Raw genomic sequence first — 144179 nt, 5'->3', positions numbered from 1 at the left:
AGAGCGACGCATCCGACGTAGCCCTGGCGGCTACCCTCAACCAAGCGGGCAGACCCGTTGCCTTCTTCTCACGCACCCTCCACGCTTCAGTAATCTGCCATTCCTCAGTTGCAAAGGAGGCCCAGGTATTAGTAGAAGCTGAGCGGCACTGGAGGCATTACCTGGCCGGCAGGAGATTCACTCTCCTCACTGACCAACGGTCGGTTGCTTTCATGTTCAATAATTCACAGTGGGGCACGATAAAGAATGGTAAGAGCTTACGGTGGAGGATCGAGCTCTCCACCTACAACTATGCGATCTTGTATCATCCCGGGAAGCTAAACGAGCCTCCTGATGCCCTATCCCGTGGCACATGTGCCAACACACAAGTGGACCACCTCCGGGCCCTCCACGAGGACCTCTGCCACCCGGGGATCACTCGATTCTTCCATTTCATTAAGACCCGAAACCTGCCCTACTCCATCGAGGAGGTCAAGACCGCCACCAGGAATTGCCAAATCTGCGCGGAGTGCAAGCCGCACTTCTACAGGCCAGAGAAAGTGCACCTGATAAAGGCTTCCCGTCCCTTTGAACGTCTCAGTATGGACTTCAAAGGGCCCCTCCCCTCCACCGACCGCAACATGTACTTCCTGAACGTGATTGACGAGTACTCCCGGTTCCCATTCGCCATCCCCTGCCCCGACATGACCGCAGCCACCGTCATAAAAGCCCTCCACAGTATCTTCACGCTGTTTGATTTCCCCGCCTACATACACAGCGATAGGGGGTCCTCCTTCATGAGCGACGAACTGCGTCAATTCCTGCTCAGCAAGGGCATTGCCTCGAGCAGGAAGACCAGTTACAACCCCCGAGGAAACGGGCAGGTGGAGAGGGAGAACGGAACGGTCTGGAAGACCATCCTACTGGTCCTACGGTCCAGGAATCTCCCAGCCTCCTGCTGGCAGGAGGTCCTCCCGGATGCTCTCCACTCCATCCGATCACTACTGTGTACCACGACCAACCAAACCCCTCACGAACGTCTCCTTGTCTTCTCTAGGAAGTCCTTCTCCGGTACCTCGCTCCCAACCTGGCTGGCCGCTCCTGGACCCATCCTGCTCCGCAAACATGTGCGGGCGCACAAGTTGGACCCATTGGTCGAGAGGGACCACCTACTGCACTCTAACCCTCAATACGCCTACGTGGCGTACCCCGACGGCCAACAGGATACGGTCTCCCTACGGGGCCTGGCGCCCGCTGGATCCCCACCCACACCTCCACTACCGACCCCATCCTCCCTCCCACCGGCGCACCCCAGACCGCCCCCTTCCTAGGTGGATCGGTCCTTCCACTGGTCCGATCCAGGGGCAATGAAGCTGCTGAAGAAGCTGAAGCCACGCTCCCGGAGCCATGGATGCCCGAGCCGGCGCCTGCATCACCGCCGAAGCTACGATGATCGCAGAGGACGGCCAAGGCCCCCGATCGACTAATTGCTTCACTCTGACTGTAAATAATTATTGTAAATAGTTGCGACATGTAATGAGGCAAAACACTGTGCTAATGTATACCGGGTACCACCATAACCTACACCTCTACCACTGTATAACGCAAGACCACCACCCCTGCCGGACTCTTTTTTTAACAGGGGCTGAATGTGGTAGTCGGTATTAGGGGTATTATGGTACACTGAATAATGCTGTAAGACCATTGGTGTGGGAGGTACCTGAGACTGCTGTTTTCATTGGTGAAGCCTGCCTGCTGGTTCCGCCCAGTAAGGTGGAGTATAAGAGCCTGAGTCTCCCCAGCAGCTGCATTCTGTACCTGCGTTGCTGGGGGAAACATCTAGTGTAATAAAGCCTTCAATTGTCTCCAATCTCGTCTCAGGAGTTATTGATCGAGCATCAGTCAGGAAATACCAATCTCTGTCTCAGTCTCTCTCTGTCCTCTCTCCCTTCCCAGTGTGGCTATCCCAACTCAGCTAACAACAGGCTTAAACTCTTTTAGCTAATGCATAGGACTTCAACTGAGTTGTGCCTAAAAGAGATGTTTCCTGCAACAAGCTTATTGTAAAACTGAAAAAAAACCTAAAGTTGTGCTTGAGAAAGGACCCATGCCCAAAATCTACTTAATCCATAATTAACTTCTTAATGACCCTGTTACCTATTGTTTAGCTTGCAGGCAACTTGGTCACATGATCAGATACTGAAAATAAGGGGCAGGATTCTCCGATCCAGCGGCTAAGTGTTGACACCATCGTAAAAACTGGAGCGTAACCCCCCCCCCCCCCATACCACCCAGAGATGTGAAACCTGCCCCCCCTGGAGGACGGCACAACCCCCTACCTGACCCACATGGGCTGCACCCACCCATGCCAGGCGCTTTGGCCGGGTGCCCCGTGCTGCTATGCCATTATTTACCCAACATCTGCGCTGCCTGCATGGGACCGCCTAACACTTATGTTTCCACCCCCCCCCCCCCCACCCCCAGGATAGGATTGCCCACAACCGCAGGGAGCAGGAGAGAACCGGAGGGGGTCCACAAGTATTGCACCCCCTCACCGTCGATTGGCAGAGGGCATTGGACCTCGCAGGCGGAGCCGAGGACCGAGAGGATACCGGTTGCCAGGTCGGAGGCGAACCAGCAAGTGAGCCTCCCCGCCTGACTCCACCCCCCCCTCACCCCATCCCCCCATCCCCCACTGCACCCCCTCACCCTATGCCCCACTGCACCCCCTCACCCCATGTCCCACTGCACCCCCTCAACCCATGCCCCGCTGCATCCCCTCACCCCATGCCCCACTGCACCCCCTCACCGCATGCCCCACTGCACCCCCTCACCCCATGCCCCACTGCACCCCCTCACCCCATGCCCCACTGCGCCCCCTCACCCCTTGCCCCACTGCACCCCCTCACACCATGCCCCACTGCACCCCCTCACCCCATGCCCCACAGCAACCCCTCACCCCATACCCCACCACCTGAATGTTCATGGAGTAGGACCCGTTCCTGTTCATGAACACGTCCCTGTTATCCGCTGGTGGCCGCATGGCGACGTGCACGCCATCGATCTCCGCCTGGACCATGGGTATCCTGGCCACAGCAGCGAAGTCCGCTGCCCGGGCATTCTGGTGGGCACGGTTCACAGGGAACTGGATGTAGCGGTCCGCGATGTTGTACAGGGCATCCGTCACTGCACGGATGCACCAGTGAACCAATGCCTGGGAGATGCCGGACAGATCCCCGCACGGTGACTGCAACAACCCTGTGGCATAGACGTTCTGCACCACCGTAACCTTGACGGCCACCGAGATAGCATGTCCTCCCCGAGTTCCACGCGGAGCCAGGTGTGCTGTCAGGTGGCAGATATGGGCGACGGTTTCCCGGCTCATCCGGAGTCTCCTCCTGCATGCCCTGCCTGGCAGGTCCTCGAAGGACATGTGGCGCCGGCAGACACAAGGCCTCATCGGGGACTCCGGTGCCATGGCACCATCTCCTCCTCCTCATCCACATCAGTATCCCCATCCTGTGCCTTGCCCCCATCATTGTCCTCCTCCTCCTGCGTCTGTCGTGCGGGCAGCCCTGCAGCCTGAGCGGGTGCCACCTGGTCCTCTGCAGCCCATCCCTCTGCTGCAGCCATCGCTGCCGTTGCCTCTCTCAGCCACCTGCGCCGTGCTGCCACAGGGCTGCATGGAGGGCAGCGGCCCCTGCCACGGTGGCCGAGATCGCTGGCTGGTGCCCAAACATTATGATCCGCAGGAGGTGGGGGGTAAATAACAGGTTTAACTATGGCGCATGGCCTCCTCAACAACCATCTGCCATGGGCTACATGGCCGCCCTGGATGGCCGGTTGCGCCACGCTTGCACCACACACATGCATGTACACCCACCCCTGGCCGCACCCTCTGTGCCCCGACTCCTGTTGCCCGTCCCTCCTGCTAGTTGGATGGCAATGGCCTCACTGGGGGATGCCATGGGTGCGGTCCTGGACCCACCCGCCAGTGGGTGCCGCCGGCTGGATGGCCTGCCCCCCGGGGGTGGTCCAGCACCCATCCACATGGTCGGGGGCTTGCGCTCAGCCAGCGCCCAGGGTCGGTGCCCATCAGCCTGGCCGCCATAATGGCGGCCGTGGCTTAGGCACCGCCCTGCCATGGCGGGCCGTTCTTGGCCAGCGGGGCTGTCCTCCCCACGCCACCCCCAGAACCTGGAGGCCCTCCCCCCTTCACCCCCTCGCCCCCCAGCCACGTCTGTGCCCATCGTGCCACCCGTAGGTCCCCCCACGCCGACCCCTCACCTCCTGCTTCTGCATCGTGAGCCAGCACGACTGGCTCACGATTTTAACAAGCAGGTTAGAACAGCGCCGGCATGACCAAGGTCATGCGTGTTGTGTCGAATAACATAAGCTGCTACTTGCTGTAGGCTTCCCTGAAGGATGCTCCTACTCTGAGATAAGTTCAACGTATTTATTGAGCGATTAACAATGCTCCTAAATGAGTTCGACACTCTGCTAATCTGACTCTAGTAACTCAGTCTACTCTGCTAACTATACAAGCTTGCTCTCGACCACGTGCTAGGGTGTGATGTTGCTGTTGATCAATCCTCTCTTGCTCTCTAGGTTTCTGCCGGTGGAAGAGGCAGAGCCTGTGTGCCTTGTCCTTTTTATAGTGCTCGTCATGCCCCCTTGCCACCTCTGGGTATCCTGATTACCCATTGGTTGTCCTGTTCTGATGACCCATTGGTTGCGTGTCTGCCTATCATGACATCTCCCCCCTTTTATATGTTTTTTTAAATATATACATGTGCATGTGCTTGTCTAATGTGGCAACGGGAGCTACGGCTGACAGTGTTAAGAATGACTGGTATATACAGTGGACAAAAATACAGTGTCCTGATTACCCATTGATTGTGTCCTGCTCTGATGACCCATTGGTTGCGTGTCTGCATATCATGACAATGCGTTCAGGACTTCGGCCCATCCGGACCACAGAATCGCCGGGGCCCCGGAGAATCACTAAACGGACCCCCTCCGGTGATTCTCTGGGCTGCTCGGCGTCGATCACGACCACGCCGTGTTTGCTTGTTGGCAGAATCGTGAAACGGCGTCGGACTGGCATCGCGCGGAATACCTTCGGGAACGGAGATTCTCCGATTGGCTGGTGACTGGTAAATAGTTTTTCTTTTATTTTCCCTCAGGTGTTATTGTGCGGGGCGCAGAGGTTGCTGAGTGAGTGCTTGCTGAGAAGGGGAGTGAATAACAGGACTCGCGGTTGGTGTGTTGCCTCCCAGATGCCAGAGTGCGTGATGTCTCGGATCGTGCTTTCGGGATCCTTAAGGGGGAGGGGGAGCAGCCCCAAGACGTGGTCCACATAGGTCCCAACGACATAGGTAGGAAAAGGGATAGGGATGTAAGGCAGGAATTCAGGGAGCGAGGGTGGAAACTTAGATCTAGGACAAACAGAGTTATTATCTCTGGATTGTTACCCATGCCACGTGATAGCGAGATGAGGAATCGGGAGAGAGAGGAGTTGAACACATGGCTACAGGGATAGTGCAGGAGGGAAGGTTTCAGATTTCTGGATAATTGGGGCTCATTCTGGGGTCGGTGGGACCTCTACAAACGGGATGGTCAACACCTGGACTGGAGGGGTACCAATATCCTGGGGGTGAAATTTGCAAATGCTCTTCGGGAGGGTTTAAACTAGTTCAGCAGGGGCTTGGGAACCTGAATTATAGATCCAGTATACAGGAGGTTGAGAGTAGTGAGGTCATGAGTAAGGTTTCAAAGTTGCAGGAGTGTGCCGGCAGGCAGGAAGGTGATTTAAAGTGTGTCTTCTTCAATGCCAGGAGCATCCGGAATAAGGTGGGTGAACGTGCGGCATGGGTTGGTACCTGGGACTTCGATGTTGTGGCCATTTCGGAGACATGGATAGAGCAGGGACAGGAATGGTTGTTGCTGGTGCCGGGGTTTAGTTATTTCAGTAAGCGCAGGGAAGATGGTAAAAGAGGGGGAGGGGTGGCATTGTTAGTCAAGGACAGTATTACGGTGGCAGAAAGGACGTTTGATGAGGACTCGTCTACTGAGGTAGTATGGGCTGAGGTTAGAAACAGGAAAGGAGAGGTCACCCTGTTAGGGGTTTTCTATAGGCCTCCGAAAGGTTACAGAAATGTAGAGGAAAGGATTGCAAAGATGATTCTGGATAGGAGCGAAAGCAACAGGGTAGTTGTTATGGGGGTCTTTAACTTTCGAAATATTGACTGGAAACGCTATAGTTCGAGTACATTAGATGGGTCCATTTTTATCCAATGTGTGGAGGGTTTCCTGACACAGTATGTAGATAGGCCAACGAGAGGCGAGGCCATATTGGCTTTGGTACTGGGTAATGAACAAGGACAGGTGTTAGATTTGGAGGTAGGTGAGCACTTTGGTGATAGTGACCACAATTCGATTACGTTTACTTTAGTGATGGAAAGGGATAGGTATATACCGCAGGGCAAGAGTTATATCTGGGGGAAAGGCAATTATGATGCGATGAAGCAAGATTTAGGATGCATCGGATGGAGAGGAAAACTGCAGGGGATGGGCACAATGGAAATGTGGAGCTTGTTCAAGGAACAGCTACTGCGTGTCCTTGATAAGTATGTACCTGTCAGGCAGGGAGGAAGTGGTTGAGCAAGGGAACCGTGGTTTACTAAAGCAGTCGAAACACTTGTCAAGAGGAAGAAGGAGGCTTATGTAAAGATGAGACATGAAGGTTCAGTTAGGGCACTCGAGAGTTACAAGTTAGCTAGGAAGGACCTAAAGAGAGAGCTAAGAAGAGCTAGGTGGGGACATGAGAAGTTTTTGGCAGGTAGGATCAAGGATAACCCTAAAGCTTTCTATAGATATGTCAGGAATAAACAAATGACTAGGGTAAGAGTAGGGCCAGTCAAGGAGATAGGAGAGGTGCTAAATGAATATTTTTCGTCAGTATTCACAAGTATTCAAACTGGAAAAAGACAATGTTGTCGAGGAGAATACTGAGATTCAGGCTACTCGACTAGAAGGGCTTGAGGTTCATAAGGAGGAGGTGTTAGCAATTCTGGAAAGTGTGAAAATAGATAAGTCCCCTGGGCTCGATGGGATTTATCCTAGGATTCTCTGGGAAGCTAGGGAGGAGATTCCCTTGGCTTTGATCGTTAAGTCATCTTTGTCTACAAGAATAGTGCCAGAAGACTGGAGGATATCAAATGTTGTCCCCTTGTTCAAGAAGTGGAGTAGAGACAACCCCGGTAACTATAGACCAGTGAGCCTTACTTCTGTTGTGGACAAAATCTTGGAAAGGTTTATAAGAGATAGGATGTATAATCATCTGGAAAGGAATAATTTGATTAGAGATAGTCAACACGGTTTTGTGAAGGGTAGGTCGTGCCTCACAAACCTTATTGAGTTCTTTGAGAAGGTGACCAAACTGGTGGATGAGGGTAAAGCAGTTGATGTGGTGTATATGGATTTCAGTAAAGCGTTTGATAAGGTTCCCCATGGTAGGCTACTGCAGAAAATATGGGATTCAGGGTGATTTAGCAGTTTGGATCAGAAATTGGCTAGCTGGAAGAAGACAAAGGGTGGTGGTTGATGGGAAATGTTCAGCCTGGAGTCCAGTTACTAGTGGTGTACCACAAGGATCTGTTTTGAGACCATTGCTGTTTGTCATTTTTATAAATGACCTGGAGGAGGGCGTAGAAGGATGGGTGAGTAAATTTGCAGATGACACTAAAGTCGGTGAAGTTGTGGACAGTGCGGACGGATGTTACAAGTTACAGAGGGACATAGATAAGCTGCAGCTCTGGGCTGAGAGGTGGCAAATGGAGTTTAATGCAGAAAAGTGTGAGGTGATTCATTTTGGAAGGAATAACAGGAAGAGGTTACTGGGCTCATGGTAAGATTCTTGGCACTGTGGATGAGCAGAGAGATCTCGGTGTCCATGTACATAGATCCCTGAAAGTTGTCACCCAGGTTGAGAGGGTTGTTAAGAAGGCGTACGGTGTGTTAGCTTTTATTGGTAGAGGGATTGAGTTTCGGCGCCATGAGGTCATGTTGCAGCTGTACAAAACTCTGGTGCGGCCGCATTTGGAGTATTGCGTGCAATTCTGGCCACCACATTATAGGAAGGATGTGGAAGCATTGGAAAGGGTGCAGAGAAGATTTACCAGAATGTTGCCTGGTATGGAGGGAAGATCTTATGAGGAAAGGCTGAGGGACTTGAGGCTGTTTTCATTAGAGAGAAGAAGATTAAGAGGTGACTTAATTGAGGCATACAAGATGATCAGAGGATTGGATAGGGTGGACAGTGAGAGCCTTCTTCCTTTAAATTGAGGGGAGATAGATATAAGACAGATGTCAGAGGTGTGTTCTTTACTCAGAGAGTAGTAAGGGTGTGGAATGCCCTGCCTGCAACAGTTGTGGACTCGCCAACACTAAGGGCATTCAAATGGTCATTGGATAGACATATGGACGATAAGGGAATAGTGTAGATGGACTTTAGAGTGGTTTCACAGGTCATCGCAACATCGAGGGCCGAAGGGCCTGGACTGCGCTGTAATGTTCTATGAACCGGCGCTGCCTGAGAAAATCTGCGTTAGCTTGGATCAGTGGGTGTCTGAATCAGAAGGTTATGGCCTAAAGCTCCACTCCAGAGAGTGAGGCCTAATCTAGCTCGAGATAATGCTGCCCTGACCAGAGGTGCTGGGCGGGCGTCTCCGCCTGTTTCCTGGTGCACCCCACCTCGGCCAGCAGCGGGATCCTCTGTCCCGGCAGCTGGCCAATGGGGTTTCCCATTGTGAGCACTCCCACGCCATTGGGAAATTCGTGGGCACGGGTGCGCTGCCAGCGAAACGGAAGATCCTGCCGATGGAGAATCCAGCCCTCAGTCTTTCAAAAGAGCTGAAACCAAAGGCCATGCCTGCCTTTCAAAGTGGCAGAGGAAATCCCATGGCACAGTTAGGAGGAAAGCAAACACACTTCTTGGTTTCTTGCCCAACATTCTTCCTTGTGATCACCACCAAATATCCTGATCATTTGTTCACTTGTCTCATTTCTGGTTGTGAGATTGTCCTACGTGAAAATTGGCCGCAACATTTGTCTGATAAACAACGATAGTTAGACGTGAAAAGTATATTCACTGCTACACATGTTTTTGACATAAGAAAAGGCTTAATATGGACAAAAGTTGTTTCAACACCTTAGGTGGAATCTTACCAGAATTTAACAAAGTGTCAGGCTCAGGCAGAAAGCTGGCGTGTAACTCTCAGTTGCACAGTCTGATGGTGTGGGGCCTCGGAGAGCTGGCAACCAGCTCCAAAGGGATTGGGGCTCCATCTTTAAAGGGCAACCCAATCAGAGCCATTGCCTAACAGCACCCAGCCCACATCACGGAGGTATCGGAGGGTTCCCCCCCCCCCTCTCCCACCCCTGACATCTTCACTGGCATCCTGCATCATCCACCACCCCTATCACCTGCTGGCTTTGAAGCCCCCCCCCCCCCCCACCACCACTGCAGAACATAGCCAACACTGCTCCAACGCCTGCACCACACGTCAATACACTGCGCCCCCCCCCCCCCCCATGGGCCTTCCACTAGGGCCAGTCCAGAGTACTGCTCCCTGGCACAGGTTGGCACTGTCAGTTTGGCAGTGCCATGGGCGGGCTGTCGGCAAGGTATGAATATTTAGTGAGGGGGTTCATGTGGTATGGGGCTCGCTAATAACATGTAAATTTATTCAAATGTTATTATGTGAGTTTTACACCCTCTGTGGGCGTGAGTCTAGTGACATCACTGGTGAAGGTCGGGGAAAATTGCGAAACGCCCTCCTCTCCGGCGAGAATCGCATTTCCCAATTCTCACGGGAATTCCTGCCTGTACCGCCAATTCCGCGGACAGCGAGTGCGGGCTCTAAGTCGCCCCCCCCCCCCCCCGTGTATGAAGTGCTCTACAGTTATACAAAGAATGTATTTTCGCTTGTGAGTTTTCTCTCCTCGTAGCACAGTAAAGGCCCTTCGGCCCACGATGTTGTGATGACCATTTATTCTAATCTAAGATCAACCTAACCTACACCCCTTCAATTTACTGCTGTCCATGTGCCTGTCCAAGAGTCCCTTAAATATCCCGAATGACTCCACCACCTCTGCTGGCAGTGCATTCCACGCACCCACCACTCTCTGTGTAAAGAACCTACCACTGACATCTCCCCTATACCTTCCTCCAATCACCTTGAAATTATGTCCCCTCGTGACAGCCATTTCCACCCTGGGAAAATGTCTGTGGCTATAAATTCTATCCATGCCTCTCATCACATTGTACACCTCTATCAAGTCACTTCTCTTCCTTCTTTGCTCCAGTGAGAAAAGCCCTAGCTCCCTCAACCTTTCTTCACAAGACATGCCATCCAGTCCAGGCAGCATCCTGCATCCTCTCCAAAGCATCCACATTCTTCCTATAATGAGGCGACCAGAACTGGACACAATATTCCAAGTGTGGTCTAAGCAGGGCTTTATAAAGCTGCAGCAAAACCTTGCGGCTCTTAAACTCAATCCCTCTGTGAATGAAAGCCAACACACCATACGCCTTCTTAACAACCCTATCAACCTGGGTGGCAACTTTGAGGGATCTATGTACGTGGACCCCAAGATCCCTCTGTTTCTCCACACTTCCAATAATCCTGCCTTTAACCCTGATTCAGCATTCAAATTCGACCTTCCAAAATGAATCATTTCACATTTATCTAGGTTGAGCTCCACCTGCCACTTCTCAGCCCAGCTCTGCATTCTGTCAATGTCCCGTTGTAACCTGCAACAGCCCTCAACACTATCTACAACTCCACTAACCTTCGTGTCGTCGGCAAATTTACGAACCCACATTTCCACTTCCTCATCTAAGTCATTTATAAAAAACACAAAGAGCAGAGGTCGCAGAACAGATCCCTGCGGGACACCACTGGTCACTGACTTCTAAGCGGAATATTTTCCATCCACTACCACTCGCTGTCTTCTTTTGGCCAGCCAATTCTGTATCCAGACAGCCAAATTTCCCTGCATCCCATGCCCCCGACTTTCTGAATGAGCTTACCATGGGGAACCTTACCAAGTGCCTTACTGAAATCCATATACACCACATCCAGTGCCCAACCTTCATCAATGTCTCTCATCACATCCTCAAAGAATTCAATGAGACTTGTGATGCATGACTTTCCCCTCACAAAGCCATGCTGACTATCTTTAATCAAACTATGTTTTTCTAAATAATCATAAATCGTATCTCTCAGAATCCTTTCCAGTATTTTGCTCACCACAGACGTAAGACTGACTGGTCTGTAATTCCCAGGGATTTCCCTATTCCCTTTCTTGAACAGGGAAACAACATTCACCTCCCTACAATCATCCGGTACTACTCCAATGTAGAGTGAGGACGTAAAGGTCATCGCCCACGGTGCAGCAATCTCCTCCCTCGCTTCCCATAGAAACCGTGGGTATATCCCATCTGGTCCAGGATATTTATCTATCCTGACGCTTTTCAAAATTTCCAACATATCCTCCTTCTTAATATCAACCTGTTTGAGCCTATTAACCTGGTTCACACTGTTGTCACAAGCAACAAAGTCCCTCTCTCTCGTGAATACTGAAGCAAAATATTCATTTAAGGCCTCCCGCCCCCCCCCCCCCCCCCCTCCCCCAACCCTCATAGTTGAGGCACAAGTTCCCTCCACTATCCCTGATTGGCTCTATTCTCACTCTGATCATCCTCTTATTTCTCACCTTGGGGTTTTCCATAATCCTTCCCTCCCCCTTCTTGCTCTCCTAAGTCCATTTTTGAGTTCCTTCCTGGCTACCTTGTAACTCTCTAGAGCTGTGCCAGGTTCTGCTGAAGGAGTTGCCATCTATTGAGGTTCAGTTCAGTGGGTATCTACAGATCATCTCTTCAGTATTCCTCCCAATGTGTGAATCCTGACCATGCGCATTAGCAGACTACGTGATCAGGGAAACTGATTAGGGGAGGTCAGAATTAAAGTCAAACTTGAATCCATCCTTTCCCAGTGACCACACAATTGCACTTCCCTGAAGAAAACATGCAATTAGTAATCTGGAGATGGAACACGGCTACAGCTTCTCCTCCATGGCTCAGGGAGACAAGGTCCATTGCGACAAACCTAGAGACACTCTGTCTGAACCAATATAAATCAAGCATCAAACCGAAGATCTTCTTTCTTTGTGTTGCCCAGCTCCAAATTCAGCACTGCAGCTGTGAATGGAACTACCATGGGAGCATTTGCAAACATATTTCTCTCTGTGGCGTAAGGGCCCTGTTCATTCCCTTAATTCCTATTTCTTTTATTTTGTCTTTATCATTTTTGGTCCATGGATCGTTAATGGAGTCACACCTTTAAGTTGAGTTGAGGAAGTAAGGAACTCAAAGTGTCAAAGTAGTACACTTGTGTTATAAAGGTTTGTATTGTGGGCAGAAGAACCCAGACTTTATGGCACTCAAGAGATTGGAGCGGCTTATTTTGATTGGTTGGCTGGTGGTCAACGGATTGGCAGGGACGGTATTCTGCCCGGCAACTGACAGCTTTTGGTTCCTGTCAGGTGGGGGTTTTCAGAGAGAACCCATGTGAAGCCAATGGATCTTCAAGGTGGAAGCAGTTCTCTGCTCTGCTGCCGACTGTCTGAAGGCAGTACCTTCTAGACTTTGAAGGAAGAAGCTGTCTCTCTCTGACTCAAATGCTGGCTGCCTGGTATTTCTGTGAATCTCCAGTTAAAACTATTGCCAGCTGAAAGAAAAGGGGCGGGATTCTCCGTGAATTGGCGGGGCAGGCAGAAACGGCGCAGTGGAGTGGCGGGAACCATTCCGGCGTCAAGCCGCCCCAAATGTGCGGAATCCTCCGCACCTTCAGGGGCTAGGCCGGTGATGGAGCGGTTTGCGCTGGCCGGTGTGGAAGGCCTTTGGCGCCACCCCAGCCGGGACCGAAGGGACTCTGCCAGCCCGCGTGGGTCTGCGCATGCGCGGGAGCGTCAGCATCTGTTTACGTCATCCCCGCGCATGCGCACATGGAGTCACTTCCGCACTGGGAATGGCGGATAATCATTGCCTCCGGTGCGGAAGGAATAGAGTGCCCCAACGGCACAGGCCCACCCGTGGATCGGTGGGCCCCGACCGTGGGCCAGGCCACCGTGGGGGCACATCCCGGGGCCAGATCCCCCCGCGACCCCCCAGAGGCCACCGGTAAGGGACCAACTCCAATTTATGTCGGCGGGACCGGCTACAGGCGGGCGGGACTTCGGCACATCGTGGGCCAGAGAATTCGGGCGGCCCCAGGGCCCATTGAGTCGCGCCGGACCCCGCCATTCTCCGAGGCGGGCGGCCCAACAAAAATTTTTAATAGAGTAATATAAACACATTTACAAAGGTCTCAAGAGACTTGTTTGACAAAACACTCAGGGAACAAAAATCTGACTCCTCACTCTCCCCTCTCGGAGAGCTACAGGAAAGGAGAATCAGGTTATTTCGAACCTGCCCCTGATATATGTTTTCCTTCCCTTCTTTATAATATTTCTAATAGTAAGCAATCTATATCACATCATTTCAAAGTTAACCGGTTACGTTTGAGGTAACAATTGGTCTTCAGAAGTCGGTTTGAGTGTCAAAAGTTTTAAGGTTACTTGAAAAGTGCTTCTATTCTGTTATCTCTTCTGGGCCTCGTTCTTTTGGCTGCATTTGCTTAATTCAAAGGGATTTATGTTTGTCAAATCAAGGTCCTTATAATTTGTGCCCTTCATATTACATTACTTGTCTTAGGCAATTCAATTAGTCTAAGATTGAGGTACGTGCCCTTTTCAATGTGTGTTATGGATTCTGAAAAACACTTGTATTATATTGATTTTACTTTACTTGATTTAGACACATTGTGCACCAATTTCAACTTTTAATTCTTACAAAAGCTTTTTAATTTTTCTGACTCTGTGGTCAGTGTGATATTCATCGCACCTGCAAGTTCAGCCACGTCTGACAGAGTGGCAAGTGCAGCACTGTACATTAGCATGAACATTCCATAAAGAGTGAATGGAAAAAAACCAACATTGGCCGGCATTCTCCAATAATGAGGCTATGTCCCCACACCCGTCAGAAAACAGGCGCGAATCACTCCGGACTGTCCGGAGTGATTCTCCGACTTGAAGGGGGATTGCAGGGCCCCGCGGGGCTTGCATCGCGCAGCTCCTGCTGCCGATACGGGGCCCTGCACTTCTGGCCGCGGGTCCGCGCATGCGTGCGGCGTCGGCCCCACGCGACATGGCGGACCCACACAGTGGGCTGGCGTGGAAGAAGGTAGGCCCCCCCCCCTTGATCGCGTGTGCCCGCCGATCGGTGGTCCCTGATCGCGGGCCTAGCCGTTGTGGAGGCCACCCCCCCTCGGAGACTGATCCCCGGCCCTCCACCAGGACGGCCACCGCAGCCGCGACGCTGAGTTCTTGCCGGGCGGTACCATATGAGAGCCACGTCGGTGGGAACTCAGCCAGTCGACTGCGGTGAATCGCCGCGGGGGCCTCTTTCAACAGCCCCTGACCGGCGCCGCGTCAACCGTGCGCACGCAGCTGGCGGCGATTCTCTGGTCGCCGGAGAATCGCGCGAAGGCGTCACGGGTCTGACGTCCCATTTTCCGCCCCGTGCCTCAATTGCACCCGGCACGGGGGCTCAGAGAATCCCGGCCATTCTTTCTTCCAGAATAAAGGAAATACTCATAATTTCCGTGTTACCATCAATGTGCCCCAACCATGAGGTATGCCAGTACAATTAGCTTTCTGACTAAGCGAGTCTCAATAAATAACAATGATGCACACCTGAATGAAGTGTAACCAATTTTCACAAGTGTGGTTTAATTTTGAAAGACACCTGTGCCACCTTTGTGGCCTATGGTCTTCTGTTAATGGCAATATGGTTGAGGAGGAAAGTAGTGGCCATGATGCAGAGCCTCCCTGTTTGTTCAGGAGACTCTTTTCTCGTCCAACATTACTTGCGGCATTGTCAGTTAATAGTGGGTTTCACCGATGAAATGCTTCCCTGCTGCTGGATCGCACGTGTTTTCCATTCATGCTGCCGGACTTAGAGGTTTATTCGTAATTGCGTGGGAAATGGGAAAAAAGACATAGAGCATAATTAGTGCACAGTTCTGGGGTCGGGAACGACACACTGTTGACAAAATCGTGGCCTAAATGTCCTGAGCGCAACAAGGGAAGAGCAAAAAACACTGCCTCATTAGTGTTGTCCATGTTTCAGCGTTAAGTATAAAGAAGCATTGGTTGTTCATTATTCCCAAGTAATGAGATAATGAAATGATCCAAATTCTGAACTGGCAGCACTTAAAGAAACAGTATTATTCTTCCGAATTCCGGTTCTATTGAGGCAGGAGAATAAATTATCTATCTGTTTCTCCATGAATGGTCAGGAGAGAAAACTATCAACCCTTGCTGGATCTACCAACTAGATTTCAGTGCAGCCTTTACTTACTCATGCTCGAGACTGATTGCAGGGACTTGTAACTCTCCGAAGACAGAAGTACCATTACCACCCACAGCAGAACAAATTCTCTGCAATCTTTAGACAATGAAGGGAATTAAGAACTCAGAACCCGCTGTGGTTGTTATTTTAAGCTTCCATTGGAGGTAGTTTGCAATTAACAGCGACTGAGATGGGAGAGGCTGGTTATTATGAAGCTGCCCAGTGCAGTAATCCAACCACAGCTCCCTCGGCATCAACGCTCTGTGAGTCTTTGTTTATTCTTTTTCTTTGACAGCTCATTCTCTTTGCCATCGATTTGAAGGGGGGCAGCATTCAGGAGATGAATGCAGGGTTTGCAACAGGCCTTTTTAGCTAAAGGTCGTTCTGCAATTTTCACTGTTTCAATCGCCGTGGTTACTCTAGGATGGGAAATAACTGTATCAAGTGCACTGTTACCACTGATCCTCTCAATGCGGAAAAGGAAGTGGTTGAGGCAGCGAAAAAAGGCACAACACAAAAATCTAACTCATAGTTCTGTTCCTCATACCAAAAATCTTGCTGGTGTATTTTCTTCTTTAAAAAGATTAATTTAATTGTGTGTATGCAATGATTTTCAGCAATTTTAAATTTTCAACAGGAGGATGTGGACTGCACATTGTTCAATTTACAGCATTGCCCAGCTGGAGCTGCTGACATTCGAAGTCCATGACTTAGTTACATGTAAATATATATTTGGCTCAGTAGAGATCAATGCGGATTGAATCAATCTGTTCATCATCGTTGATTCAAGCTTGGATTGACTCGGTATGATTCGGGAGCCCTTTAAAAATTGGCGACCAGACCCAATTCAGGGTTTCCAGATCCCATTCCCGGGCTGATTGATTTTCAGGATCACCTTTGAAGATTAAGGACTGGTTCCTGTCAAAAGCCTGCATTTGGGGATTGAGGGTGATTTAGAGATGTGGATCAGAAATTGGCTAGCTGAAAGAAGACAGAGGGTGGTGGTTGATGGGAAATGTTCAGAATGGAGTTCAGTTACAAGTGGCGTACCACAAGGATCTGTTCTGGGGCCGTTGCTGTTTGTCATTTTTATCAATGACCTAGAGGAAGGCGCAGAAGGGTGGGTGAGTAAATTTGCAGACGACACTAAAGTCGGTGGTGTTGTCGACAGTGAGGAAGGATGTAGCAGGTTACAGAGGGACATAGATAAGCTGCAGAGCTGGGCTGAGAGGTGGCAAATGGAGTTTAATGTAGAGAAGTGTGAGGTGATTCACTTTGGAAGGAATAACAGGAATGCGGAATATTTGGCTAATGGTAAAGTTCTTGGAAGTGTGGACGAGCAGAGGGATCTAGGTGTCCATGTACATAGATCCCTGAAAGTTGCCACCCAGGTTGATAGGGTTGTGAAGAAGGCCTATGGAGTGTTGGCCTTTATTGGTAGAGGGATTGAGTTCCGGAGTCAGGAGGTCATGTTGCAGCTGTACAGAACTCTGGTACGGCCGCATTTGGAGTATTGCGTACAGTTCTGGTCACCGCATTATAGGAAGGACGTGGAGGCTTTGGAGCGGGTGCAGAGGAGATTTACCAGGATGTTGCCTGGTATGGAGGGAAAATCTTATGAGGAAAGGCTGATGGACTTGAGGTTGTTTTCGTTGGAGAGAAGAAGGTTAAGAGGAGACTTAATAGAGGCATACAAAATGATCAGGGGGTTAGATAGGGTGGACAGTGAGGAGAGCCTTCTCCCGCGTATGGAAATGGCTGGCACGAGGGGACATAGCTTTAAACTGAGGGGTAATAGATATAGGACAGAGGTCAAAGAGTGGTGAGGCCGTGGAATGCCCTACCGGCAACAGTAGTGAACTTGCCAACATTGAGGGCATTTAAAAGTTTATTGGATAAGCATATGGATGATAATGGCATAGTGTAGGTTAGATGGCTTTTGTTTCGGTGCAACATCATGGGCCGAAGGGCCTGTACTGCGCTGTATCGTTCTATGTTTTATGTTCTATGTAACCTGGCTGGCTCCATTGTGGAGATGGGCATGCTGTAGTCCTGTGCAATTGCACAGTGGTTAGCACTGTTGCTTCATAACTCCAAGGACCTGGGTTCGATTCTTGGCTTGGGCCACTGTCAGTGCAGAGTCTGCATGTCTTCGTGGATTTCTCCGGGTGTTCCGATTTCCTCCCACAAGTCCCAAAGATGTGCTTGTTAGGTGAATTGGACATTCTGAATTCTCCCTCAGTGTACCCGAACAGGTGCCGTAGTGTGGCAACTAGGGGATTGTCACAGTAACTTCATTGCAGTGTTAACATAAGCCTACTTGTGACACTAATAAATATAATTATTATTTTCATGGATGAGGTTTTTAAAGAGTTGTGGTGCATAAGCCCTCAGGGAAGTTGTTCAACTTCATCTGCATGATGGAATATTTTTAAAGGTGAGCTCAAATGGTCCTTGCCTCCTATTCCAATTCTTGTCTATCCAACCCCCATTACTCCTCACAATCACAGTGCCAACCTCTGTCCTTCCACTCACCCCTGTAGTTCCTCATACTCTCAATGCCAATCACTCTGGCCCTTCATGTCCCTTACATCAAGCTATGGCCTTCCATGCCTAATGACTCACTACACCCTGCATAGAGCCAATGGATCCTATAGGGACAGTGGATGTGTGGTGTGATAACTCTCACGATGATCACAGCTTGTGGAGTACAAGTCACCATGGTAACGGACGGAGACCTGCCCAGTGGGGACTTGTTGCCGAACCCTTTCAATGCCATCCCAGACCCGGACTTGGTGTTCTGTTAGTCCCGGGCTGGGACACTTGTGTTGTGTGCCGCGAGTGCGGCTTTACTTTTGAGTTTAGAATAAATCCATTTAAACCCTCATCTTCATGTCTCCTGGATTACTACCTGTCTTAAATTTTTTTTAAAAATAATTCATTCACAATGTTCTATGATGCTTAAAAAAAAGTCATTCACTGTCAGGCAATAAAAGTGACAATCATCCAGACCCTTCAAAGTCTCAATAACAAATACTTCAAGCCCTTGAAAACACTTAACCTTGTGTAAATAAATATTGTGAAATTGACTGCAGAGATCAATTCTGAGCTGTCACCCAAGCATTGCTTTCTCTGGGGCTCATGTGTTTCAACAGCCTGTTGCCTGACAGTAAATAATATTTTTTAAACATCATAGAACATTGTGAATGAATTATTTTTAAAATCTTTCATGACAGGTAGTAATCCAGGAGACATGAAGATGAGGGTTGAAATGGATTTATTCGAAACTCAAAAGTAAAGCCTTGTTGCACATTCCCCGCTCTCAGGTTATAGCTATTCAGATAATAATCTACCTTCCTGATTTTGCTACCAAAGTGGATAACTTCACATGTATCATCAAAGTACTGCATCTGCCATGCATTTGCCCACTCACTCAACTTGTCCAAATCACACTGAAGAACCTCTCCATCCTCCTCACAGCTCACCCTCCCATCCAGCTTTGTGTCATCTGCAAATTTGGAGATATTACATTTAGTTCCCTCATCTAAATCATTAATATATGTTCTGGCCAGCTGGGGTCCCAGCACCAATCCCTGCAATACCCCATTAACCACTGCTCGCCATTTGGAATAAGACCATACTCTTTGTTTCCTGTCTGCCAACCAGATTTCTATCCGGCTCAATACACTATCCTCTCTTCTTTCTTAAATATTGGGTGACATTTTCTACCTTCCAACCTTCAGGAACTATTCCAGAATCTACCATGTTTTGGAAGATGCCCACCAATGTATCGCAGTGGGTGGAGTTTTCATTCTGGAGTCCAGTGGTGGACGGGAAAGACAGTGTGCTTCCCCCTGGGTGTTGGGGTGGGTGAATGTGGGCGTTCTTCAGCTTTTCAGCTCATTAATTATGCATTTGTGAGGAACTTGGCCAATCTTGTGGTGGGATGAGGATTTTACCATGACCTCACAGGATTGATTGAAGATTTGCCGCCATTTCGTTACTCTATTGCATCCCACTCACTCCTCTGACTGTGAATGCTACTCCTATCAGCGGTACCCAGAGTTCTTCCCCCCCAGGACCCCACTGTCAACACCACTGACCCTGTCTTTCTAGATGACCCGCAGCTTGATCGATGAGATGGGTTTTAAGGCATGTTTCAAAGGAGGAGAGAGAGATAGATCGGCAGAGAAATTTAGAGAGTGAATTCCAGAGCTTAGGGCCGAGGCAGCTGAAGATGTGGGTGTCACTGATGGTGTAATTAAAATCAGGATTGCGAAATAGGCCAAATAGGAGGAGTGAAGAGATCTTGAAGGCCAGTAGAGCTGGAAGAGTTTACAGAGTTAAAATGGACATGAAAAATATGGAAGCAAGAGGAAAAATTTCAAACTGAGGCTATGCTGCAATGGGAGCCAATGTACATTAGTGGACATGGAGATGAAGGGTAAATAGGACTTGGTGCGAGATGCAGAGTTCTGGATGAATTCAATGAAGGGTGGAATATAGGAAGCCAAGGTCAGAAGAGCCATGCAATGGCTAAGTCTAGAGGTAATGAAGGCATAGATGATGGTTTCAAAAGCGGATGAGCTGAGGGACAGTGGATTCAGGCAATGTTAAAGAGGTAGAAGAAGGTGCTTTTAGTGTTGGACATATGGTCAGAGGCTTTTCTTGGCTAAACAATGGATGGACATTTTTATGGTGGCCACAAAGGAAATGAGGGATCATCAATGCTTCATGGAATATAAATTTCCTTATTAAGTGGGCGGGAGCTCGCCCAATGGGAAGCAAGCAGCAGGAACTTAAAACCCGCTGCTTCAACCCCGGCCCATATTCTATAGGTCCCTTGGCTTGGACTTGTGTGCTGTAAACCCCGGCAATGGCCTTTTTCGTTGTACTAATAAAATGGTTTGGTACTGAAAGACTGGCTTTGGCGAGGTTATTACTGGAATGTAACAATTATGGCAGTTGTCCATATTTCAGGAATTCTTCACCCATCCTGTCCTTCATATTTCTACTGTTCCATTTATACTTGAATAATTGATGTTCCCTCTTGTCACTATTCCATCGTTCTTGCACCTTTTCTGTAATTAGTCTGCAAATTTGTTCCACTATCTCCTTTCTACTTTTCCGGACTTTAGTAGACACACAGTGCTTTACTAGCTTCTCTGTTAGTCCTTAATTATAATTAAATCAGTTCTGGTATTGACCTCTCAACCACATCATTCCTCTCCAGCGCTATGATATCAATTTGATCAATACTGCCATGCTTTCTCTTCTTCACACTTTCCTAATGTTTTCGAAGCCAGGAATATTAAACTCCCAAACTCCCAGGTCTCATTTGTAGCCATCAATCCCGAGTTTCATAGGCGAACTATGCCTGCAGCTGACTGGCCTTATTTACCATGGCCCATGTGTTTACTTACATGCGTTTCCCTCTGTCTGCTTCCTCCTATTTCTGAACGGCTCTTTACTCTCATATTGCTCATCTTTCACAGTCCTCTGTGTACCTTGTTTTTGCCTCTCTTTTGTTTCGTTTTGGTGCCCAACCCTTAAAAATTAGTTTATACGTTCCCCAAAGTATTAGTTCATCTTCCTGAGGTCATTGGTCCCAAGCAAGGTTCCCTCAAAGCTGCACGGCCCCGAAATTCCCACACATGCCAAGTACAGATAGACCCCTTTGAGCCACTGTGCATGCATTGTGGCTTAATAAAATCTAAAGGGCTGAATGAAAAAGTAAAGTCGCCATAGTCCCAGATGGCCATAGGTCGCTTTCCCCTTTGAGGGGGAGAGCTGCCAGGTGGGGATTTAACCTAATGATCACCACACCTCAGTTAAAGAGCAAGGTTGAGAAGGCGGAGCCTCCATGAATAATCTCAGCTAGCACGGGAATTGAACCCACGTTGAACCTCTCCCAAAAATTACATTCTATTCATTCGCTCTCCAGCATCAACAGTCTGCTTCTTTTTCATACTTTTGTGCGATGTGAGCATCACTGACATGACTGACGTTTATTGCCCATCCCTGTTTGCCCTTCAGAACCTGGTGGTGAGCTGTCCATGTGGTAGCGGTGCACCCACAGTGCTGTTGTAAGGGAATTCCAGGATTTTGGCGCAACAACAGTGAAGGAGAAGTAATATAATTCCAAATCAGGATGGTGTGCAATGTGGAGGGGAACCTACAGGTGGCAGTGTTCCCATGCGTCTGTTGCCATTGTCCTTCCAGGAGGTGGAGGTTGCAGGTTTGAAGGGAGGCGTGGCATGTTGCTGTAATACATCTTGTTTAAGGTACACACTGTTGCTACTGTGTGCCAGTGGTTGTGGGAGTGAATGTTTAAGGTAGCGTGTGGGGTGTTGATCAAGTGAGCTGCTTGGTCCTGGAAGGTGCCGAACCTCTAGGGTGTGGCTGGAGCTGCACTTATCCAAGCAAGTGGGGAGTATTCCATCATACAGTGCAATCATTAGCAAATGTTGGCTCCTCTGATCTTTTGCTCAAGGGGGTGTCATCGATGAAGCGGTCAAAATTGGTTGAGTATGGGCACCACCCTGAGAAACTCTTCAGGAATGTCCTGAGGCTGAGATGGTTGGCCTCCAACAAACACAATATCTTCCTTTCTACTCGTATGACACCAACAAGTGGATAGATCCCCCTCCACCCCCACCCCCGATTCCCATTAACTTCAGTTGCTGCTTTAATGTCAAGGGCAGTTACTCTCACCTCAACTCTGAAATTCAGTTCTTTCGTCCTTGTTGCGGTTTAGATGTTCTGAATTTCGGAGCAGAGTAGAGTGGGCCAGCCAGAACACAACTTCAGCCATTCGATCGCACCTTCAACTACACCTGCTGATGATTGAGAGTAGACTGATTGGGCGGTAATTGGCCAAACTGAATTTGACCTGCTTTTTGTGGACAAGGCGTACCTGGGCAACTTTCCACATTGCCGGGTGGATACCAGTACTGGATTCTGTACTGGAATAGCTTAGCGAGAAACACCTCAAAGACTACTCCCAGAGATCATTCCTTCAACCACTCCTTATTTAACTCAGTTGGCTAGACAACGCGGGTTCAATTCCAGTACTGGCTGAGGTTATTCATGAAGGCCCACCTTCTCAATCTTGGCCCTCGCCTGAGATGCGGTGACCCTCAGGTTAAATCATCACTAGTTAGCTCTCCCCCTCAAAGGGGAAAGCAGCCTATGGTCATCTGGGACTATGCCAGTATTACTTTACTTCATTATTAAAACCACTTTTTAATTCTTTAAATGTCTTGGGACATTTACTACTTTAAAAGCCTTAAGAAATGTATTCGTTATCTGCATCCTGAGGTATTTCATTGGATTTAATGCTGCATTTTGATAGTTTTAACGAGATGCTTTCTGACAAAAGATAGATCGTAGGCCAAAAGGCCAAGTTGCACCTACTTGTTATTTTGTAATGGTTTCCTGTTCAAATTAAGTTACGAACTTTGCCTCGCTCATTTTAAATACCCAGCCTTTTAAGCAAGAAATTTGTTTGGTTGGATGACTGGGTCAGCTGAGGAGTTTATATTTTCCCCTCCAAATGCAGCCTGAGCTATTGCCTGGATGATCATTCTCTCTGCTCATCTGCCCTACTATAACTTTTCTTTCTGTTTTAAAATAAATTTAGAGTGCCCAATTCTTTTTTTCCAATTAAGGGGCAATTTAGCATGGCCAATTCACCTACCCTGCTAATCTTTGGGTTGTGGGGGTGATATCCTCGCAGACACGGGGAGAATGTGCGAACTCCACACAGACAGTGACCTGGGGCTGGGATCTGCCTGGCTGTGGTAAACCACTGTGGTATATAATATGTGTATTGTGGCAAACGGCGACTGTGATACCTGTAATGTGGTAAACCACTGCCCGATGGCTCCGCCTCCTCTCGGGCCTGGTATAAAGGTGGCTGGTCGCCGCCTCTGATCCAGTTTGGGATCAGAGGCCAGGAGGCTTTCTGTTTAGTTAATTAAAACCTCAGTTACGTTCACGACTCGTTTTGTGTTCATTGATGGCACATCAATTTAATAAACTAAACTTCTAAGATGAATTCATCGCTCAAGCCTGATCGCCTGGAGCTGGACCCACAAGCAGCCGATGCCGCTGCAACATTCGAGCACTGGCTAAGCTGCTTCGAAGCGTACCTCGGATCCTCCACTGAAGACTTCACCGAACTCCAAAAGAAGCAGATCATCGCATGGGTGAGCCCGCAAGTTTTCCTTCTCATCAGAGACGCCCCCTCATATACGGAGGCGATAATGCTGCTGAAGGGACAATATGTAAAGTCTGTAAACGATGTGTATGCTAGGCACCTTCTTGCCACGAGGCGACAACGCCCTTGGGAATCACTAGCAGAATTCCTGCGTGCCTTGCGGGTACTCGGCCGGAACTGTGATTGCCAGGTGGTATCGGCTACCCAATACGCGGAGCTGTTGATCAGGGACGTCTATGTCGCAGGCATGAAATTGAACTACATCCGCCAGCGATTGCTAGAAGGGGGTACGCTGGCCTCCCAGAGACAGTGCAGCTCTCAAACTCGCTGGAGCTAGCCTTCCAGAACATGGAGGCCTACACCTCCGACCACACGGCACCCTCGTGGACCTCGTGGGCGCCGCCATCATCCGACTCGAGTGCGGCGCAAGCCTGTGCCGCGCAGCAGCCCGCCAACGCCGGAAGCCCAAAGTGCTACTTTTGTGGCCAGGGTAAGCACCCCCGACAACGCTGCCCTGCACGGAACGCGACTTGCAACGGGTGTGGGAGGAAGGGCCACTTTGCGAAAGCCTGCCAGGCCCGATCTCTCCCTAAAACTCCTAGGCCCAGCAGTGCTGCCTGCTGCCTGTCGGGGCCGCCCCCAGATGCCGCGCCACCCGTCATGTGCTTCCGGATCACATTCAGTAGAAATCCGGAGGTACTGTGTCGCGACCCTCACCGTCCAAGGCGTAGAGTCCACTAACTTTAAGCTCTACGTCCTTCCCCATCTCTGCGCTGCCCTATTACTGGGGCTCGACTTCCAGTGCCACCTCCTTACTTTAAAGTTCTGTGGACCCCTGTTCCCCCTCACCGTCTGTAGCCTAGCGACCCTTAAGGTCGCCCCACCCTCGCTCTTTACTAACCTCACTCTGGACTGTAAGTCCGTCGCTATGAAGAGCGGATGATACAGAGCTCGGGACAGGGCCTTCATCAGGTCGGAGGTCCAGCGACTCCTACGAGAGCGGATCATTGAGGCTAGTACCAACCCCGGGAGAGCCCAAGTGGTGGTCGTCAAGACTGGGGAGAAGCACCGGATGGTCATCGACTACAGTCAGACCATCAACCGGTACACGCAACTCGATGCGTACCCCCTCCCCCGCATATCTGACATGGTCAACCAGATTGCACAGTATCGAGTCTTCTCCACAGTTGACTTGAAGTCCGCGTACCACCAGCTTCCTATCCACCCGGAGGACTGCCAATACACTGCCTTCGAGGCAGATGGCCGCCTCTACCACTTCCTCAGGGTTCCCTTCGGCGTCAGCAATGGGGTCTCGGTCTTCCAACGAGAAATGGACTGGATGGTTGACCAGTACGGGCTGTGGGTCACGTTCCCGTACTTAGATAATGTCACCATCTGCGGCCATGACCAGCAGGACCATGATGAAAACCTCCGGCTCTTCCTCCACACCGCTAAACTCTTGAAACTCACCTACAATAAGGAAAAATGTGTTTTGTGCACAACCCGCCTAGCCATCCTTGGCTACGTTGTGGAAAACGGAGTCCTAGAGCCCGACCCCGACCGCATGCTCCTGGAACTCCTGGACTCTCCTGGAACTCCCCCTCCCCCACCTCCCCAACGCCCTGAAGAGATGCCTGGGGTTCTTCTCTTACTATGCCCAGTAGGTCCGGAATTATGCGGACAAGGCCCGTCCACTTATTAAATCCTCCATTTTTCCCCTAACGGCTGAGGCCCGCCTGGCCTTCAACCGCATCAAGGCAGATATCGCCAAAGCCGTGATGCACGCTGTGGACGAGTCCATTCTGTTCCAGGTGGAGAGGGATGCGTCGGACTTTGCTCTGGCCGCTACCCTCAACCAGGCGGGCAGGCCCGTGGCTTTCTTCTCCCGTATCTTCCATACCTCCGAAATTCGAAAAGGAAACACAAGCAATTGTAGAAGCTTCTTTGAGACGGTGACTGAACAGGTAGACGAGGGTAGAGCAGTTGATGTGGTGTATATGGATTTCAGCAAAGCGTTTGATAAGGTTCCCCACGGTAGGCTATTGCAGAAATTACGGAGGCTGGGGTTTGAGGGTGATTTAGAGATGTGGATCAGAAATTGGCTAGCTGAAAGAAGACAGAGGGTGGTGGTTGATGGGAAATGTTCAGAATGGAGTTCAGTTACAAGTGGAGCACCACAAGGATCTGTTCTGGGGCCGTTGCTGTTTGTCATTTTTATCAATGACCTAGAGGAAGGCGCAGAAGGGTGGGTGAGTAAATTTGCAGACGATACTAAAGTCGGTGGTGTTGTCGATAGTGTGGAAGGATGTAGCAGGTTACAGAGGGATATAGATAAGCTGCAGAGCTGGGCTGAGAGGTGGCAAATGGAGTTTAATGTAGAGAAGTGTGAGGTGATTCACTTTGGAAGGAATAACAGGAATGCGGAATATTTGGCTAATGGTAAAGTTCTTGGAAGTGTGGATGAGCAGAGGGATCTAGGTGTCCATGTACATAGATCCCTGAAAGTTGCCACCCAGGTTGATAGGGTTGTGAAGAAGGCCTATGGAGTGTTGGCCTTTATTGGTAGAGGGATTGAGTTCCGGAGTCAGGAGGTCATGTTGCAGCTGTACAGAACTCTGGTACGGCCGCATTTGGAGTATTACGTACAGTTCTGGTCACCGCATTACAGGAAGGACGTGGAGGCTTTGGAGCGGGTGCAGAGGAGACTTACCAGGGTGTTGCCTGGTATGGAGGGAAAATCTTATGAGGAAAGGCTGATGGACTTGAGGTTGTTTTCGTTGGAGAGAAGAAGGTTAAGAGGAGACTTAATAGAGGCATACAAAATGATCAGGGTGTTAGATAGGGTGGACAGTGAGAGCCTTCTCCCGCGGATGAAAATGGCTGGCACGAGTGGACATAGCTTTAAACTGAGGGGTAATAGATATAGGACAGAGGTCAGAGGTAGGTTCTTTACGCAAAGAGTAGTGAGGCCGTGGAATGCCCTACCTGCTACAGTAGTGAACTCGCCAACATTGAGGGCATTTAAAAGTTTATTGGATAAACATATGGATGATAATGGCATAGTGTAGGTTAGATGGCTTTTGTTTTGGTGCAACATCGTGGGCCGAAGGGCCTGTACTGCGCTGTATCGTTCTACTACTCTACTACTACTACTGTGCGACATTGGAGGCATTACCTGGCCGGCAGGAGATTCAATCTCCTCACTGACCAGCGGTCGGTTGCCTTCATGTTTAACAATATGCAACGGGGCAAAATCAAGAATGACAAGATTCTGAGGTGGAGGATCGAGCTCTCCACCTACAAGTACGGTATCTTGTATCGACCTGGGAAGCTCACTGAGCCCCCAGATGCCCTATCCCACGGTACATGTGCCAGCGCACAAGTAGACCGACTTCGGGCCCTCCACAATGACCTCTGTCACCCGGGGTTGTGGTAGTATGTATTAGGGGTCATGTGGGATTGTGAAGCCGTGATGCTATTGGCTGACACATCCCGGGTCCTGGTTGGCTGTTGACCCCTAGCTCCGCCCTGAAGGCGGAGTATAAGAACCCGGGCTTCTCCCCGCCGCTCCAGTCTGTTGCTGAACTGCGGGGAACAAGTCACGCTTAATAAAGCCTCATCGACTTCATCTCTGTTCGTATCTCTCGTAAGTCATTGTGCGCTACAATTTATTAAGCGTGACTTAAAGGACTATGGAGCTCAGGATCGCCCAGGAATGCCTGCGGATCAGCCCCCAAGCAGTGAACTCGGCAGCAGTTTTTAAACACTGGCAAGCTTGTTTCGAAGGCTACCTCCGAACGGCCCCCGGCCGGATCACAGAAGACCAGAAACTGCAGGTCCTGCACTCAAGGGTAAGCCTGGAAATTTACCCTCTCATAGAAGACGCACAGGATTTTCCGACGGCGCTCGCAGCACTGAAGAACATCTACGTTCGCCCCGTGAACCAGGTCTACGCACGCTACCAACTCGCAACGAGACGGCAAAGTCCCGGAGAATCGTTAGAGGGGTTCTACGCCGCGCTGCTAATTTTGGGACGGGGCTGCAGCTGCCCGCCGGTAAACCCGACTGAACACACAGACATGTTAATTCGCGATGCGTTTGTGGCAGGTATGAACTCTCCCCAAATCCGCCAAAGACTTTTAGAAAAAGAGTCGCTAGGACTCTCAGAGGCACGGGCCATCGCAGCTTCCCTAGATGTGGCCTCACAAAATGCCCGCGCCTACGGCCCCAACCGCGCGGCAGCCCCTTGGGCTTGCGCGGTTAAGACGCCAGATCATCCCGGGGAGGCCCGCTGCTATTTCTGCGGGCAGGCGAAACACCCCCGGCAGCGCTGCCCGGCCCGCGCAGCGATCTGCAAGAGCTGCGGCAAAAAGGGCCATTTCGCGGCTGTGTGCCAGTCCTGGGGGGTCGTCGCTGTCCCCTGAGAAGAAAGAGCCCAGCTCATCCCAAACGCCCCCCAGCGCCCCATGTGCGACCAGCGGGCGCCGCCATTTTGGGTCCCGGCCACCACGAGGGGAGGATGGGCGCCGCCATCTTGTGACCCCCCCAGCCATGTGCGATGCATGGGGGCGACCATTTTGTCCACCCCCGACCACGTGCGATCCGTGGGGTCGGCCATTTTGTCCACCACCGGCCGCGTGCGATTCATGGACTCCGCCATCTTGGATGACAACAAAGGACCCCAGCATCGACGGCTCCACGGGGTCCGAAGAAGACGCTGAGACATTACGACCACGACTGGCTTCGGTGACGCTGGATCAATCACGGCCCCGGACGCTCCAGACGACGACAACAACGGTGCTGATCAATGGACACGAGACACCATGCCTGATCGACTCCGGGAGCACCGAAAGCTTCATCCACCCCGACACGGTAAGACGCTGTTTTTTGACCATCCGTCCCAGTACGCAAAAGATTTCCCTAGCTGCAGGATCCCACTCCGTAGAGATCAAAGGGTTCTGCATAGTGACCCTAACGGTGCAAGGGAGGGAGTTTAAAAACTACAGGCTCTACGTCCTTCCCCAACTCTGTGCGCCCACATTACTGGGATTAGATTTCCAGTGCAACCTGCAGAGCCTAACGTTTCAATTCGGCGGCCCAATACCCCCACTCACTATCTGCGGCCTCGCAACCCTTAAAGTTGAACCGCCATCCTTGTTTGCAACCCTCACCCCGGATTGCAAGCCCGTCGCCACTAGGAGCAGACGGTACAGCGCCCAGGACCGGATATTTATTCGGTCCGAAGTCCAGCGGTTGCTGAAGGAAGGCATAATCTAGGCCAGCAATAGTCCCTGGAGAGCACAGGTGGTAGTAGTAAAGACCGGGGAGAAGCAAAGGATGGTCATAGACTATAGCCAGACCATCAACAGGTACACACAGCTAGATGCGTACCCTCTCCCCCGCATATCCGACATGGTAAATCGGATTGCCCAATATAAGGTTTTCTCCACCGTGGACCTTAAGTCCGCCTACCACCAGCTCCCCATCCGCCCAGGTGACCGCAAGTACACAGCCTTCGAGGCAGACGGGCGCCTATACCACTTCCTAAGGGTCCCATCTGGCGTCACAAACGGGGTCTCGGTCTTCCAACGGGAGATGGACCGAATAGTTGATCAACACGGGTTGCAGGCCACGTTCCCGTATCTCGACAACGTAACCATCTGCGGCCACGATCAGCAGGACCACGACGCCAACCTCCAAAAATTCCTCCAGACCGCTAACGCCTTGAACCTCACATACAACGAGGAAAAGTGCGTCTTTAGCACAAACCAGCTGGCCATCCTGAGATACGTAGTGCGCAATGGGATAATAGGCCCCGACCCCGAACACATGCGCCCCCTCATGGAATTTCCCCTCCCCCATCTGCTCCAAAGCCCTGAAACGCTGCCTGGGGCTCTTTTCATATTACGCCCAGTGGGTCCCCCAGAATGCAGACAAGGCCCGCCCGCTAATACAGACCACTACCTTCCCCCTGTCGACAGAGGCTCGCCAGGCCTTCAGCCGCATCAAAGCGGATATCGCAAAGGCCACGATGCGCGCCATCGACGAGTCCCTCCCCTTCCAGGTCGAGAGCGACGCATCCGACGTAGCTCTGGCGGCCACCCTTAACCAAGCGGGCAGACCCGTGGCCTTTTTCTCCCGAACCCTCCACGCATCAGAAATCCGCCACTCCTCAGTGGAAAAGGAAGCCCAAGCCATAGTGGAAGCTGTGCGACATTGGAGGCATTACCTGGCCAGCAGGAGATTCACTCTCCTCACTGACCAACGGTCGGTAGCCTTCATGTTCGATAATGCACAGCGGGGCAAAATTAAAAACGACAAGATCTTAAGGTGGAGGATCGAGCTCTCTACCTTCAACTACGAGATCTTGTACCGTCCCGGAAAGCTGAACGAGCCGTCCGATGCTCTATCCCGCGGCACATGTGCCAACGCACAAATAGACCGTCTCCAAGCCCTCCATGAGGACCTCTGCCACCCGGGGGTCACTCAGTTCTACCATTTTATAAAGTCCCGCAACCTCCCCTACTCTGTGGAGGAGGTCCGTACAGTCACCAGGAACTGCCACATCTGCGCAGAGTGCAAACCGCACTTTTTCAGGCCGGATAGAGGGCACCTGATCAAGGCTTCCCGCCCCTTTGAACGCCTCAGTCTCGATTTCAAAGGGCCCCTCCCCTCCACCGACCGCAACACATACTTCCTGAACGTGGTGGACGAGTACTCCCGTTTCCCTTTCGCCATCCCCTGCCCTGACATGACAGCGGCCACAGTCATTAAAGCCCTTAGCACCATATTCACACTGTTCGGTTGCCCCGCATATGTCCATAGCGACAGGGGGTCCTCCTTCATGAGTGACGAGCTGCGCCAGTTCCTGCTCAGCAAGGGTATAGCCTCGAGCAGGACGACCAGCTACAACCCCCGGGGGAACGGGCAAGTAGAGAGGGAGAACGGCACGGTCTGGAAGACCGTCCTACTGGCCCTACAGTCCAGGGATCTCCCAGTTTCACGGTGGCAGGAGGTCCTCCCGGACGCTCTCCACTCCATCCGGTCGCTGCTGTGTACCACCACTAACCAAACGCCTCATGAGCGCCTCCTTGTCTTCCCCAGGAAGTCCTCCTCCGGAACGTCGCTGCCGACCTGGCTGGCGGCCCCAGGACCCATCTTGCTCCGGAAACATGTGCGGGCGCACAAGTCGGACCCGTTGGTCGAGAGGGTTCACCTCCTCCACGCGAATCCGCAGTACGCCTTCGGGGCGTACCCCGACGGCCGACAGGACACGGTCTCCCTGCGAGACCTGGCGCCCGCCGGCAACACGCACACCCCCCCGACACCGATCACACCCTCCCTGCCACCGGCGCACCCCGCGACCGCCCCCTTCCCGGGAGGATTGGTCCTCCTCCCGTGTCCGACCAGGAGTGAAACAGAAACAGACACCGAAACGCTCCTGGAGACGACAACACTGGAACAAGCACCTGCACCACCACCGGGGCTGAGGCGATCGACAAGGAAGACCAGACCGCCCACTCGACTCGTGGCATCGGTGTAACACAAGAATGTTGTTGGACTGTAACGAAAATGTTCTTTTCCTCTTACGAATATTGTAAATAGTTCACAAACCTTGTACATAGCCCAGTGTATGGCTAAGATTGTAATGACATGCCAAAAATGTTTTCCTCCCAGGACCAGCCTTGTAAACCCCTACCACCATGCGAACCACCACCCCGCCGGGTTCATTTTTAACAAGGGGTGAAAGTGGTAGTATGTATTAGGGGTCATGTGGGACTGTGAAGCCGTGATGCTATTGGCTGACAGATCCCGGGTCCTGGTTGGCAGTTGACCCCAAGCTCCACCCTGAAGGCGGAGTATAAGAACCCGGGCTTCTCCCCGCCGCTCCAGTCTGTTGCTGAACTGCGGGGAACAAGTCACGCTTAATAAAGCCTCATCGACTTCATCTCTATTCGTCTCTCTCGTAAGTCATTGTGCGCTACAGGGGTCACCCGTTTTTTTCACTTTATCGCAACCTGCCTTACTCCATCGAGGAGGTCAGGATCGTGACCAGGGACTGCCAGGTCTGCGCGGAGTGCAAACCGCACTTCTATCGGCCAGGCAGGGCGCACCTGGTAAAGGCCTCTCGCTCCTTTGAATGCCTCAGCATCGACTTCAAAGGGCCCCTCCCCTCCATTGACCATAACGAGCACTTCCTCAACATTGTTGACGAATACTCAAGATTCCCCTTTGCCATCCAATGCCCTGACATGACTTCTGCCACCATCATCAAGGCCCTGCACAGTCTTTTCACCTTGCTTGGCATCCCCACCTACATCCATAGTGATCGGGGTTCCTCCTTCATGACCGACGAGTTGCGTCAGTTCCTGCTTAGCAAGGGCATCGCCTCCAGCGGGACGACCAGCTACAACCCCCGGGGAAACGGACAGGTGGAGAGGGAGAACGCGACGGTCTGGAAGGCCGTCCTCCTGGCCGTACGGTCTAGAAGTCGCCCAGTCTCCCGCTGGCAGGAGGTCCTCTCCGATGCGCTCCACTCCATCCGGTCGCTCCTGTGCACTGCCACCAACGAGACCCCTCACGAACGTATGTTTGCCTTCCCCAGGAAGTCCACCTCCGGGGTCTCGCTCCCGTCCCGGCTGACAGTCCCAGGGCCCACCATCCTCCGGAAGCATGCGAGGAGCCATAAATCAGATCCCCTCGTCGAGAAGGTCCTGCTCCTCCATGCAAACCCACAATATGCCTACGTGGCACATCAGGACGGGCGGCAGGACACGGTCTCCCTCCGGGATTTGGCACCTGCAGGTTCCCCAGCGACCATCACCACCACCACCGACCCTATACCGTCTCCCTCCACCACGACCCAGTTACTTCAAGAACTGGCACCGGCGACCATCACCACCACCCCTGCCCACACACCGCCCCCCCTCCACCAACTCAACTACTGGGTGAAGAAGAGGACAACACGCTCCCGGGCGCGCAGGTCTCGACACCGGTGGTCACACCACAGCCGGGACTGAGGCGATCACGGCAGAAGGTCAAGGCCCCCGACAGACTTGATCTTTAAGTCCACTTCACCCCCGCTGGACTCTTTTTTTTAACAGGCGGTAATGGTAAACCACTGCCCGATGGCTCCGCCTCCCCTCAGGCCCAGTATAAAGGTGGCTGGTCTCCCGCCTCTGACCCAGTTCGGGATCCGAGGTCAGGAGGCTTTCTGTTGAGCTTATTAAAGCCTCAGTTACGTTCATTACTCGTTTTGTGTTCAGTGATGGCACATCACCGACTTTCACTTGACGGTGTGTGTTTCATACAAGAAACTGCTCATCTGTTAAACTGTGGAAAAAACGTTAGTACAAGTTCTCAGTAAACCACTTCCTGTGCTACTGTAAGAACATTAACGACTCGCAAAGCACAAGAAGTGAATGTTAAGAATCGATCCAGTAGCTGTCATTGCAATATACCTACAGTTGACATTTCGGGACTTTATGGGTCAGTAGACAGATGGATTGATTCAGTCTCTGATCCTTCTCTCATATGGAGAAATAATTTTGTATCCATTCACTGGAGCGATTCATAAGTCCCCTTTCCTTTGCTCATTATCCAGTCACACCTTGGATCAACTTTGTTGTGTTCTGCTTCTTCATGTAGCATAAGCTGCTTCCTTGATGTATGCTTTGACAAAGGAAGGTCCAGACTTTGTAATGAGTTCAATATGTCTGTTGAACTATTAACACAGTTCGTAAATGAGTTCGACTCTCCTGCTAATCTAACTGTAGTAACTCAGTCTAACTAAACCAGTCTGCTCTAAGCCACGTGCTGGGTGTGATGCTGCTGATCAACCCTGATGTACTCTCTAGATGTCTGTCTGTGGAAAGAGGCCGAGTGTTCGTGCCTCGTGCCTTTTATAGTGAGATACCACCCCTGAGTGTCCTGCCTGCTCATTGGTCATGGCCTGTTCTCTGTGTTCATTAGGTGCCTGTCTGTGCCTGTCTGTATATCATTATCTGTATGTCTGCATATATGACATCTCCCCTTTTTAAAAATGTTTTGTTGGCACATGGGAATGTACTTACATGTGGTGGCATATATAAACATATTTACAAGCGGTGGCATATGTGAACATATTTACATGTGAAGACAGCTGTCTAATGTGAAAAAAATGAACATAGCAAACAAAGCAAATGTTCATAAGTCCAGTCTCTGGGGCTTGCATCTGATCCTTGTCGACCGCTGGAGAGGTGGTGGTGGGGATTACGGCGCCTTGACAGGTGGGATGGAAGCCTGACTGGTGGCTTCGTAGTTCAAGGTATCAGGAGGTGGCAAAACAACGGATGGAAACGGAGATGAATGTGGTTGCGGGCAGGCAATTTTGCGCAGTGCCCGTCTGTTTCATCGCACAACAGAACCATCAGCCATACGTACAACATACGAGTGGGGCGCAGCCTGTCGAACAACGACAGCTGGAGCAGACCAGCCACCATTCGGTATCTTGATCCTGACAGTGTCTGCCGGGGATAACACGAGCGAATTGGTGGCATGAGCATCATAGCCCTGCTTTGCTGGTTTCGGCGTTGCTGCACCGTCTGCAGCAACGGGAGGTGATCCAGGTTGGGCAAGTGTATGGCTGGAAGTGTCGTCCGCAGGTCCCTGTTCATCACGAGTTGAGCCGGCGACATGCCAGTGGACAGTGGGGTCGCCCTGTACGCAAGCAGCGCGAGGTAGATGTCAGAAGCATAATCCGCAGCCTTGCAGATGAGCTGTTTCACAAAGTGCACCCCTTTTTCAACCTTCCCATTGGACTGCGGATAGTGCGGGCTGGAAGTGACATGTTTGAAATGGTATGACCTGGCAAACATAGACCACTCGTGGCTGTTGAAGCACGGGCCATTGGCACTCATGACTGTGAGTGGGATACCATGCATGGAGATCGTCTCTTTACAGGCCTTGATGATGATCCGAGATGTGAGGTCTGAGAGCTTCACGACTTCAGGGTAATTGGAGAAATAGTCAATAATCAACACGTAGTCATGACCATTCACACAAAAGAGGTCGATGTCAACCTTGGACCACGGGGAGGTCTCGATTTCATGCTGCTGGAGCATCTCCTTGCTCTGCGCTGGCTGGAAGTGTTGACAGGTCGCACAGTTGAGGACCATGTTCGAGATATCCTAGCTAATACCGGGGGGCAGTAGACAGCCTGCCTGGCTCTGCATCTGCACTTCTCGACGCCCAGGTGTCCCTCATAGATTTGGCGGAGCACCAAGCTCTGGAGGCTGAGTAGAATGTCAATCCGGTCCAGCTTGAGGAGGATACCATCAATCACCATTAGGTCATCCTTTATATTGTAAAATTGAGGGCACTGCCCTTTCTGCCAGCCATTGGCGAGGTGGTGCATGACATGCTGCAAGAGGGGGTCTTTGGCTGTCAATCAAAATTGCCGTTTGCTTCTTTTGCATCCCTACCCCTGCCTCGTGGTGAGTATAGGCGCCAGTTTTATCGATTTCTGTTGTGTTTACCTCGCAGTAGTTTTCAAACTTGTCCAGGACTGTCTTGAAGTCTTTTTTGTCCTGCCGTTTGGAGTATTTGAAGGAGTTGCAGATCTCTGTTGCATGCTCACCCGCAATGGTGAGTAGAAGAGCTATCTTTTTAGCATCGGCCACGCCATTTAGGTCGGCTGCTTCCAGGTAACGCTGAAATTTCTTCTTGAATGCCCGCCAGTTGGCACTAAGATTGCCCTGGTACCTGGGTGTACACACATTACCCAGTGCTTCACCCATTACCCAGTGCTTCACCCATTACCCAGTGCTTCACCCACTATCCAGTGTTTCACCCATTACCCAGAGTTTCACCCATTACCCAGTGTTTCACCCATTACCCAGTGTTTCACCCATTACCCAGTGCTTCACCCATTACCCAGTGCTTCACCCATTACCCAGTGTTTCACCCATTACCCAGTGTTTCACCCATTACCCAGTGCTTCACCCATTACCCAGAGCTTCACCCATTACCCAGTGTTTCACCCATTACCCAGTGTTTCACCCATTACCCAGTGCTTCACCCATTACCCAGAGCTTCACCCATTACCCAGTGTTTCATCCATTACCCAGTGTTTCACTCAATACCCAGTGCTTCACCCATTACCCAGAGCTTCACCCATTACCCAGTGTTTCACCCATTACCCAGTGTTTCACCCATTACCCAGTGTTTCACCCATTACCCAGTGTTTCACCCATTACCCAGTGTTTCACCCATTACCCAGTGCTTCACCCATTACCCAGAGTTTCACCCATTACCCAGAGCTTCACCCATTACCCAGTGCTTCACCCATTACCCAGAGCTTCACCCATTACCCAGTGCTTCACCCATTACCCAGAGCTTCACACATTACCCAGTGCTTCACCCATTACCCAGTGCTTCACCCATTACCCAGTGCTTCACCCATTACCCAGTGTTTCACTCATTACCCAGTGTTTCACCCATTACCCAGAGCTTCACCCATTACCCAGTGCTTCACCCATTACCCAGTGATTCACCCATTACCCAGTGTTTCACACATTACCCAGAGCTTCACCCATTACCCAGTGTTTCACCCATTACACAGTGTTTCACCCATTACCCAGTGCTTCACCTATTACCCAGTGTTTCACTCATTACCCAGTGCTTCAACCATTACCCAGTGCTTCACCCATTACCCAGTGCTTCACCCATTACCCAGTGCTTCACCTATTACCCAGTGTTTCACTCATTACCCAGTGCTTCACACATTACCCAGTGCTTCACCCATTACCCAGTGCTTCACCTATTACCCAGTGTTTCACTCATTACCCAGTGCTTCACACATTACCCAGTGCTTCACCCATTACCCAGTGTTTCACCCATTACCCAGTGTTTCACCCATTACCCAGTGCTTCACCTATTACCCAGTGTTTCACTCATTACCCAGTGCTTCACCCATTACCCAGTGTTTCACTCATTACCCAGTGCTTCACCCATTACCCAGTGCTTCACCCATTACTCAGTGCTTCACCCATTACCCAGTGCTTCACCCATTACCCAGTGCTTCACCCATTACCCAGTGTTTCACTCATTACCCAGTGCTTCACCCATTACCCAGTGCTTCACCCATTACTCAGTGCTTCACCCATTACCCAGTGCTTCACCCATTACCCAGTGCTTCACCCATTACCCAGTGTTTCACTCATTACCCAGTGCTTCACCCATTACCCAGTGCTTCACTCATTACCCAGAGCTTCACCCATTACCCAGTGCTTCACCCATTACCCAGTGTTTCACCCATTACCCAGTGCTTCACCCATTTCCCAGTGCTTCACCCATTACCCAGTGCTTCACCCATTACCCAGTGCTTCACCCATTTCCCAGTGCTTCACCCATTACCCAGTGCTTCACCCATTACCCAGTGCTTCACCCATTACCCAGTGCTTCACCCATTACCCAGTGCTTCACCCATTACCCAGTGCTTCACCCATTACCCAGTGCTTCACCCATTTCCTAGTGCTTCACCCATTACCCAGTGATTCACCCATTACCCAGTGTTTCACACATTACCCAGTGCTTCACCCATTACCCAGTGCTTCACCCATTACCCAGAGCTTCACACATTACCCAGTGCTTCACCCATTACCCAGTGCTTCACCCATTACCCAGTGTTTCACCCATTACCCAGTGCTTCACACATTACCCAGTGCTTCACACATTACCCAGTGCTTCATCCATTTCCCAGTGCTTCGACCTATATCACATTGTTCCCATATCCTATTCAGTGCATAGTTTCCTTTCAGCAAACGTTTAAAGCACCAACCTTCTCCCTTTCAGATTTTGCACAAGATAATAAAAGTCCCAGTCGGTGAATCTCCTCCAAAAATACTTCCCTTGCACAGGGAGTGAATGAGTAAGGTGGTGGATGGGGCACCAGTCAAGCAGGATGCTTTATCCTGGATGGTGTCAAGGTTCTTGAGTGTTGGACTGCACTCATCCAGGTAAGTGGGGAATATTTCATGGCACTCCTGAATTGTGCCTTGTAGATGGTGGGCAGCCTTTAGGGAGTCAGGAGGTGAGTTACTCGCCGCAAGATTCCCAGCCTCTGACCTGCCCTTGTCGTGACAGTGTTTATATGGTTCAGCCTGTTAATTTTCTGGTCAATGCTGACTCCCCAGAAAGTTGATAGTGGGGGAATTCAATGATAATATTGTTCAATGTCAAAAGCAGATGGTTAGATTCTCTTTTGTTGGAGATGTCCATTCCTTGGCTCTTGTGATGTGAATGTTACTTTCACTTATCAGTCCAAGTCTAAACGTAATCCGGTTGTGCTGCATGTGAACGCAGATTATTTCATTAGCTGAAGAGTTGGAATGGAGTCTGTACAGTTTGCTGCAGGAATGTGTGAGTGAACATCATGTTGGAGGGGTGGTCTTTGATGAAGCAGTTGAAGGTAATCGAGTCTCGGATGTTCTATTTCAGAAGTCTGGTGGTGAAGGAGAGAACAGGGGCCAATCTTTTACATAATACATATGAAAAATTGAGCATATCCCAAACCAATTAGCCCACTTGAAGTCCTTTCCTATTTCGGAGAACATGTGAAACCACTGCGAATGGTCCCAACTGTGTACAGTTAAACACAATTTAGAAACAATTAACATAGGACACTGATAAAATGGTGCAGTGATGTCCTGGGCGTGTATGGGTCAGAATTTTCAGAACTTCAGTTTTTCCCCTTCAAAAAACTGATGAACGAAAATTGAGCTCCTCCGCATTTCATATTCACTGAACCCACTCATGCAGACTGATTTCAAATTCTTATTCTATTCATGAAAGAACGGAGAGAGTAAACCGGAAACTAAGGTCGGTTCACCTGACACCACATTGGAAATACTGGAATCCATTTTTAAGACATGGTAACAGGGCATTTAGACATTAGTAACATTGAGTGGGCAGAGTCAACATGGTTTTATGAAAAACTAATCATCTTTGACAAAGCTACAGAGCCTTTTTGAGAATGTAACTAGATATGGAGGAATCAGTCATTATCGATTCTCAAAAGGCATTTGATATAGTGTCACATGAAATGTTGTTGCACAAGGTAAGGGTTTTTAGGGGTTGGGATTAATATATTATCAAGGAGGGAAGATTGGTTAAAGGACAGATATCACATATTAGGACTAAAAAGGTAATTTTCAGGTTGGCAGGCTGTTGCTGTAGAATAAGGGTTGAACCTACTAATGTAAGACTTAGATCATGATGTTTCGCTGACATCAGTCAGTCATATGTTAAACGTGGAAAACGTGGAAATCTTTTGGATTTCGGCGGCAGCGGTGCGCAGGGGCCTTCTGGGAGGTGAGTACTTACTTTAAAACCACTTACCTTTACAGGAGCAGCCCTTTGGATTTCGGCGGCAGCAGTGCGCAGGGGCCCTCTGGGAGGTGAGTAGCGACTTTAAAACCACTTACCTTTACAGGAGCAGCCCTTTGGATTTCGGCGGCAGCGGTGCGCAGAAACCCTCTGGGAGGTGAGTACTTACTTTAAAAAGCCTTACCTGGTCCCGTGTCTGTTCTTCTTTTCTGTTTTATTTGTTTTTATATAAGGCGGGAACCGGAAGTTCGACCCGCGGACCTCTGGGAAGTCCCCCCCCGCCCCGCCAACCAATAAATTCTGGTGGAGAGGAAACCCGAGACACTACACGTGTAGTGTCTCCCACCCGCCCTCCTCCTCTAACCTAATAATAAGACCCATTGGTGTAAGGTAAGTGCCATATTATATTATTATTATATTATTAGCATTGTGCAGGTCAAGGTTCGGAGGTGGAGGAGCAGTCTCTGTCAGCGAGAGAACCTGAGAATATCTAAGACACTCAGAAGGTAAGAAGGTAAGTAAGTGATTTTTACTTATTTTTACTTTTATACCTTTTTTCAAATTGTGTGTGTCGGGGGGAAACTGAAGTGACATCACAGAAAAGCTGTGGCCAGAGTGGCTGGTTGGGATTCTACCCTAAATTTAAAAAAAAAATTGAGTATTTGGTAACTAATTAAACATAATAACTTAATTATAATTTAGAGGGATATCTAAGCCAGAGATCGGGGAGTACTATAGTTAGCTATCGCATTTCTATTAGAAATCTAGTGCTAGGAAACAGATAGTTGACAGTAGCTTTGAAATTTAAAAAAAAATATTAAAAATAAAAGACAAACTTTAATTTTAATTTTAATTAATTGACGCAATGTCAGTTAGAGAGGTGCTGTGCTCTGACTGTGAGATGTGGCAGGTCCGGGAGGCTTCCAGCGTCCCGGATGGCTTCATCTGCAGAAAGTGCACCCAACTGGAGCTCCTCACAGACCGCATGGTTCGGTTGGAGCAGCAATTGGATGCACTTAGGAGCATGCAGGTGGCGGAAAGCGTCATAGATCGCAGTTATGTAAATGTGGTCACACCCAAGGTGCAGGCAGAGAAATGGGTGACCACCAGAAAGGGTAGGCAGTCAGTGCAGGAATCCCCTGTGGTTGTCCCCCTCTCGAACAGATATACCCCTTTGGATACTGTCGGGGGGGATAGCCTATCAGGGGAAAACAGCAGCAGCCAGAGCAGTGGCACCACGGCTGGCTCTGATGTTCAGAAGGGAGGGTCAAAGCGCAGAAGAGTAATAGTAATAGGGGACTCTATAGTCAGGGGCACAGATAGGCGCTTCTGTGGACGTGAAAGAGACTCCAGGTGGTATGTTGCCTCCCTGGTGCCAGGGTCCAGGATGTCTCCGAACGGGTAGAGGGCATCCTGAAGGGGGAGGACAAACAGGCAGAGGTCGTTGTACATATTGGTACTAACGACATAGGCAGGAAGGGGCATGAGGTCCTGCAGCAGGAGTTCAGGGAGCTAGGCAGAAAGTTAAAAGACAGGACCTCGAGGGTTGTAATCTCGGGATTACTCCCTGTGCCACGTGCCAGTGAGGCTAGAAATAGGAAGATAGAGCAGATAAACACGTGGCTAAACAGCTGGTGTAGGAGGGAGGGTTTCCATTATCTGGACCACTGGGAGCTCTTCCGGGTCAGATGTGACCTGTATAAGAAGGACGGGTTGCATCTAAACCGGAGAGGCATAAATATCCTGGCCGCGAGGTTTGCTAGTGTCACACGGGAGGGTTTAAACTAGTATGGCAGGGGGGTGGGCATGGGAGCAATAGGTCAGAAGGTGAGAGCATTGAGGGAGAACTAGGGAATAGGGACAGTGTGGCTCTGAGGCAGAGCAGACGGGGAGAAGTTGCTGAACACAGCGGGTCTGGTGGCCTGAAGTGCATATGTTTTAATGCAAGGAGCATTACGGGTAAGGCAGATGAACTTAGAGCTTGGATTAGTACTTGGAACTATGATGTTGTTGCCATTACAGAGACCTGGTTGAGGGAAGGGCAGGATTGGCAGCTAAACGTTCCAGGATTTAGATGTTTCAGGCGGGATAGAGGGGGATGTAAAAGGGGAGGTGGAGTTGCGCTACTTGTTCGGGAGAATATCACAGCTGTACTGCGAGAGGACACCTCAGAGGGCAGTGAGGCTATATGGGTAGAGATCAGGAATAAGAAGGGTGCAGTCACAATGTTGGGGGTATACTACAGGCCTCCCAACAGCCAGCGGGAGATAGAGGAGCAGATAGGTAGACAGATTTTGGAAAAGAGTAAAAACAACAGGGTTGTGGTGATGGGAGACTTCAACTTCCCCAATATTGACTGGGACTCACTTAGTGCCAGGGCCTTAGGCGGGGCGGAGTTTGTAAGGAGCATCCGGGAGGGCTTCTTAAAACAATATGTAGACAGTCCAACTAGGGAAGGGGCAGTACTGGACCTGGTATTGGGGAATGAGCCCGGCCAGGTGGTAGATGTTTCAGTAGGGGAGCATTTCGGTAACAGTGACCACAATTCAGTAAGTTTTAAAGTACTGGTGGACAAGGATAAGAGTGGTCCGAGGATGAATGTGCTAAATTGGGGGAAGGCTAATTATAACAATATTAGGCGGGAACTGAAGAACATAGATTGGGGGCGGATGTTTGAGGGCAAATCAACATCTGACATGTGGGAGGCTTTCAAGTGGCAGTTGAAAGGAATACAGGACCGGCATGTTCCTGTGAGGAAGAAAGATAAATATGGCAATTTTCGGGAACCTTGGATGACGAGTGATATTGTAGACCTCGTCAAAAAGAAAAAGGAGGCATTTGTCAGGGCTAAAAGGCTGGGAACAGACGAAGCCTGCGTGGAATATAAGGAAAGTAGGAAGGAACTTAAGCAAGGAGTCAGGAGGGCTAGAAGGGGTCACAAAAACTCATTGGCAAAAAGGTTTAAGGAAAATCCCAAGGCTTTTTACACGTACATAAAAAGCAAGAGGGTAGCAAGGGAAAGGGTTGGCCCACTGAAGGATAGGCAAGGGAATCTATGTGTGGAGCCAGAGGAAATGGGCGAGGTACTAAATGAATACTTTGCATCAGTATTCACCAAAGAGAAGGAATTGGTAGATGTTGAGTCTGGAGAAGGGGGTGTAGATAGCCTGGGTCACATTGTGATCCAAAAAGACGAGGTGTTGGGTGTCTTAAAAAATATTAAGGTAGATAAGTCCCCAGGGCCTGATGGGATCTACCCCAGAATACTGAAGGAGGCTGGAGAGGAAATTGCTGAGGCCTTGACAGAAATCTTTGGATCCTCACTGTCTTCAGGGGATGTCCCGGAGGACTGGAGAATAGCCAATGTTGTTCCTCTGTTTAAGAAGGGTAGCAAGGATAATCCCGGGAACTACAGGCCGGTGAGCCTTACTTCAGTGGTAGGGAAATTACTGGAGAGAATTCTTCGAGACAGGATCTACTCCCATTTGGAAGCAAATGGACGTATTAGTGAGAGGCAGCACGGTTTTGTGAAGGGGAGGTCGTGTCTCACTAACTTGATAGAGTTTTTCGAGGAGGTCACTAAGATGCTTGATGCAGGTAGGGCAGTAGATGTTGTCTATATGGACTTCAGTAAGGCCTTTGACAAGGTCCCTCATGGTAGACTAGTACAAAAGGTGAAGTCACACGGGATCAGGGGTGAGCTGGCAAGGTGGATACAGAACTGGCTAGGCCATAGAAGGCAGAGAGTAGCAATGGAGGGATGCTTTTCTAATTGGAGGGCTGTGACCAGTGGTGTTCCACAGGGATCAGTGCTGGGACCTTTGCTCTTTGTAGTATATATAAATGATTTGGAGGAAAATGTAACTGGTCTGATTAGTAAGTTTGCAGACGACACAAAGGTTGGTGGAATTGTGGATAGCGATGAGGACTGTCGGAGGATACAGCAGGATTTAGATTGTCTGGTGACTTGGGCGGAGAGATGGCAGATGGAGTTTAATCCGGACAAATGTGAGGTAATGCATTTTGGAAGGTCTAATGCAGGTAGGGAATATACAGTGAATGGTAGAACCCTCAAGAGTATTGAAAGTCAAAGAGATCTAGGAGTACAGGTCCACAGGTCATTGAAAGGGGCAACACAGGTGGAGAAGGTAGTCAAGAAGGCATACGGCATGCTTGCCTTCATTGGCCGGGGCATTGAGTATAAGAATTGGCAAGTCATGTTGCAGCTGTATAGAACCTTAGTTAGGTCACACTTGGAGTATAGTGTTCAATTCTGGTCGCCACACTACCAGAAGGATGTGGAGGCTTTAGAGAGGGTGCAGAAGAGATTTACCAGAATGTTGCCTGGTATGGAGGGCATTAGCTATGAGGGGCGATTGAATAAACTCGGTTTGTTCTCACTGGAACGAAGGAGGTTGAGGGGAGACCTGATAGAGGTATATAAAATGAAGAGGGGCATAGACAGAGTGGATAGTCAGAGGCTTTTCCCCAGGGTAGAGGGGTCAATTACTAGGGGGCATAGGTTTAAGGTTGACGAATGTGATATAAAATAGTTACTTTCGAGATATTAGTTAATGTAATGTAGAAATAAGCCACTTTGATTCTGGCAAGTAGAGACAAAGGATTTTAGACCGCATGGGAAAAAGCAGGAAGAGGTGTGCCTATGAGAGTGATGCTGAATTGATAGGGGCCGGAGAAAGGGATTGGAAGTGAGCCAATCAGAATAGATCAAACAAGTCAGGAGGGACATAGGATGACCTATGGGTGTCAAGTATGTGAAACTTGATGCCATTTGAATGTATCAGTACTGATCTCTTTGTCTGGGACATTCACTTAGTTCCCGGGGCTGCAGAAAGCAACATGTTATCTGTATCACTGTGAACTAGGTAGCTTGCAAGCTGAATAAAATAACTTTTGTTATACTTGCAAATCCATCTCGACTTTTATTGAGGCCAGACTGACGGATAAAGAAATTTGGGAATCAACAAGGTGAGAGGGGCAAGGTTTAGAGTAGATGTACGAGGCAAGTTTTTTACGCAGAGGGTAGTGGGTGCCTGGAACTCGCTACCGGAGGAGGTAGTGGAAGCAGGGACGATAGGGACATTTAAGGGGAATCTTGACAAATATATGAATAGGATGGGAATAGAAGGATATGGACCCAGGAAGTGTAGAAGATTGTAGTTTAGTCGGGCAGCATGGTCGGCACGGGCTTGGAGGGCCGAAGGGCCTGTTCCTGTGCTGTACATTTCTTTGTTCTTTGTTCTTTGTGAGAGAGAGAGAGAGGGATAGCTTAGAATACCATGCTCGGGAGCAACATACCTGCTCGGTGACCTGTTTACATGCAGCACTGATGATGCACTATCAATTACGACGAGACGAGAGTAGAATGTAATCGAGGCTTTATTACACAGAGATGTGTGGCCTCCTACAGCAGCTTACGAAATGGCTGCTGTTCAGAGAGCACACACATTTATACTCCGCCTACTGGGTGGAGCCAGCAGGCAGGGATCTACCCCCATAACTGTAGTACAGGGGCCTTACCGTAATACCCACATATACAATATAATACAACAGTGGTGACTACCACATTCACCCCCTGTTAAAAATGAGTCCAGCGGGCGTGGTGGAAAACTATTTACATACAGATTGGTTTTAAAATTACAGAGAAGGTTACAAATTTAGACGATCGGGCACCTTGATCTGTCGTTGAGAGCGCCGCAGTGCTGGTGGCGACTCAGGAGTCGGCTTGGCCTTCGGTGACTCCGGGAGTGTGTCGAAATCCTCTTCATCCCCGGGTGGGAGCAAGGGGAGGACGGATTGTCCTGGAGCGGGGGCTGCGGTGGAGTGCGCCGGGGGAGGGGAGGGTGGCGCCGGGGCCGGGGGTGGGGGTGTGTGGGGACCCAGCTGGTGCCAGATCCATGAGGGAGACTGTGTCTTCGTGGCCGTCGGGGTAGCTGTACCCTCTCAACCAACGGGTCTGCCTTGTGGAACCGCACGTGCTTGCGGAGGAGAACAGGTCCTGGAGCTGCCAGCCACGTTGGGAGCGAATCCCCGGAGGTGGACCTCCTGGGGAAGGCAAAGAGACGTTCATGGAGGGTTTTGTTTGTCGCGGTGCACAGGAGCGACTGAATGGAGTGAAGTGTGTCGGGGAGGACCTCCTGCCAGCGGGAGGCCAGGAGACTTCTGGACCACAGGGCCAGCTGGACGGCCCTCCAGACCATCCCATTCTCCCGCTCCACCTGCCCGTTTCCCCTGGGGTTGTAGCTGGCCGTCCTGCTCGAGGCAATGCCCCTGTTGAGCAGGTACTGGCGCAGCTCCTCGCTCATAAATGATGATCCGCGGTCGCTGTGGACGTAGGCGGGGAAACCGAACAGAGTGAAGATGGTGTTGAGGGCTTTGATGACGGTGGCAGACGTCATATCGGGGCATGGGATGGTGAAGAGGAATCGGGAATACTCGTCGACCACATTAAGAAAGTACGTGTTGTGGTCGGTGGAGGGGAGGGGCCCTTTGAAGTCCATGCTGAGGCGTTCAAAGGGGCGGGAGGGCTTCACCAGGCGTGCATGGTCTGGCCGATAGAAATGCGGTTTACACTCCGCGCAGACCTGGCAGTCTCTGGTGACAGCCCTGGCTTCCTCGATGGAGTAGGGCAGATTGCAGGCCTTAATGAAGTGGTAAAAGCGGGTGACTCCCGGGTGACTGATACACCACTGTACCTCCCTACCATTGTACATAGTATATAATAGTTGTGCGTAACGTGGCCCTGTAATACTGTGTATTGTACTGTAACTCTGCAGAGGTTCGGTCACTGGTAGGTAACCCGACCTGGCCACGGAGAGCTCCGCCTTAGCCACTCCCCCGGGAGTCAGTATAAGAACCTCTTCTGGGACAGCCCCCATTCTGTCTGGGGTCGTCTGTGTCGGGTAAGCCTCCCATGTAGTATATTAAAGCCTGAGTTAAAGTCTCACATGTCTTTGTGGTTCTTGACGCTTAGCGAATCAGTGACAGAGATCGTCATGCAGGGTCCGGAGTCGGTCCACTTGTGCGCTCGCACATGTACCTCAGGACAGGGCATCGGGGAGCTCGTTGAGCTTACAAAATCTCGTAATTGTATCAAGATTTTATCATTTTTGATCTTACCCCGCTGTGTGTTAAACATGAAGGCAACTGACCGTTGGTCAGTGAGGAGAGTGAATCTCCTGCCAGCCAGGTAATGCCTCCAATGTCGCACAGCTTCAACGATCACTTGGGCCTCCTTTTCGACGGAGGAGTGCCGAATTTCGGAGGCATGGAGGGTGCGGGAAAAGAATGCCACGGGCCTGCCTGCCTGGTTGAGTGTGGCGGCCAGAGCGATGTCTGATGCATCGCTCTCGACTTGGAAGGGGAGCGTCTCGTGGACCGTGTGCATCGCGGCCTTGGCGATGTCGGCCTTGATACGGTTGAAAGCCTGGTGAGCCTCGGCCATCAGTGGGAAAGCGGTTGATTGAATGAGTGAGCGGGCCTTGTCCGCATAGTTTGGGACTCACTGGGAGTAATACGAAAAGAACTCCAGGCATTGTTTGAGGGCCTTGGGGAAGTGGGGGAGGGGGAGTTACATGAGGGGCGCATGCGATCGGCCTCGGGCCCTAGAACTCCGTTCTGAACCACATAGCCAAGGATGGCTAATCGGTTCGTGCTGAACACACACTTCTCCTTGTTCTAAGTTAGGTTGAGGAGTGTGGTGGTGTGGAGAAATTTGGAAAGGTTAGCGTCGTGGTCATGCTGGTCGTGACCGCAGATGGTAACGTTGTCCAGGTACGGGAAAGTGGCCTGCAGCCCGTACCGGTCAACCACTTGGTCCATCTCCCGTTGGAAGACCGAAACCCCGTTGGTGACGCCGAAGGGAACCCTAAGGAAATGGTAAAGGCGGCCGTCTGATTCAAATGCAGTGTATGGGCGGTCCGTCTTACGGATGGGGAGCTGGTGGTAGGCAGATTTCAGGTCCACTGTTGAAAAGACCCGGTACTGTGCAATCTGATTGACCATATCAGATATGCATGGGAGGGGGTACGCGTCGAGCCGCGTGTACCAATTGATGGTCTGACTGTCGTTAACGACCATCCTGTTTTTTCTCACCGTTTTTCACCACTACCACTTGGGCTCTCCAGGGGCTGTTGCTGGCCTCGATGATACCTTCCCGCAGCAGCCGCTGGACCTCAGACCTGAGGTGCTGTCCTGGGCACTGTACCGTCTGCTCCTGGTGGCGATGGGTTTGCAATCCGGGGTGAGGTTTGCAATCAGGGAAGGTGGGTCGACCTTAAGGGTTCCGAGTCCGCAAACAGTAAGCGGTGGTAGGGGCCCGCCAAATTTCAGGGTTAGGCTCTGGAGGTTGCACTGGAAGTCCAGGCCGAGTAACAAGGCAGCGCAGAGGTTGGGGAGGACGTAGAGCCAGAAGCCGCTGAACTCTACGCCCTGGATGGTGAGGGTGGCGATGCAGTACCCCCGGACCGCCATGGCGTGGGATCCGGAGGCCAGGGAGATTATTTGGTTAATGGGGTGTACCGCGAGGGAGCAGCGCCTTACCGTTTCGGAGTGGATGAAGCACTCAGTGCTCCCGGAGTCCAGAAGGCAGGATATCTCATGCCCGTCGACCTTCACCTTTGTCGAAGCGGTCGCGAGGTTGTGCGGTCGGGACTGGTCGTCGGCGGTTGTAGGCGATGAGCGACCCGATGAGGTGCCCGACGGGCAGGGGTCCTGAGGTGGATAAGATGGCGGCGCCCACGGGCCGCACGTGTCCTGGGGCAGGCATGATGGCGGTGCCCTCGGACCGCACGTGTCCTGGGGCAGGCTACATGGCGGTGCCCATTGGTTCTGAGGCAAGTAAGATGGCGGCGCCCACGGGCCGCACGTGGTCTGAGGAAAGGAAGGTGGCGGCGCCCACAGGCCGCACGTGGGAGGTGCAGGGACAATAGCGGTGATTGAGCGGGCCTGGCACACTGCAGCGAAATGTCCCTTCTTGCCACAGGCCTTACAGAGTGCGCTCCACACCAGGCAGCGCTGCCGGGGGTGTTTTGTCTGTCCGCAGAAGTAGCACTTGGGTCCCCCGGGTTTGGTTTGCTGCCGCGCGGCGCAGGCGTGGGGTTGGCTGAGGGCGGTCGCTGATGGGGTCCATGATTGAGTGGCTGCTGGCGGGGACCACGATGCACAGGGGCGGTGGGCCGTGCGGCCGGGGGCATAAGCCTGTATGTTGCGTGAGCGACCGAGAGCGAGAGCGCTAGTTTCTTGGTCGCCGCGAGGTCAAGCGTGGCCACTTCTAAGAGGCACTGGCGGATGTAGTCAGATCTTATGCCCGTAACAAACGTGTCTCTCATTAGCAGGTTTGAATGTTCAGTGGCCGAAACGGCCTGGCAGTCACAGTCTCTCACCAGGGCGAGCAGGGCGCGCTAGAAATCTTCCACAGGCTCACCGGGAAATTGGTGCCGCGTGGATAGGAGGTGCTTGGCGTCTATCTTGTTGGTCTGCTGAGCATAGTTCTCCTTCAGTAGTGCCATGGCCTCTGCATAGGGAGGCGCGTCCTCGACGAGGAGAAAAACCTTAAAGCTCAGCCGCGTGTACAGAATCTGGAGCCCTGCTTCTGAGATTGGGTCTAGTGCAGACCCGATGTAAGCTTCAAAACAGGCTAGCCAATGTTGGAAGTCCTTTTTGTCGTTGGCTGCTTGAGGATGCAGCTGCAGGCGATCCGGCTTGATGTGGAGGTCCATCTCTGAAAAATCTCTGTGTAATAAATTGATGCACTATCAATTACGACGAGACGAGAGTAGAATGTAATCGAGGCTTTATTACACAGAGATGTGTGGCCTCCTACAGCAGCTTACAAAATGGCTGCTGTTCGGCGAGCACACACATTTATACTCTGCCTCCTGGGCGGAGCCAGCGGGCAGGGATCTATCCCTGTACCTGTAGTACAGGGGCCTTACCATAATACCCATATATACAATATAATACAACAGTGGTGACTACCACACACATATCGTTAATACACATCCTTGGTTCAAAATTACATCCAAACTCTTTCCTGTCCATGGCAGTGAATTCACCATCATCGGCTACTTCCATAGAATTCCTGCAGTGCACAAGGAGGCCCAATGGGTCTGCGCCCACCCTCTGAAAGAGAACCGTACAGAGGCTCAATCCCCACCCTATCCCCATAACCCTACCTAACCTGGACATTTTTGGACACTAAAGGGGAATTGATCATGACCAATCCACCTAACCTGGACATCTTTGAACTGTGGTAGGAAACCCACGCAGACATGGGGAGGAGGTGCAAACTCCACACAGATAGTCACCCAACGCCAGAATTGAACCCTATTGATTCCTGAGATGAGAAAGTTGCCTTATGAGGAGAGGATGAGCAGAATTGGCATTTCTTTTATGGAGTTGAGAGGAATGTGATGTATAATAATTCTGACAGGGTCGGTGCTGTGAGGCTGTTTCCCCAGGCTGGAGAGTTCACAGCTAAGTGACGTAGTCTTCGAAAAAGGCCTGACTATTTTATACTGAAATGAGGACAATTTCCTCACAAAGAAGGTTATAAATCTTTTGGATTTATCTGCTCAAGAGAGCTTTTGATGCCCAGTCGTTGAAGATATGCAAGGCGGAGATCAATAGATGTTTGGAATCTAAGGGAGTCAAGGAATATGGGGAGTCACGCAGGAAAGTGAAGTTGAGGTCAAGGGTTAACCATGATTTTGTTAAATGGCAGACCAGGCTCAAAGGGCTATTTGACCTGGTCCATAGAATCAATGCAGTGGAGGAGGAGGCCATTCAACCCATCTAGTCTGCACTGACCCTTTAAAAGAGCACCCCACCTAGGCCCACTCCCCTGTCCTATCCCCATAAACCCGTAACCCCACCTAACCAGCGCATCTTTGGACTGTGAGAGGAAACTGGAGCATCCGGAGGAAGCCCACGCAGACACAGGGAGACCATGCAACCTCCATGCAGACAGTCACCCAAAGCCAGAACCAAAACCAGGTCCCTGGCACTGTGAGGCAGCAGTGCTAACCACTGTGCCACCACGCCACCATCCTATATTCTTAGAAGTTCATACAAACAAACAAGCCACTTTAAGTTATCATAGCCATCTCTGTCAACCCCTCATTGAATGATCCTGGAAACAGCCATTGTGGCCCTGAGTGACTAATCATACAGACACTATTAAGATTTCTTCCTCTGTAGTGAGAGGAGAAAAATAACACATGGGTTTCAGGGGCGATTTTGTTAGTCTCAAAATAGATAGCTAAGCGTAGCTTGTGCGAAGAGGGTTAACGTAAAGTTGAATGAGAATTTCTCACCATGAGATGAGGAATGATATTCTGTGTGTTGTTTGAATGTTGCAGTATTTCTGAGCGGTGACATCAAACTGATAGCGCCACCTGTTGGTTTGAGTAATTTCCCCCATTTTGGCAATAGTGAATCATTGTAAAATCAAATTTGAACCTCTGTATTATACCAACTCTTTATTCGCTTCAGATTTTACTTTGTTTTAGGTATGTATTTCTACAATTTCATTAATCCCTGCAAACTTTCGTAGTTGTTGTTTCAACTGAGGTCATTCTATTGACTTGCAAATTATCTTTCAGTACTCGCTATTATATGTTACATTTTTGTGAATTTAAGGAAGTAGTGAAGATTAACATTTTGAAGAAAGAGAACTACATGTTTGTTTGACAGATTGAGTGAGTCAGCACGAAGGAATCGGCAGATGTATAAAAGTACCTCTGTGATGGACCAAAGGTTTGACGGATTTAAAACACAACGACGGCATTTGTGATATTTCATCATGTGACAGTAATTTGACAGGATTTAAAGGCCATATTTATATCTTAGGTTCTGTAATTCTGTGGACTTGTAAATATACATGTGTCATGTGCCCCAGTTGCTCAAGGTGCCCAGTTAGGCAGCACGGTAGCACAAGTGGCTAGCACTGTGGCTTCACAGCCCCAGGGTCCCAGGTTTAATTGCCCGCTGGGTCACTGTCTGTGCGGAGTCTGCACGTTCTCCCCGAGTCTGCGTGGGTTTTCTCCGGGTGCTCCGGTTTCCTCCCACAGTCCAAAGATGTGCAGGTTAGGTGGAGTAGCCATGCTAAATTGCCCATTGTGACCAAAATGGTTAGGAGGGGTTATTGGGTTATGGGGATAGGGTGGAAGTGAGGGTTTAAGTGGGTTGGTGCAGACTCGATGTGTCGAATGGCCTCCTTCTGCAATGTATGTTCTATGTTCTATGATGCCATAAGTTGCTCTGAAGCATTGGAGGGAACATTGTCACATTATGTTACTTACATAGTTGCTGCATGGCTATATCGTACTTTAATAGTTTGAATACATGGCCCGTCGATTCAACCAATATACCAGGAATAAGCTTGATTGCTTATCATCATCCTACAAGCCATAGGTACCGCCAGCCAAAGGGAAGTTACAACAGCGAAATTAAAATGAGCTGATGATGGGTGGGTGAATATAAGGCAATCCAAAGTGAAGCATAGAAGGCAGCAGAAAGAACAAAGGTATTCCGCAAAGAGTCATAATGGACATGATCAGAGGATAGATGGTCACATCTGGGCGGCACAATAGCACTGTGGTTAGCACTGTTGCTTCACAGCTCCCGGGTCCCAGGTTTGATTTCTGGCTTGGGTCACTGTCTGTGCGGAGTCTGCACTTCTCCCCGTGTGTGCGTGGGTTTCCTCCGGGTGCTCCGGTTTCCTCCCACAGTCCAAAGATGTGCAGGTTAGGTGGATTGGTCATGATAAATTGACCCTTCGTGTCCAAAAATGTTGGGTGGGGTTACTGGGTTACGGGAATATGGTGGAGGTGTGGGCTTGGGTAGGGTGCTCTTTCCAAGGGTCAGTGCAGACTCAATGGGCCAAATGGCCTCCTTCTGCACTGTAAATTCTATGATTTTATGTAACCAGACCTGCCCAAGGCCAGCAATCTTCCAACACTAACCAAACAAAACAAATCTCAGGAAAAAGCAATGCTATTCTTCAAAATCATCCCATGTTGAACTCTTATCAAGATTATAAATATAAAGTGCAATGCTATTTGAGGGAATTGAACTAAATTGGATTTACTGATCGGCCATGAAAAACTGATCGGAACTGAATCCAAACTTGATGAAAATATTTACTGCAGAATTATTTCCAGAGGATTTCACAGTGTTTCATAAAGATACATTTATTCAAATGGAAGAGGCTTTATTGCAGTCAAGAAGTCAATTCTCACCCCTGCAAGACAATGGTTTGTCCTCAATAGACATGATGGGTGGGATTCTCCGACCGCGCGCCGGGTCAGATGATTGGCGGGGGGACGCGAATCATGCGGCGACCGGAGAATCGGCATCAATGGCGCCGGAGAGGTCGGTGCGGTGCTCAACGCAGCCCCCCCTGGCGATTCTCCCCGCGCGATGGGCCGAGTGCCTGCCGAGTTCGGCCGAGTCCCGCCGGCGTCGTTCTCGTTCTCTACCCGGCGGGACCTCGGCGTTTATGCTGTGGGGGGGCGGCCTGATGTGGGGGAGGGGGGATCCGACTCCGGAGGGGGGGGGCCTCCATGGTGGTCTGGCCCGCGATCGGGGCCTACCGATCGGCGGGCAGGCTTATCTTAATGGGGGCCGATGTTCCTCCGTGCCGGGCCCCTGCAGGTCTCCGCCATGTTGCGTCGGGGCCGGCACGGAAAAGGCAACCCACGCGCATGCGCAAACTCGTGCCGGCCGTGGCGCGCATGCGCGGACCTGCGCTGCCTCTGCTGACGCCCGTATCGGCCGCTGGAGCAGCGTGAGCCTCTCCAATGCCGTGCTGGCCCCCTGTGCGGCGCAGGATCGCTGATCCTAGGGGCCAGATGACACTGTCGTAAAATGCTCCGGTGTTTACGACGGCGTCAACACTTAGCCCCAGGATCAGAGAATCCCGCTCGGCATTCATCTGGTGTCAATTGACTCTCCAGGGGAAGATGGTTTTGCTGGACTTTACAATTGGAACCCCAGCAGCCAAGGTTCACTGAATGTCCAAGATTCTAATCGAACAACATTTTAAAGGGGCAGGACGTCAGTGGAGTGTCTGTCACAGTCAGCTTGCCACTCGGCTCCTGTCTATTCACACTGCAATGCTGCTGCACCTTCCTCGCCTGACCTTCTGACCCAGGCCGTGTGAGAAATATGCAGTGCAGTGGCTTTCTGAGGCCTTCCGTCGAGGGCAGCAGATTTGGAGGAAGTGAAGTCACGGTCCCTTTTCATGCAGCACTGGCTGCCGTAAAGCAGGTAGGTTTGAACATCCAGTCTCTTTGAGAAAGCAAGGGAGAAGGTAAGTGGGCAGCACTGTAGCACAGTGCTTAGCATAGTTGCTTCACAGCTCCAAGGTCCCAGGTTCGATTCCCGGCTTGGGTCACTGTCTGTGCGGAGTCTGCACATTCTCCCCGTGTCTGCGTGGGTTTCCTCCGGGTGCTCCGGTTTCCTACCGCAGTCCAAAGATGTGCAGGTTAGGTGGAGTGGCCATGTTAAATTGCCCTCAGTGTCCAAAAAGGTTAAGTGGGGTTACTGGGTTACAGATATGGGCTTAAGTGGGGTGCTTATTCCAAGGGCCAGTGCAGACTCGATGGGCCGAATGGCTTTCTGCACTGTAAATTCTATGATCTGTGAAAAGGGGTGGGTTCGGAAGCTCAGTGGGGGAGGGGAGGTTGATCAGTTGGGTGTGGGGCGTTGGGTGGTCAGTTGCTGGGAATGGTCAGTCTTGGAGTAGGGGGCCGGGTGACCATTCTGGAAGAGGGCTGAGATAGTCACTCAGTGGAGGGGATAGGGTTGGGGTTTGCCGGGGATGTTGAGAGTTAGTTGTGTGGGTGAAGGCAGCACCATGGTGCAGGGGATAGCATTGCTGCCTCACGGCGCCGAGGTCCCAGGTTCGATCCCAGCTCTGGGACTCTGTCCGAATGGAGTTTGCATATTCTCCCCGTGTTTGCGTGGGTTTCGCCCCCACAACCCAAAGATGTGCAGGATAGGTGGATTGGCCACGCTAAATTGCCCCTTAATTGGGAAAAAAAAAGAATTGGACACTCTAAATTTATTTTTAAAAAGTTGTGGGGGCTGGGCCAGTAGTTGGATGGTCGGGAGAGAGTTGGGTGACTGAACAGTCCCTGGGTGAGTGGGTGGGGGGGAGGGAGCAGGGGAAATGGTAGGTTAGTTGGAGGATCATGAGGGGGAGGGGGTCAGTACTATTATTACCCACGAGTTAAAGGTGGTTTTGATTCTTCATTTCCTTTGTAACAGTCGGAAACATCTGAAAACCGTGATTTAAATCAGAGTGTGGATGGTTCGCAGTGCAAGGTAAATATCCAATGGAATTTTGAACTTCCCAGGAAGTTGCCATGCAGTCCTTGCATGGGGAGTTCTGGGGACAGTCCCCCAGCGCACCCTCAAGAGAACCTCTTGCATCCAACTCTCCAGAGATTGGAAATTATGGGCCATAATACAATATTATCACCCGTCATCATATAAAGTGGGTGTTTTAATGTCCTTCATTTTCCTTAGAATCAAGATGGCCCACAATGTGCAATAAGCACACTTCAAGAAAAGTTAAGAAATATAGTAAATGATCATTTGTTAATGTAGATGATCAACTTTACCGGTAGGACGCACACCAATGGAACTGAGAATATATTGGAATTTCTTTGCATTACATATCCTGCTTTGATGAGACCTGTCAGGTCCCATTCCAGGATAAGTGACCACTCAGTGGTTTTGGGTGAGTACTGCATTAAGGCAGCATGATTCTGGGTTCAAGATCCATTCTAGGACTTGAGCATAAAAATCTAGGCTGACACTCCGATATGTTACCGAGGGAGTGCTGCAAAGTTGGAGGTACCACCTTTCCAATGAGTTGTTAAACTGAGGTTCTGTCGATCTGTTCAGTTGGCTGTTAAGCATCCCATGGCATTATTTCAAGAAAAAGCAGGGCACTTGTCCTGGCCAATATTTACCTGATGAACCATTGAAATCTCTGTTCACATCGACAGGACCAGGAGACCCCAACGGACTGACAAACACAGTTTTACGTGTCTGTCTGTCAAACGTGCAAATTACACTTTTTGATAGTAATTACTGTTAGTCGTGGGTAAAATTGCGATCAACTTTGGTGGAAGATTGGCTGAAACCCAGGAGAAATTGTGTAAATTGCCTTTTAAGACATTTGCATTATTTTTCCAGCGATTCTTGCTGATCTTCCCCTGAAGTTGCGCCGAAAATCTGGAAAAACTCCTACAAGGCCGTCAGGCGACAACTGCTGCACAAATCCACTGGTAATCTGTGAAGAAGCGATTTGGTGTGTCAGCAAAGTCATTTTATCTGCCTGGATTTCAGAGGGTATTAGTTACCTTTCCATGTGTAAAGCCCTTAATCAAGGAATGAGCTCTTGGAATTAACAGCAGATTAGTTAACTGGATTGAAAGTTGCCAGAGAATAGAAGGCAGAAAGAGGCGGAGAATGAAAAAGGTTGAGTAGATTCTCTGTTTTTGTTTCCGATTCCAGCATCTGCAGAAACTTGCCTTTATCTTCAGGTTTACCAGTGGCTGTTCTGAGGAAATATTTTTGTATTCATCTATGGGATTTGGGAATCACTGGCGTTGATTGCCCTTCAGCTACTCACTTGAATGGCTGTGATCTATGTGATATATATGTGCAACCAACAATGGTGGGCGACACTGGTGGTTAGCACTGCTGCCTCACAGCAACTGGGCCCCGGTTCAATTCCGGCCTTGGGAGTGTGTGGAGTTTGCACATTCTCCCCGTGTTTGCGTGGGTTTCCTCCGGGTGCTCGGGATTCCTCCCAGTCTAAAGGTGTACAGATTAGGTGGATAATGTCCAAACGGTTAGGTGGGGTTACGGGGGAAGGGCACGGGTGTGGGCCTAGATAGGGTGCTCTTTCGGAGGGTTGGTGCAGACGTGATGGGCCGAATGTTGTGAGGGAGGGGGGGTCCAGGTTTTTGACACAGCGGAAGTGAAGGAACGGTGATAAGAGTTAGAAATCAGGGTGATGTGTAACTTGGAGGGGAAAGTGCAGGGGGTGGTGTTCCCATGCATCTACATTCCTTGGAAGAGATTCCCTGTGGTGTGTTTCTCGGCAGGGGTTGGCTGGTGGCGGAATCTTCTGGTCCCGCCGCTGTCATTGGGATTACCCATTAATTCCACCCACGCCTCTGGGAAATCCATGGCGGGGTGTGCCATCGGCAGGACCGGCAGATCTTGCCGGTGTAAACAGCCAAAAGATCGCGCCCCTTATCCTGGTGGGAGAGGCTACTGGTTTGGCAGGTGTTGTCAAAGAGGCCGTGGCGACGGGTTGGAAGGGTTCAAAGAAAAAAAGACAAGTGTACTTCTCGGTCTTCGGGACTCAACCTACAAAATGGAAATTCTATTAAAGTTAAAATTCAATTTGTAAACAAATTGATAATTATTTTGAAGAAGGATGGATAAGAAAAATATCAGTTTTTTTACACTAGCTTCTGTTCAAAACTCTACTGAGATTAATTTTCCCTGTAGAGGGAGACAAACCCTGCTTAAAATGTGAAATATCACCAGCAAAATCCATAGCTACATGATCATGTCACATAATCAACAGGAATATTCTTATGTCACGAAAATGAGACTTTTCACTGAAATATTTGAGAGAAAAACATTTGCAAGAATTTGGTCAACTCTTGACATCCGAACTAAATGCACTAAAAAGAACAAACTTGATTCTTGTTGAAAAGCAAAAGAAAACAGGATAAATAAAACCGGTGGCCCTGACTTCAGTCGTAATGAAGTGCTTTGAGAGGTTGATCATGAAGCGCATCACCTCCATACTCCCAGAACACCTTGATCCACTGCAATTCGCATACCGTCCACAGCAGATGCCATTTCCCTGGCCCTACACTCATCCCTAGAGCATCTCGACAACAAGGACTCCTACATCAGACTCCTGTTTATTGACTACAGCTCCGCCTGCAACACTGTAATCCTAGCCAAGCTCATATCAAAGCTCCAAAACCTAGGACTTGGCTCCCCACTCTGCAACTGGATCCTCGATTTTCTCACCAATAGACCCCAATCAGTAAGAATGACCAACAACACCTCCTCCACAGTAGTCCTCAATACCGGGGCCCCGCAAGGCTGCGTACTTAGCCCTCTTCTCTACTCCCTGTACACACACGACTGCGTGGCAAAATTTGGTTCCAACTCCATCTACAAGTTTGCTGACGATACGACCATAGTGGGCTGGGTCTCGAATAATGACGGGTCAGAATACAGGAGGGAGATAGAGAACCTAGTGGAGTGGTGTAGCGACAACAATCTCTCCCTCAATGCCAGCAAAACTAAAGAGCTGGTCATTGACTTCAGGAAGCGAAGTACCATACACACCCCTGTCAGCATCAACGGGGTGGAGATGGTCAGCAATTTCAAATTCTTAGGGGTGCACATCTCCAAAAACCTGTCCTGGTCCACCCACGTCGACGCTACCACCAAGAAAGCACAACAGCGCCTATACTTCCTCAGGAAACTAAGGAAATTCGGCATGTCCACATTAACCCTTACCAACTTTTACAGATGCACCATAGAAAGCATCCTATCGGGCTGCATCACAGCCTGGTATGGCAACTGCTCAGCCCAGGACCGCAAGAAACTTCAGAGTCTTGAACACCGCTCAGTCCATCACACGCACCTGTCTCCCATCCATTGACTCCATTTACACCTCCCGCTGCCTGGGGAAAGCGGGCAGCATAATCAAAGACCCTTCCCACCCGGCTTACTCACTCTTCCAACTTCTTCCATCGGGCAGGAGATACAGAAGTCTGAGAACACGCACGAACAGGCTCAAAAACAGCTTCTTTCCCGCTGTTACCAGACTCCTAAATGACCCTCTTATGGATGACCTCATTAACACTACACCCTGTATGCTTCATCCGATGCCAGTGCTTATGTAGTTACATTGTATATCTTGTGTTGCCCTATTATGTATTTTCTTTTATTCCCTTTTCTTCTCATGTACTTAATGATCTGTTGAGCTGCTCGCAGAAAAATACTTTTCACTGTACCTCGGTACACGTGACAATAAACAAATCCAAATCTAATCCAATCCAAATTGGATGGGCCGGCGTAAATCAAACCACCTATTTAACGGTGTCAACCAGTCGTGCTAGTTGATGCCGGCCAGCACGGAGGTAGGGGTCGGCATGGGGCGGCCGCCAGAGAAGTGACGGCACGGCCGCAGGTGGTGGGTGGGTTGCAGGAGCCGTTGGAGTGTGCGTGCCGGAGGGGGGAGTGGGGCTGGGGGGGGGGAGAGGGTGGTGGGGGGGGGGGGGAAGAGGTGCTGGTGGGGGAAGGAGGGGCTGGGGGTGAGGAGGGGAGGGGCTGGGGGGAAGGGAGTGGGGGTTTGGAGAGGGTGCGTGCCGGGCAGGAGAGGGTGGGGCCGGGGAGGGCGAGTGATGGAGAGGGTGCATGCCGGGGAGGAGAGGGGGTGGGGGAGTTTGGGGACGGTGCGTGCCGGGAAGCTGGGGAGAGTGTCCGCCTGGCCATGTGCCAGCTGGCAACAGTCGTGGCCATGCAGCCCATGGCACCTGGCTGCAGGAGGGGGGGTTATGGGCAATGGTGACATGTCGTCTATCCCCCCCCCCCAACCCCAACTCCCTGCAGGCCATTATGTCTGGTCATCACCCAGCGATGTTGGCCGCCGTGGCGGGAGCCGCACTTCTACATCTTGCCCTGGGGGAGCTGGAGCAGGAGCGTGCCAGGGAGGTGGCGGAGGCTGCCGCAGAGGAGCGTGCCGCAGGGAGCAGGTGGCAGCTGCCCAGGCTGGAGGGCCGCCCGCATGACAGGACAAGGAGAAGGAGGAGGTGGTGGTGGTGCAATGGCGACGGAGACGCCCGATGAGGCCCCGTGTGTACCGGGCCGCTCGTTGTTCCAGGACCTCACAGACCGGGCATGCAGGAGGAGACTCCGGAAACCGTGGCACACATCTGCCACCTGTTAGCGCACTTGGCACATTGTGGCACTGGGGAGGACTCCCACTCCCCGTGGCCGTCAAGGTTACGGTGGCCACCAACGTCTATGCCACGGGGTCATACCAGGCGCCGAGTGGGGACCTGTCTGGCATCTCGTAGGCATCGGTGCACCGGTGCATCCGTGCAGTGACAGACACCCTGTATGCGATTGGGGACCGCTACACCCGCTTCCCTGTGCACCGGGCCAGCCAGGATGCCCGGGCAGCGGGCTTCGCTGCGGCGGCCAGGATGCCCATGGTCCAGGGCGCGATCGATGGGATGCACGTCGCCGTGCGGCCACCTGCGGATAACAGGGCAATGTTCACGACTAGGAAGAGAACCTACTCCATGAACATTCATGTGGTCTGCGACCACCGCATGAGGATCCTGCACATCTGCGTCCGGTACCCGCGCAGTGTACATAACTCATTCGTATTGGCGCAATCTTTCATGCCCACCATGTTCGAGAGACGCCCTCCCGACTGAGGGGCTGGTTGCTGGGCACAGGGATTACCCGTTGCGGTTGTGGCTGATGACGCCTATACGGAGGCCACAGACTGACGCAGAAACCCGCTACAACGATGCCCATGCAGCGGCCAGGGGTGTGATAGAGAGGTGCTTTGGGCTGCTGAAGTTGCGCTTCAGGTGCCTGGACCATTCTGGACGGGCCCTCCAGTACCCGCCAGATAGGGCCGGCAGCATCGTTGTGGTCTGCTGCGTCCTGCACAACACAGCCCAGCAGAGGGGCGATGTGCTGCAGGCAGAGGAGGGGGAAGGGGAGGAGCAGCAAGATGAGGTGCAGACCTCCCCAGATGAGGAGGATGGGGGCAATGGTCAGGACAGATGGGCTGGACATGGACGGGAGGCTGCCCACCATTATCGGCTGGGCCAGCGGGCACGTGCCAGGCTGATAGCTACCCGTTTCACGAACTAGGGGGGCGTGGGAATCGCCGAGTATGGGCACAGACAGCACACTACGGCACCAGCCTAACACCCTCACCCCACCCACCCACCACCAACCACCCTCACCCCACCCGCATGCACACCACCCCTCCTTTGCACATCCACCTGCGGCACAACGGGCCGGGCTCACACGGTCGCCGGTGGAAGCGTGTCTATTGCAGGCCATGGAGGCTGATGACAACCCGCTCTGCGATGAGCCCTGGGCTCGACATCGTTGGACAATGCCTGACCCATGGCCACCGTACCACCCTCCGCCCGGACCGTCCCTGCATGCGGCCGTGACACTGCCGCGCACAGTTCCATCATCTGTCCGGGGATTTGGCGAAGGCGACCCGGGGGGCAATGGGGGCACACTCACCTGAGGCCGACGTTCTATCACCCCTCACACACCCACTGGCGCTCACCTCACACCACACCCCCGCACGCATCGGACAGAGCACAAAGGCAGCTTCTGTAGGTGTGAAAGTGATTTCAATAACAAACAGTTCACACACGTGCCCGAGCCCCTATAACTAATCTGTGCCCTGCACCCGTGCCAACTTACCCAGTGTTTAAGGGGGGGAGTCCGAAGTGTCACAGTGTTCCAGGACCTCCCCTAGGGGGACCCGGAACGGGCCCCAGCACCACCTCCTCCCTCGGGGTGCCCGAGGGCCCGCGGGCCTCTCCGTGGGCCGGGGATGCGAACGTATCCAGCACTGGACGACCCCCCCCGACACCTGGCGCTGCCAGTCCTGGAGGCCTGCCCTGGTATCAACAAGTGTCTGCAGGTTTGCACCAAAGGAGCTCAGGGAGTTGGCCATTCCTGGTCTGTGTCTGGGCGATGCCAGCCAGCACCTGGGCAATGGCGCCGGTGCCCTCAGCGATGGCCTGCAGAGACTGGGCCATTGCCTGCTGAGACTGGGACACTGCGTTGAGCGCCTCTGCGATCTGCTGCTGGCTCTGGCTCATGGCTGCCTGTGAAAGGGCAGCCATGTTCTGGGCCACAGACGCCGCCCGCACGGAAGGCTCCAGGCCTTGCATACTGCGACCCATGTCTGACACCGCCGCACCCATTGCCTCCACCGCGGACGCCACCCGCGCGGTTTCAGCCTGGATGGCATGCATGACCAGCACCACTCCCTGCTCCTGCACACGGATGGACTCCTCCACCTGCGTCTGTAGCTGACGCAAGCCGGCCGTCACCCCCTTCGATCGTCCATAACTGCATCGGGTCTATGGGTGGGTGTGGTAACTCCAGGAACCCGGGACCTGTCTGGGCAGCAGATGGTTGCTTGCGCCGGGCTGCCCTCCGACCGCCCGACCCCTCGGCTGCTCCTGTCTCCACCTGCTGTACCAGGATGGCTGTGTTGTGCGCACCAGTTAGTGTCCCAGATGCCTCATCGCTAACGTGCCCAACCGAGGTGAGTGTCTCTGCGATGGTGGAGGGTGTAGGAGATAGCAGTGGAGTAGTGTCGTGCTCCTCATCCGACCTGCAGTCCAGGGTCCCCTGGAGTGGTGATTCTTGTTTATCCGTCCCCTGTGTGTGGGTGTCGGGTGCGTCATTGTCCTGTGCGTCAGTGTCCTGTGCGTCGGTGTCCTGGGTGTCAGTGTCCTGGATAGGAGTGTCCTGGATAGGTGTGTCCTGGGCGGGTGTGTCCTGGGCGGGTGTGTCCTGGGCGGGTGTGTCCTGGGTAGCGGTGTCCTGGGTAGGTGTGTCCTGGGTAGGTGTGTCCTGCGGGGTGTGTCCTGGGTAGGGGTGTCCTGGGTAGGTGTATCCTGGGTCGGCTGCGACGGGGGCCTGTTCCTGTGGCTGCCCCCCTCGTCGCTGGGTGTGGCCCGCCGGCGTCGCCGCACTCGCACTAGATGGGGGCATCGTCTCCCTGGTGCTCCGGGTCTGTCCCTGGCTCGTGGCCGCCCTGGATCATCATGGGGCCATCGTATGCTGATGGGCCAGGTCTGTCCCTGGCTCGTGGCCGTCCTGGATCGTCCTGGGGGCGGCCGCCATCCGCAGTCGACGTTTGGTCCTGCAATACACAATACAGCATGCATGGTTAGACATGCAGATGGGGATAGGGGGCAGGGGGGATATGGGGAAGGGGGATATGGGGGAAGGGGGATATGGGGAAGGGGGAATATGGGGGATATGGGGGAAGGGGATATGGGGGAATGGGGATATGGGGAAGGGGTATATGGGGGAAGGGGGATATGGAGAAGGGGGATATGGGGTAAGGGGGATATAGGGGATATGGAGGAAGGGGGATATGGGGGATATGGTGGAATGGGGATATGGGGGAAGGGGGATAAGGGGTTATGGGAGTTGTTGGAGAAGGGGGATATGGGTGGGAAGGGGGAAGGGGATATGGGGGGAAGGGGGATATGGTGAAAGGGGGATAAGGGGAATTTTGGCGAAGGGGATATGGGGGATATAGGGGAAGGGGGAATATGGGGGATATGGGGGAAGGAGGATATGGGGGATGTGGGGGAAGGGGGATATGGGTGAAGGGGGATATGGGCATAAGGGGGATATGGGGGTAGGTGATATGGGGGAAGGGGGATAAGGGGATATGGGAGTTGTTGGGGAAGGGGGATATGAGGGGGAAGGGGGATATGGGGGATATGGGAGAAGGGGGATATGGGGAAGGGGGATAAGGGGAATTTGGGGGAAGTGGGATATGGGGATATAAGGGAAGGGGTAATATGGGGATACGGGGGGAAGGGGATATGGGCATAAGGGGGATATGGGGGATATGGGGGAAGGGGGATATGGTGGAAGGGGGATAAGGGGGATTTTGGGGAAGGGGGATATGGGGGATATGGGGGAAGGAGGATATGGAGGATATGGGGGAAGGGGCTATGGGGGAAAGGGGATATGTGGGATATGGGGGATGGGGGATATGGGGAATATGGGGGAAGGGGGTTATGGGGGAAGGGGGATATGGGGGAAGGGGAATAAGGGGATATGGGGGAAGGGGATAAGGGGGATATGGGGATGGGGGAAGAGGGAAAGGGGGCAGGCAGTGGGGTTCTCACTTGGTGGTGCGTCTCCGATCTCTGCATCCGCAACCTCCCGGTCCTCGGGTCCACCTGCAAGTTCCAGGGCCCTCTCCTCATGGATGGTGAGTGGTCGCAGTTTGGGTGGACCCCCTCCGGTCCTCACACGCTCCCGGTTGTTGTAAGCGTGCTTCTCCTGTGGGGGCCGGGAGGGTGGGAGGGATAAAGGGCAACAGTGTTAGGCAGACATATACATGTGGACCAGCGGTTGTGTGTACGTTGGCAGAGGTCCACAACCCATCCTGCCACTGCAGCCTGCATGGGTCGGTGCAGCCATGTCGGTTGCACCTCGGGCTGTGCCGCCCATCTGAGGTGGGGTGGGTGTACTCACCCTGGGCGCCTTGACAAGGTCATTGATCTTCTTGTGACACTGGACGCCCGTCCTTGCTGTCACGGCCACGGCACTGACGGCCTCTGCCACCTCCCTCCACAGGCGGCGGCTGAGGCGTGGTGCGAGGCTGCGGCCGTGTCCGGGGTACAGGGCCTCCCTCCTCTGCTCCACTGTGTCCAGGAGAGCCTCGATGTCCCGCTCCTGGAACCTCGGCACTGCGCAGCGGGCGGCCATTTTGACGGGTCTCCGGGGGGAAACGGGGCTGCGACACGGGGGATGACGACTTTTGTGCTGCGACGCGAAGGGGGGGGCGTCCTTGGTGCTGCGACGCCACACGGGTGTCACTAACGGCGCGCGCGTCTTGACAGGTGACGCCATCGCAAATGGCGTCACGCCGCTGCTAGCCCATTCCCGGCCGGAGAATTTGTGACGTTTCGGGGGGTCCGACGCCGGAGTCATTCGCGGCGTTTTTGGTGTCGGGTTCAGGCCATCGTGCCGATTCATGGAGAATCCCGCCCCTGTTTTGTGTTTGTAGATATTTATCCATTCAGACTGAATTAATTAGTCTACAGCGAATAGATTGTCCAGTGTGTTATGGACAAGATAAAGGTTCATCAATGCACCTTATATAGGTTTCCCAGTGTGGTGTACGTTGTGTAATGTCTCAGTGTGGTGTACAGAATATAAATTCTCTAATGTAGCCATGATGTGGAGATGCCGGCATTGGACTGGGGTGAGCACAGTAAGAAGTCTTACAACACCAGGTTAAAGTTCAACAAGTTTATTTGGAATCACAAGCTTTCGGAGCGCAGCACCTTCGTCAGGTGAGCCACGCTCCGAAAGCTGATGAAGAAGCTACGCTCTGAAAGCAAGTGATTCCTAATAAATCTGTTGGACTTTAACTTGGTGTTGTAAGAGTTCTTACTGTTCTCTAATGTAGTTTAGCGAATAGGTACTATAATGGAGGATACAGTAGATGGATAATCTAATACGCCATGCTTCAGACTGGTCAGTCAAAGTATAAAGCTGCAACTAATGAGGTTATCGGTAACCTAGAACGCTAGTGTGACTGCAGTTTACAATATAAAATAAGCGGTGATTAATTTAGCATAAATTCATTCATTTCCTGTGACTGCACAGGCAGCAGCTTCAGCGAAAGCAAGTAACTTGACTCCGCACTTTCTTTAATGTAGAACATTATATGGCAAGAGAAACCAGGGAATAGGAAAAAAAACCTTTTAATTGGTGACAAACTGCTTAATTCAGCTACCGTTCAAATCTAGCACCAAAGAGAATTACCCAAGTGAACACGTAAGGTGCCAATGTTTCTCAATGTGTGACAAACATGGAGCTCAAAATTTCTGTCGAGCATGAGCCAACGAAGGAGATCGAATGTTCCAGACAACCAAAGTTGCATTATATGAATTCAGAGGACATTTATGCTGAAGTGGTGCCAAACTCTTATTGATTACACTTGCAGTATTGTGCTCAGCTCTCAAGATCAGGACACCCTGGAAAATATTCAAGCCCTGGAAATGGATTAGAGAAGAAACAGAGTGCTGATTCTCAGCAGAAGAAAACAGAGTTATGTGGAAGACGAAAGAAATCAGGGCTTTTCAGCATCAGAAAGCAGCAATCTTTCGATCCCGGCTCTGGGTCACTGTCCGTATAGAGTTTGCACATTCTCCCCGTGTTTATGTGGGTTTCGTCCCCACAACCCAAAGATGTGCAAGGTAGGGTGATTGAACATGCTAAATTGCCCCTTAGTTGGAAAAAAATGAATTGGGTACACAAAATTTATTTAAAAAAAGAAAGCAGCAATCTAATAAAAGGTATGTAAAATAACATAAGGTGTGGTAAATGTAAAGCCCAAACTCTCTTCAAATGAAACCATAACTGCGAACAATGGCCATCAGGCCAGACAAATCTTGGACTGATATTTGAAACCCCTTTGTGACACAGAGGAACACATTGAATGGATTTTCAGGTACTGTGGTGGAAACAATTATCCTGGAATAATTTTTAGAAACTCGATGGTTGGTCGCTCCCTCTGAACGGATGAGTCAAGGTGGATGGAATCCAGAAAACTTGAGTTCGTATCCCAGCATGGCTCTTTGAGAATTTGAATTTGAATTTGGTGTTGTAAGACTTCTTACTGGAATTTGAATTTGGATTGAGAGGGAACAATAATTGAGTAAGATCAGAAAATTGTTGCCAATAACATTATCCTAAAACCGAAAGATTGTCGTTCAAACTCAGTTTGGTCACGACTGCCCTTCAGGGAAGGAACATACACTCCTAACCTGGCCTGGCCTCCACACCCAGGGGCGGGTTTCTGCCATAATCGGTGGGGCGGGCAACTCCAGCGGGACGGAGTGGCGTGAAGCACTCCGGAGTCGGGCCACCCCAAAGTTGCGGAATCCTCCGCACCTTCAGGGGCTAGGCCCGCCCCTGAGTGGTTTGCGCCCCGCCGGCCAACGGGAAAGGGGCTTGGCGCCACGCCAACCGGCGCCGAAGAGCCTCTGCCAGCCGGCACGAGTTGGCACATGCGCGGGAGCGCCAGGGTGTGCAGGCATCATCCCCGCGCATGCGCAGAGGGCTTTGTTTCCGCACCGGCCATAGTGGACTGCTGCAGGCGCCGGTGCGGAACAATTGAGTGCCCCCATGGCACAGGCCCGCCCGTGGATCGGTGGGCCCCAACCGCGGGCCAGGCCACCGTGGGGGCACCTCCCGGGGCCAGATCCCCCTGCACCTCCCCCAAGAACCCCGGCGCCGCCAGGTCCCGCCGGTAAGGACCTACTCCAATTTACGCTGGCGGGACTGGCAAAAGACGGGCGGGACTTCGGCTCATCGCGGGCCGGAGAATTCGGGCAGCCCTGGGGCACATTGAGTCGCGCTGGACCCTGCCATTCTCCGAGGCAGGCGGTGCGACTCACGTAGGGCCGATTTTTGGGGGGCCGGAGAATTTGGAGGATGGCGAGGGTGGGGTTCACGCCAACCCCAGGCAATTCTCCATCCCGGTGGGGGGTCGGAGAACCCCGCCCCATGTGTTTCACTCTTAATTGCTCTTGGAAATGGCTTAGCACCTCACTCAGTCAATCTAACCTACTCAGTTAATGGTAGGGAGTTGGGGAGAGTTATAGAACAAAGAGATCTGGGAGTACAGGTTCATAGATCTTTGAAGTGGAGTCGCAGGTGGACAGGGTGGTGAAGAAGGCATTCAGCATTGTCAGAATATTGAGTACAGGAGTTGGGACGCTTTGTTGAAGTTTTACATGACATTGGTAAGACCACACATGGAATACTGTGTTCAGTTCTGGTCACCCTATTGTAGAAAGGATATTGTTAAACAAGAAAGAATGCAGAAGAAATTTACGAGGATGCTACCAGGACTTGATGGTCTGAGTTATAAAGAGAGGCTGGATAGGTTGAGACTTCTTTCTCTGGAGTGCAGGAGGCTTAGGGTGACTTATAGAGGTCTATAAAGTAATGAGGAGCATAGATAAGGGTGTCAGTCAACATCTTTTCCCAAAGGTAGAGGAGTCTAGAACTAGAGGGCATAGCTTTAAGGTGAGAGGGGAGAGATACAAAAGAGACCAGAGGGGAAATGTCTTCACACAGAGGGTGGTGAGCATCTGGAATGAGCTGCCAGAGGCAGTGGTAGAGGCGGGTACAATTTTGTCCTTTAAAAAGCAGTTAGACAGTTACATGGGCAGGGTGGGTATAGCGGGATATGGGCCAAATGCAGGTAAGTGGGACTAGCTTAGTGATAGAAACTGGGCGGCATGGACAAGCTGGGCCGAAGGGCCTGTTTCCATGATGTAAATATTCACAGATTGGAACAGTTCATAGAGAATGTCTAGCACCACTTTCTAAGGGCAACTCCACTTTTTCAGGGCAAATCGGAATGGGCAATAAATGCTTACCTTTCCACCAATGCCTACGCCCGATAATGATTTTTTAAAGAAATCTATGGGAGATCAGCTAGACTGCTCATGAATGATAGGACTTTGATATGTCCCTTTACTGTGCAATTATAGAATGGAGACAAAAGATAGATTTCCTAGTGATATACAACCTACTCACACCACCATTCTGCCCATCCACACCCACCTGTCACAGAATTCCTACAGTGCAGAAGGAGGCCATTCTGCCCATTAAGTCTGCAATGGCCCTTGGAAAGGCACCCTACTTGCGCCCACACCTCCATCCTATCCCCATAACTCAGTCACCCCATCTAACCTTTTGGACACTAAGGGGCAATTTAGCATGACCAATCGACCTAACCTGCACATCTTTGGACTGTGGGAGGAAAACGGAGCACCCGGAGGAACTCCACACAGACAGTCACCCAAGGCTGGAATTCAACCAGGGTGCCTGGAGCTGTGGGAGGCAGCAGTGTTAACCAATGTGTCACCGTGTCACCCTGTCAAGTGATTTTGTAAGGCTAAAGGGTTTTATAGTTGGTGAAGTTGGAAGTCAATAGTTGAAAAATGTTACTTCAGCTTCAAGCTCTAATATCATTGTTCCTGAGGTTTAATAACATGATAGATGAGTTAAGCACAGACAACATTGTCGACCTACTTCCATGTACGGGAATATCAGGGCACCTTCACTACAACATTCATCCGTTTCCATTGGCAAGTGGAACTAAAAGAATTGAGAACCTTCAATTCATACCAGATTTCAGAAATTTCACTGAAATGGCAAACAATTTGGATTGGATAAATTGGATAATCTGACTGGATGGTGTGACACGGATGTAAAATACAAATGGAAAGCTTTTAAGAACAAGTTAAAACTTCTGGAAGGCAAACGAAAGAAGGGAGCAGAAGAAATAGGTGCAGGTGGCTGACTGGTAATGTGCAAAGATAAGTAAGATGTAAACAAGAAATCTTATATAAATTAAATATATCCTAATATCCAACTCAACAGAAGGAACAGCTATCGAAAACAAAGAATTCTATTAGGCTTGCTCAAGACCATTTCCGGTGGTGGCCAGGGTGTGAGTGATTGCACATTTGATGGCTCCTGCTCGTGGTGGACTTTTTCGGACCTATTCCCCCAGCTAATGGGTGGATTGTGTGATTGAAAAAGGTGCAAGAGGGGGGGAGGGAGAGAGACCTCACCGGTGCATGGATTTGTGGACCAGAAGTTGTTGAGAAAGAAGGGAGCAGTTGGTACAAGTTGGTGTGGAGCCTGCGACAAAGGTGAAGATGATGGAGGGTCAGGGACCTATTCTACCCACTCAGTGGTCAACAGAGCAGCTGGTAGGCTTCCTGAATGAGAAGTTCACCCAGCAGAGGAAGGAGAACTTGGGGGACCTGGCCAGGGTGGTGGAATCGATAAAGGCGGGGATCGACCACATGGAGACGATGTTGGCGGCCCAGGGCTAGTTGATCTAGAAGGTGGAGGAGGCGGTGGAGGAGCATGAGGAGCAGCTTGCCTCGATGGCAGCAGAGATGGGGTTGATGCGGGATCAACAGAGGCGACTGCAGGAAAAAGTGGAGGACCTGGAGAATTGGTCGCACAGGCAGAACTTAAGGATCATGGGCCTGCCGGAGGGAAGTGAGGGAGCGGACGCCGGCGTGTATGTGGCACGGATGCTTGAGTAGCTGCTGGGAGAGGGGGCATTTGCACGGCCCTTGGAAGTGGACAGGGCGCTAATGCGGAAGCCACGGGAACAAGCCGCCGAGGGCGATGGTAGTGCACCTGCACCAATTTTTGGATAAAGAGCGGATTTTGAGGTGGGCCAGGCAGACGTGACGGATGAATCAGGACCTGGGTGGAGAGCTGGCCAGGAGGAGAGCAAGCTTTAATAAGGTGAAAGGGGTGAAATTTGGAATGTTGTACCTGGCGCGCCTGTGGGTGACCTATAAAGGTCGGGAACTCTATTTTGGGGCGCCGGAGGAGGCGATGGATTTTGTCAGAGACAATGAACTGGCAGGTGAAGGAGGACATTGACTTTTGGAGGAGATGTTCCTGTTTTGTTCCTTTGGAGTTTGTTTGGGTCACTTTTGCACTGTGATTGGGACCATTGCTTTGTTTTGAGTTTGTTTTTTCTTGATGGGGAAGTGTGAGTTGCTCTTTTCTTTGTGTTTGGTGGGGGTTGTTAAGGTTGCACCGGGAGGATGGTTGAGCAGGGGAGGGGGGAATCAGTGGGGGTAGGATGCGAGGCACCGTGGGCGAGGGCTACCAGACTAGCTGGTTAGTGTGATGATTGGGGTTGGCGGTGTTATTTTGTGGTGGGGGGGAGGGGGGGAACTGCTGACAGGGGAGAGGTTTCTAAAAGGTGGCATGGGGAGGGCCGATGATGGTGGGCGCCCGAGGGCGGGCCTGGAGAGGTGTGGGACCAGGGCTGGAGGCTGGCCGAGGAGGGGCGATGGTTGATCGGCCGGTGGGGGTGTGGGGGGGGGGGGGGCCTGACCAGGCTGATCACATGGAAAGTGGAGTGGGGCGGTGGGGGCCTGACCAGGATGATCATGTGGAAGGAGCGAGGGTTGAATTGGCCAGTCAAGAGGGCCCGTGTCTTCGCACATTTGTATAGCTTAAAGCTGGACATGGCTGTGGCTCTGCTGCAGGAGACACACCTGAAGGTGGTGGATCAGACTAGGCTGAGGAAAGGGTGGGTAGGGCAGGTATTTCATTCGGGGTTAGATTCTAAAACGTGGGGGGTGGCGATTTTGATTAATAAGCGGGTGGTGTTTGAGGTGGGAAGTATAGTGGCGGACTCTGGGGGGAGGTATGTTATGGTGAGTGGGAAACTGGAAGGGATGCCGGTGATGTTGGTGAATATTTATGCTCTGAACTGTAACGATGTAGAGTTTATGAGGCGGGTGTTGGGGAAGACCCCGATCAGGACTTGCTTTGGCTGATTATGGGGGAGGATTTCAATACAGTTCTGGATCCAATCCTGGATCGATCGAGCTCAAGGTCAGGGAGGATGTCGGCGGCAGCAAAGGAGCTAATGGAGTTTATGGAACACATGGGGGGTGGGGGAGGGGGGGGGGGGCGGGCTGGATCCGTGGAGATTTGAGAGACCGAGAACAAAGGAATTTCCGTTCTTTTCCCATGTGCATCAGGCGTACTCCCAAATTGACTTATTTATTTTGGACAGGACGTTGCTGGCGGGGGTGGTGGACGTCGAGTACTCGGCGATAGTGGCGTTAGATCATGCCCCGCATTGGATGGACTTGCGGGTGAGTAAAGGGGGGGCCAGTGTCCGCAATGAATGTTAGATGTGGGGCTGTTGGCGGACGAAGAGGTGTGTGAGCCGGTGAGGGAGGCCATTCAGGGGTATTTGGAGATAAATGATATGGGGGAGATTTTGGCAGCCACGGTATGGGAGGCATTGAAGGCAGTGGTGAGAGGGAAGTTTATATCGATACGGGCAAATAGGGAGAAGGCGGAGCGGGCAGAGATGGAAAAGCTAGTGGATGAGATCCTGCAGGTGGGCCGGAGGTACTCGGAAGCCCCGGAGGTGGGGATGTTGAAGGAGCAGCAGAAGCTACAGATGGAGTTTGTGTTGTTATCTACAGGGAAGGCGGTGGGGCAGGTGTATGAATATGGTGAGAAGACTAGCAGGATGCAGGCGCACCAGTTGCGGTAGCAGGAGCCAGCGCGGGAGATTGGGAAAGTGAAGGACAAAGGGGGGAACATGACCTTGGACCCAGTGGGGATGAATGGGGTGTTCAGGGATTTTTATAGTGGGCTATGTGAGTTGGAACCACCAACCGGAGTGGAGGGAATGAGACGTTTGTTGGAGGGGTTGGAGTTCCCGAGAGTGGAGGAGCAGCTGGTGGGTGGCCTGGGGGCCCTAATTGGGCTGGTAGAAGTGCTGGAGGGGCTGGAGGCGATGCAGTCGGGCAAGGCCCCGGGTCCGGACGGGTACCCAGTGGAGTTTTATAAAACGTTCTTGGAGGTGCTGGGGCCTTTGTTGGTAAGGGCATTTAATGAGGCAAGGGATCGGGGGGGGGGGGGGGGGGGGGGGGGGGGGGTGCTCCCCCCCGAATGATTTTGCCAGCCTCGGTCTCTCTCATTCTGAAGTGGGAGAAGGATCCGGAACAGTATGGGTCGTACAGGCCGATCTCCCTGTTAAATGTGGATGCCAAGTTATTGGCGAAGATCTTGGCCTCACGAATAGAGGATTTTGTGCCAGGGGTGATAAGGGAGAACCAGACGGGGTTTGTTAAATGGGGTCATCTGATGACAAACATCAGATTGCTAAATTTCATAATGATGCCCTCCAAGGGACGAGAGGTGGACGTGGTGATCGCCATGGATGCGGAGAAGGCCTTTGATTGGGTGGAGTGGGACTATTTGTGGGAGGTCCTGGGCCACTTTGGGTTTGGGCAGGGTTTTATGGACTGGGTCCGGTTGCTGTCTCAGGCACCGGTGGTGAGTGTGCAGACGAACCGGTGAGTTCGGACTATTTTAGGCTGCACCGGGGGACAAGGCAGGGGTGTCCCCTCTCCCCACTGCTTTTTGCCTTGGCTATAGAGCCATTGGTGATGGCGCTGAGAGCATCGAAGGACTGGTAGGGAATAGTGCGGGAGGGGGGGCTGTGGGGCACAGAATCTCGCTATCCATGGACTACCTTCTTTTGTACATTTCGGACCCGCTGGGGGGGTGGTTGGAGGGATTATGGGGATCCTAGAGGAATTCAGCCGGTTTCCGGGGTGCAAATTGAATATGGGTAAAAGCGAGGTCTAACCGATCCATGCACAGGGGCAGGAGAAGAGATTGGGGGAGATGCCGTTCAAGGTGATGAGGGGGGGGAGTTTTCGGTATTTGGGCATCCAGGTGGAGCGGGAGCAGCTGCATGAACTGAATCGGGCTCGGTTGGTGGAGCAGATGAAGGGGGACTTTAGAAGGTGGGCTGCGCTCCTGTTGTCATTGACAGAGAGGGTGCGACGGTGAAGATGACGGTACTCCCGAGGTTTCTGTTTGTCTTACAGAGCCTTCCAATTTTTATCCCCAAGGTGTTCTTCAAAAAGGTGAATGCAGTGATTTCAGGGTTTGCGTGGGTGGGTAAAACCTGCCGTTGAAGGGGGTGCTGCTGGAGCGGGGTCGGGGGGGGTGAGGGGAGTGGGGGGGGGGGGGGGGTGGCTGGCCCTTCTGAACTTTATAAATTATTTAATTTTTTTCTAAATTTAGAGTGCCCAATTCATTTTTTCCAATTAAGGGGCAATTTAACGTGGCCAAACGACCTACCCTGCGCATCTTTGGGTTGTGGGGGGAAACCCACGCAAACACGGGGAGAATGTGCAAACTCCACACGGCCAGGGCCGGGATCGAACCTGGGACCTCAGCGCCGTGAAGGAGCAATGCTAACCACTGTGCCACCGTGCTGCCCTCTTTATAAATTATTATTGGGTGGCAAACATACCAATGGTCAGGAAGTGGGTTGTGGCGGAGGGGCTGGTATGGGAGCGGGTGGAGGCACGCCTCCTAGTTATTCTGGTCAGAGGGCTTGTTGGGCCATGATTGGTAATACCATTTGTAACTAAATTGGCAACATATCCTCCAGATGGGGTCCGGGGCATAAGCGAAATATTGGGCAAGTACCCCAAAGTATTTCAACACAGACTGGGGAAGATCAATGGGGCCTCAGCTTGTATTCATGTCGACTGACGTGCTCAACCTTGGTATTTCTGGGCATGCCCGGTTCCCTGTGCATTGCTGGAAAAAGTAGAAACTGAACTCAGTCGACGAGAAATTCTGGGCATAATCAGGCTGGTGCGCTTTGCGGATTGGGCAGCGAGGTGGTGCCGGTATTAAAACTAGTCAAGATAGTCTGGTTATGCAGGGACTATAAGTTTACCGTGAATACGGCTTCAAGGTTGGATCAATACCACATGCCTCGCATTGAGGATCTTTACACAAATTTGGCACGTGGACATTCGTTCACTAAACTCGATATGAGGCACGCATATTTACAACTTGAATTGAACGTGGCCCCCGAATATATGTCGCAGTGAATACGCACAGAGGACTTTCGAGTACACCCGGTTGCCTTTCAGGGTGTCCTCTGCCTGTGCTATTTTTCAACGAGTAATGGAAAACAAACTTAGGGGGTCACGGGAGTAACCGAACAAGGACACCTGGAGAACTTTGGGGCATTACTGAAACGTTTCTCTGAGGCTGGTGTCCGCTTGCAGTGGGCGACATGTGTCTTCCATGCAATGGAGGTGACCTACCTTAGTTACCGGGTGGACCTTGAAGGCTTACACCCCCATCGCAGACAAGGTGCGCGGCATGCAACAGGCCCCACCTCGGCAGAACGAGCTCCCCCGTTAAGGGGGTAGGGGACATCTAAACAATTTATAGTTTTATGGTTATATAAAGCCGACCAGTTTAGCACCGGCAAGGCAGACCCGGCTTGGATCTATGTATATAATAGTTTTTGCAAATAAAGCAAGTTTCTTTGAACTACTCGGTGTGGACTCCTTTGTGGCCTTATGTAGCGCACAAAGACTCACGAGAGACGAATAGAGATGAAGTCGATGAGGCTTTATTAAGCGTGACTTGTTCCCCGCAGTTCAGTAGCAGACTGGCCTGCGGGGGAGAACTCCTGGTTCTTATACTCTGCCTTCAGGGCGGAGCTAGAGGTCAACAGCCAACCAGGACCCGGGATCTGTCAGCCAATGACATCACGGCTTCACAGTCCCACATGACCCCTAATGCATACTACCACATGGATTGGCCTGTGTGGGGTGCTCTTTCAGAGAGTTGGCACAGATTCGATGGGCCGAATGGCCTTCTTCTGCACTGTAGGGATTCTATGTTTCTATGTGTGTGCGTTTCCTGAAGATAATATTTTGAAGCTTTAAGGGCGCTCATTGCCCCCACAAAATGGGTGCACACAATGGAAGACATACATCATATATGTAGTTGATCCGGCAGGGTAATAATCAATCTTTGTAGCTCATCAATATTTTAAAAAATCTAAGGGCCAAATGAATGAAAAATATGATCAATCATAGTATAACTTGATTGCAGGAATTGGGAGGGCTGGTTTATGGAGTTCAAACAGTGTGTTCTGTTTACAGTTCAGCAGTTTCCACAGTTACTGTATTATTCCTAATGCACTCAGACAAAGACATTATATTGTAAAACAATTATTATATTAAGACTGTCAACACAGTTCACCTATTCGTAGAAGGATGTAATGCTTTATTTTATAGCTTGTACTTTTAAATGACTAAAATGCAAATCTGCATTAGAGTTAATGTACTAAGGACTTGAACACTAAATTTACACCCGAAAACTAGTGTTTCAATCAATTATTGAAATAATGGGAAATGCATATTGTTCGTTTAATGTTCCTTCATAACATTTAGTATTAGAAATCTATTGAAAAGAATCTTGAGAGTAGTTATAAATCATGAGTGGATTATGGTGTTAAAAGTTAAAAATTGTATTGGATATTTACTTAATATTCAGTACTAACCCTGCAACAACACTCTTTGTGTTTGTTTTTACAGATGTGTTTAATTGATATAGAATTATAAGTAAGTGAAGGAGCTGGTTAAATATTACAGTATTTGCTACTTGCAGTGATTAAAATGTCAGTATAATTGCTCCAAATATTAAGGGTGCCAGTAAATTAGTATTTAGATGATGGCACTAATGCCACTTTAATGGCCTGACTCTGAGTATTATCAAATAATCATTCATCAGTTATGCTAGCAGAATTGAAATTGCATTTTAAAGACGGGACTTACAGCTCATAGACTGGTTTATTTGACTCTGGTAATAAACACGGATTATGATGCAACTTAAATATTTTCTTTTAAGGGAGAATGTAATTAATTAGAAGCACAGAATGATTTATTAGAAGTTAATATTGATGCATGTACAGAGGTAAGAATGTACTTCAAATATACAAATAAATAGTGTTGTTTTAATTTATAAAGTCATGTAACCTCTCATGGATATGTTTATTAAAAATTAAATCTTTTTTTAAACATGCATTACAAAATGTAGATGTCTTAATAATTTAACACAAAGCTGCTATGTATGATTAGAATTTCCTTTTCAAAACTCTCTTAGGTGTCCATATTCAGCTTTCATTTATGAGCCTTTGTAAACCTTCCTTCTCACTGCATTCACCACCAGCTAAGCAGGGGGACTGGTCCCTTGTACCATTCTCTGTTGAAATGCCTCAAATATAAACTGCAACTACCTCACAGCATTTCGCCCTGGTCAAAATAATGAAAAGGCATACTGTACGACCGAGACTATGGTTCTCATTGTACCTTTGCTCCTTTTAATATTATTATTTACTCCATTCTCCTCTACGTGTGTCCACTCTGTGTTTGTACACCTACCTTTAGCAACTATAATAGCAGCTATTCTATCTTCACAAATATCTTCTGTGCCTACCTGCTAGCCTTCTGTTATATTTACGTGTTCACCAGAAAGAGAACAGCTATGGAGGTGCCCACACTCCATATTCTTACAAACACGATGAGAGGTTTTATTTGGAGATGTTGCTCATACAATCTAAGATGGAGAACTGAAGCCCACGCAAACATTCTCTGCTGATGACACTACAAATCATGTGGCATTTTCCCAGCAGGGATGTATTGTCTGAAACCTAACACCTTCAATATTCCCTCCTCCATTCTTGGTACTCACCTGCTCTAATATTGGCAACACGTTACAAACATGGAGTTGTGCTTCTCATGTATGTCAACAAACCTAACACAAGCTGTCCACACCATTATTGACTGCAGGAGTAACCTTTCATTGCTTATCTGACATCAAAGTCCTGAATTTCCTGGAGTTTAACAGCTGTAAATTTCTAGACAACTGTGTCTGTCTGTCTGTCTCTCTGTCGGTCAGTCTGTGTGTGTGTGCTGAGGAAAGGCAGCTGGATGCTTGCTCCGCGTTGAAGGTAGTACAGCAATTAAGTCAGGGCCGCTGCAAAGTTCCAGCTTTCAGGAACATCTGACGGTGAAAGTCATCAGCCAGCAGAAGGATAGACTGCAGCTGGAAAAAGAACTGAAATCTCTAAGCCAAAGTATCAACTGTTCGCCTGCAGAAGCTAATTATACTGAAAACAATCGTTAACGGCTGCAACGCTTTGTCATCCACTCGTCACAACTCAAGTATTGTTCTGCAAAACGTTTCTAAAACACATATTTATCTCTTATTGGACTCAAATCCTATGTTTTAATCTGCATAAATGTAGATACATGTGTTTCACCATTTCTCCTTACCTTTACAGCAGTTAATAAACTTTATCTTAACTCAAAAATATCTTGTTTATTTTAATCATAACTATTGGATCTGAAAAGATATCCAAGGGAAAGGGAACCTTGTTAGATTAAAGCTTTGCTACTACCAGTTGAGGATGGGTTGGATAAAGACACAGAGCCAGTCATCCGTCCTCACCCAGGTTTGAGACAGTTAGGAGATATCCCAGCCGGATGGTCCAAATCGAGTGTTCTCTCCCGGATCACACACTTTTGGGCAACCCCACCTGGGGCTGGCTGTAACAAAACTCATTGCTCCACTGAGATAGGAGATTTGGGTTCTGCAATTCTGGAGGTCAACGTCAGGTCGAGAACATAGAACATAGAAAATACAGCACAGAACAGGCCCTTCGGCCCACGATGTTGTGCCAAACCTTTGTCCTAGATTAATCATAGATTATCATTGAATTTACAGTGCAGAAGGAGGCCATTCGGCCCTTTGAGTCTGCACCGGCTCTTGGAAAGAGCACCCTACCCAAACTCAACACCTTCACCCAACACCAAGGGCAATTTGGACATTAAGGGCAATTTATCATTGGCCAATTCACCTAACCCGCACATCTTTGGATTGTGGGAGGAAACCGGAGCACCCGGAGGAAACCCACACAGACACGGGGAGGACGTGCAGACTCCGCACAGTCAGTGACCCAAGCCGGAATCGAACCTGGGACCCTGGAGCTGTGAAGCAATTGTGCTATCCACAATGCTACCGTGCTGCCCTTGAGAACAAATAAATCTACACTATATCATTTAACCGTAATCCATGTACCTATCCAATAGCTGCTTGAAGGTCCCTAATGTTTCCGACTCAACTACTTCCACAGGCAGTGTATTCCATGCCCCCACTACTCTCTGGGTAAAGAACCTACCTCTGATATCCCTCCTATATTTTCCACCTTTCACCTTAAATTTATGTCCCCATGTAATGGTTTGTTCCACCCGGGGAAAAAGTCTCTGACTGTCTACTCTATCTATTCCCCTGATCATCTTATAAACCTCTATCAAGTCGCCCCTCATCCTTCTCCGTTCTAATGAGAAAAGGCCTAGCACCCTCAACCTTTCCTCGTAAGACCTACTCTCCATTCCAGGCAACATCCTGGTAAATCTTCTTTGCACCTTTTCCAAAGCTTCCACATCCTTCCTAAAATGAGGCGACCAGAACTGTACACAGTACTCCAAATGTGGCCTTACCAAAGTTTTGTACAGCTGCATCATCACCTCACGGCTCTTAAATTCAATCCCTCTGTTAATGAACGCGAGCACACCATAGGCCTTCTTCACAGCTCTATCCACTTGAGTGGCAACTTTCAAAGATGTATGAACATAGACCCCAAGATCTCTCTGCTCCTCCACATTGCCAAGAACTCTACCGTTAACCCTGTATTCCGCATTCATATTTGTCCTTCCAAAATGGACAACCTCACACTTTTCAGGGTTAGTCTATGCGGAAGCGAGGAACCATCCCACCTCCATTGTCCACCTGAATAGGCAGAAAGGAACTCGCCAGTCTTGCAACAATGATAGATGAATCTCTCTCTTCTCCATTGCCAACAAAACCTTTGCCAGAGTCCTTCTGAACCATTTCTTTGCATCAGTATTCACAAAAGAGAAGGAATTGGTGGATGTTGAGTCTGGAGAAGGGTGTGTAGATAGCCTGTGTCACATTGAGATCCATAAAGACGAGGTGTTGGGCGTCTTAAAAAGTATTAAGGTAGATAAGTCCCCAGGGCCTGATGAGATCTACCCCAGAATACTGAAGGAGGCTAGAGAGGAAATTGCTGAGGCCTTGACAGAAATCTTTGGATCCTCACTGTCTTCAGGTGATGTCCCGGAGGACTGGAGAATAGCCAATGTTGTTCCTTTGTTTAAGAAGGGTAGCAAGGATAATCCAGGGAACTACAGGCCGGTGAGCCTTACGTCAGTGGTAGGGATATTACTGGAGAGAATTCTTCGAGACAGGATCTACTCCCATTTGGAAGCAAATGGACGTATTAGCGAGAGGCAGCATGGTTTTGTGAAGGGGAGGTCGTGTCTCACTAACTCGATAGAGTTTTTTGAAGAGGTCACAAAGATGATTGATGCAGGTAGTGAAGTGGATGTTGTCTATATGGACTTCAGTAAGGCCTTTGACAAGGTCCCTCATGGTCGACTAGTACAAAAGGTGAAGTCACACGGGATCAGGGGTGAGCTGGCAAGGTGGATACATAACTGGCTAGGTCATAGAAGGCAGAGGGTAGCAATGGGAGGGTGCTTTTCTAATTAGAGGGCTGTGACTAGTGGTGTTCCACAGGGATCAGTGCTCGGGACCTTTGCTGTTCGTAGTATATATAAATGATTTGGAGGAAAATATAACTGGTCTGATTAGTAAGTTTGCAGACGACACAAAGGTTGGTGGAATTGCAGATAGCGATGATTACTGTCAGAGGATACAGCAGGATTTAGATTGTTTAGAGACTTGGGCAGAGAGATGGCAGATGGAGTTTAATCCGGACAAATGTGAGGTAATGCATTTTGGAAGGTCTAATGCAGGTAGGGAATATACAGTGAATGGTAGAACCCTCAAGTGTATTGAAAGTCAGAGAGATCTAGGTGTACAGGTCCACAGGTCACTGAAAGGGGCAACACAGGTGGAGAAGGTCGTCAAGAAGGCATACGGCATGCTTGCCTTCAGTGGCCGGGCATTGAGTATAAGAATTGGCAAGTCCTGTTGCAGCTGTATAGAACCTTAGTTAGGCCACACTTGGAGTATAGTGTTCAATTCTGGTCGCCACACTACCAGAAGGATGTGGAGGCTTTAGAGAGGGCGCAAAAGAGATTTACCAGAATGTTGCCTGGTATGGAGGGCATTAGATATGAGGAGCGGTTGAATAAACTCAGTTTGTTCTCACTGGAACGATGGAGGTTGAGGGGCGACCTGATAGAGGTCTACAAAACTATGAGGGGCATAGACAGAGTGGATAGTCAGAGGCTTTTCCCCAGAGTGGAGGGGTCAATTACTAGGGGGCATAGGTTTAAGGTGCGAGGGGCAAAGTTAAGAGTAGATGTACGAGGCAAGTATTTTACACAGAGGGTAGTGGGTACCTGGAACTCTTTGCTGGATGAGGTGGTGGAAGCAGGGACGATAGTGATATTTAAGGGGCATCTTGACAAATACATGAATCGGATGGGAATAGAGGGATACGGACCCAGGAAGTGTAGAACATTTTAGTTTAGTCGGGCAGCATGGTGTGGAGCGTGGGTGTGGAGGGCCAAAGGGCCTGTTCCTGTGCTGTACTTTTCTTTGTTCTTTGTTCTTTGTATTTAATGCAACACCTCGACCAGGATCTACTGCCCGAGAGTCAATTTGGTTTCAGAAAAGGTCCAGGGAACACTTGGTGTTTAGAGTTAGACAGCTCCAGAGAGAAATGCCAAGAATGGAATATGGACCTGTATACAATATTTGTTGACTTAACCAGGGCCTTTGACATAGTCAGTCGAGAGGACCTTGGAAGGCAATGGAGAAATTTAGCTGCTCTGAGAATTTGAACACAGTGGTTTGACAGTTCCATGACATTATGCTCGTGCCTGTCCTAGAAGATAGTGGGACTATAGCCATGGGACAAAATGAGACTATAGCCCCACGCCGGCGTAAAAACGGTGAAATTTTACTTTCGAAATTCCGATTAAAAAGTTGGACTAATTCAATGCCCTGCAGGGGGCTAGCAGAAACACGAAGTAAATCTTGCGGCTTTAGCTGCGGATATGGGCCCCCGCACTTCCGGTTCGGAGTCCGCGCATGTGCACTATGGCGGCCTCCAGTGGGTGCGCCGAGCTCCATGGCGGACTCGGACACCCCCCGATGAGACCCCCCCTGATCGGCCACACGGAGAATTGAGACTCCCCCCCCCCCCGACCGGCCATGCGCCCAAGCATCTAACCCCGCAAATCTAATCCCCAGCTGCCTATAAGGCCCCACCTGGCCTCCGATCCCCCTGAGTCCGCAGCCGCCACGCCAGCATCATGACCGGCAGTCGGTGGTTAGTTCCACGCCGTCGGGAACATGGCCCATCAGGAGCGGAGGATTGTTGGGCGAGCCTCTGGCAATGGCCCCCCCCCCTCCCCCGGCCGCGCGCCGTACTCTGCGGTCACGTCGGTTTTCGGGGCCCGGAGTATCGCCAGACTGGCGCCGGGCCCAATTGCAGCATGAAAGTGGATTCTCTGCCCTCGCGCTTGCCGCGATTTCAGCGCGGGGCTGCGGAGAATCCAGCCCAGTGAGTTTTCTGACCCATTCCCAGCCACTAATAGAGAAACAGGGCTGTGTACGAGCACCAACCCTCTTCAGCATGGTTTTCTCTGCCATGCACTGATGCCTTCCATGATGGTGACGCAGCATCAAAATCAGTTATCGTAAGGATGGGTATCTGCTCAATCTGAAATTACTCCGGGCAAAGACCAAGGTCTCCAAGGGCTTGCTTGGCAATTTCCTATTTGCCAATGACTGTGCACCAGCTGCTGGATCAGAGTTAGACATGCAGTGTAGCATGATCTCCAATATATGTGACAAATTCAGCCTTACAATAATCACAAAGAAAACTGAAGTAATGTACCAGCCTTCTCGAGGAAAGCCCTATCAAGGCAATGGTTTCCATCCAGGGCCAATGGATAAAGTCACATATCTCAGCAGCACACCCTCTCGAGTGTCTATAATGATGATGAGACACATGCAAGAACTGACAAAGCGAGTGTAGCCTTCAAACATCAGTTTGTCGGTGGAGAGGAGTACCTCTGCCGACCAAACCGAAAGTCTATAGTGAAATAGTCCTGCCTAAACTACTCGACACATGCAACACTTGAACTATGCACCAGAATTATCCCAAGAATCTCAACCACTTTTATTTGCGTTGTCTTCAGTAGCTTCAGGAAAGAATGCCAGGCACTGAGGGGCTCACCCATGCTGGCATGCCAAGCATCCACAACATATTGAGACAGCCAAAACTGAGTTGGGCTGCTCATGCAGCCATAATGCTTGACTCTCACTTACGAAATGGAATTTCTGTGAAGAGCTGGAGTCTGAGGTACGCTCTCATGCCACAAGATGAAGTGCTACAAAGTTTTGATATTGACTGTGTGTACTAAGAGAAACTCAACTAGGATCAATGCACCAGGCAATGCCAGGTGAAAAGACTTGGCAAGGGGAACAAGGTGGATAAGGTTGAGGTCTGAAAGACCAGTGGGGGCAGGGCAGCATCATGCAGGGTGGTAAAGCGTTGGGGAATCCTTCCATTGGGCCCCGAGGAAAACCTACTGGGCAGGCGTCTTGGCCTGGGACTCTACCTCCATTGGTTAAATCCTACAAGCAGGATGATGAGTCCTTTAAGTGGGAAATAATTGCCCACTTATCAGGTTCATTTGGCCCACTGGCAGGTGGGCTGCGTGACACCACCTTCCAGATTGCGGTGGGGGCAGGGCATGTGGGTAGGCAGCAGGCATGACACACGTTGTACTCCCTCCTGTACTCTGACTCATCATTGTACGAGATCCGACCCACTATGGTCGTGTCATCAGAAAACCTGTCGATGGAGATGGAGCCAAATTCTGGCACACAGTCGTGTATAGGGAATATAGTAGGGGGCTAAGTATACAGCCTTGCTAGGCCCCAGTATTCTGGACCATTGTGGATGAGGTGTTGTTGTTTATCCTTACTGATTGTGGTCTTTTGGGTCAGGAAGTCAAGGATCCAGTTGCAGAGGGAGGAGCCAAGTCCTAGGTTTTGGAGTTTTGATATGAATTTGGCTGGGATTATGGTGTTGAAGGCAGAGCTGTAGTCAATGAATAGGAGTCTTACATAGGAGTCCTTGTTGTTGAAATGCTCCAGGGATGAGTATAGAGCAAGGGAGATGGCGTCTGCTGTGGGCTGGTTGTGGCGGTATGTGAATTGCAGTGGATCAAAGCATTCTGGGAGTATGGAGTTGATGTGTCTCATGACCAACCTCTCAAAGCATTTCATAATGATAGGTGTCAAGGCGACTGGAGGTTAGTCGTTGAAACACGTTGCCGGGTTCTTCTTTGGCACTGATACGATGATGGTCTCCAAGTCACACACCATCCTGACTTGGAAATATATAGCTGATCCTTCACTGTCGCTGGGTCAAAATTCTGGAACTCCCTCCCTAACAGCACAGTGGGTGTACCTAACCGCATGGACTGCAGCAATTCAAGAAGGAAGCTCATCACCACCTTCTCAAGGGCAACCAGCATTGAATAATGAATGCTGGCTTAGTCAGTGTAGCCCACATCCCGTAAAAATGAATTCAAATTTTAAAAAAAAATTACAATTCAATTGCTTCCAGGCTGGAATGTGCTTTGAGAAAAGGTTTTACATGAAGAACTCTATATAAATTGTAGTAATCAAGGAGACAAGAAGATAAAGCTTAAATCAAATTTATTTTATCTCTAAAGTAAAGCTGTACCCGTGGCAGACGACACTCGTGTCCCAGCCAGGGACCAACAGGAACTCCCAGTCCGGGTCTGGGACCGAATTTAAAAGGCTCGATAATGAGTCCCAGTTGGACAGGCCACGGCCCGTTACCATGGGAACTGGTACTCAACGAGCCCTACAGGGAGACCCAAGAGTGATTCCTCATGATCCTCGTGAGGGTTATCACATAAATGTTACAGTAATGGATCATTTGTAGGTACCACAAAGTATCTCAAATCAATTTTCTTGACCATCTGTTAATGTCTGATACAACATCATTGGAATCTATCTGCATTTTCCCACATTATGTGTGAACTGTCCAAGAATGTCACAACAGCTAATTTCAAAACGTGCCTAAAATTAACATTAATTCTGAAAGCAATTATAGCCATGTAATCTCTATGTTGATTGCAATTCATAGTCGTATGTGAACATGTGTTGTGAGCCGTGTGGGGGAGGGATGTACAGTCCAGAACGTTCTCATATTCATTTTACTGAGGGAGGTGGTGCATCAATGTTGCACTTTTAAGCTACTACTGAAACATTTGTGTGTCAGGAGAAGGTGACAAGTTGTGACTGGAGCAAAATTTCCAAAAGTGAAAATTGGGACTCAGCAAGAATCTATTAGCACATTAAAAGGGTGAATTAATGGGAGCGAATAATTGCCAGTAAAAGTATTTCAAAACAAATATCTGAATAAAACATATTTGCTTAACAGAAGACATTCCTTCCCCCATTAAAATGCACTAAAGCATGTAAAGCATCCACCAAAAAATTTAAAATATCCCAACAAATTACAAATAAAAATATCGCCACGCGGTACAAGAGAAACATGCACAAGCATTTGTAAGGTGAATTTTTACTTGTGCGTTGGAATCCTTCCATCTACATAAGATGGTGGACATGCAGCAAATCCCTTGGGGAAGGGGTAGTTTCATATTTTTGCTGTGGCTGAAGAGTTCAATGCATGAGAGACAAGTTTTGCCACAAGTGCCTTAAATGAAGTGTTTATTAGGTGTTGTTGTGGGTTATAGTTTTTGATGTAGATGCCTATTGCCAAGCCGCTATCACCACTGATCATCACGATGGCGCATTCCAAACCACAGGTGATGCTGCAGTTTTCCATTGGGTAGTGTGTACCAGGTGTAAAAATCAAGGTCTTCATATCATGGTTTCAAGCATCCTTGAAGCGGAGCTTTGGGAGTCCTGGTGGTCTTCTGGCTCTGGATACCTTGGCATACAGGAAACCTTTGTGAATATGTCCACTTTCCATCCCACGTATGTGAGCCAGCGAAGTCGGCTCTGCTTGATGAGGGCTAACATAATTTGGAGATTTCCTTGAGAGGGCAGTCGCATTGATGATTTTGTCATTCCAAGGTATGTCATGAATGCGCCACAGACAGCGAAGGTGAGAATTAAGCTTCCTTTCTTAATCACTATAAGACATCCATGGGTGTGGTCTGAGCAAATTGGAACAGTGACCCGTGATGAGCACGTTTAGCTGGCTGTTTCCCGGCACTCACAGTGCCAAGAACCAGCACGCTATCTGTCAGGACTCTGTTTAAATTTGGTGTCTCAGTATGGAACGCCTCGCCGAGGCTGCACTCAAACCCGTTTCCTCCACTGAGGAGCTCCACCCGCCAGAACTCCTCAGTGCAGGAATAGATCGGTCCCAATCTCTCAACCCCTGACGCAAACCCAAATCCCCCCAAAGCCCCAACTCACCTATATGGAGGTCTTTGGGCCATCCAGCACCCCACCTCACATGCGCAGGGTGCTCCCAGGCCTAGTCCATGCCGCAGGAAAAATGGCAGCCTGGAACCTTGGCCCAGCCAGCTAGCTGTGCTGCCTGGGTACCTTGGCAGTACCAGGGTGCCCAGGTTGCACCAGCAATGTCAGGGTGCACCAGCAATGTCAGGGTGCCATCCTGTCCAGAGGGCAACCACCTGGGGGCCTCTCATCCCCTGATGTAACCCCACCAGTGCCATTCCATCTCGTTCGCGTTTGGGGGGACCAGCCCTGAACCGTCTTCGCTTGAAGTCAAAGGAAATTCAAAGACAAAGGAGCGCCTTGGGTAGATCAGTGGAGCGCATATTAATGTGAGACTACTGTCGCACTCTAATATGCAAATTTGCAAAATAGTGATGCAGCCCACAATGGGCGGGTTTCAAATCACGACATCTCGCGAGATCGCATTAGATCTTGCAAGGCGTGGCGAGCTAAGTAGATCCCGGAAGAGGGATCTCCTGGCATCTGCCAGCCACGCAATGCTGCCTCTCGGGCAAACAGCTGAAAATGCGGACCTCATAAACACAGCACCTTGGTCCTGAAAATCATCTTGTTGTTTCTCTATGCATGATTCTGTGAGGTGATAGCTGCTTTCCCTAGGCATGTGTTGAGTTCAACAAGAAGCGTCAGATTGTCTGTCACCATGGGCCTGAATTTGTGGACCACGTCGAGCAGATTGTTGTTTGGTGAGATCTGGGTCGGTGGGGGGTGCGGGAGAGTAGTGTGTCCCATAAATACAGTTTTCTTGACGCTTATAGCCATGGAAAACAAATGAAAGGCACAGGAGAGACAACTCATGGGTCTTTGTGGCTGAGCTTCCTTGTGAATGACTAGCGCAGCTTCATTAGTGAAGGGGAGTTCTCTGATCTTCATGCCTTTCTTTCAGTTCGGACAGATTGTAGAGTTCATCGTCTGATCTGGTAAACCCCTTCATTACCTGCAGGAAGGCAAAGGTCTGGAGCACGGTAAAGAAAATACCAAACAAAGTGGGCCTAGAACACAGGCCTCTCCGTCCATTCTCAATCCTGAAATAGATGGAAGTGTGAGTTGTCAAACTCTACAGCACCGTGCGTGTTGTCATGAAAAAAGCTAATGAGACTGAGGGATTTTGGTGGACAGCCAATTTTCTCCAAGATCTTTCAGAAGTCGGTCCTGCTGATGAGTACATTGTGCGCAACTCTGCAAAGGCCTTCCCAATGGCACTGAGGGGTGAGGTGTCCTGCAGGTGTTGCAGTCACCTCTGCCTTTCTTTTTGTATGGTATGATGATTTTTGCATCATGCCAATATTGTTGCGCAAATATGCTATCCCCCACTGAACGTGAGACATTCAGATCACATGGTCATTACCAGAAATAAAAGGTCATAAGTGCCACTGTGAGAGAAGATATGGTAGAATAGCTTAGGACAAGGCCAGGATCTCCCTGGTCCCAACTTGAATTGAGGTTTGCTACTTGGCCTTGCGAAAGGTGCACTTAATAATAATAATCACTTGTTGTCACAAGTAGGCTTCAATAAAGTTACTGTGAAAAGCCCCTAGTCGCCACATTTCAGCGCCTGTTCGGGGAGGCCGATACGGGAATTGAACCCGCGCCGCTGGCCTTGTTCTGTATTACAAGCCAGCTGTTTAGCCCACTGTGCTAAACCAGCCCCTTTTGCCTTTCACAAGGACACTGATGCATGGGCCGCAAGCCTGGGAGCAGGGGTTCCAATGCCAGGAGATCTCCCTCCTTGATCGATGGAGAATCTGGTGGAAAACAAAGTTCGTCAATAAGTTGCGGCATACCAATCTTCAGAGGGCAGAGGTGGTGGTGGTGGGTGGGTAGGCAGAAACTAGATTTAAAGAGGAGGGGCAATTTTCTTTGAACTTTAGACTCCTAACTCAAGGGGCCAGAGTGAATAACTGGATAAAGTCTGTGTAAGTTGAGTGGCAGTTGGTGGTGATTCGACTCTCCTTTCCTGCCCTCCACTGGTGGAGCATGTGACATGGACACTCATTAACACTGTGAAGCTGAGCTGCCCTCCCACCAATGCCACCCAACTCTAGCAGTATCAGTATTGTTGGCCACTGGTGCCCGTTATCCTACTTTTTTACGACTATTAAGCTCCAAAATACGAAATGAAATAATCACATTTGAAGATCATTTTTAGTGTACAAGGAAATCTAGTTTTATCAAACTATATAAAATGTTGGTTAGGCCGCAGCTACAATATTGTGTGGAGTTCTGGAATCCACATTACAAGAGGAATATGACAGCGGGGGCTATTTTCCAGGATGTTACCTGGCCTGGAGAGTTTTAGCTTTGAAGAGCGATTGGATAGGCTGGGGTTGTTTTCCTTAGAGCAAAAGAGACTGAGGGTGAACATGATTGAGATGTATAAAATTACGAAGGGCATTGACAGAGTAGACAGGAAGAAACTTCCCCTCGGTGGAGAGGTCAATTACCAGGGGCAGAGATTTAAGGTAATGGGCAGAAGGTTTAGAGGGGATGTGAGGAAAAACCTTTTCACCCAGAGGGTGATAGAACATAGAACATAGGACATTACAGCGCAGAACAGGCCCTTCGGCCCTCGATGTTGCGCCGACCTGTGAAACCACTCTAAAGCCCATCTACACTATTCCCTTATCGTCCATATGTCTATCCAATGACCATTTGAATGCCCTTAGTGTTGGCAAGTCCACTACCGTTGCAGGCAGGGCATTCCACGCCCTTACTACTCTCTGAGTAAAGAACCTACCTCTGACATCTGTCCTATATCTATCTCCCTTCAATTTAAAGTTATGTCCCCTCGTGCTAGACATCACCATCCGAGGAAAAAGGCTTTCACTGTCCACCCTATCCAATCCTCTGATCATCTTGTATGCCTCAATTAAGTCACCTCTTAACCTTCTTCTCTCTAACAAAAACAGCCTCAAGTCCCTCAGCCTTTCCTCATACGATCTTCCCTCCATACCAGGCAACATTCTGGTAAATCTCCTCTGCACCCTTTCCAATGCTTCCACATCCTTCCTATATTGCGGCGACCAGAATTGCACGCAATACTCCAAATGCGGCCGCACCAGAGTTTTGTACAGCTGCAACATGACCTCATGGCTCCGAAGCTCAATCCCTCTGCCAATAAAAGCTAACACACCGTACGCCTTCTTAACAACCCTCTCAACCTGGGTGGCAACTTTCAGGGATCTATGTACATGGACACCGAGATCTCTCTGCTCATCCACACTGCCTAGAATCTTACCATTAGCCCAGTACTCTGTCTCCTTGTTATTCCTTCCAAAATGAATCACCTCACACTTTTCTGCATTAAACTCCATTTGCCACCTCTCAGCCCAGTGCTGCAGCTTATCTATGTCCCTCTGTAACTTGTAACATCCTTCCGCACTGTCCACAACTCCACCGACTTTAGTGTCATCTGCAAATTTACTCGCCCATACTTCTACACCCTCCTCCAAGTCATTTGTAAAAATGACAAACAGCAGTGGCCCCAAAACAGATCCTTGTGGTACACCACTAGTAACTGGACTCCAGTCTGAACATTTCCCATCAACCACCACCCTTTGTCTTCTTCCAGCTAGCCAATTTCTGATCCAAACTGCAAAATCACCCTGAATCCCATGCCTCCGTATTTTCTGCAGTAGCCTACCGTGAGGAACCTTATCAAACGCTTTGCTGAAATCCATATACACCACATCAACTGCTTTACCCTCATCCACCTGTTTGGTCACCTTCTCAAAGAACTCAATAAGGTTTGTGAGGCATGACCTACCCTTCACAAACCGTGTTGACTATCTCTAATCAAATTATTTCTTTCCAGATGATTATACATCCTATCTCTTATAAACCTTTCCAAGATTTTGCCCACAACAGAAGTAAGGCCTACTGGTCTATAGTTACCGGGGTTGTCTCTACTTCCCTTCTTGAACAAGGGGACAACATTTGCTATCCTCCAGTCTTCAGGCACTATTCCTGTAGACAAAGATGACTTAAAGATCAAAGCCAAAGGCTCAGCAATGTCCTCCCTAACTTCCCAGAGAATCCTAGGATAAATCCCATCTGGCCCAGGGGACTTATCTATTTTCACACTTTCCAGAATTGCTAACACCTCCCCCTTCTAGTCTGGCAGCCTGAATCTCAGTATTCTCCTCAACAGCATTATCTTGTTCCTGTGTGAATACTGACGAAAAATATTCATTTAGCACCTCTCCTATCTCCTCGGACTCCACGCACAACTTCCCGCTACTGTCCTTGACTGATGGGAGTTCGGAGCTCATTGTCCAAAAAGGTGGTGGAGGCAGAGATCCTCATGACATTTAAGAAGTACTTGCGATGACAAGGCATACGGAAAAATGGGATTAGAATAGTTAAGTGATTGTTTTTAACTGGTGCAGATGGGAAAGTTGAAGGCTTATTGAAGGCCTTTTCTGTGCCGCAGGATTCTATGGGCGGGATTCTCTCAGCCCGGGGCCGGGCCGGAGAATTGCCGCGAATCGTGCCACGCCGCCCCGACGCCGGGACGTGAATTGGCACCATTGGCTCCGGCGCAGTCAGCGTGGTGCTGGCCGGAGGCTGCTCAATTTTGATTTGATTTATTATTGTCACATGTATTAGTATACAGTGAAAAGTATTGTTTCTTGCATGCTGTACAATCAATGCATACCGTACATAGGGAAGGAAGGAGAGACTGCAGAATATAATGTTACAGTTATTGCATGGTGTAGAGAAAAGATCAACTTAATACGAGGTAGGTCCATTCAAAAGTCTGATGGCAGTAGGGAAGAGGCTGTTCTTGAGTCGGTTGGTACGTGACCTCAAACTTTGGTATCTTTTTCCTGACGAAAGAAGGTGGAAGAGGGTATGTCCGGGGTGCGTGGGGTCCTTAATTATGCTGACTGCCTTTCCGAGGCAACGGGAATTATAGATGGCTGGGAGGCTGTTTGCGTGATGGTTTTCTCTAGGCGATTCTCAGCCCGGGATGGGCCGCAACAAAAAAACCCGAGTCCCGCCGGCGCCGTTCTAACCAGCTCCCAGCCGGCGGGACCTCGGCGTTGAAGGGTCCTGGGGCGGCCTGTGGGGGGAGAGGCGGGGTCCGACCCCAGGGGGGGGGCCTCCGTTGTGGCCTGGCCCGCGATCGGGGCCTACCAATTGGCGGGCCGACCTCTCGTGCTGGGAGCCTCCTTTCTTCCGCAACGGCCCCTATAGCCCCAAGCCATGTTGCGGCGGGGACGGCGCGGAGAAGGGAGCCACTACGATGCGCGCGTCGGCGCCGGTGCCACTTCAGGGGCCAGAATTGCTGATCCTGAGGCCATGTTGATGCCGTCAGGAAATTTGACGGCGTTGCCGACGGCCTCAACACTTAGCCTCAGGATTACAGAATCCCGCCCCATGACTCTATCGAGAGTTATATATGGGAAGAGAACAATCCGTGTTATTTTCCCATCAGCCGTTAACCATTTCTGATTGCTGAAGTGTTGACTTTGCAGACTGTAATTTCTATCTCACCTCACTGCCATGCTGACCCTGCCTTGCTGCTGCATTTGTCATGTTATCGGCTGGATTCTCCAATCCCCCAGGGATCCCTGAGGCCAACCCACGCCACGGCGAAAAGTGAATCCCGGCGAGTGCAGAATTCTGGCCCTTATCTCCGTTTAGACCCATTTTGTTTATTTTCACTTTCACAAACATTGGGCTGGATTCTCCGCTCCCCGATGCCGAAATCACATTCGGCGACGGGGCGGAGAATCCGTTTTAATGCCGAAATCGGGGACGGCGCTGGCTTTCGGATTCTCTGCCCTCTGGAAAGTGGCGCACTCTAGGAGCACGCCGCGCCATGTATCCACGGCCTCAGGCCATTGACTGAGGCCCGCCCTGTGATGCTCTGTCCCCGACCGGCTGAGTTCCCAACGGCGTGGGACACGTGTGGTCTCACCCGTCGTGAACTTTGTGTGGCAGCTGCGCACTCAGTCCAGCGGGCCGATCCGCGGGCAGGGGGGGCTTTATTCGGGGCTTCGGGCGCTGTGAGCGGGTGGTCCAGGGCGCGTGAGTGGCTGGAGGGGGGGGGGTACTATTTTTGTGGTCCGGGTCAGCGGGCTAAGTCCGCCATGAAACACGGCACGGCCGCTGCAGGCCGCAGGCGTGCGCATGCGCTGCCACAGACCCGGAAATGCTCAGGGCCATATCGGCAGCTAGCGCTGGGAGCTCTACGCTGCCTCCCTGCTAGCCCCCAGCAAAATGTAGAATTGGTGGTCGTTTTGCGCCAATTTACGTGCCGTAAAACATCACCGTTTTCACGCCGGCGTGGGGACTTAGTCTCCCAAACGGAGAATCCAGCCCATTATACTTCCACAGCTTTGCAATGAACCTCAATAAGCCTTCAACTTTCAAGCTCTCTTCTCTTTGTGAACACCCCATGCATTTTTGCAATATCGAGAATGGTGCTACTTCCTACCTCAGCACCAAACCTGTAGCAACCCATGTTTTATTTGCCACATTCGGATTTCAAACAACCACAAATGGACAAATGAACCTATGACAACTGATACCTAGTGCATTAACCCTGCATATTATAATTGTGAACCAACCTCCTCTATGTTGTTGTTTTAAAGTTACATCTGAATGTGGGGTCCAGATTTCTGTTGAACAAAGCTGGATCTGGACTGCGTATTCAACATTTCAACTTCTATGATATATAAGCTTTTCCTGACATCGACAACATGATGGGTATTAAACAAGTGCCACATGTTTGCTTCTATGTACCATGGCCAAGATTCTACACTTACAGTGTAGATGGAAGCTCGTCAAATACCTTTGACAGTGGAGTTAAGGCCAAAAAAGACTGGCTGTCGGGCCCAATTTCTGAGGTAATAACCATAACTTTGGGGCTTGAAGTAATTTTGTCATAGGTTATAAGGCAAAACATGATTTCAATGTGTTTGAAGGTATGGTTGGTATTAAAACTGATTGGACTTCAAACATTGCATGTCTGCTCGAACAACAAAAGTAGGGATCAAAAGTTTAGATTCTGGGCTGGATTCTCTGCTTCGCGATGCCAGAAGCGAGAATTGCGATTGTGCGGAGAGTTGCGCAAAATGGGAAAAATCCGATTCCGACGCCATGCTCCAGTCCCTCGCTGGCGGGGATATTGAGGTTTGTGCCCAGCACCGGTGAAGAAATGCAAAGCTGTTCTTTGCATGGATTTTAATATCAGTAATGGCTTGGACACATCATGCTCCACCTCTCCGTGATGCTCCGCCCCTCTTAGGTAGACATCTCGCTGGCGTGAATTAGTGAAAATATTTACAAGCAGGGCCTGGGCGCCATGGCTGCAGAGAGGGAGCAGGAGGCTAAAAAAAGTCTGAAAAAGCCTCAAAAACTGTTGGGCTCGCTGGGAGGTAAGTGCCCGGGCCAGGGTCAGTAGCGGGGAATTACTTGGTGCCGATTCCTTGGACTCGGTGTGTCCCCATCGGGTTCGGCTGGTCTGACTCAGACCGCCATTGCTACAGTGTGTGTTCTAAACGCACCCCCCTGGTGCTACTTCCAGATTCCTGGCAGCTCACCCTGCTGAGTGTTGCCTGTGTCCTATGAATGCTCAGAGAGCCTGTCGTCATCTGGGAGCCCACCCAGGTCGTCCGTCTGGGCACCATCACACCCCAGCTCTATGATCAAGACGATGGGCATGGCCAAGCTCAATCACCAGGCGTGGCACTCCTCAGAAGCGCTGCCCCATTGCAGAGGAAGCAGGGGATCAGCAAAGCTCACCCCAATCAAAGGAAACCTGCATCATGGGCCTTTGGAACCTTTTCTAGTTCTCTGCCCCCCTCAAAGCAAAGGCCTCACCAGTGACCACCATCCCTCAGGATCACCAGCTGCTTCCTCCTGGTGAGGCTGGCAATGCTGACTGCCTCTGCCACCATCTCTCAGACGTTATTCAGGAGGGTAGGCTCGAGTCTGCGGCGCACCCTAGGGAAGAGGCTGTCACTCCTCTCCTCACTGGCAAGGAGCTATGGGTCCACCTCAGACTCCCGAACTCGGGGGTTCTTCTGTGAGCCATATTTGTAGCTGCAACGAATGTGTGGTAAGTGGAGCGCTTAAAAACAGTTCCAGTTGTCAGCCTCTTTGGCGCTAACTCCGGCCCAGTGATCACAAAGCCCATTGGACCGGGAGTTGCTCTCGATTCGCGGCTGACCCATTTGCATGCCCTGACTCGCTTGCCAAACAGCACTCCCAACGGAAGTGCGAATCGTAGGCTATTCAGTCCTGGCGGCAACACTTAGGGGCTGGATTCTCTAATTTTGAGACGGAGTCTGTGCCGATGCCGGCATGGGAACCGTGGCCATAAGACCATAAGACATAGGAGCGGAAGTAAGGCCATTCGGCCCATCGAGTCCACTCCACCATTCAATCATGGCTGATTTCAACTCCATTTACCCGCTCTCTCGCCATAGCCCTTAATTCCTCGAGAAATCAAGAATTTATCAACTTCTGTCTTAAAGACACTCAATGTCCCGGCCTCCACCGCCCTCTGTGGCAATGAATTCCACAGACCCACCACTCTCTGGCTGAAGAAATGTTATGACCTTTTATGGCGTTTTATGACAGACACAATGGTGCAACAGCTGCACCGATTCAGCTACTTTAAATGGGCGCGCACCTTCGCCACGTGGAACGCAATGGAAAACGGTGCCAGATTCGCTGGGTCTGTGATTGGTGCACATGAGGCTCACACGTCGCAGCCGTACATAAACGGTCTTTCCCCACACACACACCGTCCCAACCAACAAGATGGCTGGAAGGAGAGCAGCACCACGGTTCAGGGACGCTGAGCTGGACAACCTCATGGACGCTGTGGAGGAGAGAGGAAGACCCTGGGTGAAGGTAGCAGAGGCAGTCAGCACCGTGGGCAACGTCGCCCGAACTGGCATGCAGTGCCGGAAGAAACTCCACGACCTCAGGGTGGCCAGGGTAAGTCAGCTGCTCCATGTTCTGGCACTAACCCCCCCCCCCCCCCCACCTCCCCCATCCCCCTCCACCCCTAGGGGACGGCCGAACCCCCACCCTGCTCCACATGCCAGCATCCATCCTCAACACCACACGGGTGACGTCTGCGGTGGAGGCATTGGTGGCGACTGTTTCGACCATGGATCAGCGTGTCCAAGGTCTGGGGAATTCTGTGCAAGCTGTGGCCGGGGCCCAGGACAGGGCCGCCCTCTCACAGGCAGCCATGTGCCAGAGCCACCTGGCTATTTCAGTGGCGCTCCTTAGCATGGCCCAATCACAGCCTTGGATGGGAACATCGGTGGCATTGCCCAGGCGTTGGCCGGCGTTGTGCTGACTCTGGATGGGGTGGTCCAGTCAATGGGGGAGGTGGCCCAGTCCCAGAGGGAGGTGGCACAGTCACTGGCTGATGTGGCACAGTCGCAGCGTGATGTGGTGCAGTCCATGACGGAGATGACCCACTCCCTGTGGTCCATGGCCGTGCAGTGCAGACCCTGGTCGAGACCAGATCGGGGCTCCAGGACTGGCAGTGCCAGGTGTGGGGGGGGGGGGGCCTCAGGGGATGGCTCCACTCACACTCCCATCAAATGGAGTTCCATTGGGCACCCCGAGGGAGGATAAGGACTTGGGGCCCGTGCCGGTGACACCTACAGGGGAGGTGCAGGAACACCGCGGCACCTCCCCCTCCTCCTGTGCCTGGTGCATTTTGTGGGCAGAGGGCAGAACAGGTCAGCACCACGCCACCCGGGACACCCGAGCAGCGGGCGGGCCCATCCAGGCCGGGTCGCCCCAGGAGACGTGCGCCAATTGGGATCCTTGTCACAGGGCAGGAGTCAAAGCAGGCCTCCTCCACCCCTGCTGTATCTTCTGGGGAACCACCTAGGTATAGTGTTAGGGCCTGTAAGGCCGGAAAATTAGACACCAGTTAGGTTGGCATGGGTGCAGGGCACAGTTTAGATATAGGGGCTGGGGCACAGACTGTGTATATATTTCCACACAATAAACACCTGTTACCACTGTAAAAGCCTGCCTCGGTGCTCTGCCTGATGGGTGTGGGTGTGGCCTGGTCAGGGCTGGCCAGGGGCGGGGGTTGTGAGCAGGGGGGGTTGGGGGGGTGGACCACTCCAGGCCCTGTGGAATATTGTGCTCCCTTCCTCCCCCCGTGGCCTGACCGTCCCCAGCACCTGCACCCCAGGGATTCGATGGGGCCGTGTGATGGACTGGCCAGTTCGCACGCGGGGATCACCCAGGTGGAAGGTGCTACTGTGGGCATGAGTCAGACGTTGTCCTGGAGGCCAATTCTGGTCTCGACTGGGGTCTGCACATTCATGGCCATGGGGCGCACGGAGTGGACCAACGCCGTCTGGGACTGCGCCAGATCAAGCTGCGACTGTGCCACATCAGCCAGTGACTGGGCCACCTCCCTCTGGGACTGGGCGACCTCCTTCTGGGACTGGACCACTCTGCCCAGTGCCTGCGCAGCGCCGGCCAATGCCTGGGCAATGCCACCGACGTTCCCAGCGATGTGGAGAACCAGTACTCATCGCAGAGTGGGGTGTCATCATCCCCCATTCCATGGACCAGACCCACTGTCACTGCCAACACAGGGCCCCAGCTCTTGGCGCTGCAGGTATAACGGAGGGGTGTGCAAGTGGGAGGTTTGGTGGTGTGGATGGTGAAGGCCTGGGATGTGGTGTCCGTGACCCTGGACAGCACCCAGCACCCCGTCGCCACCCCCTCCCTCCTAGTCGGTGAACCTGGAGGCGATCAGAGCATCCCGTGGGCGTTGGCCTTGGTGATAACGTTGTGCGACCTCCCCTGCATGTCTGGGCCCAATGTCCTGCTCATAGTCCCCCTAACCCCCATCCTCCTCGTCGGACGAGACCTGCCATTATTCCTCCTCCAGAACATCGCCCCTCTGCTGCGCGATGTTGTGGAGGTTGTAGCAGGCCACCACGATGCGGGCGGCCCAATTAGCATTATATTGGAGGGCCCTTCCAGAGCGGTCCAGGCACCTGATGCGCATCTTCAGAGCGCCGAAGCACCGCTCGATCGCACTCCTGGTCGTTGTAGCGGGCCTCCGTGTTGGTCTGTGGCCTCCGGATAGGTGTCATCAGCCACAGCTGCAGTGGGTAACGCCTGTCGCCCAGGAGCCAACCCCTCAGCCGGGGGTTGCGCCCCTCGAACATGTCAGGAGATCACGAGTCTGCCAGGGTGATGCAGTCGTGCACACTGCCCATTGAGTGGTGCCCCCTTCGGTTAGTGCAGAGTGGCCTGTTATCCACAGGTGCCCGTAGGGCAACATGCATCCTGTCGATTACTCCCTGGAACCGGGGCATCCCGGCGGTGGCAGCGAACCCCGCTGCCTGGGCATCCTGGTGGGCTCGGTCCACATGGAAATGGATGCAATGATCCGCCTGGGCATATAGGGCCTCCAGGATGGCACGGATACACCTGTGCGGCGAGATCTGTGAGATCCCGGACAGGTCCCCACTCGGCTTTCAGAAGGACCCCGTCGCTTAGACGTTCAGGGCGACCGTCACCTTGACGGTCACCGGGAGCAGGTCCCCCCCCCCCTCAATACCCCTGCAGTGCCAGGTGTGCCTTCATCTGGCAGATGTATCGCATTATCTCTTTGCTCAGCCGGAGTTTCCAATGGCATGCCCGGTCCGGCAGGTCCTCGAATGACATGCGGTGCCCGGTACACACGAGGCCTCATGCGGCGCCTCGTTGGCATCTCCTCCTCCTCGGCTTGTTGGGTGGCAGGCCCTCTAGCCTGTGTGGCTGCTACCTGCCCCTCTGCAGCCCGTTCTTCTGCAGCCCGATCCTCTGCTGGCCATTCCGTTGCTGCCCACTCTGCTGCCGCCCACTCCCCTGCTGCAGCTTCCCGCTCCTCTCTGAGTGGGCCCCGCTCACGTGGCCGCAGGGCAGCTCGCAGAGTTGGCACCATCACCGTGGCGGCCAGCATTGCGGATTGAAAGGCAAACGGCATTGTCTGCAGGGGGTGGAAGGCCAACATGTTAGCATGGCGTATACCCCCGTGCCCAGCTAGGTTCCATGAGCTACACAGTGACCCTAGTTGGTACTGCAGGCTCCGCCCACGCATGTTCCTCTCCCACCCCCGCACTCCTGCTAAGTCGGTATCTGGCACTGTTGGTGCCCCCGGTCCTGGTGCCCATCCCTGCTGCCAGGGGTACCATTGGCTGGCACTGCCCTCACTGGGGGCTGCCGTAGGTGTGGCTCTGGGTGGTCTGCCGGTGGGTGGTGGCCAGTTGGGCAGGGTGTTTGGGGGCCTGGGGACTCGCTATGGCAGGGGGTGGGGTGCGGGGGTGGATGCACCCATAAGCCAGTGTCACTGTGTAGAACCAAGAACCAAGGTGGGTGGTCAGTGGACATGCAGCAAGATGGCCGCCATAATGGCGGTCAGTGCCTGTTGGGGCCACGCCGGCTGCTCAGCCTGTCCTCCCTCCCTCTCCCCTTGCCAGGACCTGGCAGGGGGCTCCTCGACCGGAGCCAATACGGCCGGTGTCCAGCCCAGCAGCCCGCAGTCACTCCACGCCATTTCCTACCTCCTCTCTCTCGCTCAGCAGCCATGATGCTAGGTTCACGCTTTTTGAGACCACAAGCGAACCACGGCATTAGGAACTCGGCCCATCGGTGGCGGTGAATCTCGGAGGTCCCGCAGAATAGGAGTGACACATTTACGCCATTTTAGGGGTGCTGGAGCATCCCGATTTGTCGTCAAACCGGCGCCTACCCAGTGCCTACGTAGAGCAGCACGTTAGCACCGTGCATAGCACTATTGCTTCACAACACCACGGTCCCAGGTTCAATTCCCGGCTTGGGTCACTGTCTGTGCGGAGTCTGCATTTTCTCCCTGTGTCTGCGTGGGTTTCCTCCGGGTGCTCCGGTTTTCTCCCACAAGTCCCGAAAGACGTGCTTGTTAGGTGAATTGGACATTCTGAATTCTCCCTCTGTGTACCCGAACAGGTGCTGGAATGTGGCGATTTTCACAGTAACGTCATTGCAGTGTTAATGTAAGCCTACTTGTGACAATAAAAGATTATTATTTTATTATTTTGGCATCGGAAGCTATTTTCTTGTATGCCGTTGTATTTCCTTGTATTTTCCTGAGTCACTGTGCTGATCAACATTGTTAAAAGGGTAATTAACAATGCTGATCAGCATAGTGACTCAATAATCCTTAGCTGCTCGCGTTACTTCCACTCAAACAACAAAACCATCTCAGCTCTCAATCCACTTTCAAATACAATTTGTAGACTCAGGAATACTTGCTGTGTAGGGATGTCTTGGATACTGCACTTTGAAAAAGACAGATCTTTTGAAAGAAAGAGACCCAACACCCTGGTGCGATTCTCTGACCCCCCACCCCCGCCGGGCGCCGAATTCTCCGGCACCGAAAATTTGGCGGGGGCTGGAATCGTGCCGCGCCGGTCGGTGCCCCCCCCCCGCCACGGTTCTCCGGCCTACAATGGGCTGAAGTCCGGCTGCTGTCATGCCAGTCCCGCCAGCATGAATCAAACCACCTACCTTACTGATGGGACTGGCGGCGCTGGCAGGCTCAGGGGTCCTGGGGTGATCTGGCCTCGTGGGGTGCCCCCACCGTGGCGTGGCTCGTGATTGGGGCCCACCGATCCGCGGGCGGGCCTGTGCTGTGGGGGCGCCCTTTTCCTTCCGCCTCGGCCACAGTCTTCACCATGGCCGAATCGGAAGAGCCACCCCCCCTGCGCATGCGCGGGGTTGACGTCAGCAGCAGCTGACACTCCTGCGCATGCGCGGACTTCCGCCGCCCGGCGAAGTCCTTTCGACCCCGGCTGGCATGGCGCCAGAGGCCTTTCCCGCCGGTCGACGGCGCACCAACCACTCCGGCGCGCGCCAAGCCCCTCAAGGTGAGGGCTTGGCCCTTAAAGGTGCGGAGGAGTTCACGCCACTCCATCCCGCGGGGACCCCCCCCCCCCAGCCCCGGCCGGGTAGGGGAGAATCCTGCCCCCTGTCAGAATACTGTAGAATATCTGGCTGTATTTCTTCAGAAACCTTCTCAGCTCCCTTTCCAGCCAAAAACTAACCCTGGAAACACCAACAGCTGACTGCTTCAACCTGGTGCTCCTCCCATTAACTACATCATCATATTAAACGGAATACAACATCGCTAACTAACTACTCCCAGGGAACCCTCTTAATATGAAATAAAAGTCCATTTGCCTAACCTTTACGATGCTTTAATTGCACCTCTGGCTCCAAAAAACCGAGCTGTGTTTCAAACCAGGAGTTTTAAAAACTTGACTGCAGCAATCACACAAAAACACAGGTTTTTAACCCTTACTGCACCAAATACATATAATAAAATACATCTAAAATTGCTACATTTATCACAGCAGCCACAGTTAAAATGAGGACAGTTACTTACTTGCACCCCCATCTGATCTGACTGCCTTCCTGCCATGTCCCAACATTAATCTTCTACTTTAAGCAGACCAGCGGGACAGCCCCAGAATGAGAGATGGGGTTTTGCTTTAAATATCAGATTGTGGCCTGACAATGTAACCAGGGGGAAAATCTGCAATTTTAGTTAAAGATCTGAGTGAGGGAATGGTGATGGTTCCCCCTGTCAGATCAGACCAATCAGGAGATGAATCATAAGCCAGGAGAAGTCCAGGTCAGTGAGTAATTCAATTTAATTCTCCTTTTGCTTGTGGACCAGTTGAAGCTCCTTCCAAACTTCATAAGGCTGATTTGGGTCCTCCATAGCCTCGTTCCTCCTCTATCCTCATTCTATCCTCATCACCCCTCACTATTTCACTCAGAACTTAACTGTGTTCCCCCTGCCACCAAATTCCTGCTCAGGTATGAAATGAAATAAAAATGAAATGAAAGGTAGTGGATCAGGTCAGATTTTGGGGCTAGCCTATACCCACTCGCATCACTGTGCGGCACCCTGCCCCACCTTTTGGGCTGGCACAGTGGCTGCCTCACGGCTGCAGGGTCCCAGGTTCAATTTCGGCTTTGGGTGACTGTGTGGAGTTTGCACTTTCTCCCCGTGTCTGCGTGGGTTTCCTCAGGATGCTCCGGTTTCCTCTCACAGACCATGGATGTGCAGGTTCGGTGGATTGGCCAGGCGAAATTGCCCCTTGGTGTCCAAAAGGTTAGGCGGGGTTGCTAGGTTACGGGGATAGGATGGAAGCGCGGGTTTAAGAAGGATGCTCTTTCCAAAGGCCGATGCAGACTCGGTGGGCCGAATTACCTCCTTCTGCACTGTAAATTCTATGATTCTCTGAAAATCATGACCTATTTCTTCAGTTGGGTATTCCTTTGAAAAAAGTAATCAATTTATGATTGGCACTGAATTTCACCATTTTTGTTAAATGTATTACAATCTTGTTAGGAGCTCTTAACATTTAAATACGAAATCTGAATATATAGCAATCCACTGACAGAACAACACCACAAAATCTTCATGTTTTTTTAAACAAAAACAAACTTCAATGTATGTCAAAAAGAACTAAACACAGAAAGCACAAATAACTGAACACTGTAACTTATAAGGAGTTATGCTGTGAACTCAGTTCTATTTTGAACTTTCCCCAAGGGACCTTTATCTTGCTAAATCTTTACGGTTCAATCAATTTTCCTGGAAGCAACTCCAAAGGTATCCCACTGCTTTCCAAAATTCACTCTAGTTTCTCTTGATTGTTTCAGCATTTGTCAAGGCACAAGATAGGGGTCTTTCGATTAGCTTTTAACAAAGTAACTCTCCAATTTCTTTACCAATCTCACAGCTCTTCCACAGCTCTAGCATGGGCTGCCTTGTGACTCCTGTGAAAAGACTTAAAACATTAGAAAACACTCCTAATTTCCAATAAGGTTAACTGCCTTGATTGAGGATGACTGTAGATTTCTTCCAAATCTGTCAACGCTTTTCCCCTTTCTAACTTTGTCAGGAACATACCAACTCCCAATCGCAGGTTAGACCATGAATGATAGATCCAGCATTTACTCTACTTTTGGTGTAGGTTTGGCTGTGTCTCTCAACTTGGAGTCACAAGCTACATAAGATGCACAGGAGCAATAGGACTTTGGAATAGGAGTTGATACATAGATACATAGAAGACAGGAGCAGGTCTTTTGGCCCTTCGCGCCTGCTCCGCCATTCATCACAAACCTGGCTGATCATCCAACTCAATAGCCTCATTCTGCTTTCTCCCCATAGCCTTTGATCCCATTCTCCCCAAGTGCTGTATCTAGCCGCCTCTTGAATAGATTCAATGTTTTAGCATCAACTACTTCCTGAGGTAATGAATTCTACAGGCTCACCACTCTTTGGGTGTGTCATGTGAGAGTACTTTTAAGAAACGGGTGTTTAAGAAATGTACCATTGAGAAATGGGTGTTTATCAGTGATGTCAGAATGTGGGCGGAGCTGGGCTGTCTGTCAGCTTTTTACTTTCGTTTTAGGCTGTTTGCTGCAGGGTGTGTTTTAGTTTTGTGTTCCGTGTTGGAGCTGAAGCCAGACAGAGAAAGTGTACTGTTGATCTCTCTGCCATGAAAAGACTATCTCTTGATCATTTGGTGAATTCAGAATTCTAAATGTTCTCAGTAGTGACTGTAAACCTAATGTGCTTCTGTTAAAAGGTATTTCTTTTGTCTCTGGATGTTGTTTGGGAAGTTATTAAGGATTACTTAGTGTAGTATTCTTTGGGGGATTGTATTTGAATTGATGGTTTCTAAGATGTTCACTGTATGTTTTAAAAAGGTTAACTTGAGTTCATAGAATAAACATTGTTTTGCTTTAAAAATACTTTTCCATTTCTGCTGTACCACACCTGTAGAGTGGGCCGTGTGCTCCCCATACCACAACCTAGTAAAAGTTGTGGGTCAGGTGAACCTCATGATACACTTTGGGGTTCTCTAAACCCTGGCCCATAACAAATTGGGGGCTCGAAGGAGATAAAAGTCTATCTATTGGATTGGCTTAGTGAACTTAAAGACAGTGAGGGGTGAGCATATTGTGGTTGCTTATCAGGTGTGGTAGTCTAGTTTAAGTGGGGAGTGTCGTGGACAATGGATCTTTTAGAGGCTCTGAAGTTTTTGGGGGTGGAGATGGTCACATGCAGTGCCTTACGGACAGAGACTAAAAGCAGACTGTTAGATTTGGCAAACACATTGCAGTTAACATTGCCTGACAAAATGCAAAAAGATGAGGTAATTATGGAGGTGGCTAAGCATTTAAAGTTGTCTGAGATACAGTCTGACTCATTAGAAATGGCAAAGATCCAGTTGCAGATTAAGCAACTTGAACATGCGAAAGAATTACAGCAGCTTGAATACGAAAGAGAGGAAAAAGAACGAGAGAGAGTGGAAAGAGAAAGAGATAGAAAGGAAAAAGAAAAGGAGGGAGAAGAGAGGAGAAAGGAAGCAGAACAAAAAGAAAGAGAAATGGAGATACAGATCAGGGAAAAAGATAAAGACAGAGAGTTTGAACTTCAGAAAATGGCCATGAATAATAAGTCAGTTAAAATTGGCAGACGTAAAGGGAAATGTACAGTAGGATGATAGTGATGAGGATAGTGAGAAAGAGCGTCAAAGTTGAAGGCTTGGAGGAAATCTATTTAAATGTGTCCAAGCATTGCCAAGATTTGATGAGAAGGGGGTAGAAGCCTTTTTCATTTCATTTGAGAAGGTAGCTAAACAAATGAAATGGCAACAGGACATGTGGGTATTCCTGATTCAAACAAAGCTGGTAGGTAAAGTTAGTGAAGTGTTTGCATCACTACCGGAGGAGGTATCTGGGATGTATGAGGAGGTGAAAAAATCCATCTTAGGTGCATATGATCTCGTGCCTGAAGCTTACAGACAAAGGTTTAGAAATTTGAGGAAAGAATTTGGTCAAACATACATGGAGTTTGAAAGGATCAAACAGAGTAATTTTGATCCCGCCACAATGGGCAGGCTTCACATTGTGACGTTTCGTGCGATCACGTTATATCTCGCAAGGCGCAGCGAGCCAGGTAGATCCAGGGATCGGGGTTTCCCGTCCTTTACTGGCCATGTTATTTACCAGCATTGTTGCATTGCAGATCTGCATTTTGGGTTAGTAGATAATGCCCTAAGTCGCTTAGCTGTGTTTCCAAATAGTAACAAGTTTTGCCTGCGTGCTTTATCCTAACTGAATTCACAGAGATAAACTCCAGTCCAAAGAATCTCATTAATGTCCACCCATCTTCATGACAATGTGACACACGTGGCCTGTTTCCAGGTAGAAATGCAAATTAACCGCCATTTAATCCCAAATCTTTCCTTAATCCTGGGAAAACACATGAACAATTTATTCTTGACTGAAATAATTACAGATGTCATTTTCCCAGTTCTTTAACTAAATGCCTTTCTTGGTGTTAAGCGCCAAAGTGAGCATTTCAAACAAAGAACAAAGAACAAAGAAATGTACAGCACAGGAACAGGCCCTTCGGCCCTCCAAGCCCGTGCCGACCATGCTGCCTGACTAAACTACAATCTTCTACACTTCCTGGGTCCGTATCCTTCCATTCCCATCCTATTCATATATTTGTCAAGATGCCCCTTAAATGTCCCTATCGTCCCTGCTTCCACTACCTCCTCCGGTAGCGAGTTCCAGGCACCCACTACCCTCTGCGTAAAAAACTTGCCTCGTACATCTACTCTAAACCTTGCCCCTCTCACCTTAAACCTATGCCCCCTAGTAATTGACCCCTCTACCCTGGGTAAAAGCCTCTGACTATCCACTCTGTCTATGCCCCTCATAATTTTGTATACCTCTATCAGGTCGCCCCTCAACCTCCTTCGTTCCAGTGAGAACAAACCGAGTTTATTCAATCGCTCCTCATAGCTTATGCCCTCCATACCAGGCAACATTCTGGTCAATCTCTTCTGCACCCTCTCTAAAGCCTCCACATCCTTCTGGTAGTGTGGCGACCAGAATTGAACACTATACTCCAAGTGTGGCCTAACTAAGGTTCTATACAGCTGCAACATGACTTGCCAATTCTTGTACTCAATGCCCCGGCCAATGAAGGCAAGCATGCCATATGCCTTCTTGACTACCTTCTCCACCTGTGTTGCCCCTTTCAATGACCTGTGGACCTGTACTCCTAGATCTCTTTGACTTTCAATACTCTTGAGGGTTCTACCATTCACTGTATATTCCCTACCTGCATTAGACCTTCCAAAATGCATTACCTCACATTTGTCCGGATTAAACTCCATCTGCCATCTCTCCGCCCAAGTCTCCAGACAATCTAAATCCTGCTGTATCCTCCGACAGTCCTCATCGCTATCCGCAATTCCACCAACCTTTGTGTCGTCTGCAAACTTACTAATCAGACCAGTTACATTTTCCTCCAAATCATTTATATATACCACAAAGAGCAAAGGTCCCAGCACTGATCCCTGTGGAACACCACTGGTCACAGCCCTCCAATTAGAAAAGCATCCCTCCATTGCTACTCTCTGCCTTCTATGGCCTAGCCAGTTCTGTATCCACCTTGCCAGCTCACCCCTGATCCCGTGTGACTTCACCTTTTGTACTAGTCGACCATGAGGGACCTTGTCAAAGGCCTTACTGAAGTCCATATAGACAACATCTACTGCCCTACCTGCATCAAGCATCTTAGTGACCTCCTCGAAAAACTCTATCAAGTTAGTGAGACACGACCTCCCCTTCACAAAACCGTGCTGCCTCTCACTAATACGTCCATTTGCTTCCAAATGGGAGTAGATCCTGTCTCGAAGAATTCTCTCCAGTAATTTCCCTACCACTGAAGTAAGGCTCACCGGCCTGTAGTTCCCGGGATTATCCTTGCTACCCTTCTTAAACAGAGGAACAACATTGGCTATTCTCCAGTCCTCCGGGACATCCCCTGAAGACAGCGAGGATCCAAAGATTTCTGTCAAGGCCTCAGCAATTTCCTCTCCAGCCTCCTTCAGTATTCTGGGGTAGATCCCATCAGGCCCTGGGGACTTATCTACCTTAATATTTTTTAAGACACCCAACACCTCGTCTTTTTGGATCACAATGTGACCCAGGCTATCTGCACCCCCTTCTCCAGACTCAACATCTACCAATTCCTTCTCTTTGGTGAATACTGATGCAAAGTATTCATTTAGTACCTCGCCCATTTCCTCTGGCTCCACACATAGATTCCCTTGCCTATCCTTCAGTGGGCCAACCCTTTCCCTGGCTACCCTCTTGCTTTTTATGTACGTGTAAAAAGCCTTGGGATTTTCCTTAACCCTATTTGCCAATGACTTTTCGTGACCCCTTCTAGCCCTCCTGACTCCTTGCTTAAGTTCCTTCCTACTTTCCTTATATGCCACACAGGCTTCGTCTGTTCCCAGCCTTTTAGCCCTGACAAATGCCTCCTTTTTCTTTTTGACGAGGCCTACAATATCACTCGTCATCCAAGGTTCCCGAAAATTGCCGTATTTATCTTTCTTCCTCACAGGAACATGCCGGTCCTGTATTCCTTTCAACTGACACTTGAAAGCCTCCCACATGTCAGATGTTGATTTGCCCTCAAACATCCGCCCCCAATCTATGTTCTTCAGTTCCCGCCTAATATTGTTATAATTAGCCTTCCCCCAATTTAGCACATCCATCCTCGGACCACTCTTATCCTTGTCCACACTGCTCACTTCCTTGATTGAAGATGGCGTTCCTAAATTCTTTTAGACTCATAAGCAGCATATCTGAACTGCTAGATTGGAAAACAGTTGAATTCCCGAGTTCTGCAATTTTCCCCCTTCATTGACAACCAATGTGCTCTGAGCCAATGCACAACCTTTAAAATGTGCTTCTCGTTCCTAATAACACCTTCCTTCCAAAGCAAATTCATGTCATGCCTTGGGAACTGTGCATGAAATATTAATTCAACTTCTTAACTATTCTGTTTGTGTGAAGTGCACAACTTTCCTGAACCTTGAGATATTTACTCACTTTATTCAAACCCATATACGACAAACAAATAAATGAATTAATTGAAAACATATTGCAGTGTTTATGCCTTGCAAGCAGAAATTATTGTTAACTGAACAAATATGTCAGAAGCCTGGTACGTGAATATCATTGTAGAATCAACACATTTCAATAATGTCAGGGGCCTTCCTGTTTGTTCTTGTTTATTCCCTTTTTATTCCCTAATTTTCCCTCTCTTTTATTTTTGCTGTTCCAATTTTGATCATTGACGTCTAATGGACCTTTGACTTTAAGGCAAAGCAGCCTGTAAAGAGCCTGGGCGGGATTCTCCCATTCGGCGGCAGAGTGTCCACGCTGTCGGAAATGCCATCGCATTTCACGACGGCGTGAACGGGCCGCTGGGAGTACCGATTCTGGCCCCTACAGGGGGCCAGCACGGTGCTGGAGCAGTTCACGCTGCTCCAGCCTCCCACCCCGGTGCGAACTGTGCACCGCGGGATCTGCGCATGCACAGTGGCGCTGGCGTCAACGAGGACATGCGCAGTGGTGCCGGCGGCAACCCGCGCGTGCGCAGTGGCCACCTTCAACACACCGGCCCCGACGCAACATGGTGCGGGAGTTCAGGGGCCGGCGCGCAAGAAAATAGGCCTGGGGAGCGGGTGGCCGGCCCGCCGATCAGTTGGCCCCGATTGCAGGCCAGGCCCCATCGGAGGCCCCCCCCAGGGTCGGAGACCACTCCCCTCCCCACAGGCAGCCCCCCGACTCTGCGCGCAGAGTTCCCGCCGGCTGCGACCAGGTGTGTATGGCACCGGCGGGGCTCTGCCTTTTTTGAGCGGCCGCTCGGCCCATCCGGGCTGGAGAATCGCCGACTTGGCCGCGTGGAGCGGCCCCCGACCGGTGCCGCGCCAAACCCGACAGTGCCAATGGCGTTGATTCTCCGCTCTGTGGAGAATCACATGCCGGCATTGGGGCGGCGTGGCGCAGTTGCGGGGATTCTGCGGGGCTAGGAGAATCCCGCCCGATGTACCTTTAATTCAAACAGCAGGATCCAGAAGGTCATGCTGATTTGGAATGGTGATTGCCGGTTGGCCAGTGTCAGTGATGACTCGGTTTGATTGATTTGGCGAGTGGCCAATGACTGGGCCCAAAAGGCAGTGCTGCGCCCGGTAACAAGTGGTGATTGGATTTGATCCCCACTGGAATGTTCCCAGAGTGACGAGGTCCCACTTTGCTTTCACTTTTGAGTCTGCAGCTTGGATGGAGGGCTCTAATTAGTTCTCTCCCAAAAGTTCCAGCTAAACTCTCTTCAGAAGGCCAAGGTGAGGGCTGACTCTCTTTCTCCAGCAAGTCAGGGCGCTGTACTCTGGAGGCTGCAGAGGCCTGAAATCAAACCATGAGCTGGAAGCAGGTTTTGATGCGAGATAAAGTGTCTTAAGAAAGAAATAGGCCTGGATGTGAACCTCGAGCTGAAGGCCCAGTTTGATAAGAAATAAAGTGTCTTTCCAGAAAACATGCTGCCAGTGAGTACTACATTTTCTGACCTGAATCAATAACTCTGCAAATAAGACCATTACCAACTGCAAACCAAAGACTTCAATTGGCGAGCATGTTGCCAAGAAAGCATGCAACAGAACTGCCATTTGAAGCTAAGTCTCTTATCTTTTCACCTTCAACCGTATTATTTTCACCCCTTCTCTCCCTCTCCGTTTGTCTGTCTTGTGTGTGTGAGTAGAAGGTGGGCCAGTTAAATGGGGTAGCAGGTTAGCTTTTTGTTATCCAGTTGCATTTACTGCACATTTCATTATTCCTGTAAAAATAAACAGTAATTGTGTTTCAAAATTACAAATCTGCTGACTGTAATTATTGGGCAGCCATAGGCCACAGGCATCGGGGATTTTTATGAGAATTATTGGTTGATTCACTTGCGTTGTCGCAGCAGCACGGTGGCGCAGTGGTTAGCACTTCTGCCTCACAGCACCGAGAACCTGTGTTCGATCCCGACCCCGGGTCACTGTCGGGTGGAGTTTGCACATTCTCTCCATGTCTGCGTGGGTCTCACCCCCACAACCCAAAGACGTGCAGGGTAGGTGGGTTGGCCACACTAAATTGCCCTTTAATTGGATACATTTAAAAAAAAAAATCACATGTGTTGTGACTCCGGGACAAGTGGTGCTGGAATTGACTGCACACTTGCCCAGGGTGTCGAACAAGTTCCTCATAGCCAACTGGGAGCTACTTTGCAAAATATAGGAACATAGGGGAGGCGATTCTCCGATACTGAGGCCAAGTGTTCGCGCCATCGTTAACATCATCGTGTTTCACGACAGCGCGAACTGGGCCCGGGCACGGTTCACACCGCTCCAGTCTCCTTTTGCAGCACCAAATGGGCACCGCGCCATCCTGCACATGCTCGGGGAACTTCTTACGCGCACCGGCCCCGACCCAACATGGGGTCGTGTTCAGGGGCCGGCCACGCCGTAAAGTAGGCCCGGGGGGGGGGGAGAGGCCAGCCCGCCGATCAATGGGCCCTGATCGCGGGCCAGACCCCATCAGAGGCCCCCCCCCCCCCGGTGAAGGAATCCCCCTTCCCTCCCCCACAGGCAACCCCCCCCCCAAAAGCGTTTCCGCAGAGTTCCCGCCGGCAGCGACCAGGGGTGAACGGCGCCGGCGGAACTCTGTCGCATCGGAGCGGCTGCTCGGCCCATCCGGGTCGGAGAATCAGCAGCCCCGCCGATTCCAGTGGCTCGCGGCGGCGCAAATGGCACCGATTCTCTTCACCTTGGAGAATCGCGCGCCGGCGTCAGGGCATCGTGGTGCGGTTGCGGTGATTCTCCGGCCCGGCGCAGGGCTCGGAGAATCGTCCCCAGGAACTGAGGAGAAGGAGTAGGCCATTCAATCCTTTAAACCTGCTTCATCATCCAATAAAATCATGGCTGACCTGGTTGTGGGCTTTGATGAATGTAGGAAATTTCTACATATGTTGTATTATGCTTCTGCTGCAGCAATGTTATTGAAAGAACTTTGGTTCAAGTATCCAGATTATATGTGTGCTAAAACTGTGATTAAGGGGTAAACAGCGAGGCAAGCTGTGATGTCACTTATGGGAGGGGCTGGGTCTGTTTTTAGATTTGTTTTTGGCCCTGCCTTGTGTCTATTGTTTATAGTTTCATTTTTAGAGTTCTGGATTCTGAGGAAAGGTGTTTCTCAGACTGACTTCTGAAAGTTTCTTGCCAAGGACTTTGTGAATAAAGGACTTTGTGAATAAGCTACTGAGTGTTAACTGTATTAATAAGAGGCATTTGACCTGTGTGTGTGGATTTGCTGAATTGAAAGTTGAGATGTAAGCTCAAATACCTTTCTTTATTTTTTTGTAAGAACTGTTCAACAGTTAATTGCAAATCTATTTTTCCTTGGATGTCAATGGGGTAATCCTGTGTTAATAATTAAGTTTGTTTTAATATAAAAGATCCCTGCTTGTCAGTGGATTCACTCCTGGGGGTGAAGTATCCTTTCCTCACAGTTTACGAATTGAAAAATTGTTGAGATCTCGTCCAGATTCCTAATAAAAATTGTGGTCTGCATTTGTACTGTAACAGGTCTCAGCTCCACTTTCCTGTCTTCCCAGGTGTATGTAGTTTGGGTGGCACGGTAGCACAGTAGTTAGCACTGTTGCTTCACAGCGCCAGGGTCCCAGATTCGATTCCTGGCTTGGGTCACTGTCTGTGTGGAGTCCGCACGTTCTCCCTGTGTCTGCGTGGGTTTCCTCCGGGTGCTCCGGTTTCCTCCCATAAGTCCCGAAAGATGTGCTTGTTAGGTAATTTGGACATTCTGAATTCTCCCTCTGTGTACCCGAGCAGGTGCCGGAATGTGGCGACTAGGGGCTTTTCATAGTAACTTCATTGCAGTGTTAATGTAAGCCTACCTGTGACAATAAAGATTATTATTATTATTACCCAGTCCTGATTTCCTTTTGAGCCAGGTCTCCGTTATTGCAATGGCATCATATTCCCATATGTCTAATTGAGCCAAGCTTCTGAGCCACACTTTGTGCCTTAACATACATGTACTGTTAAATCATAGAATCATATCATAGAATTTACAATGCAGAAGGAGAGCATTCAGCCCAGTGAGTCTGCACCGGCCCTTGGAAAGAGCACCCCACTTAAGCCCATGCCCCCACCCTATCTCCATAACCCCACCTATCCTTTTTGGACACTAAGGGCAATTTATCATGGCCAATCCACCTAACCTGCACATCTTTGGACTGTGGGAGAAAATCGGAGCACTCAGAGGAAACCCACGCAGACACGAGGAGAATGTGCAGACTCCGCACAGACAGTGACCAAGCCAGGAATCGATCCTGGGACCCTGGAACTGTGAAGCAACTGTGCTAACCACTGTGCTACCGTGCTGCCCTAAATGTAAATCTCCTGTAGCTCCTCTCCATTATTTGATGGCCAACAATGATGTCAGAGGTAGGTTCTTTACTCAAAGGGTAGTAAGGGAATGCCCTGCCTGCAACAGTAGTGGACTCGCCAACAGTAAGGGCATTCAAATGGTCATTGGATAGACATATGGATGATAAGGGAATAGTGTAGATGGGCTTTAGGGTGGTTTCACAAATCGGCGCAACATGGAAAGCCGAAGGGCCTGTACTGCGCTGTAATGTTCTATGTTCTAATGAACCCTCAAAAGTGTAATAGCTCCTCCATTGTTACAGAATTCTAACCAAATAGCTTCTGTCTTACGAGCCTTGAGTGCATCATCCCATTCTTATGCTACAAAAACTACTTTGATCAATAGAGCTCCAGGCAGCCGTCGGCATCCTGTCAAGCCAACAGGAACTTCAGCATCAAACCCGATTAATAAGTGCGAGTGCTTTGATGGCCACTTGGATTCAACCAATGGCATCCTGTATGTGGGGGAAATCTGCAACAGCCGCAAACCCTCTGGCCCACTCAGCCTACCTGGCTCGGTTCACCTTGAAATGGATGTTCTCACCTGCCTGAACAGAGTATCAGTCACCAACTTGACACAGCTATGCACAGCTGGCTGGGAGACTCTGCAAACATTACCTACTGACCCCTAGGAAGATCCAGAGGCATAAACGTTAAGGGCTACAGGGACATTAAGAGCCACGGTTATTGGGTGACCACCCAGACAATGGAGGTTATCTCCGACCCAATCATCTGTCAAATGGACATGATGGTTTCCATTGAAAGCTGGAGCCTCCTGCAGCACTGAACCATTGAGATAGTTGGATCGCTGCCTGTACACCCTGGCAGCTGGATAGTGGCATCTTCTGAGGGGATTTTCTCCTCACCCTCCCTGCTGGCCCTGAACACCCTGTATCTGTGTTGCCGATTTCTCTTTACTATGCTCATTACTCTGGCTCTGTCCCAATTAGGGCAATCAGTGAGTTTGCCTTCTTTCTATATTGTCGATGTCCGAAAGCTTAGAGTCACCAGGCATCGAATGATACCACCACAAGTTTCAACCGGCTATCGATCAAAGAGCCAAACACCAGTTAGTTAGTTCAAGGTCAAGGGTACTTTATTTACATACAATCAATCATGCAACATACACTACTAGGTGTAGCGCACAATGACTTACGAGAGAGACGAGTAGAGATGAAGTCGATGAGGCTTTATTGAGCGAGACTTGTCCCCAGCAGTTCAGCAACAGAATGGAGCGGCGGGGAGAAGCTCGGGTTCTTATACTCCGCCTTCAGGGCGGAGCCAGGAGTCAACAGCCAACCAGGACCCGGGATCTGTCAGCCAATAGCATCACGGCTTCACAGTCCCACATGACCCCTAATACATACTACCACATTCACCCCTTGTTAAAAATGAACCCGGCGGGGTGGTGGTTCGCATGGTGGTAGGGGTTTACAAGGCTGGTCCTGGGAGGAAAATTTCGGGCATGTCATTACAGTTTTCGCCCTACACTGGGCTATGTACAAGGTTTGTGAAACTATTTACAATATTAGTAAGAGAAAAAAATTTTTGTTACAGTCCAACAACATTCTTGGTGTCACGCCGATGCCACGTGTCGAGCGGGTGGTCTGGTCTTCCTCGTCGATCGCCTCAGCCCCGGTGGTGGTGCAGGTGTTTGTTCCGGCGTTGTCGTCTCCGGGAGCGTTTCGGTGTTTGTTCCTGTTTCACTCCTGGGCGGACACGGGAGGAGGACCGATCCTCCCAGGAAGGGGGTGGTCGCGGGGTGCGCCGGTGGCAGGGAGGGGATGATCGGTGTCGGGGGGGTGTGTGTGTTGCCGGCGGGCGCCAGGTCTCGCAGGGAGACCGTGTCCTGTCGGCCGTCGAGGGTACGCCACGTAGGCGTACTGCGGGTTCGCGTGGAGAAGGTGAACCCTCTCGACCAATGGGTCCGACTTGTGCGCCCGCACATGTTTCCGGAGCAAGATGGGTCCTGGGGCCGCCAGCCAGGTCGGCAGCGACGTTCCGGAGGAGGACTTCCTGGGGAAGACAAGGAGGCGCTCATGAGGCGTTTGGTTAGTGGTGGTACACAGCAGCGACCGGATGGAGTGGAGAGCGTCCGGGAGGACCTCCTGCCACCGGGAAACTGGGAGATCCCTGGACCGTACGGCCAGTAGGACGGTCTTCCAGACCGTGCCGTTCTCCCTCTCTACTTGCCCGTTCCCCCGGGGGTTGTAGCTGGTCGTCCTGCTCGAGGCTATGCCCTTGCTGAGCAGGAACTGGCGCAGCTCGTCACTCATGAAGGAGGACCCCCTGTCGCTATGGATATATGCGGGGCAACCGAACAGTGTGAATATGGTGCCAAGGGCTTTAATGACTGTGGCCGCTGTCATGTCGGGGCAGGGGATGGCGAAGGGGAAACGGGAGTACTCGTCCACCACGTTCAGGAAGTATGTGTTGCGGTCGGTGGATGGGAGGGGCCCTTTGAAATCCAGACTGAGGCGTTCAAAGGGGCGGGAAGCCTTGATCAGGTGCACTCTATCCGGCCTGAAAAAGTGCGGTTTGCACTCCGCGCAGATGTGGCAGTTCCTGGTGACTGTACGGACCTCCTCCACAGAGTAGGGGAGGTTGCGGGACTTTATAAAATGGTAGAACCGAGTGACCCCGGGTGGCAGAGGCCCTCGTGGAGGGTTTGGAGACGGTCTATTTGTGCGTTGGCACATGTGCCGCGGGATAGGGCATCGGACGGCTCGTTCAGCTTTCCGGGACAGTACAAGATCTCGTAGTTAAAGGTGGAGAGCTCGATCCTCCACCTCAAGATCTTGTCATTTTAAATTTTGCCCCGCTGTGCATTATCGAACATGAAGGCTACCGACCGTTGGTCGGTGAGGAGAGTGAATCTCCTGCCGGCCAGGTAATGCCTCCAATGTCGCACAGCTTCCACTATGGCTTGGGCTTCCTTTTCCACTGAGGAGTGGCGGATTTCTGAGGCATGAAGGGTTCGGGAGAAAAAGGCCACGGGTCTGCCCGCTTGGTTAAGGGTGGCCACCAGAGCTACGTCGGATGCGTCGCTCTCGACCTGGAAGGGGAGGGACTCGTCGATGGCGCGCATCGTGGCCTTTGCGATATCCGCTTTGATGCGGCTGAAGGCCTGGCGAGCCTATGTCGACAGGGGGAAGGTAGTGGTCTGTATTAGCGGGCGGGCCTTGTCTGCATACTGGGGGACCCACTGGGCGTAATATGAAAAGAACTCCAGGCAACGTTTCAGGGCTTTGGAGCAGTGGGGGAGGGGAAATTCCATGAGGGGGCGCATGCGTTCGGGGTCGGGGCCTATTATCCCATTGCGCACTACGTATCCCAGGATGGCCAACCGGTTTGTGCTAAAGACGCACTTTTCCTCGTTGTATGTGAGGTTCAAGGCGTTAGCGGTCTGGAGGAATTTTTGGAGGTTGGTGTCGTGGTCCTGCTGATCGTGGCCGCAGATGGTTACGTTACCGAGATACAGGAACGTGGCCTGCAACCAGTGCTGGTCAACCATTCGGTCCATCTCCCGTTGGAAGACCGAGACCCTGTTCGTGACACCAAATGGGACCCTTAGGAAGTGCCTGTCTGCCTCGAAGGCAGTGTACTTGCGGTCACCTGGGCGGATGGGGAGCTGGTGGTAGGCGGACTTGAGGTCCACGGTGGAGAAAACCTTATACTGGGCAATCCGATTTACCATGTCGGATATGCGGGGGAGAGGGTACGCATCTAGCTGTGTGTACCTGTTGATGGTCTGGCTATAGTCTATGACCATCCTTTGCTTCTCCCCGGTCTTTACTACTACCACCTGGGCTCTCCAGGGACTATTGCTGGCCTGGATTATGCCTTCCTTCAGCAACCGCTGGACTTCAGACCGAATAAATATCCGGTCCTGGGCGCTGTACCGTCTGCTCCTAGTGGCGACGGGTTTGCAATCCGGGGTGAGGTTTGCAACAAGGACGGCGGTTCAACCTTGAGGGTTGCGAGGCCGCAGATAGTGAGTGGGGTTATTGGGCCGCCGAATTGAAATGTTAGGCTCTGCAGGTTACACTGGAAATCTAATCCCAGTAATGTGGGCGCGCAGAGTTGGGGAAGGACGTAGAGCCTGTAGTTTTTAAACTCCCTTCCTTGCACCGTTAGGTTCGCGATGCAGAACCCTTTGATCTCTACGGAGTGGGATCCTGCAGCTCGGGAAATCTTTTGCGTACTTGGATGGATGGTCAGAAAACAACGTCTTACCGTGTCTGGGTGAATGAAACTTTCGGTGCTCCCAGAGTCGATCAGGTATGATGTCTCGTGTCCGTTGATCAGCACCGTTGTTGTTGTCGTCTGGAGCGTCCGGGGCCGTGATTGATCCAGCGTCACCGAAGCCAGTCGTGGTCGTAGTGTCTCGGCGTCTTCTTCGGACCCAGTGGAGCCGTCGATGCTGGGTTCCTTTGTTGTCATCCAAGATGGCGGCGTCCATGAATCGCACGCGGCCGGGGGTGGACAAAATGGCCGCCCCCATGGATCGCACGTGGTCGGGGGTGGACAAAATGGCCGCCCCCATGAATCACACGTGGCTGGGGAGTCACAAGATGGCGGCGCCCATCCCCCCCTCGTGGTGGCCGGGACCCAAAATGGCGGCGCCCCCGGGTCGCACATGGGGCGCTGGGGGGGTTGGGGAACGTTTGGGATGCGCTGGGCTCGTTCTTCTCCGGGGATTGCGGCGACCCCCCGGGACCGGCACACAGCCGCGTAATGGCCCGTCTTGCCGCAGCTTTTGCAAATAGCTGCGCGGGCCGGGTAGCGCTGCCGGGGGTGTTTCGCTTGCCCGCAGAAATAGCAGCGGGCCCCCCCGGGATGATCTGGCGCTTTAACCGCGCAAGCCTGTGAGGGAGGGGGGGGGTTTGTCGCGACGGGGGTCCACGGAGCTCAAGGGGCTGCCGCGCGGTCGGGGCCGTAGGCGCGGGCATTTTGCGAGGCCACATCTCGGGAAGCTGCAATGGCCCGTGCCTCTGAGAGTCCTAGCGACTCTTTTTCTAAAAGGATTTGGGGAGAGTTCATACCTGCCACAAACGTATCGCGAATTAGCATGTCCGTGTGTTCAATCGCGTTCACCGGCGGGCAGCTGCAGCCCCGTCCCAAAATTAGCAGCGCGGCGTAGAATTCCTCTAACGATTCTCCGGGACTTTGCCGTCTCGTTGAGAGTTGGTAGCGTGCGTAGACCTGGTTCACGGGGCGAACGTAAATGCTCTTCAGTGCTGCGAGCGCCGTCGGGAAATCCTGTGCGTCTTCTATGAGAGGGTAAATTTCCGGGCTTACCCTCGAATGCAGGACCTGCATTTTCTGGTCTTCTGTGATCCGGCCGGGAGCCGTTCGGAGGTAGCCTTCGAAACAAGCTTGCCAGTGTTTAAAAACTGCTGCCGAGTTCGCTGCGTGGGGGCTGATCCGCAGGCATTCCGGGGCGATCCGGAGCTCCATAGTCCTTTAAGCTCGCTCAATAAATTGTCGCGCACAATGACTTATGAGAGAGACGAGTAGAGATGAAGTCGATGAGGCTTTATTGAGCGAGACTTGTCCCCAGCAGTTCAGCAACAGAATGGAGCGGCGGGGAGAAGCTCGGGTTCTTATACTCCGCCTTCAGGGCGGAACCAGGAGTCAACAGCCAACCAGGACCCGGGATCTGTCAGCCAATAGCATCACGGCTTCACAGTCCCACATGACCCCTAATACATACTACCACACTAGGTAACTACACCTATCGACTAAGACAACCTGTACTTAACTTCGGGCACCCGGCTTAGGTCAGGAAACAGTGTCCGCTGTGTCTCTTGGGTTTGACGTGGTAACTGCTGCTCGGCTGGGCTCGTCCTTCTGGTAGTGGGCATTGAACTCAAACTCGCTTCTGGTGTTGCTGCAGTTGGCAATGGCCGTGACCGGGGTACCAAGGCCAAAAGAGAGCGAGCATATGGCGAACTCTTCCTTTATACTTGGGGGTTTTCGCTTTGGTCCTTCGATTTGGGCCTTACTAATTGGGTGATCCCTGATCGCTCCGTTTGATTCCTTAGCCAATAAATGGGCGGGGATCTGGATGGCTGGGCATGTCCCAAGCGGTCACTGACCCCGTTGTTTGTGTTTCCATTGGACAGGGAGTGACGCCAAAATGATGGGACTGTCCTGGTAGCTGGAGTACCAGTCCTTTGTATTGGAGGAGATGGGCAATCACCTGCTAATCGGCCTGATTAACATGCTAATGGGATGGAGTTTCGATCCCATCTGGACTTTGCTGACGAATATGCATTTCAGGCTCAGAACCTGCCTGACTCGTGGCTTGTCCATTTTATCCATCAGTCTTTGCGAGTTGCTCTGTGCTTAGTTGGAAGTGGCCATCCCAGATGGCTACAATCTGCGCCTCTCTTCTGCAATAATGCCTGCAACCACTGGCCTCCCATCTCTTCAGCCCTTGTCTTCCTCCTCAGAGGAGGTGCTCCCTGCTGAATACACAAGACCCATCAGCAGCGATATACATGAGGCTGGCCCGTGCACAGTGAGTGCCAAAGGGTTGGAAATCTCCGAGAGATGTCACAAGACTGAAATGTCCTGAAACATCCAAACTAAATGCATAAACGTCAAAAGAAAGCAGCAAAAACATTCACGAAACTCTAGTATAAGCCCGCACCAAACTCTTGCTAACCAAACTCTCACTAACTCCGACCAACTCAACCTGCCTTTGCTCCTGTCTATGTTTCTCCCGCCCTTGGATAACGTATCAACAAGAACGGAATGGCTGCCTGCCTGTGCTGCCGATGCACAGGCCCAAAATTCACGGGCAATGTAAAATCCATGTCAACTGGCGTATAAATTATTTAAATTAGCTTCTTAATTATCCACAGGGGCACATCCGACTCGTGCTGGTGCCTGCTGACTGAAATATTGCGCGATGACATCAGAATGCATGCCTGATGTCTTTTTGTGTACTTTCAGTTGGGGTACCCTTCGGATCTCTGGCCATAATATTTTAACTGTGGAGAGCCAAGGGGAAGACACTTATACTGTCACAACCCTTCATTCTGGTGTGATCCCACCTGTTCTGTATTTCTATTGTTTCTTGAAGCTCTGGCTCCCTGACGTACGCTTCCCAATTTTTTGACCCGGCTTCCTCAGGTTCTGTCATTGCCCCCTTCAACAATAGTTGTTTTTTGATATCCTGCTGTTGTACCAGGCCCCTGCACCTTACAGTGGAGATGGTGGCTGATGCTGTTCACCTTTGAGTCCTATACACTCAGAGAAGCAAACAGAGCTCTTGAATAATGGTTCAGGTGTTATTGTGTCCACAGAGGCGTGAAGAAACTGGTCATTTATTGAATAAGAAACTATTTACATGTTATACACAGATCCCAGTCGGGACTGCCTGCTCAGCTCCCATTCGGGATGAGCTTTTATCCACAGTGTCCATTGTTCTGCTGACGGGGCCCTGCCACTCAGCGGGGAAGCTTGTACTTGTCGTGTTGGGTGTTCTGGTGTACAAACGATCCAACACAGCTGGAGATGGTGCAACTCAATTTTATTAACTACTCAACTGTAACAGCACACTGCCAGCTTGGGTACGTGCATTACCAGCTAACCTGTGGACCCTGTCCTATTACTATCTGGGTGAGGCACTCAGCACACGGTGAATGTCTGAGTGGCAGGCTCTGAGCTCGGTGCTCTGAGCTGGCTGCTGCTGGAATGCACGGGAACTGTACTGTCCCCTGTTTTTATAGTGCGTGTGCTCTCACTGGTGATTGGCTGCGATGTTGTGTGTGTGTTGGTTGGTCCTACTGCCTGTCCATCAGTGTGTGTGTGATTGCACCATGATATGCTGATGTGGATATCATGACAGTACTCATGGGGGGATTAATTGAACCGACCCAGTAGGGCTCGTGCAGGTTACACCAGGTGTGTTGCAAATAAGCAACAAATGGTTATGACCTTGTTCTTGTACAAATCTTGAACACATGCACTATTTTTGTACCATTCAGCAAGAAAACCAGCCCCTTTGACCTTAACATAGCCATTGAGAATCAGTGGGTGGGATTCTCCCTCGGCCGGCGTCAGAGTTGGGAAGGCGATTGGGGGAGAATGAGTCTCGCCACTGAAATTGTGGCAGGTGCCGGGTTCATGCCAAATAGCAATTCTCCGATGCCTCGACAGCGCGTCAATGCATTCCACTCCGCACGTACAGTAAGCTCCGTTGGCATCTCATTAGCGGGCCTTTACCCGCTATTCTCCGGGGCCTCCACAATCCTCCATCAGCTACCAGGGGGGAAATTCCCCAGGGCGAATTTCACTTGTGCTTTTAAAAATCGGGAAATGAGCGCCGAGGCTGATGAGGGAGGGAGAGGAGATAGGCGATGCAGAGGTGCAACCGTGGGCTGCCGGTGCTGAAACTGGCCGGGCTGGTTGGGGCGGGGGAGGGGGTGGCGGTGACCAGGGGATGAGCAGTGGGACCGGGGTGTCTCCAGACACGGACCGCCATTTCCGTGGCATGCAAGGCAGCCATCTTGCTGACCACCCACCAGGTTTGTGGTGGCCTGCTTTATCCTCCACAACATTGCACAGCAGAAGGGCGACGTTCTAGAGGAGGAGGATGAACGGCAGTCCTCGTCCGACAAGGAGGATGTGGATGGGCAGAACATGGGACGTGAGCAGGCACAGGAGATCGCATAACATGTGCACCCAGGCTGGCATGCACAGGATGCTCTAATCCCCTCCAGGTTCACCGACTAGGGGGCCCGGCCAGCAGCACGGACAACCCATCCCCTCAAACCCCCTCCCTCCAGCAGACCACCCTCTCCCATAATCACCTCCCTGCGGAACCCCCTCCCCCCAACCTTGCAACTCCCTCCGTGTTGGTGCTTATCTTTCTGACCGTATGGGCCCTAATGCAACATCTCGGTGGATCGCAAGGCAGTAGCGTGCTGCGATTCCCGCCCTGTGATCTGGGCCCCCTTTAGCGGCCGTCTTCTGGGGAGACTGGGCCTGCTGCTCGGGTGTCCCAGATGGTGTGGTGCCATCCTGTTTAGCCCGCTGCCAGAGACAGGAGGGGGGAGTACAAGGCACTGCTGTGTTCTGGCACCTTCCTGCAGGAGTCACCGGCACAGGCCACATCACCTCCTCCTCCATCGGAGTGCCCAATGGCCTCTGGGCTACTCCATGGGATGGGGGTGTGACCGGGTTTAACCCCTGAGTCTCCTCCATCACCTGGCACTGCAAGTACTGAAGGCCCACTCTCAACTCAACCAGGGTCTGCATGCTCATGGCCATGGAACACAGGAGGTACGCCACCTCCGACTTGGACTGCGCCACATCACACTGTGACTATGCCACCACCTTCTGGGTCTGTGCCACAAGCAACCAGTGATAGCACCACCCCCCTCTGGGACTGGGGCACCTCCCTGTGTCTGTGCAATGTCAGCCAGCACCTGGGCAAAGCCGCCGACACCCTCAGCCATGGCCCGCTGTGACTGGGCCACACTCTGGAGCGCCGCTGCAATGTCCAGCTGGACCTGGCACATGACTGCTTCGGAAAGGGCAGCCCTGTCCTGGGCCTTGGCCATGTCCTGCACAGCTTGCCCCAGATCTTGGACATGCCGACCCATGGCCGAAACCGTCACCCCCAATGCCTCCAACGCACGCGCCACCCATGCGATGTCGGCCTGGGTGGCACGCGTGGTTGGCACCACCTCCTACTCTTGCAAGCGGTTGGACTCCTCCAACTGCTCCTGCAGATGCTGGATGCTCACCGACAACCCCTCATGTAGTCCCTGGCTCTGAGACTGCATCTCCACAATCGATGGGACTGTTCGTTCCAGACGCCCAGCCTCTTCATTCCTGTGGCAGCACAGTGGTTAGCACAGTTGCTTCACAGCTCCATGTGCCCAGGTTCGATTCCCGGCTTGGGTCACTGTCTGTGTGGAGTCTGCACGTTCTCCCCGTGTATGCGTGTGTTTCCTCCAGGTGCTCAGGTTTCCTCCCACAGCCCAAAAGGTGTGCAGGTTAGGTGGATTGGCCAAGCTCAATTGCCCTTAGGTTAGGTGGGGTTGCTGGGTTATGGGGATAGGGTGGAAGTGTGGGCTTAAGTAGGGTGTTCTTTCCAAGAGCCAGTGCAGACTCGATGGGCCGAATGGCTTCCTTCTGCAATGTAAATTCTATGATTTTATGATTCTATAACTGTCTGTGTTGGGTTTGCACTTTCTCCCCGTGTCTGTGTCCTCCCACAGTCCAAAGATGTACAGGTTAGGTGGATTGGCCACGTTAAAATTGTCATTTAGTGTTCAAAGATGTGTAGATTAGGTAGGGCTACAAGGTACAGGGCGAGAGAGTGGGCCCAGGTGGGGTACTCTTTCAGAGGGTCGGTGCAGACTCAATGAGATGAATGGCCTCCTTCTGGACTGTCGGAATTTTATGGTTCTCTGCAAAAGTGTGGAATTCTCTCTCATATTTACTCGCTCAATTTTAATTTGAGTGTGAAAGATTTTTGTTAGCCAAGGGAACAAAACGATATGGAATCAAGGCATGATTACATTGCTGGACCGGGATGGAGGGATGAATGGCCTCCTTCTGTCTTTATTTTCTTCAGGTAAGGTAGAAAGAGCAGGCACAAAGTGGGGCCAGAGGATACGGAGAAAGTTGGTTTGTTTCTCCAGAAGGCGAACGAGACTAAGCAGAATATTGATAATGGAAGGAGGAATACGTGGCATATTACACAGACACGTGAGTGTATCGATCTTTTTCAGTCAGAATCTGTAAACTATTTGCATTTGGCATTGGTTGAAGGTGATCAAAAATTCAATGCAGGTATTTCAAGAAGTGCAGCACCCTAATTTACACGCGTTGTCCTGGACTTTCAATATTGCTGGCACACTTCTCCTGTCATCAACAGAGCATAATTTACTGGTATGGCGAGCAGAGCACTTCCAGCCCGACTTGTGTGCATGCTTCTTACTGGCCATCTTGGGCTACACTAAAAAGATTAGTGCGCGATAAACAGGCACTACACAGTTGAATTTACGGATCTATCCACTGAAACTTGGCAGGGTGTAATTATACCCTCCAGCCAGTGGTGGTGCTGTGATGTCATAATTTTGCTCCCGCCAGTTCCTCAAACTGCACTGCAGTGTGTAGCGCAACAATTACTCACTCAAGTCGAGAAGTGATGAAGTCAGTCGAGGCTTTATTAAGCAAGACTTGGTCCCCAGCAGCTCAGTTACAGAATGCGGCTGCTGGGAGAACCCGGGCTCTTATACTCCGCCTTTCTGGGTGGAACCAGCAGGCGGCAGATCCAACCAGGACCCGGGACCTGTCAGCCAATAGCCTCTCGGCTTCACAGGTACCGTACTACCCCTAATACATACCACCACATTCACCCCTTGTTAAAAAAGAACCCGGCGGGGTGGTGGTTCGCATGGTGGTAGGGGTTTACAAGGCTGGTCCTGGAACTAATTTTGTACAGTGGCTATGCATTTAGCCCAACAGTCAACTATATACAGGTTTTGTCAGAATTATTTACACATTTTTGTCACGCGGATTCCACGAGTTGAGCGGGTGCCCTGATCGTCCTTGTCGATCACCTCAGCCCCGGTGGTGGTGCAGGTGCTGGCTTGGGCACTGTCATCTCTGGGAGCGTTGTCCTGTTCGTCCCTGTTTCTTTACTCCTGGGCGGGCACGGGAGGAGGACCGATCCACCCAGGAAGGGAGCGGTTGTGGGGTGCGCTGGTGGGAGAGAGGGGGTGATCGGTGTTGGGGGTGTGTGTGTTTCCGGCGGGCACCAGGTCCCGCAGGGAGACCGTGTCCTGTCGGCCGTCGGGGTACGCCATGTAGGCATACTGAGGGTTTGCGTGGAGAAGGTGAACCCTCTCGACCCACGGGTCCGATTTGTGCGCCTGCACATGCTTTCGGAGCAAGATGGGTCCTGGGGCTGCCAGCCAGGTCGGCAGCGACGTTCCGGAGGAAGACTTCCTGGGGAAGACAAGGAGGCGCTCGTGAGGCGTTTGGTTAGTGGTGGTACACAGCAGCGACCGGATGGAGTGGAGGGCATCCGGGAGGACTTCCTGCCACTGGGAAACTGGGAGATTTCTGGACTGTAGGGCCAGTAGGACAGTCTTCCAGACCGTACCGTTCTCCCTCTCTACCTGACCGTTCCCCGGGGGTTGTAACTGGCCGTCCTGCTCGAGGCAATGCCCTTGCTGAGCAGGAACTGACGCAGTTCGTCGCTCATGAAGGAGGACCCCCTGTCGCTATGGATGTACGCGGGGAAACCGAACAGTGTAAAGATGGTGCCGAGGGCTTTAATGACTGTGGCCGCTGTCATGTCGGGGCAGGGGATGGCGAAGGGAAGCGGGAGTACTCATCCACCACGTTTAGGAAGTATGCGTTGCGGTCGGTGGAGGGGAGGGGGCCTTTGCAATCCAAACTGAGGCGTTCAAAGGGACGGGAAGCCTTTATCAGGTGCGCTCTGTCTGGCCTGAAAAAGTGCGGTTTGCACTCTGTGTAGATTTGGCAGTTCCTGGTGGCTGTACGGACCTCCTCAACAGAGTAGGGGAGGTTGCGGGACTTCACAAAATGGTAGAATCGAGTAACCCCCGGGTGGCAGAGGTCCTCGTGGCGGGCTTGGAGACGGTCTACTCGTGCGTTGGCACATGTGCTGCGGGATAGGGCATCAGACGGCTCGTTCAGCTTCCCGGGATGATACAAGATCTCATAGTTACAGGTGGAGAGCTCAATCCTCCACCTCAAGATCTTGTCATTCTTGATTTTGCCCCGCTATGCATTATCGAACATAAAGGCTACCGACCGTTGGTCAGTGAGGAGAGTGAATCTCCTGCCGGCCAGGTAATGTCGCACAGCTTCCACTATGGCTTGGGCTTCCTTTCCCACTGAGGAGTGGTGGATTTCTGAGGCGTGGAGGGCCCGGGAGTAAAAGGCCACGGGTCTGCCCGCTTGGTTGAGGGTGGCCGCCAGAGCTACATCGGATGCGTCGCTCTCGACCTGGAAGGGGAGGGACTCGTCGATTGCGTGCATCGTGGCCTTTGCCATATCCGCTTTGATGCGGCTGAAGGCCTGGCGGGCCTCTGTCGACAGAGGGAAGGTAGTGGACTGGATTAACGGGCGGGCCTTGTCTGCATACAGGGGGACCCACTGAGCGTAGTATGAAAAGAAGCCTAGGCAGTGTTTCAGGGTTTTGGAGCAGTGGGGGAGCGGAAATTCTATAAGGGGGTGCATGCGTTCGGGGTCGGGGCCTATCACTCCATTGCGCACTACGTATCCCAGGATGGCCAGACGGTTGGTGCTAAAAATGCATTTTTCCTCGTTATAGGTGAGGTTCAGGGCGTTAGCGGTCTGGAGGAATTTGCGGAGGTTGGCGTCGTGGTCCTGCTGGTCATGGCCGCAGATGGTTACATTGTCGAGGTATGGGAACGTGGCCCGCAAACCGTGCTGGTCAACCATTCGGTCCATCTCCCGTTGGAAGACCGAGACTCCGTTCGTGACGCCAAATGGGACCCTTAACAAATGGTACAGCCACCCGTCTGCCTCGAAGGCCGTGTACTTGCGGTCACTTGGGCGGATGGGGAGCTGGTGGTATGCGGACTTGAGGTCCATGGTGGCAAAGACCTTGTACTGTGCAATCCGATTGACCATGTCGGATATGCGGGGGAGAGGGTACGCATCGAGCTGCGTGTACCTATTAATGGTCTGACTATAGTCTACGACCATCCTCTGCTTCTCCCCGGTCTTCACAACTACCACCTGGGCTCTCCAGGGACTATTGCTGGACTGGATTATGCCTTCCTTCAGCAGCCGCTGGACTTCAGACCGGATAAACGTCCAGTCCTGGGCGCTGTATCGTCTGCTCCTAGTGGCGACGGGTTTGCAATCCGGGGTGAGGTTCGCAAACAAGGAAGGCGGTTCAACCTTGAGGGTCGTGAGGCTGCAGATAGTGAGTGGGGGTATTGGGCCGCCGAATTGAAACGTTAGGCTCTGGAGGATACACTGGAAATCTAACCCTAAGAGAGTGGGAGCGCAGAGTTGGGGAAGGATGTAAAGCCTATAATTCTTAAGCTCCCTCCCTTGCACCGTTAGGTTCGCGATGCAGAACCCTTTGATCTCTACGGAATGGGATCCCGCTGCCAGGAAAATCTTTTGGGTGCTCGGACGAATGGAAAGAAAACAGCGTCTTACCGTATCCGGGTGGATAAAACTTTCCGTGCTCCCAGAGTCGATCAGGCATGGCGTCTCGTACCCATGGCGTTGACCAGCACCGTTGTTGTTGCCGTTTGGAGCGTCCGGGGTCGCGATTGGTCCAGGGTCACTGAAGCCAGTCTTGGTTGTTGCATCGCTGCGTTTTCTTCATACCCCGTGGAGCCGTTTATGCTGGGGTCCTTGGCTATCAGCCAAGATGGCGGCGTCCATGGATCGCACGCAGTCGGGGATGGACAAAATGGCCGCCCCCATGGATCGCACGTGGCTGGAGGGGTCACAAGATGGCGGCGCCCATCCTCCCCGCATGGTGTCCGGGACCCAAAATGGCAGCGCCCGCGGGCCGCACATGGATCGTTGGGGAGGTTGAGTCTGCTGTCCCCGTTCTCCCCCGGAGATAGCGGCGACCCCCCGGGACTGGCACACTGCTGCGTAATGCCCCTTTTTGCCGCAGCTCTTACAGATAGCTGAGCGGGCCGGGCAGCGCTGCTGGGAGTGTTTCGCCTGCCCGCAAAAATAGCAGCGGGGCCCACCGGGATAGTCTGGTGCTCTAGCCGCGCAGGCCTGCTGAGGGGTGGGGGATGCCGGGGAGTCGGTCGCAACGGGGGTCCACGGAGCCCAAGGGGCTGCCGCGCGGTTGAGGCAGTAGGCACAGGCATTTTGGGAGGCCACGTCGAGGGAGGCTGCAAGGTCCCGTGCCTCTGCGAGTCCTAATGAGTCTCTCTCTAACAGTCTTTGGCGAATTTGAGAAGAAGTGATACCTGCCACAAAAGCATCCCTGATTAGGAGCTCCGTGTGCTCGTTTGCGCTCACCCACGGGCAGTTGCAGTTCCTTCCCAAAATCAACAGTGTGCTGTAGAACTCGTCGAGCGATTCTTTGGGGATTTGCCGTCTCGTCGCGAGTTGGTGGCGTGCATAGACCTGGTTTATGGGCCGAATGTAGACTCCTTTCAGCATGGTGAGCGCCGTCGGGAAATCCTCCGCGTCTTCGATGAGCATGTAGATCTCCGGGCTCACCCTGGAATGCAGGATCTGCATTTTCTGATCTTCCGTGGTCCGGACGGGGACCGTTCGAACATGCTAGCCAGTGCTTAAACACGGCCGCCGAGTTTGCTGCACAGGGGCTGATTCGCAGACACTCCGGGGTGATCCGGAGCTCCATAGTCTTTTTAAGCTTGCTTAATAAATTGTAGCGCAACAATTACTCACTCAAGTCAAGAAGTGATGAAGTCAATCGAGGCTTTATTAAGCAAGACTTGGTCCCCAGCAGCTCAGTTACAGAATGCGGCTGCTGGGAGAACCCGGGCTCTTATACTCCGCCTTTCTGGGTGGAGCCAGCAGGCGGCAGATCCAACCAGGACCCGGGACCTGTCAGCCAATAGCCTCGCGGCTTCACAGGTACCGCACTACCCCTAATATATACCACCACACAGTGCAAATTCAGGACACCAACAAATTCCATGGGCGGAATATTGCCAAAATTGCTGGAGCAGGCAAGAAGAGCTGTGTGAAACTTACTTCCTACAGAGATACCTTACCTTGCCTGATTTAACAGCGCTCTGTGCTATTTCAAAGCGTTGGTGAGGATCATGCAGCCACCTTAGGAAGTGCGGGGGCGGGAGGGGGGTGCTGGCTAAACACACTGGCAAAACCTGGATTCTGAGATTGCGGCGCCATTTTAAAATCTCAGAGTTAAATTATAGCCGCCCACCCCCTTAGACATCAGGATTACCCCCACAGATATCCAACCCCTCCACAAGGACATTGGGATCCCCCAGCCACGGACAAGGGGGACATTCCTTACCCTTGCATGCAGAAGGGCAATGAACCACCCACTACTCAATGGGGCCATCCCCCTCTCCCACCATGCAAGCATCAGAGTGATCTGACCCCGCAGGCATCGGGCACCCGCCCTTCACTGGCACCGACCCCACCCCTCTTCAGTCTCCAGCCCAAACCCCACCCAAATGTATGCACAACCAACCCCCACCCCCACAATCAACCATTGGGACCCCCTCACACATAAGGGTAACCCCTCAATGGGGCTCCCCAGAGGGCCTACCCCCGTGCTGCCAACCTGGCACTTCCCAGGTGTCAGGTTGGCACTGCCAGGTTGGCACTGTCAGGATGCCCGGGGCACTGCCTGGCTATGTCCCTCCCCACCCAGGGGCTAAACTCACCTCCGTAAAGCAACAGTGCCAATCACTGCGATACCGTGCCGCCATAAGGCATGGGCGGATGTTATGGCATTAAGACAGATAGGTTGATGTTAACATATTTCAATTTATGGACATGAAGCTGATCAAATCACCGGTGGGGTGAGGGTTGGGGAAGACCCCACCAACGCAAATCCCATTATATGGCGGGATCTTGCGCCATAATGGGGTTTGCACATATGTGAATGGGCTCTCAAAATTCCTTGGCATCCTGTTGTGCAATGTGAACCTATCCTCTGAGTGTCCTAGCCTCTTCACCTTCCTCCTCTTCCTCATCCACCCCAACCCTCCCATCCTTATTCAAATTATCTGAGGAGAATCTGAGACCTTTGCCGCCTTCTCCCTGAAGGTCAGGACCTCATGGCTATGCAGTGTTGTACAGAATGCAGCCCAGCATGTTCATTCTGGATTGTACTGAAAGGCACCTTCAGATCTGCCCAGGCAGCTGAAGTGCATCCTCAGCATGCGGGTGGCTTGTTCAGTCGCACATCTGGTGGTCATCTGGCATTCATTGTAACGTTGTTGGGCCTCATTCTTCAGGTTTCTGACAGGTATCATCAGCCAAGTTTGAAGTGGCACGTCTCCTGGCAACAAACTCTTCAGACTGCCTATAGACACAAAAGGCGGCAGGGAGCTTGGACTGCCGCAAGCAAAAAAGCATCTTGACAGCTCCTCAAGAATCTGGTGCACACCTGCTGAGATATCATCTTGTTTTGCACACCAGCTTTAAGAAATTGCACTTTCCAGAATATCATAGTATGCAATCATCTGGCAGAAAGCTGTTTCTCCCCTCTCACTCGATAAATCCATTAACAGTTCCTAGCAGTCAGGGTACAAGATAAAACAAAGGTAGTAACCAAGGGTAAATGTGCTCTCAGGGAGCCCTGTGTCACCTTGTGCACCATTTCAACTCTATAAGTGTTTGGCACCCAACATGAGATCAGTTCAAAAATGACCTCAGCCAAAGTGATCGACTGAAGGGAGGTGCCTGCTCTTAGGCCAGTGGCCAAAGCGACTCATAAGCAAGTGGTTGGCCTAGTGGAAACAACGCCCACTAGAAATAAAGTTAATTGGGTGCTCGGGGGTTGAGGGGGCAGTCTCCACCATCAGGTGGAGGAAGACCAGGGAAAAGTGAGGCAGACGTCTATTCAGCTTCTGCAACATATATAAAATGTTGCCTCTTAATTAAGTACTGAATAAACTACTCTTAAACCAGCTATGGCCTCATTTTGGGTAATCTGTGACTCTTAAACTCAGCCTAAATCTTCCACAGTTGCACATTGATGGAATGGAAGACTTTTTGGTTGACAAATACTCCTGGTTGTTCTGGCAGTGCCTGGATGCCGCTTATGTGCTGTTGATGACTTCCCTGTCCATGTGGGATACCAGACAGAAGCAGAAATTCAAGTGCCCATCATATGCGAAATTGACATGAATTGCCTGCCCTGGAAAACAAGCCAGCAGTCGGTCATCTGTCTGATATGCATGTGGACTGCCAACTGGGAGATCCTGAAGAGATCTACAGCAGAGCTCCAGAATGATCCAGGGAAAAAGCTTTGAGGGGGAGTGATGACTTTTCACATCCATTGGTAATACAAGGCCACGAGGTCTAGGAGGGAGCAGGTCCTCTTCCAGCAGGTTACAGATATTTTCCACCACATAACTTGACAAACTGAGGCTCCGAACACTGCTGTTCGGATATATATCAAAGAAATGAAACTCTTATCTGTCGGCTCTGGGCTGGATTCTCTGTTTGGGAGACAATGGCCGGGATTCTCCAAAATCCCGGCTACGTGTTGACGTCGGCGTAAACACCGGAGAGTTTCACGCCGGCGTCAACGGGCCTCTTGGCCCTGCGATTCAGTGACCCACAGGGGGGGCCAGCACAACGCCAGAGTGCTCCACGCAGCTCTGGTGGCGATACGTGGCATGGCACTGCCGCTGCGGGTCCACGCATGAGTGCGGCAACCATTTCCATGCCGGCACATGTGCATGGTGGCCATTTCCGCGCCCGCATCACAACATGTCGTAGGGTAGCCCCCCCCTCTCCCTGGATCACGTGCGCCTGCCGATCGGTAGCCCCCTATCACAGGCCTGGCCGTCGTGGAGGACCTCCCCCCCGGCGTCTGGTCCGCCCCCCCACCAGGACGGCCACCGCGGCCGCGAGTCCGAGCTCCCGCTGGGTGATACCATATGTGAACCATGCTGGCGGAACTCGGCGGGAACTCGGCCGGTTGACCACGGAGAATCGCCACGGGGGCCTCTTTCAACTGCCCCGAGTGGCACCGTGTCGGCAGCGCGCCTGCGACTGCTGCAGATTCTCTGGTCGCCGGAGAATCACGTCCCGGCGTTGGAGCGGCATGACGGGAATTTTCGGCGCCAACACCGACTCTCTGACTCGGCATGGGCTCGGAGAATCCCGGCCAATGTTCTCCAGCCAGAGCTGAATCGCTTCTGAAGTGCTTTGGCGCTACAAGTGGCTCCCAGCAGCGATTCACTCACCTTTGCCATGAAAAATTATGCATGGCGGGGATCATGATGTTTCTGTCAAGAATCCTGCTATTGGGCCGCCATTTTGAGCGCGTTGCCTGACAGTGGGGAACAGCGGCTGCCCCCTCTTCCCTGTAAACAAATCCTGCCCCACCTCGCTGACAAGTAGGGGAATCCTCTCCCCCCACGTAGGAATTGCTGGGTCAGCCCCCCCCCCCCCACCCCACAGTACGCAGGCATGAGGATGAACCGAACCCAATCAGAGAAACCCACCAGAAACCCCATCAGAGGCCCTACCAGAGACCCCCACCAGAGAACACTCCGTATCAGAGAACCCGCCATATCAGAGAACCCCCCCATAACAGGATCCCCCTCAACAGAGACCACCCACAACAGAGACCACCCATAACAGAGACCACCCATAACAGAGACTCTCCCATAACAGAGACCCCCCATAACAGAGACCATCCATAACAAAGAACTCCCTCCATCAGCCACCCTTGCCTGGAAGCTAAAGAGCAGTTCAGGCAGAAATAGTGAATAAATTACTGTTTCTTTCACTCACCTGTCCCTTACATCTGCTGCCTCAAACAGATGTCTAGAAAGCAGCAGTTGTAATTTCACAGAAAGCTAAAACCACATCACAAGGTTTTAAACCCCCTCAGATCCATTGATCTGCAAGGCTTCTGTTCACCTTAACAAGAAATAGCTTTCAGTTGGCTGTAATTGACAGCTTCCAGACAGCCAAGTGTTTTGTTATGCTCTTGACGTTGCATAAGCTGCTTCCTTGATGTGCACTCTGACAAAGGAAGGTTCAGACTTGGAGATAGGTTTAACACATTTATTAAGCTGTTCATGATTCTCCTACTTGGATTCGACTCTCCTGTTAATCCTGCTACAGCTACTCAGACTGACTAACCAGTCTGCTACAAATCACGCGGTGGCTGTGATGTGTTTCAATCAACCCTGTGTGTACTCACTTAGTGTCTCCACTGGAAAGAGACTGAGCATGTGTGCTGTGTCCTTTTATATGGGTTGGTATAATGCTCTCCTTTGGTAGTGTCACCTCTGTGTGTGTCTTGAATGCCCATTGGTCATGTCCTATCTTACTGACCTATTGGTTGACTGTCTGTGCGTCATGTCTCTGGTGCTCCCTCTAGTGTTTATCTAGTCTATGTGTATTATTATTAACCCTTTGTGTATTTACAGTGATGCATATCACCATATCCCCTTTTTTCGTGTTACATACTTTCTGTACAGTGTTAAAGAAAATTGAACAAACTAGGTAGATAAGTGAGGCTATGTACAAGTTATGATGACTGTGATGACTATACAATAGTATACAAGACCAAATAATAGTTGCAATAAGTTGCAATAGTATACAAGACCAAATAATAGTTGAGAATAAGACAATACAAAATATAAGTTATGAGTCCAATAGTTCATGAATTTATATGGACTGGTATAGAAATGTCAATGGTGACATTGTCATTCCCTTGTGAATGCCGTCAGTGTCCTGGAGTAGAAGTCATCAGGAGGTGTCCAAATCACTTTGTCGTCTGAGTTGGACTTTTTTTTTTTCGATGCTTATGGGAACAATTCTTGATGGCATCTGTCCTGAAAGCCAGGTTGCCTGTTGGTAGTGCAGCAAACGTGAATTGGTAAGATGCATCGTCCTGCCATGGTATGTCATTGTATTGAGCTGAGCAGTAACAGTGTCCCGCATTTGCGGAGTTGTACCATGTCGTACCAGTCGTAGTTCCATCGGTGTTGTTTTTGCCGTGCTTGTTGTCGATGTTGTTGCCTTTGGAACGCTTCTTGTTATTGTCTTTGATGTGGTTTTAGTGTTGGTTGGTTTTGTTGTCGTATTTGCTGCGCTCAAGGACCACACTCTGTGGATAATACGAGTCCTTCACACAGTTACTCATGTCAGCGTCCTTTGTGGCATCTGCTGTTTCCTTGAGTGGCCGTCACTGAGTTCGCGTCACTCCTTGTCTGGAGTCATGTCCGGCTTACTTGAATCAGCTTTGGCTTGTCCATGCTCCCCGTCCGGAGTCATTGCAGGTTCACTTGCATCTTCTGAGGTTTCTTGATGCTCCCCGTCCGGAGCCATTTCAAGTTCACTTGCATCTTCTGAAGTTTCTTGATGCTCCAGGTCCGGAGTCAAAACGTTCAGGAATTCATTTGCTTGTGGAAAGGCTCGAGCGGATGAGGATTGAATTAGCGTGGTGTCACCGGAATTACCAGTAGTCGCACTGTGATTGCCGAGTGCCTCTGTACACACTAGCTGAAGTCTGTCACATTGCACATCTGGTATGGGAAGTGAGATGCCGTCGTCACTTATCGCACATACAGTGGGTAGAGCCTCAGTGTCTTCTTGCCGTTCACTTGAGCGTGGTAGACTGTCATAGTCTTTCTGTTGTTTACTTGAGCGTGGCAGACTTGCATCGTCTGTTGAAGGTTGCTCAGAGGAGGTTGCTAGACACTCATGGTCTTGTTCATGCAAGGACTGCGCTCTGGAGTCTTGCGTTCCTTCCATCGTGGAGTCTGTCCACGAGCTCGCTATGGAGGCTTGTGTCACTCCCTCTGTGGAGTCTTGCAGTGTTCCCTGTGCGGAATCGTGCATTGGTCTCGCTGTGGAGACTGTCATCACTTCTTGTTCATGCAAGGACTGAGCTCTGGAGTCTTGCGTTGCTACTATCGTGGAGGCTGTCCACGAGCTCACTGTGAAGGCTTGTATCACTGGAGTCACTTTCTGAGTGGAGAGGTGCAGTTGGCTCGCTGTGGAGTCTTTCATTGCTTTCTCTGTGGAGGCTGGGACCCTTCATGGTGCGTGGACCACTCTGTATGTGGAGTCAGGGACTCTTCGCGGTGCGTGGACCACTCTCTGTGTGGAGTCGGGGACTCTTCGCGGTGCGTGGACCACTCTCTGTGTGGCAGCAGGCCGCTCTCTGTGGGCTTGTACTGCTCTCTGTCTCTTGGTGTCAGGCCGCAGCATATTCCTGCACTCACGAATCAGGATGTCATACATGCTGGGCTGAGAATTCCCCAATCCGAGAACCCGTTCAATGTACAACACGTCTAGTTGCGTTTCGGATTTGGTACTGGGGTAGCCTCCCAAGATTAAATCTTCGTCTGAGTCGTTGTCTTCCAAGACCATATCATCACGTTTTGTGTCGGAGCTGGCATTGGGATCGCGATGTCCAAAGAAGAATTCAAGGTCTGAGTCATCGTCTTCAAGGACTGTATCATCTCTTTAGGCAGTGCTAACTGCTTGTTGCAGGTTTCTGCGGGGGTCACTTTCAGCTACTGATCGAGTTTCAGGCAATGTGCTGTCGTTCCAGGGGAAAGAATCTGGTTTTGAGGCTTTACATTTTTTTTCTTCATGTTTTGGGACATTTCCCCTTTAAGTGGGCGTGGTCCGGGGCCGCTGACGTAACAAAGCTCGTGACGTAGAGCGTAGGAAGCGATTGCGCATGCACATATCGCTGTTCATTTACTTGGGGCCGGTTTCGCAATTGCGCATGCGCGGCCTGAGGGACTGGTTTAGCACAATGGGCTAAATCGCTGGCTTTTAAAGCAGACCAAGGCAGGCCAGCAGCACGGTTCAATTCCCGTACCAGCCTCCCCGAACAGGCACTGGAATGTGGCGACTAGGGGCTTTTCGCAGTAACTTCATTGAAGCCTACTCGTGACAATAAGCGATTTTCATTTTCATGCGCAAACGGACCTTCCTGTTCTGTGCGCTCATCGCGCAACTGCGCATGTGCAGCACCTTTTCCAAGATGGCCGCAAATCAAAACTGCCGTTTGTTGCTGCAAGCCTATCTCGTGGTGAGTTTTGGCACCTCTTTTACCGTTTTTTCTCGTATGTTCCTCGCAGAATTCTTGGAATTTGCCCAGGGCTGCCTGGAAATCGCTCTTGTTTTGCCCCTTTGAGTATTTGAAGGTCTGGAAGATTTCAGCTGCTCTTGGACCCGCGAAGGTACGTAGAAGCTTTATTTTCTCTGCATCCGCCACGCCATTTAGGTCAGACGCTACCAGGTAGATCTCGAATCTCTGCCTGAACGCACGCCAGTTTGCATTGAGATTGCCCTGGTACCTGAGCTGCTGTGGAACCGGAATCTCAAACATCATCTTGCCTGGCTGCTGTTGCTGTTTGTCACTATTTGCTGAGTTGTAACTATATGGATTTAAACAGTTCACTCACTAGTACCATGTTTTGTTATGCTCTTGACATAGCATAAGCTGCTTCCTTGATGTGCACTCTGACAAAGGAAGGTTCAGACTTGGAGTTAGGTTTAACACATTTATTACTGTTAACGATTCTCCTCCTTGGATTTGACTCTCCTGTTAATCCTGCTATAGCTACTCAGGCTAAATAACCAGTCTGCTACAATCCACGTGGTGGGTGTGATGTGTTTCAATCAACCCTGTGTGTTCTCACTGAGTGTCTCCACTGGAAAGAGACTGAGCATGTGTGCTGTGTCCTTTTATATGAATTGGTGTAATGCCCTCCTGTGGTAGTGTCACCTCTGTGTGTGTCTTGAATGCCCATTGGTCGTGTCCTATCTTACTGACCTATTGGTTAGCTGTCTGTGTGTCATGTCTCTGGTGCTCCCTCTAGTGTTTATCTAGTCTATGTGTATTTACATTAACCCCTTGTGTATTTACAGTGATGCATATCACCACACCAAGTATTCGGATTGTTCATTTTCAATTCCCTTCACGTTTGAACACATCCCAAGTAGCCTACTGTGAACTTAATCACAATATTTATGAACATCGAGTTCTGGTTGACAGCTCATGACCACATCAAAAGCAGTTAGGTGCTTTCTGCTGAGAAAAAGAGGAAGAGAATGCACTAAGATGTTTCCAGCCCTCCTGTGAGCTGCAATTCACTGCTGCTCCTCTCTTTCTCTCCTGTGTGGCTATACGCCTCTGACCAGCAGACTGATAGTACTGCTGGCCATGTTGCTGTCTGCAACATCTAGGCCAGTATCTAATATTTGTAACATGGCAACCAGCAGGGAAGTTGCCACAGGTCTGATATTGACTTAACTTCAGCAACTGACAATTGGAAACCCCATATGGCATGATCAAAGAAGAGCATAGGGTTCTACTGGCTCCATGACAAATGTTCATCCTTTAACCAACAGCACAAAAACAGATTACAATGTTGTTTAACTCCCTGCTTTTTATTGGACCTTGCTATGTGCTATTTAGCCACTTTACGTGCCTGCAAAACGACCGTCACTCCGTTCAAAAGGAATTCAACGTCTGCCACGTACTTTGACACGTCCTGGGGGTATAAATAGCATCTATAAATGAAACTTACTTCTTTCTTTAGGTGATCAAAGTAATGGAGGAAAGGAATAGAGGCATCAAAAAATAACTGGGTGACTAAATTAGCCAACTGCATACAGTTGTTAAAAGTGTTGTAGCTTTGTGATTTACTGACAGGAATATATTTGTTATTGGATGTCCTCAGGGCATCATCGGACACAGCAGAGCAAATGAAAGCATGAAAGATCCTGATCTGAACAGAAACAGCAAGAGGATCAAGAAAGCAGCAGTCAACATTAATAATAAATGAAATAACTATAAGATGCAGCAGAGCAGAACTATCACGTGTATGATTGATGCATCAGTCCTATTCATAAAAGTGTATGTGTAGATCGCAGCAATGTGAGAAAAGGTTTAACTTCTAAAATACCTGCATTTTAAAAATTCGAATAAAGAAATACTACACACCATTTTGAGTGGATTTATGAATAGACTTAAAACATCCTTATTACACAGTAAAGTGTCAGCTTTTATTCAATTTTGCCTTCAGCCAAAAATGTGTTCCTGAGTTAACTGCTTAACACAGTTCACGAATCTTCTGCTGAGCAGGCCAATCTACCCAAGAAGAAATAGTGGCCGACAGTGGATGACGGTGATATTGTCACCTTTAGGCTTTATCACCAATTCAGGAACCACAAATAACCAGGGCTTTCGTGACAGCCTAAATTTGGACCCTGTCAATTGTCGTCATGTATTTCTCAGATGACAGCTTGGGTTGGATTTTACAGAGTTACGGGAGGGGGGCAGGGGGTGGTGGACAGGCTGCTCATCCCCTGAAAGTAAAGCCTGTCCTGAATGGACCAACATTTAAAAGGCTGCCCCACAGCATTAGCACTCTGGGGATAGCTAAACGCACTCGGGGTGGGGGCCCAGCTGGGTCGGGTCGGGTTGGAGAGGTGGGCAACTGTTCGGGTCGGGTCAGGTCGGAGGTGGGGAGGGGGATGTTGAGCATGGATTGGGTGGGGTGGGTGGTCTCCAGCTCGGTCAGATCGGGTCGGGATGGGGGCAGATATTAAAGATGAATTGGGTAAGGGGAGGGGATTTCCAGCTGGGTTGGATCGGGTCGGGGGTGGGGTGGGGGTTGGTAGGAGGATGTTCAGGATGGATCGGATCAGGTCGGTTCGGAGCTCGGTGGGGAACCCCATGCAGGAGGGAGGTCAGAGGTGAAAAATAAAGTAGGGGGAGGGTGTGGGGGGTTGTTTAGTTTGGGGGAGGGGTGCAGTAAGGGAGTCCCCTGTGGGTTTGGGAGTGGGGGGGGGCGTTCCTATGCGGGATCAATCTAGGTCTTTAAAATAGGTATACTAAAAGTAGGTGTGTTTTTATTCCTTCTAACAACTTTTTAGAGTAATTATTAATGATTTAAATTGTTTTGTCAGATGGTTTCCAGCGCAACTCAATTGTCCAGGAGACGTTAACCTTCTGAACAATTGCTGCGAAAACCCTTTCCTGGGAACTGCTAAGAGGAGTTCCTCAGCTAATTTTTGGGGTTCCCCCCAACTCTGTCGCTGGGAGCCAGAAAGTTACAAACTGATAGTCCCTTAGGATGTCCTTACCTACAGTATTTTCCTGTTTCCAGAATGGTGTTCATGATGTACTTTCCTCAAACTACTACTTTTATCTCTCATTACCCAATTGCTAAACTCTAGCTGAAACTTTTGATTTGGTACAGCAAGTTTTTCATTTACCCTTTAACAGCTACGATGTTCCCTCATGTGTTTACAAACCCTGTGTTGTTTATTTAGCTGAGTGTTATGTTTTTAAGCCATGCTTCAGTGCCTAATAGCTAGGTGTTGCATTTAGTAAGAACAGGGATTCATGTTGTTTGTTAAATAATGAAATGTGTTTCACCTTCTCCCTAACGAAATAGGTGTTTGTACCCTGCTCACCAGAATTTGGGGAGTAAAATATTTTTCCCTGTAAACGTTATTTTCAACAACTTTTTAAAAATACATTTGCTGGATGTGCTGTCGCTGGTTTGGGCAGCATTTATTTCGAATCCCTCATTGCACTTCAGAAGGTGGTGGTAAGTTGCCTTCTTGAGCCGCTGCAGTCCCTGAGGTGTAGGTACACCCACTGTGTTGTCAGGGAGGGAGTTCCAACATTTTGACCCATCGGCAGTGAAGGAATGGCGATATATTTCCAAGTCAGGGTGATGAGTGACTTGGAGGGGTGGGGTTCCCAGGCATCTGCTGTTCTTCAAGATAACAGTGGTCATGGGTTTGGTTTCATTCCTTTTTCATGTTTTTGTTGCGATTAAATACGACTGAGTAGCTTGCTAGGCCATTTAATAGTCAACCTCATTGCTGTGGATGTGGGTCTGGAGTTATATGTACACGCAGATTTCCTTCCCTAAAGGACATTAGTGAACCAGACAGGTTTTTACGACAATCATTTTATGGTCAACATTAGACTTTAAATTCCAGAAATTTTATTGAATTTAAATTGCACAACCTACCGTGGTAGGACTCGAACACTGCCCAGATCATTACCCTGGGTCTCTGGTTAGTCCAGCGACAACGCCACTACGCCGCTGCCTCCCCTTGCACACTGCACACTAGATGGCTGTAAATGGCACATTTTTTATAATTATGCCAGTTGAGAGAATTTGCCCATTGTTTGAAAAAAGTAAAAGGATCATTATTGCAGGAGCACGGGCGGCACGGTGGTTCAGGGATTAGCACTGCTGCATCACGGAATGACCCCGGCCCCAGGTCACTGACGGGGGGAGTTTGCACATTCCCCTTGTGTCTGCGTGGGTCTCACCCCCACAACCCAAAGATGTGCAGGCTAGTGATAGAACATAGAAAATACAGCACAGAACAGGCCCTTCGGCCCACGATGTTGTGCCGAACCTTTGTCCTAGATTAATCATAGATTATCATTGAATCTACAGTGCAGAAGGAGGCCATTCGGCCCCCTGAGTCTGCACCAGCTCTTGGAAAGAGCACCCTACCCAAACTCAACACCTCCACCCAACACCAAGGGCAATTTTGGACATTAAGGGCAATTTATCATTGGCCAATTCACCTAACCTGCACATCTTTGGACTGTGGGAGGAAACCGGAGCACCCGGAGGAAACCCACGCAGACACGGGGAGGACGTGCAGACTCCGCACAGACAATGACCCAAGCCGAAATCGAACCTGGGACCATGGATCTGTGAAGCAATTGTGCTATCCACAATGCTACCGTGCTGCCCTTAAGAACAAATAAATCTACACTATATAATTTTCCCGTAATCCATGTACCTATCCAACAGCTGCTTGAAGGTCACTAATGTTTCCGACTCAACTACTTCCACAGGCAGTGCATTCCATGCCCCCACTACTCTCTGGGTAAAGAACCTACCTCTGATATCCCTCCTATATCTTCCACCTTTCACCTTAAATTTATGTCCCCTTGTAATGGTGTGTTCCACCTGGGGAAAAAGTCTCTGACTGTCTACTCTATCTATTCCCCTGATCATCTTATAAACCTCTATCAAGTCGCCCCTCATCCTTCTCCGCTCTAATGAGAAAAGGCCTAGCACCCTCAACCTTTCCTCGTAAGACCTACTCTCCATTCCAGGCAACATCCTGGTAAATCTTCTTTGCACCTTTTCCAGAGCTTCCACATCCTTCCTAAAATGAGGCGACCAGAACTGTACACAGTACTCCAAATGTGGCCTTACCAAAGTTTTGTTCAGCTGCATCATCACCTCACGGCTCTTAAATTCAATCCCTCTGTTAATGAACGCGAGCACACCATAGGCCTTCTTCACAGCTCTCTCCACTTGAGTGGCAACTTTCAAAGATGTATGAACATAGACCCCAAGGTCTCTCTGCTCCTCCACAATGCCAAGAACTCTACCGTTAACCCTGTATTCCGCATTCATATTTGTCCTTCCAAAATGGACAACCTCACACTTTTCAGGGTTAAACTCCATCTGCCACTTCTCAGCCCAGCTCTGCATCCTATCTATGTCTCTTTGCAGCCGACAACAGCCCTCCTTACTATCCACAACTCCACCAATCTTCGTATCGTCTGCAAATTTACTGACCCACCCTTCAACTCCCTCATCCAAGTCATTAATGAAAATCACAAACAGCAGAGGACCCAGAACTGATCCCTGCGGTACACCACTGGTAACTGGGATCCAGGCTGAATATTTGCCATCCACCACCACTCTCTGACTTCTACCGGTTAGCCAGTTCGTTATCCAACTGGCCAAATTTCCCACTATCCCATGCCTCCTTACTTTGTGCAGAAGCCTACCATGGGGAACTTTATCAAATGCCTTACTAAAATCCATGTACACTACATCCACTGCTTTACCTTCATCCACATGCTTGGTCACCTCCTCAAAGAATTCAATAAGATTTGTAAGGCAAGACCTACCCCTCACAAATCCGTGCTGACTATCCCTAATCAAGCAGTGTCTTTCCAGATGCTCAGAAATCCTATCCTTCAGTACCCTTTCCATTACTTTGCCTACCACCGAAGTAAGACTAACTGGCCTGTAATTCCCAGGGTTATCCCTAGTTCCTTTTTTGAACAGGGGCACGACATTCGCCACTCTCCAATCCCCTGGTACCACCCCTGTTGACAGTGAGGACGAAAAGATAATTGCCAACGGCTCTGCAATTTCATCTCTTGCTTCCCATAGAATCCTTGGATATAACCCGTCAGGCCCGGGGGACTTGTCTATCCTCAAGTTTTTCAAAATGCCCAACACATCTTCCTTCCTAACAAGATCAATTGCACAAAGACAAGAGTTGAATACAACTGAGGCTTTATTGCTCTAAGATGTGTGGCTTCCACAGCAGCTGGCGAAATGGCTGCAGCATGGAGGACACACACATTTATACTCTGCCTACTGGGACTACCAAAGTACCTGTAGTACAGGTCCTACCATACATCACCTAATAGAGGTGCAACAGTGGTTTATCACATTTACCCCCTGTTAAAATTGAGTCCGGCGGGAGTGGTGGAGAACTATATACAACAAATGGGTTTTACATTTACAATATTTGAGAGAAAAAATGTCTTTTGAAGTCCAATGGACCAGTTAGAGGTTTAACCGGTCCGGGGCCTTGATGTGCCACTGGGAGCGACGTAGTAGTGGCGGCGATGATAATGCTGGTCTAATGTTCGGTGACTCCGGGAGTGTGCTGAAATCCTCTTTGTCCTCGGGCATGGGCAGGGGGAGGACGGATGGTCCTGGCGGGGTTGCTGCTGGGAGCGCCGGGGGAGGGGAGGGTGGCGCCGGGCCGGAGGGGTGTGTGGTGGAACCTGCTGGTGCCAGGTCCCTGAGGGAGACAGTATCCTGGTGGCAGTCAACATGCCCCATGAACGCCTTTTTACCTTCCCCAGGAAGTCCACATCCGGGGTGTCGCTCCCGACTTGGCTCGCAGCTCTAGGACCTGTCCTGCTCCGTAGGTACGTCCGACTCCACAAGGCGGACCCATTGGTGGAGAGGGTGCAATTGCTCCATGCAAACCCCCAGTATGTGGTGGTGCACAATAGTGACCGAATGGAGTGTAGTGCATCAGGGAGGACCTCCTACCAGCGAGAGTCCGGGAGGTTCCTGGACCGTGGGGCCAGTTGGACGGCCCTCCATATCATCCCGTTCTCCTTCTCTACCTGTCCGTTTCCCCGGGGGTTATAGCTTGTCGTCCTGCGGGAAGCGATACCCATCCTGAGCAGGAACTGACGTAGCTAATCACTCATGAATGAGGATCCCCTGTCACTGTGGATGTAGGCAGGGAAACCGAACAGAGCGAAGATTGTGTTGAGGGCTTTGATGACGGTGGCAGACGTCATTTCGGGGCATGGGATGGCGAAGGGGAATCTGGAGTACTCATTGACCACACTGAGAAAATACGTGTTACGGTCGGTGGAGGGGAGGGGCCTTTTGAAATCCATGCTGAGGCGCTCAAAGGGGCGGGAGGCCTTCACCAGGCACGCACGGTCCGGCGGGTAGAAGTGCGGCTTGCACTCCGTGCAGACCTGGCAGTCCCTGGTGTTTGTCCGTACTTCCTCAACGGAGTAGGGCAGATTGCGGGCCTTTATAAAATGGTACAACCGGTTGACTCCCGGGTGACAAAGGTTGTCGTGCAAGGGCCGGAGTTGGTCTACTTGTGCGCTGGCATATGTACCTCGGGATAGGGCGTCTGAGGGCTCGAGAACTTGCCGGGGCGATACAAAATCTCGTAATTGTAGGTGGAGAGCTCGATCCTCCACCTCAAGATCTTATCATTCTTGATCTTGCCCCGCTGTGTGTTATTCAACATGAAGGCTACCGACCGTTGGTCAGTGAGGAGAGTGAATCTCCTGCCGGCCAGGTAATGCCTCCAATGCCGCACAACTTCAATGATAGTTTGGGCCTCTTTTACTACGAATGAGTGCCGAATTTCTGAGGTATGAAGGGTGCAGGAAAAGAATGCCACGGGTCTGCCTGCTTGATTGAGGGTGGCGGCTAGGGCGAGGTCTGATGCGTGTTGCAATATTTTCTGAGTTATCTTTGAAGTAAGGGGTGTTAAGGGATCCAATGTTTATTTAAGATATTAAGTTGAGTTCATGGAATAAACAGTGTTTTGTGTTTAAAAACCCACGTGTCCATAATTGTAATCCCACACCTAGGGAAAAAGCCGTGTGCTTGGAAAAGCAACAAATCCATTAAAGAGAGAGGTTGGTTGAACTCCATGATACATTCTGAAAATGCCTCGCCCATAACAATTGGGGGCTTGAGGGGGATAAAAGTCTATCTATTGGATTGGCTTTTGTGAACTTAAAGACAGTGAAGGATTGTTGCTTTTCCGGTGTGGTATTTTAGTTTAAGTGGGGAAAGTGTTGTGAACAATGGCTCTTTCAGAGGCTCAGAAGTTTTTGGGAGTGGTGAATGTTACATGTAGTACCTTACGGACAGAAACGAAAAGCAGACTGTTAGATTTGGCAAGAACATTGCAGTTAACATTACCTGACAAAATGTGAAAAGATGATGTAATTATGGCAGTGGTTAAGCATTTAAAGTTGCCTGAGATAGAGTTTGACTCATTGGAAATGGCAAAAATTCAGTTGCAAATTAAACAAATGGAACATCAGAAAGAATTAAAACGGCTGGAATACGAGAGTGAGAGAGGAAAAAGAAAGAGAAAGAGAGAGAGAGGAAAAAGAAAAGGAGAGAGAAGAAAGGAGATAAGAAAGAATAGCCCTAGCAGAACAAAAAGACAAAGAAAGGGAGGTACAGGTCAGGGAAAAAGATAAAGAGAGGGAGTTTGAACTTCAGAAAATGGCCATGAAACATGACAATCAGTTAAAATTGGCAGATGTAAAGGGAAACGTACAGTTTGATGATAGTGATGAGGATAGTGAGAAAGAGCGTCATAGTCGAAGGCTTGGTGGGAATCTATTTAAATATGTCCAAGCATTGCCAAGGTTTGACGAGAAGGAAGTGGAAGCCTTTTTCATTTCATTTGAGAAGGTTGCTAAACAAATGAAATGGCCACAGGACATGTGGGTTTTACTGATTCAAACAAAGCTGGTAGGTAGAGCTAGTGAAGTGTTTGAATCACTACAGGAGGAGGTATCTGGAACGTATGAGGAGGTGAAGAAATCCATCTTAAGTGCATATGAACTGGTGCCTGAAGCTTACAGACAAAGGTTTCGCAATTTAAGGAAAGAATTTGGTCAAACATACATGGAGTTTGAAAGGATCAAACAAAGTAATTTTGATAAGTGGATAAGGGTTTTGAAAATAGACCAAACGTATGAAGCTCTCGGAGAAATTATACTTTTGGAGGAGTTAAAAAATTCAATTCCTGATGTAGTGAGAACTCATGTGGAAGAATAGAGGGTTAAAACTGCGGGATTCGCAGCAGAAATGACAGATGATTATGAATTATGAAGATGAAAGGAAAACGCAAGCTAAAATCCAGAAACATTTTTATTGGCCTGGACTACATAAAGATGTAGTTAAATTTTGTCAATCATGTCACACATGTCAAGTGATAGGGAAACCTCAAGCAGTGATAAAACCAGCGCCCTTAATACCCATTCCAGCATTTGAGGAAACTTTTACAAGGGTCCTAATCGATTGTGTAGGACCGCTTGCTATAACAAAAATTGGGAATCGATATCTTTTGACTGCAATGGATATGTCTACTAGGTTTCCAGAAGCCATTCCAGTACGTAATATTACAGCTATAAGGATTGTGGAGGAGTTACTTAAATTCTTTACTAGGTATGGACTACCAAGGGAAAAAGCCGTGTGCTAGGAAAAGCAACAAATACATTAAAGGGAGAGGTTGGTTGAACTCCATGATACATTTTGGGGTGCTGAAAACGCCTCGCCCATAACAATCGCTCTCTACTTGAAAGGGCAGTCTCTCATCTACTACGTCCATCCCGGTCTTGGTGATATCGGCTCTGATACGGGCGAAGGCCTGTTGTGCCTCGGTCGTCAGGGGAAAATGGGTGGACTGTATGAGTGGGTGGGCCTTGTCCGCATAGTTTGGGACCCACTGGGCGTAGTATGAAAAGAACCCCAGGCTGCGTCTGAGGGCCTTGGGGCAGTGCGGGAAGGGAAGCTCCATGAGGGGGCGCATGTGGTCGGGATCGGGCCCCAGAACTCCGTTCTGGACCACATAGCCGAGGATGGCTAAGCGGGTTGTGCTAAAAACGCACTTTTCCTTGTAGGTGAGGTTTAGGAGAGTGGCGGTGTGGAGAAATTTGGCAAGGTTGGCATCGTGGTCCTGTTGATCATGGCCGCAGATGGTGAAGTTGTCTAGGTATGGAAAGGTGGCCCGCAAACCGTACCGGTTGACCATTCGGTCCATCTCCCTTTGGAAGACCGAGACCGCGTTGGTGACGCCGAAAAGAACCCTGAGGAAGTGATAGAGGCAACCATCTGCCTCAAAGGCAGTGTATGGACGGTCCGATTTACGAATGGGGAGCTGGTGGTTGGCGGATTTGAGGTCTACCGTTGAGAAGACCCGGAACTGTGCAATCTGATTGACCATATCAGATATGCGTGGGAGGAGGTACGCGTCAAGTTGTGTGTACCGATTGTTGATCTGGCTGTAGTCCACGACCATTCTGTGTTTCTCCCCAGTTTTATCTACTACCACTTGGGCTCTCCAGGGGCTGTCGCTGGCCTCGATGATGCCTTCCCGAAGCAGCCGCTGGACCTCGGACCTGATTAAAGTCCTGTCCTGGGTGCTGTACCGTCTGCTCCTGGTGGCGACGGGTTTGCTATCCGGGGTTAGATTTGCGAAGAGTGAAGGCGGATCGACCTTTAGGGTCGCGAGGCCGCACACAATAAGGGGTGGTAGGGGCCCGCCGAATTTCAGGTTAGGCTCTGGAGGTTGCACTGGAAGTCCAGGCCGAGTAGTAGGGCAGCGCAGCGGTTAGGGTGACGTAGAGGCGGAAGCCGCTGAATTCTACGCTCTGGACCGTGTGTGTGACCGTACAGTACCCCCTGATCGCCACGGAATGGGATCCGGAGGCCAGGGAGATTCTTTGGTTGGCGGGGTGTACCGTGGGGGAGCAGCGCCTTACCATATCTGG

The sequence above is a fragment of the Scyliorhinus torazame genome, chromosome 12, assembly GCF_047496885.1.
Source record: "Scyliorhinus torazame isolate Kashiwa2021f chromosome 12, sScyTor2.1, whole genome shotgun sequence".
Lineage (NCBI taxonomy): Eukaryota > Metazoa > Chordata > Chondrichthyes > Carcharhiniformes > Scyliorhinidae > Scyliorhinus > Scyliorhinus torazame.
Note: the sequence above shows the minus strand (reverse complement) of the source record.